We start from the raw sequence: 144,179 nt of genomic DNA, 5'->3' as shown, positions 1-144,179 counted from the left end.
AAGGCACATATTACTGCTGATGTGTATTCAATAAAATGAAATAATAATATGAAAATAAAATAAAAAAATAAAAAAAAAGCACTGTTTTTTTGAGTGGGTTTTCAGGGTACCATATCATTTCAGCCCTGGTTTAACATGGGCTGTTAGATCTAAAATCCATTCTGATTCTATAGCCTCTATTTTCAGCCTGATATCACCACCTCTCTGAGAAAAACATTTGGCAAATCACCTAAATTTAAAATTATGTGTTGGGTGATCCTTAACATGATTATATAGTGCATTGTGCTCATCACAATCCTAATGGAGCCTAAATGTTGCAGGATCCTGGTCTTTAACATATTGTTGGTCTTGCTAACATAATATCCCTTGACATGATGTACATCCTGCCATATATACCACATTAGTGGTCTTAAATGTAAAACTCTTCCTGTTAACGGATGTACAGGCCTTACAACTACCACATGGCACAGTGCCCTGGGACCTAGGTAAGCATGTGACATACTATGTCACCAGGTTCCTATCACTTTGTAATGATATTCTATTTCTCTTAATGATTCAAAGTAGTCTCTAGGTTGTCCTGTCCTGTCCCATTATTATTATATATATTTTGACTACTCTGTCATTACTTTCTGACCTTGTATCTATACTAAGCCATGGCTTATATTTCCGTCTATCCCCTATGAAAAAAACACTTCTTCAATTTCACTACCTCTTCTCAAATTGGTCATCCATCAAACTAAGTCTAGATATCCAATGTTATTTAATACATGTTGTTTATCCCAATAAGAAGAGAACTAAATTAGCATAGGAGTTAACACAGGGCCAATATTCCATACTCATTACCCTATCCTGTGAATAAACTATGTACATCTAAACTTACTAACATAATCCCTTCCTGTCTGCCTTCCTATTCATCTCACAGGACAAACCCCTGTGCTAACTCCTATGCTAATTTAGTTCTCTCTTATTGGGAAAAACAACATGTATTAAATAACATTGACTGGAATCAACACATAGGGGTTTACCTACGATTTGTGGATGACATCTTTATTGCTTGGAAGGGAGGTGAACAAAGGCTGACCTCCTTTGTGGAATTTTTGCATTCCACTACCTCCTTCCTGAGGTTTGATATAAAGAGCTAGTTTGTGGCCCTGGACTTTCTAGATGTTACTATTGAACTTACATCTGAAGGTTTTAGTTCAAAACTGTTTAGAAAAGAGAGTTGGAAGAATTCCTTACTCTCTTTTGATAGTATGCATCCTAGGTTCACCTTTTCCAACATAGTGGAAGGGCAGGTGGGCAGGATATCTAGACTTAGTTTGATGGATGACCAATTTGAGAAGGAGGTAGTGAATTTGAAGAAGTGTTTTCAGGATAGGGGATATAGACATGACTTAGTGGAAGCAGCAGCTATAAGAGGCAGTGATAATAGGAAAGGGAAATATAAGCCATGGCTTAGTATAGATACAAGGTCAGAAAGTAATGACAGCAGTCAAAATGGCTATAATAATAATGATAGGAACAAGGACATGAAACCTAGAGTGACTTTGACCTATGGGAGTAACATTCAAGGGGTATGTGACATCATTAAGAGAAATTGGAATATCATTACAAGTGATAGGAACCTGAGTGACATAGTAGGGGAAGTCCCGCAGTTTAGTTATAAGAGGAACAAGAATCTGAAGGATATACTCTGTCAAGATAGGGGCAATAATGATGTCACATGCTTACCTAGGTCCCAGGGCACTGTGCCATGTGGTAGTTGTAAGGCCTGTGAATATATTAATAGGGAGACAGTTTTTATACATCCGTTAACAGAGAAGAGTTTTACATTTAAGGGGAAAGCTACCTGTAGGACCACTAATGTGATATATATGGCAGGATGTACATCATGTCAAGGATATTATGTTGGCAAGACCAACAATATGTTAAAGACCAGGATCCTGCAACATTTAGGCTCCATTAGGAATTGTGATGAGCACAATGCACTATATAATCATGTTAAGGATCACCCAACACATAATTTTAAATTTAGGGTGATTGCTAATGTTTTTCTCAATAAGAGAGGTGGTGATATCAGGCTGAAAACAGAGGCTATAGAATCACAATGGATTTTAGATCTAACAGCCCATGTTAAACCAGGGCTGAATGATATGGTACCCCTGAAACCCACTCTCAAAAACAGGCGTGCTTTTTATTGAATTTTTATCTTTATTTTCATATTATTACTTCATTTTATTGAATACACATCAGCAGTAATATGTGCCTTTAATTATTAATTGAATAGTTTGTATTAGGACAACCCACAGAAAAAGGCGGGTTTTTTCTGAGTACTGATTGGTGCAAGTATTTTTTAAAAATGAGATGTTTGTAAGAGCACTTTTGTCTGATGAAGGGTTTAGCCCGAAAGCGCTCACTTTGTTGTTTTTTACTCTCAGTGTTTTAATAAATATTTATTGTGTTCGTACAGCAGCAGTTCCCAGTGATTTTCTTACTTTGTATTTGTTGATATTTGGAAGCACTGGGATTAGGCTAAGCACTAGCTTTCTTCTTGGATATATATATATGCATATGTAAAAATAGAACAAGAACCCCTATTTTAACAACTAAAGGAATGTATAACTGCAATATGTATGAAATGTAATGCAATAAATCATGCCATAAAAATATATAATATATAAATATAAATATATAAACATAATTTAAATATCATAAAATCGTCCAAGACGAGCTTTGAAAGAAAACTTGCCAAGGACTCCAAAGATAACCACAAGGCATTCTTTAGCTATGTCAAGAATCTAAGTGGCAATGTTCAGATCTGCTTGGAGTTAGTGCCGAATGGCACAAAATACACTGAACCAACCGATATTGCCAACATCCTGGCAGACAGGTTCAGTGCAAATGTCACCCCATCACACCACCAAAAGGGCCCATAACCATACCAGAAGAATGTAGAGCCCCTGAAATCACAGACACTTAGGTTAAAATAGCCCTCTCCAAAGCCAAAAACACAGCATCAATGGGACCAGACAGTGTCCCAGGCTGAGTCCTACATGAGTTCAAAGATGAACTAACCCCTCACCTAAACACACTGTTTAAACTCAGCTTCTCCACAGGCTACATACCAGTGGTGCACAACAACGGTTATTCCACTCCATAAAGGTGGAGCCACAACAGACCCTGGGAACTATCGCCCTATAAGCCTGACTAGCTTGATCTGCAAGGCTATGGAGCGCATCATCATGGAACTCATTAACAGAGACATTGGGAACCTCCAAACACTGGACCCTACCCAGTTCGGTTTTGTTAAGGACAGATCATGCCTCCTAAATCTGGTGGACTTCTTTGAGACCGTTACCAAGGCTATAGATGAGGGAAAGGTGGTACACGCAACCTACCTAGACCTCGCAAAGGCCTTCAACACCATTCCCCATTCTGGTATTATAGACAAGCTCACCAGCCTGAACATAAACCCCTATGTCACAAGATGGGTTGCCAGTTGGCTCATGGACAGAATCCACATGGTGAGAGTTGCAAGAGCTATGTCTGACTCTAAACCGGTTACAAGTGGCTTTCCCCAGGGTTCAGTCCTAGGACCCCTCCTGTTCGGCATATACTTCTCAGAGGTACAGGTAAGCACAGGAGGACTATGGCTGACCAAGTTCACAGATGACTGCAAACTAGGGGCTATAATTGACTCTCCAGCTGACACAGACATCCTCCAAAGGGTCTCACTGAGACAGATACCTGGTGTCAAAATCATGGCCTCAAGCTAAATGCCAAAAAGTGCATAGTTATTCCCTTTGGAAATAATAAACTACCCACAAACTACCACATAGGTGGTAGTCCCCTAAATATGGAAATCCCTAATAAGGGATCTGGGGACCCAAGTAGATAGTAATCTCTCCTTTGATAATCACATTGCCAAAGTGGTTAGAAAATCCTTCTATGTGGCTCACCTAATCACAAAAGGGTTTGTATCCAGATCAAAAGAGGTCACTGTGCCCCTCTAGTCATCACTCATCAGACCCATCATAGAGTACAACACCACATTTGGGATGTACCTTACAAGACACCTGCAACAGCTGGAAAGACCACAGAAGTACCTCACCACTGGCCTCAAACAGATGCCCTATGCAGTGCGACTGAAGAAACTCCAGCTTTACTCAGTTGCATACTGCCTGCTCAAATGTGATCTCTGCCTGACATACAAGGCCATGTCCAACCCAGAATTGATGGACATGCTCCATCTAAAGAAAACCTTATCCCCTCGAGCCACACACTCTAGGGATCTAAACCTCACAACAACAATAAATAGGATGTGCTGGAGGGCTATATTCCTGTCCCAGAGACTTCCCATGCTTTGGAACAAGATTCCAGTCTACATTAGGTAGAGCTCCTCGCTAGCACTCTTCAAGAGAAACCTTGACGAGTGGATAGGAAACAGAAAGTTTACCCCAGGGATCACTTCAGTGGTTCTGCTGGACAGAGGCACAGGGAACTAATCTAAGGGGGCAGCAAAAGCCAACACATCATGGCTAGGCTTATAAATGCCTTCGGGCAGTATATATATATATATATATATATATATATATATATATATATATATATATATATATATATATATTAACTAAAAGTGCATAAATACATTAAAAATGTTCTTTATTTTGTTCTGTAAAAATTAGTCACTAAGGAAGGGCTTTTTAGAGGTAATAAAATGCCCTTCCCTGGTGACTAATTTTTACAGAACAAAATAAAGAACATTTTTAATTAATATATTTTGATAGTTGGTAGTTTTGTCATTTTGACATTGCCATAATGTCTTTTTTCATATAGTTCAGTGATGGATGTCTCATGGACCTCATACCCACTTGGACTATGATAGAATCATACTGATACCTGTGGTGCAGTGACTTGAGAGTGTGTGAGTGTGTGTGTGTGTGTGTGTGTGTGTGTGTGTGTGTGTGTGTGTGTGTGTGTGTGTGTGTGTGTGTGTGTGTGTGTGTGTGTGTGTGTGTGTGTGTGTGTGTGTGTGTGTGTGTGTGTGTGTGTGTGTGATATTGCAGATCCCAGTACCAGAAAACTAACCATCAACTTCTACTTGTCCATCCTGGTGAGAGAAATCTCTGTGTGTTGTACAATAGAATAGAATAAGAGTACTAGGTAAAGTGTTTGCTTGTCTTATGGGCTTTGTTCTTGGGCGATCATTGGGTGCAGGCTTATGTGTGGTGTTAGACATTGCTTTTGGTGTGCACTTTAGTGATTGCTAAGGGTAGGCGTTGCAGTTTGATGTTTAGGATGTCTTTGAGGTTTGGAGAGGTTTCTTTTAAATGCCTCAGCATAAGAAGGTCTACGTGTGTGGTGAACAGTATGTGAAAAAGTTTGTAGTGTATGTGTTCTTTATAACCTTGTTTGTAAGCAAGATTTTTGCCTCCAAGGAATATATGTATGTACATCTGTTGCATACTATGTTAGTTTCCTTAAGGAATAAAAGGTTGTCTGAGTACATATCTACCAAGCTGGTCACAGAGACATTAGGAAATCTCAAATCCATGCTATCAGGAACCATATTAGGGTTGGGCTATTATGGTTTAGGGTCTTAGGGTTGAGTGATGTCTAGGGTGAAGGCTAGTTGCTAGATAATGCTGTTTAACATTATAACTTGTTGCCCTAAGCTTAGCTCCCTACAAAGCCTTTCTCTGTTACTGTTTAAAGTCTTAAGTGCTAGCTTTAGAGATTTGCTACTTTACAAGGTACTTCTAAATGTCACTGAGCTGTAAACAGCTCCATGAACATAAACTAATTTAAAGCAGACAGAAAGAAGCTGACACCTAACTCCCATGCATACTGGCCAATAAACAACTATATGTTCAGCTCTCTGGAGTGCCTCACAACTCAGAAGTCTAGGTAAATGCATTCTACCACAAAATGGATGATCCTGTAACTTCTTAATGTAAAAGAACAGCAAACGTAGCTCTCAAGAGGAAATTAATATCTAACTAATTCCACAAAATGCCCTCTTGCTGATGAAACAATTTCACTTTATGCCTTCCTGTATGTTTCCCAACTTAGACTGACCAGGATATTTTACTAGAATAGCAGTCCCATTCTTAAGTCATTCACTCCAATGGAGTTCAGGATGCTTGCACTCTAAATGTCAATGGGCCTTTTGACAAAATCAAATGATGTCCTCACATTTCAAACAAATGCTCATATTTCTTGGAACCATATGGGCTATGAAAGAAGTGTAAATGGCAAACTCTTCAGCACAAACTATTTTTATAGTGGTAGTACTCTTTTGGTTCTAGGTCTTAAACCTAATTTTATAATTCACAGTAAAGACAGTAACTATTACATTTGTAATATTTTGTAAACAACTTATCTCAGCAACCACTCAAGTTACACACATACTGTCAGCAGCATTTTATTCATCTAGCTGAGAGCTTTTATATGAGGCTAAGGAGTTCTGTCTGTGTTACTCGGTTGTTGAGATATTTAGAAAAATGTGAAAATTATATCTATATAATTTAATATCATAAAACAACAGGTAATATCTATTTACCTGCACAGTACAGATGTCAGTTATTAATGCAGTTGATTTTGCTATTGTGTAAGCTTAAATATGACACTTTTTTAAACCTTGTACATAGTATGGTTTCAGAATTATTGATGCAATTTGAAAAAGCAATATTTGATGCCTAGAGGCATCAGTAGGGCTTAACTGCAGATGCAGATATAGGCATCACTTGGATGTAGGTATAAAAACACACTTTGGTTAGCCAAAAGTGAAAAGTTATCAACTAGCTGCAACAAGTAGTTACCACTTTAATCCCCCTTGTGTGTTTCTCAACACAGGCAGACCAGGGTACCTTTCTACTCCCACGAGAATTGCAGTACCAGCCTTCTTGATGTAAAAAGGTACTGGAAACAAATCAAATAACTAGCTACAACAGGTCATTTTCATATTAAGCCTCCCTATGTATTTTCCAACTCAGACTGACCAGGCTGCTTCTATACTGTGAACAGGAACTGAGAACACAAACACTGTACTCAGTGATGATCTTGATCTCCTGATGTGGAAGAAAACCACAACAAATAGTGTTGACCACTTTTAATCAGTACACACAAGCCCACTACCGCTAGAATATCACTGGCCTCTTCTCAGGGGGGATACAACAGGGGCATTTATACTAACTAGAGAAAATCTGGCCATGGCAGGAGGTAATTTTTCTGATAAGTGATACAGGATCTTTTACATCAGCCTGAGCTACCACAAACTCAGGCAAACAGGGCCTAAATTTACCATGTTATCCTAAGGACAACAAAAAAGTATAACCCAGGTGTAAGATTTGTTGCTGAAAAAATATAACAAAAGTCTTATGCATAAGCCATTTAAACAGACATGCTACATAGAGTGCATTACCTGCTCTTGTTGAGGGCATATGATTGATTGATCCGAGTCTCATTTCTACATTATCTCCAGATTCATATTTTTTTATGCTGTGTGGATTTGTTAGATAGAACTGTCAAAGTTTCTTGCTGAAGGGTGGATTGATTAGTTAGTCAGAGGAAGGGATAAACAGACAGAGGGATGGATAGCTGGGCAGATTATGTAGGTAGACAGAAAAAATAGACAATAGATTGATAGATATATAGACAAATAGAGAGATAGATAGAGTCCAATCTGGATAATATTAAGATAGCACTGCTGAATGTTAGAAGTATAAACAGCAACATTTCTGAACGTGAGGCCATCCTTAACTTTGAAAGTATTAGCATTTGTGGAATCACATTAAGATGGCTCCATTGCAGTGACTAGCATTTCTTCCAGTTGTAACAGCCTACTTGGTAGCCCCTCAAATTTGCCCATTATGCTGTGATCATCTAAATGAAAGCTTGTTTTGTGGCACATGATCCTGTATATACATGGATTACTCCAAGACCAATTATTTGCTGTTTACTGACCATATTGGCAATCACAAATGGTATATTTCCACAAAAAACCTTGTAACTGAGTCTGATGCTTGTGGCTCTAAGTGGTACTCCTTCTTGAATAGATGCATTGAGCCATCTGTACCAGCCCAAATTAAGCAGAGTGGCAGGTTTATAACGGAACCCATATGGTGGAATAACTGAATCAACAAGCTATAACAAATGGAAACAAACTTGTGGCCATCATTAAAAGATGTCCATTTCACCATTACAAAAGGGATTTAAAACTGGTGTTTCAAACTTACCTTTAGGAAATGTAACGCAAACTATGAATTTAGAATTGCAGCTAATTTGAAAGATAACAATAAAACTTTCTTCAGCTATATTAAGAAAATTAGGAGTAGTCTACAAATCTGTACTGAATTTATCTCAAATGGTACTTTCTTGTCTCAACCAGTGACGTTGCTAATGTTCTTGTGGACAAATTCTATTCCAGCTTCACTGCACCCACCCTTTCCTCTTTACCCTCCATTCCCCATCACACTCCACTTTCGTGGATCCATTTGGAACATGTCTTTTGGGACTTTCCAAAATTAAAAACATTACTTTGTGACAAAATCCATGGATGCCTGCTGAGAAATGTACAGTCCTTCTTATCAAAATCCCTCCATGAACTCTTTATCCTGAGTCTCTCCCCTAGTTATGTCTCCGAGAGATGGAGAAATGCAGTTGTGGTATTCTTGCATAAATGTGGTCCATCTACTAACCCTGGAAATTACAGGGTTATCATTATTACTAGTATTATTTGGAAGACTTTGTAATATATTATAGCTGAACAAATAAACATTGATGTAGGCGACCTTATATCCCTCACTACATGTTAGTCTGGCTTTCTAAAAAGGCAGATAATTCTTTTTCAGCCTGATTGAGCTTTTTGAAAGGGTAAACAATGGCATGGATAGGGGTCATAAAGCAGTCCAAACTGGACTTCACAGAGGCCTTTGCCACTATGCCAAATGTTATGAATATTGATAAACTCTCCAAGCTCAGCATTAACACATACATAGTTCTCTGGATTGGGAATTGACTATCTGGCAGAATTCATACTGTTAAGGTCAAGGGATATTTCTTCTAGACAGAAAAATGTCACTAATAGTTTCCTACAAAGCTCTGTCCTGGGTACCCTCCTATTTGGTATATATTTCTGTGATATAAAAAATGATCTCTGGGGAAACTGGCTAATGAAGTTCGCTGATGATTGCATACTGAGGTGGCTATCAAATCCCATGTTGATACTTAAATTCTCTAGCAAGGGCTTTACCAAACAAATGATTGGTGCATTATCCATGGGCTTACATTTAACACAAAGGAATGCGACATAATTTCATTTTTTATATCAAGCATCAGTACTGCTTATTAAAGAGATAACATTTCACTTAAATTTGCCACATTTTTCAGGAACTTGGGTGCACATGTTGATAATAAAGTCTTCCTTGACCATCCTGTCTTTGTTATGGTGACAAAATCCTTCTACCTTGCACTGCTTCGTGGCACCTCGTCAAGGTCCAAAGAAGTTATAGTCCCACATTATGTGTCCCTTATTAGGCTCATCATTAAACACATGATGCACCCTTCAGCATTTGCCTCAACACCCACCTATACCAGTTTGAATGACCGAGTCGTTTCTAACCAAAAAGATCTCAGTTCTCAGTACCCTTACATGCTCTGAAAGGATTAAAGTTCTGTCACTCTATGCAGTTTCATACAGACTCCTGAGGGGTGATCTCTGCTTAGATTTCCATCTTATGAAAGACAGCACTCGTTGAACTCTTTCATCTAAACAGAACAAATGGTAAAGCAAACATCTGTTCTAAAAATATACACTATCACATCAAGAAGACCATATAGTGGCACAGATACATAACCCAATGTGCACTCTCTTTCTGGAATAAGGTGCCCTCAGCACTTATCAAGCAGAGTACTTCCCTAGCAGACTTTAAAACCAGTCTGGATGTTCCAATTGCTGGCTGCAATTTTTCACGAGGAATATGTAGAGAAAGTCTCCTTACTAGGGGGCACTGCTAGTTTCCCAGTAGTACTGGGTGATGTAGCTATGCTTCTTGATTGCCCTTTTTGTCATAAGCTTAGTAAGAATTTATGAATCTGTAAGATAGATATCGTTTTTTCTTTCTCTAATAATAAGATGACTGCCTAATTAATCCCTAATCTAATTGCAGGTTATGTAACCAGGAATAATCACACTGGAGAACATAAGGCCAAAGGCTTATATGAAGGAACCTATGGTGGTTAGACAGGCCTGTCTATGAAAAAGCCTGGTCACCTGGATATATACATTCTTTGGAACATTAATCAAACCTCTATAACAACATACACCTCCTGCCAAAGAAATATCAGATTTCTCTGACTGTAACAGAATGAATTGTATATGTGCAGTTCATACTATTTATATGGTTTACCTATGTGCAGACGAAGGACATGTGTTTAATGTTCTTGCTGGAAATTCAAAACTGAAAACAGTGATTCAAAAAACAAAACAAAAAAAAAAATTTGGGTCCTGTGTTCCCCGTGTCCTTAAATTCTATATACCAGTACCATTATCTCACCATAGTGGATGAAAAAAGGAACCCCCACCATAGTCAGGAAAAGAAGACCCCCCCAGAAAAGCAAAATACCTGTCCACACAATACTATACAATGTGGTGAAATGCACTGCAACATTAAGCCCTCAAACTAAAGCTACTTGATCACCAATGTATGTCTATATATATATATATATATATATATATATATATATATATATATATATATATATATATATATATATATATATATATATATATATATATAACACACACACACACACACACACACACACACACACACACACACACACACACACACACACATCATCATCATCAACCCCCTATTTCCCATTGTCTACATGAGGTTGGGGTGTCATTTCAACTGTTACCAGTTCTCTTGATTCAATGTCACTATGCTATTTTCTTAGACAGTCATGCCTAACTGTTGCAGGTCTTCTCTTACACAATCCAGACATCCCTTTGCTGGGTGCCCTCATTTTCTCTTGCTTTCTTCCTGTCTCCTCCAAACGTTTTCACCAGATTGTCTTCTGCTTTTCTGCGCATGTGCCTGAACCACTGTAATCTGTTCCCTTTGACATTCCCTGCAATTGAAGCTACTTTGGCTTCTGCTCTGATGTCCTCTTTTTTTTGTAAGTTCCAGAGTGCGCATCCTACCACCCATTTCAGGCACTTCATTTCCATCACCTTTACCTTCCTCAGCTGATGCTCCTTTAATGACCAGGTTTGTTTTATAAAGCTTATATTTCAGCTTCTTTGGCATTCTTCTGTCATATGAAACCCCTGATACTTTGTGACAGTTGGCTGCAGCCCCTCTGATTCTAGCATTGACCTCTTCATTGCCTCCCAGATATCTTAAGTTGTTAACCTGTTCCACTATCTCAATTGTCAGCTTTTTCTGATTTCCCCCATTTCTGCCATTAGACCTGCCTAATCAGTACTCAGTGCCTTCAGTTTTCATTGCATTCCCCTATCATATGCTAAAATTCCTAGTCAGTGTAATGCCACATTGTTTGCATACAACAACGTTGTTGTTCTGTCCCCTCTGGCTGTTTACAAATGTAGCCCATCACCAGTATGAACAGCAAAGGGTTCAGAGCTGACCTCACTTCTACTGGGAACCCTTGTGGGCAGTACATGAATATCATCTTAGGTGAATTCTTACTGGAAATATAGCATACCAAGAAATTACGTTTTCATTAATGTAGCACTAAGCAGGCACAGGTGAGTTATACTATTAATAATTGCATTTGTATCTTTGATTAAGCTAGGAAATATATTTGCATTCACTGAAAATGCTTAAACTACATTATTATAAAAATGTTCCCATTTTTGCTGTTTATCAGAACATGCATAGTACACTTTAATGTACAAGATGTGTTTGTATTAGTGAGTGTTCACAACAACATGATCTAAAAGACTATCTATAGCGATTTCTCTGGTACTCCATGCATGCATCCATCGAATGACAGGCACTACTGACAGAACAACATATGCCTTGATGTTCAAACATTACAATATGCTGACTGAGCAAATACTTCTCAAAGCTCTAAAAATCCTGCAACATGTGCAGATATATGACTGTAGTCTCCAAAACAGAACACCACTGCTTCTTCCCCAATAACACAAAATGGTTACCTTTGGAAGTCAGAACCACTCTACTTGTAGCAGGCCTAGCCTTCAAACTCCCCTTCTTATTCCCTTATGGATCCAAATAATTCCAAAATGTTAAAATAAAGATATTTATATATATGATACAAAATGATGGTTCAAAGTATGAAAGCAGGCATGGCTATCATGTATGTGCTTACAGATGTTCAATTCCATGTCCTGCAGTCTTTGTTTCTTCTCTGGGTCCTCCCAAGAAAAGTTTAATCATTCACTGCATGATGGATTTTAACACTGTTTAAGAATCAATACATTCACTGAATAACGACTGACTCAGCATATGATGAGTTTATAGCATCTAGTGGAAAGAAGAAAGATTATGAAATTTTGTTTATCAGTGCATATCTTTGTTCATTTGTAGAATAATAGATGAATATCCCATACAATGAATGTTTATGTGATATCTCACTGGTTTTATTAAGGCAGTAGTTTATTTAGATTCTAAGTGATTTTAGTGCATATATAGCCAACTGGGATGGTGTTCAAAAAACTCCTTTTTTCTGACATATATATATATATATATATATATATATATATATATATGGGTCCCCTTTACATTACCGAACCGACACTTCACCGACACGCAGAAGCAAGTTGATCGAAAAGGTGATTTGCCGACAGCGGAAAGAACAACAAGGGTAACGTGTGAGCGCGACTCGGTAAGTGTGCGATAGTGACGGAGTTAGGAGCGGTCAGGTAAGTGTGCGATATTGTGGGATTTTGGGTTAGGGTGTGGGAAAGGTGAGTGTGTGGTAGTGTCGGAGTTAGGGTTCGGGTAAGATAAGTGTGTGATAGTGACGGACTGTAGTTTAGGGACGGGTTAAGTGAGTTAGGTTTAGAGTGCGGGTATGGTGAGTGTGCGATAGTGACGGGCTTTATGTTTTAGGGTGGGTTAAGTGAGTTGGGTTAGGGTGCAGGTAGGTTAAGTGTGCGATAGTGACAGTCTTTAGGTGTAGGGGTGGGTTAAGTGAGTTAGGGTTAGGGTGCGGGTAGGGTAACTGTGCGGTAGTGTCGGACCTTAGGGTTAGGGTTTGGGTTAGGGTTAGTGGATATGTCATTGTGTGTCATGTGTAGTTTACGTTGTTTGTGTCGGTGTAATTGTGTTCGGTTTTGTGAGTTGTCAGTGTTGTGTGTTTTCGGTTATTTGGGGTCGGTGTTTTGTGTGTCGGTGAAGTGTCGGTTCGGTAATGTAAAGTAGACCCATATATATATATATATATATATATATATATATATATATATATATATATATATATATGTATGTATATATATATAGATATATATATATATATATATATATATATATATATATATATATATATATATATATATATATATATATATATATATATATATATATATATATATATATATATATATATATATATATATATATATATATATATATATATATATATATATATATATATATATATATATATATATATATATATATATATATATATATATATATATATATATATATATATATATATATATATATATATATATATATATATATATATATATATATATATATATATATATATATATATATACATATATATATATATATATATATATATATATATATACATATATATATATATATATAAGCACACACACACACACACACACACACACACACACACACACACACACAAAACTATCTCTCTCCACACACACACACACATATATATATATATATATATATATATATATATATATATAGATTAAATTTCAGTCCTGGTGTCTAATGGTGCACACAAGACTAATAACCTGGGTGAGAAACTACAAAAAGCATTTTCAGTGCCTTTTAAGGCATTCAATTTATAGTGTCCATAATGTCTACTGGTTCTCTGTTTCATTTTTTTAAGTGTCTTTAACTTAAGGTTGAGTATTCTGGTGGCATCTTATCCCCTAACTCACGTTATGTGTAAGTACTGATATATATCATTCCCTTGGTATCTAGTGGTTCACCCAATTACTGTTATGTGTAAGTGCTGTTAAGGCACCAGATAAGCTATTCCCTGGTGTCTGGTTGACACCCCCCCTGATAACTGCTAAGTGTAAGTGCCGTTAAGGCTCATTAATCAAAAGTTATCCATCATGGCCAGTAGTCCCCCTGATCGACATCTTTATTGTTCTCCCTGCAGACAAGTGTTCTCTCAGTCCTATTGTTGCATTCTTTTTTCCTTAGTCTAAGGTTTAAAATAATGACTGAGAAGGTCACACAGAAAAACAATCTGTAAAAACTAAATAAAAACTCCTGCCAAGCTGGAACTTCCAATGAGTGACCTCTCAAACCTCTTGAATCAGATGCCCATGAGATATATGCAAATGACCCTTATGTGCACCAGGTGTTTCAGCTAATTGGCAATTCTGTATTCTCATGAGTTGTTTCATCAATTTAATGGACAATTACAGGCTAATAAAGCCAAACCCCACTAGCTGTGGATTTACATACTGCCGCCTTGTTATGACCTCATCAGCAAAGCACAAGCAGAGTGTTTAACTAAGCATAACACAGGGCTGTTATACCCAGCTGATGTCCATTATCATTAGGGCGACTGCAAAATATCCCAAATAACAAACTAAAACAATGAGTGAGAAGGTCACACAGAAAAAACAATCTGTAAAAACTAAATGAAAACTCCAGTCAAGCTGGATCTTCCAATGAGTGACCTCTCAAACCTCTTGAATTAGACGCCCATGACAAGATCATAACAAGTCTGAAATATGTATATTCACAGCTAGTGGGGTTTGGCTTTATTGGCCTGTAATTGCCCATTATAACAATGAAACAAGTCATGGGCATACAGAATCGAAAATTAGCTGAAACGCCTGGTGTTCGTAAGGGTCATTTGCATATATGCCATGGACCTCTGATTCAGTGATGTTTTTGATAATTTTATTTTTTACTTTATAAGTGTTTTCCTTGCAGATATAAATGTTATTCAATAGGGCTAGTTAGCAAAGATTTGTTTTCCATTCTCTGACTACAAAAGGTTTAAATCTAGCTGATCTGTGGGAGGAGATGAAAAGTAAATTTTTTATGGTAAGTATAATAGGAAAAGTTTTATTTTGGGGGGCTGTCTCAGGTATGATATTGCTACTGCTGTTGTGTGACTATTTTGGATTGCTTCCTAACAACCACCCACCCAATCAGTCCCTGTTATTATTTCAAACCTAGTGGATCTGGAGTTACCCACCCTTACTATAAATCTCATCTCATCTCCCATGAACACAAACCAGTCTAATTAGGAAGGCCCTTCATTAAGCTGTTAATGTCTGAGTTATCCTCTCATATCTTACCACCTGCTCAGTGCACACTGCAGGGTGTAGGAAATTAATTCATTTTTCCATCTTACTTTTAAAATCTTTAGCATTTGGGACAAAACTACAAATCACTGAAAAGTCTATGAGCTTTGCACAAACTTTTCACGTCTAACTTTTTCTGTCATATACTTGAATCAATACTCATCTAACAACATTAAGTCCTGCAGATAAATCAGCGCAGCCCTCTTCCTCAAACACTGTTTGTTATCTTTGTTCTCTAACTGCTCCCATCCGCTGCCCTTCCCTTCTCATGCATTCCTTATATACCCAAGTTATAAACCTTCCAACTACACCAGTTTGGAACAGGCAGACTGGATAGAGCTAATGTTATATCCTGCTCTCTTACTCATATGCTGCTATCAATATCCTCCTATACAATACTAATACCTCACTCCTACATAATTTTATAACTTACTTCTCAACTGTACTCTGCAGGATCTCTCTCTTGAGCTCTTTTCAAACCTTTCTGTACTGATGCGTAAGAAAATTAACTTATTTGCAGCAGTGCTTTCCCTTCGGCAGCAGAATTCTGTTTTTTTCCTGCAAGAATGCAAAGTTACCAGAACTGTATATCGATATAAATAGTTTAATTTCTATATTTGACTTGTAACTATGTTTGTTTATTTGAGAAATGTTACTGTTGCTTTTCTGAGAACTGTCTGAAATTCACTTAACATAAATGCACTGTGGTGATGTTTTTCTCCCACTGACTCTGATGAAAATGGGCTCTGCCCAGATGGAAGTTCCTGGTCAGCAAATACAAACAAAGCAAACAATCAAACAAACAAACAAGCAAACAAACAAACAAACAAAGCAAACAATCAAACAAACAAACAAACAAACAAAGCAAACAAACAACCAAACAAACAAACAAACAAATAAATAAAACAACTGTTTTTTCATGCATTGAATTAGGCATTGCTGTTTTGGTGGAACCTTCTTTAGGTTTAATTGTGGACCATTGTCCATATTGGCTCTCAGTTGTACTGAGCTTCTGTATATGCTATCCAGGGCATATACTTACAGAAGACTGCAATTAGCATCCTGACCCCAGCAAAGACTTTGAATTAGTGCTGCCATTTTAGTTCTGGTGAGAGAAGAAGCAAGGAGGATCAACGGGACATTGATTCATAGCTGTATGTATCAGCTGTGAGACCATCAGAAGTAGTAGTCAGGTAGTAGCCAATAGGTGAATCACCCCAATTCATCATCTTGGAAAACCTAATACTATCTTTTCCCTACATACTGCTAGATTAGCTACCATCTAACCTAACTTTGGATTAGCAGCCTAAATATGTCATTCATAAGTCTTCAGAACTTCAGGGTCTACTACAGTAGTTTTCCCACCAGCACCTTAGTACTATGAGCCGCCCTATTCTTCCATCATTTTGCAATATGCCTCAGTAATTTGATATTATCCCACCTGTCACTAGTCCAATCACATTTGGTGTTCTAAGGCAGTGTAGCAACTACCTTGTGCTTACTAACCATTCACAACTTCTATTAACCAATAGTCCCATCTGCAAGAGAGGTAAGCATTTAAGAAACATGGAGGAAAACATCTCATATCAGCTAACTCTTGGTAAGCATCATACCTTTACAACACCACATTAATCACAGCATTTTATATGGCCCAAAACCTAAGGTGACACTGTGAAGAAAGGATTTGGCAAAGCCTCCCAGAACATACTGTAAAATATCACAGCCCTCAAGGTAACAACTTCTACTTCTCCACTCACACATACTTCAAATCTGCACTGCTTACCCATGATTCACTGGGTAAGCAAGCCAGCCCTCTAAGTCCCACTAAATCTGACTGTATAGATAGGCATACAGACACCACACTCAGCAAACTGGACAAGAGCAATGTTACTGTAAGCAACTTGTCCAGCACTAGGATCCATGATCTCACAAGTGCCTTAAGGTCACAAAAACAAGGCAAACATGACTATGACCTTATCTCGGAGTGACTGACTTGAGGAGCTCATCCCAGAAGGACTTACAAGGCGACATGAGATAATTTACTTTGCATAAGCTACTCTAAATGTTATCCAGGGAATCTATCAAGAGAAACTTAAAACATGCATACTGACCCCAGCAACATTTGTGCCAATACTAATGTGTTCTAGAATCTGTGACCTAATTCTCAAGAAGAATTTTGAAATGAATGTTACTGTTCTGCTTTTGCTGAGATAAGGAGGAAGACAGTTAAAATGGACACTGATTCTTAGCAGCATGTATCAACTGAGTGACCAGAAGAAGTAGTAGGCAGGTAGTGGCCAATAGATGAATCACCACTGTTCATCATCTTGACCAACCAAATTTGGTATTTTCAGTTAAGTACTGATAGAAAAGCAACCACCTAACCTAAAACCAAAGTATCACCCAGAATACATTACCTATAAAGAGACTGGTCCTGAGCAGTACCTCGTCTTCAGCAAGAAAGATGCTAGATGCTAAACAAGATAACTGACTTTAACAACTGGCTTGATAATTGTTTTTCAAAGAGGATCCAGTAAGTGTCAGCCTAGGATGTAATGGTAGACAAGACTTCATCTTTCACCAGGAATGGAGTATACCTCTTATACCTGGGCTTCTGTATACTGTTTAAACCTATCAATGCCCTTACTGCTTTTCTATATAATGCCCCTTAGTGGATGTTCCTACATAGCAAACTCAGGCTCAAACTTGGATAACTTCACAATGGCACTACTCAATCTCAGGAGTCTAAATAGAAAGATATCTGAACTTAGGGCTCTTCTACAACTTGCACGCATTTATATCCGTTTAGTTACCGAAACATTGTTTAATGCAATGACAGCACTCCCTCTGTACCATGCTTTAATCATACGGAACTTGTGTAACTAAAGTTATCTGTGTATGCCAGAAACAGCATTACTTCAAATCAAGAAACATTTGATCTTAAATCAGGACTCAAAGAGATTCAAGTTACCCTTAACAAATCTGACTAAACTTCATTGTTAGCTATAGATCCCCCATCAGTGTCCCTCAAAGATAAAGGGTATTTATTACCTTATCACAATGAAGTGTTCAATATCAGACAAAATACTTTTTGCTTGGGGAGGGTGTCCAATGTCCGAAACATTAATTTTCACCCTTATGTCTCTTAAAATTTATATGGCTAACTTTTCATAGGATTTGCTAATACAATGAACTGCATCAAATTGTAAAACTACCCACTAGACACCAATACCCTTTTCCTGGTTCTTGCCAACCTAGTCTGTACCTGCATCCTAACTTCATATTCTCATCCCTGGTTAACACTGACCACAAATGAGTCATCTTCTCTGCCAGGCCTAGTGATAATGTACCACTGCCAAATGAGACCATTTTTTGGGACTTCAGAACAAAACTACTTCAACTTGCCAAAGACCTATGCAAATTACAAACCAGTCCCATACAAATGGACTCGACCAAGGTGGATGCTGCATCTGCTTTTATCTCTGATTAGTAACACCTAAACAACTGCACAGACAAGAAATACTGGCCTTAATAATGTGGCAAATGTGGGGATTATCCTCCCTAGTGGAATGCCTATGCTAGTAAACTGTATAACAGCAAAGGAAAACAATGAAAAGTGATATGAAGTCCTCATTACTGTATCTCAGGATCATACTGAATTAAGCCAGCAAGAAATTCAAGAGCACTGTTACCAGCATAAAATGGAGGAGAAGCCTAAGGAAACTACAGCTTTTCTTAGCACAGGCATAACTAGAGAGAGACAGTGGAGCAGCAGTCCTGGGTGCGAGATGTTAGGGGGTGCTAGTGCTATGTGCTTATGCTTTGTAAGCAGACTTTATTTAGGATACTGAGGCTTCATAACTAAGTGCTGATGATGCTTCTGCATTTGCCATTGAAAATCAATGTGTAGTGTTAGTAACTATCACAAGGCTTGCTGCAATTATGGAGCAGAAGCTAGAGTCCTACTTAGTGGATCTTTGACTTAGATTCCTTGTCAGAATCCTTGTCAGAGGCTAAAACTATTAATTCCATGGGAAGATAACCCAGAGACTGCCCATGCCCATGCTATGGAATATACTTCCCATACATGTCAAGCAGAGCACCTCTCTGACCCTCTTAAAGAGAAATCTTGATGAGTAGATGGGAAATAGAAAATTTACCCCCCGGATCACTCCAGTGCCTTTTTTTGACAGAGGCACTGGGAACTATGTTTAGGTGGCATGATGTCAGGGTAATCCTATGGCTAGGCTTGTAAAGGCCCCAAGGCCATTAGCCTAGTACACACCTGTGAACCTATGAATCTATGAGCTTGCAGCATTTTAGGCTTAATTATCATCAAAGGTAAGTGCACATTATCGGACCTCTACTTAAACTGTTCAACCTCTGCCTATTCACAGGTTATGTGCCTGATGCCTGAAGAACAGACATTTTGCTACCCTAGACAAATGATGCCCTTATACAGACCTGGAAAGTTACTGGTCCATCAGCTCCATGATATTTAAATGCAAACCCAAGGAATGTATGATAGTAAACATTACCTGACTTGTTTTTAAATAATTTAAGATAGCATCTTTATATTTAAGGGTGATAAAGAATTAATTTTAACAGCACTAATTTCTTTATGAACTTCATTATACTTTTATGAATGAAGAGTTTGCTATAGTTAATGGTAGTGAGTAAAACATTTTTGTTCCTAAACAGAATCTGAGCATGTGTTTAAATTATGGGAAATTATGTTGAGTTACTACAACGAATGGAAAGAAAAAAGTGGTTATAAAAAATTTGTTTTAACATGTTGGCTTTTATTCTGATGAAGTCCTTGTAGGATGAAATGACTTAATAAATAACAAATTGCTTGCATTTTTTGGTTTTCTTCTCCTGGTATGTGGTTATCCCTGAGGTTATTTTAGTTTGCTGTGTGTATGTATGATAGTAGTACTCATTTATGCAGACTCAGGCAACTTACATGATCTAAAGGTCAATCAGTTTGGTTTCATGAAGAGCAGGTCCTGTTTCCTGAACCTAGTAAGTTTCCTTGAAAAGGTTACAGTGGCTGTGGGCAGGAGTCACCACATGCACATTAGTTATCTTGACTTGCCCAGAGTTTCTGACTTCAGCCATCATGTGATATTATTAAAAAAGGTAAACAATGTAAATCCTTCCATGGAATTATTAAAAGTTGCTGCTACACTCTCTGAATATAAAATTGTAAGTAATCTGTCCTTTCCTGCCTGACTTTTATTTTGCAGATATTCAAACCAATATCAGAGAAGTGTGGTTGGCCATGTTTGCAAGTAACAAGTTGGGCAAACAGTATTACCAGCATGCGGTTAAATTTATTTACATCACAAGCAGATTACTTCACTTTTTAAGAGGTAGCAACAATTAAAAAACAAAGAAAACTTCATTAACAACCTACCTTAGTATTACCATTGACATCCCCTGAATTTTTGGCATTATATAGAAAACTAAATCAAATGGATACACAAAAGCTTGGCGCCATCTACTACCATCAACCATAAAACATAGCTGAAACTATTACTACCAAAAGTATTGTACAGAGCCATCACCATGAGGAACAAAAAACAATATCCTATAATTGTACTGACATGCACCTTCAATAAATTAGCATATGAACCTTTACTTGTGCACAGCACACAACTGTAAATCACCTACACTGGTTGACCAACCAGGTTAAATATGTACAACATACACTGAAACCTCTAAATGTCCAGGCAGTTCTGACTGCTAAACTGATGCAGACCACAATAGGGCTTCAAATCCTCAAACCAAGTTCTTAGGTTCATAGTTTGATACTAGGCTATCGGCCCTAGGGCCTATGCAAGCCTAGCCATAACAATTCCCTGGATATTTCTTCCCACGGTGTTTACTTCTCTAGACCCCTGTCTAGCAGGGTGACTGACATGATCCCCGGGGTGAATTTCCTATCTCCCATCCAATTATCAAGGTTCCTTTTGAAGAGGTCAAATGAGGCGCTCTGCTTGACATGTATGGGCAGTCTATTCCAGAGTATGGGGAATCTCTGGGTCAGGAACCTATCCCTCCAGCATGTTTTGTTCATTGTGATGACAAGGTTTAGATCCCTGGAGCATGTGGCTCTGAGGGATTGGGATTTCTTTAAGTGTAGCATGTCTAACAGCTCTGGGTTTGGCATGGCCTTGTATGTTAAGCAGAGATCAAGATAAGAAAGATAAAGACAAACAACTCTTGGGCAAAAAAAGACCTAAGCCTCTGCCAATTAAACTACTGAAACCATCTTCTGATGTATTAAAAAGCAACCCAAGTACCAATTCATTAAAACAGCAATGTAAATATTCATCCAAAATCCAACCTCTTGCACATTATGAAACATCGTCATCGTGTTCTATAAGGTCTGTCACTGCTGCAAGGCATATTGAGTTCATTTGTGAATGCAAAGTTTACCATAATACATAATTCAGTATCCCTATCTTATTGCTATTTATCAAATGTATCACTACGCATTATATGTTTCACTCTTTGTGTGTGTATCATCATTTCGTAAGTAATGTATGACTCTTAAATCACACACATACAGAATGCTAAATGTTTCTTTATAGGAAAATGTGTCATAGGCTTCAACTGCTAATATTTTTTTTATTTTATTTACCCTTTGTTGACTAACTTAGTTCTACTAAGATAGTGATCTCTTCCTAGGGGAGACCAGAGGTAGTATTTACAGTAATAGGGGAAATATGGCCATGGTAGGGAACTTCCCCTAATCTTTTCGATAGATGCGACAGGATCATTTATAAACACCTCAGCTACCACCAACTCAGGCAGGTAGTACCATGGGTTAATATTTTATCCAAAGGTCAGAATTCTCTGGAGTGCAGTATTATCCTTAAACTGCACTGCAGTGTCAGAAATACATCTACCTAATAGAGGATTAGAACCCACAGCCTTTTGTGCAAAAGGCAAGTATATTACCTGTCCTACCACTAACACCATTCACATAATGCTTTATATAATAAACTTGCCACATAACATTTGATATTCACAATAAGGTCTGGCCTGTGCATTTGGAATGAAGACAGTTTGCAATCAAGTATGCCTGCAGTCTTCCTCTTAAGGATGACAGTGCAAGTGAAATGAAATCACATCATTCTCAGTTTGCTTCATATTTAATTATATGATCGTCTTTTTCCTCTTTAGTTAGTCAAATTAGAAATTAGGGGTGCAGAAAGGAGAATATACAACACTGTCAAAAGGGGCAGTTAATTGAAAATCTGACTAACCAAGTAATGTAAACATTGCCTAAATATCTATATATATATATATATATATATATATATATATATATATATATATATATATATATATATATATATATATTTAGTTTTGGCCAACTTAGTATGCATTAGACAGAAAAAAATAGAAAAAAAACAGAAATAATGCAGCCTGCTACTGATTTACAATCTTATTGCAGGTTAGAGTATTGTTTCAGAGTATAACTTAAGAAATTGTTATTGTATAGAAGAGACATTTCCCTCTACTGCTTGCCACATTTCTGGTTATTATTTGGTATGTGTTATTTGTGCTACTATGCATTAAATAAGGAGATGGAAGTCATTATTACAATGGAATGAGTATGTATAAACTGGTAAAAAGTTTGAAGGGCTTGAACTAGCACTTGCTATTTTGGAACTGTTGAAGAATGCATAGTTATAAATAAAGAGACTTGATGTACCACATATTAGATGTATTGAAAATAATCAGATAAAGCTGTAGCTAACATTTTAAATGTGTGTGTGTGTGTGTGTGTGTGTGTGTGTGTGTGTGTGTGTGTGTGTGTGTGTGTGTGTGTGCTTCTTCCTAGGAGAAAAGCCTTTTATTGAATGCTCCGTATTCCATCATATAATTCATGCATATTATTACCAAGTTTTCAGTTGGCCCAAAAAATGTAGATTTTCATTATAGGCAATGAAAACGATGACCATGCAATCTGCCAGGTTCTACAAAATATAGCATGAACTACAGGTAATAGAGTAATAATTTAGGTTTTCTCCTCTCCTGAAAAGAACCACCTTGCATCTGTGTGTATGTATGTATATATATATATATATATATATATATATATATATATATATATATATATATATATATACACACACATGCATCATCTTTAAATTCCATAACTGTTTTTACCCCTATTTCCCCTTCATGAATGTTGTTTTATTTTTTTCATGCTCAAAATAATGCTTCTTTATATGTCTCAAGAACCATCAAACTATGTTCACTTGGACACTATTGATTTTCTCAAGGTTTTTTTAGGGTTGCTATTAGGTTTCCACTATTCCTCTTTCTTTTACAACTATTGTATTCAACTGTTGTATCTCTTTTTATATGGCATAGTGAATAGACAGCATGCTATTTTTGTTGGTTCTAACATACCGCCATTCTATTTGTATTAAATGAACACAGTTTTATTGAGCAAAATTTTGCTGTATAGATTCTTGATTTCTTTTGTCAATGCTGATCCACAGCAATGTCTTTCACCTTTTCCTGGTTAGGTGTCGCCAAAGCAGATCACCAGTCTGCAGATTGATTGGCAGTGGTATTTTTACAGTGTCGAGTTGCTAGCCGGGCTCCCAACCTTCACAGAAGGCACACACGTCACGTGCACCTATCTTCATGTCTTTTAAACTCACTTAACCACAGGGAGGACATGCAGACTCAGCACAGAAGGCGCTCCAGCCGAAAATTGAAATGGCGAACATCTTGCTGTGAGGTGACAACACTAACCGCTGCACCACTGTGGTCAACTGTCAATGCTGTTCCATATATATCACAATACTTCTCAGCTTTACTGATCATTTTCTGAGGTAGCATGCTTAATGTGAAGATTTCTGCTATTACTTGCCCGCTTTAACTCATTTGCGCTTACATCTGCTTCTCCTTCAGTTCTGTTACCCTTTACATGGTCTTTAATATGTGCATGTATATTTTTACATTAAGATACATTAAAAGTAAGCTTTCCTGTGTTAAACCGTTATTCTAATCTCAACATATCTCATTTTAATATGTTTTTGGACCTCTTTATTTCTGACCATCATGCTGCCCATCATATATCCATATATAGTTTTGTCCCTACATCTTTCCTACCCCTTAGCACCCCAGATCACTTCATGTGGCCTTACCTTTTCTAAGAGAATTTGTCTTTCACAGCCTTAGATATATAATTCATTATCTGTAGGCCATCACCTAAGTTTTTTTTTTACTCTTTCTTGCTTGATAAATTCCCTTCCCTCTAATAGCTTGACAGCACACTGCTGAAGCAGGGATTATAATTTTGGGATATAAGTGCATGTTTCCAAACACCCATCCCAGCTTCAATATTCAATAATTCTTAGGCTTTATTGCTTTCTTGAGCATTGCACTGCAGATAAGCTAGTGAATTCCCTCAGCAGGTGGTACTTATGCCTTGCCACAAACTCCTCCACCCAGGTTGTGGGTGGCTATCACTCACTCACTCACTCACTCACTCACTCACTCACTCACTCACTCACTCACTCACTCACTCACTCACTCATGACAGAGATAGGCATATCAGGCCTATTAGCAGCCATAATTTGTTTCTCTTTCTGTCATTTTTGAAAAATAATTTAGCACCCAAACAGAAATGAAAACATCTCATTCCAGATAATCTGCAATGTTACCTTAGGTCTGTGTCCTACTCCAAGGGCCACAGTTCTGTAACTGAACGACAATACTTGTTACTCATTGTCCGGCTATCTGTCCACTATTTTTCATATGCTACCATTCTTGTACCCAGTTGTTCAAGAACCTTTTGTGTGCTATCAGAATGACTAACTGATTAAAATCTAAGCTGGACACGACCCAAACTCACTTTTTTAATTCATTTTACAAATAAATAACCTTGACCAATAAGGCATTTTTGTATTAACAGCTTAGTCACATATTAGTAAAAATAATATAAAACAAAACAAAACATAATGGTGTTAGGCAATGATTTTCACATAAAAAACTGAATAGTCATCAAAGAAGCAATGAATAAGAAAGTAGTGAACATCTTTTCATCTTAAGCAGTTTTAAACCAGACCTTCTTGCCATGTCAGACAATAATTAGTATGTCAAAGGTTATTATGTGACATTCCAAACCTTTTATTGGACACTTCTTCAATGAATCAGGATCTGTACTGTGCCAAAAATGCTGAAAGATTTTCTGACTTGTTTACTACTGGTTGGATGGGGCAATACAGCTAAAGCACCATAATGCAGACAGCTTTACAGAAGCTGGCTAAAACATTTTTGGAGTGATCAGCATAGCTTTCAACCGTACAGATTTTCACAGAATGTCCAGATTTTTGGCTCAATTTTTTGGTCTGTTTCTCATGAAATTTGTGTTTTTTTGCCAAATCACTGAGGGTTGAAGTCACTAAATAATAGCATATATTTGAGTTTCAGACTTCATATCCTTCAGAAAATGTATGTTAGCTTTTTAAGTTTGTAAGAACAATATTTAAAGTCTCTCCCTATTTTTGGGCCTTTGTACCCCAATTATTTTAGACTCTGTCCAGATTTCTTGATCTAAGAGTTTGAGAGATATGGTGATCAGGAAGGAACAACATTTATGTTCTTTGTTTAGTTACATTTTTGATTGGGTCAGACCAACCAGGAATAGTCAATTTTCAGGGGGGTCCAGGAAGAATAGAAAACAAAAATATTGCCCAACGTTAAATATGAGGTTACAGTTATCTGTACATAAAAATAAAGCTATTCAAATACAATGTGGCTATATGGTAGCCGCATAAGTAGTAATAGATATGCAACTGGATAGGCCTGACAAGATTGATAGTACAGTGATTATCGGGCAGGACCTAGTCAGGAAAAAATAGTTATTCCATTAAATACAGTAAGTAGAGTAGGATAAAGTTGGGCAGCTGCGGTGTTGCAGCGGTTAGCGTTGCTGCCTCACAGAAAGAGTTTTTCTGGTTTGATCCTTGGTTGGGGTGCCTTCTGTGTGGAGTCTGTATGTCCTCACTGTGGTCATGGGGGTTTCCACCAGGTGATCTGGTTTCATCCCAAAGACATGCTGTAGGTGGACTGGACACTCTAAACTGGCCCTAGGCATGAGTGTGTGTGTGTGCCTTCTGTGGAAGGTTGGGTGCTGGGCTGGCAACTCGACACCATAAAACTCCATTGCCAATCATGAGTGGACAGGTGATCTGCTGTGGCTACCCCTAACCAGGAAAAGCTAAAAGAAGAAGAGTAGGAGAAAGTCAAATGAGAAAAGTTGCATAGCTACTAGGCAAAGCAATATATGGGGCAGGATAATTTTATATTGAAATGGGACTGATAGAAAGTAGCTTTGTACTCAGTCACCTATTTTTGATATCTATTTTTTAATTAGCAAAATATTTTTGTCAGATGACCATTACAGATACTCTGTTATACCCCTGCAGAAGAGAGACTAGAGCAAGGGCATATACAGTCCTGTAAAATCTTATGGGCAAATGAGAAATGGGTGGAGTTTAATTTATCTGTCCCAGCATTTTCAATATATTGTACATGTTTATGGTATGTGTGGATCTACTTCAGTAGATCGAACTTTTACTAGTTCAAATCACATATGGTCGCGACCATATGTTCGAACTCGTACAAGTTCGAACACTGACGTAAAACCACATAAAACCAAAAAACACAAAACTAAATGTCTATAGCAGGGGGGGGCTACACCCCCCCCTGCACTACCCACACACCCTTACTTAAATATACCAACTCCGAGATTGCACTGCATTGCGGAAATGGGAACTCTTCCCTTTCCACTCTGTACGGAGATCTCCATTCAGTCAGATCTGACTTTTACAAGTTCAAACATATGGTCCCTCTACTGAAGGGGACCTGTATGTTTCTATATAACATGCATGTATAACAGTAATATTTAACCTGAGATTCCTTGCAAAAGGCTTTATTGCAAGAAGCCCATTCATGGAACTAAAGATGCCAGATGAATAAATACAATAAGCTGTATGTTAGGTTGCATATAATAAAATTAGTCCATGTTCATTACTGTCTTATATTGGTCAGAGACAGATAATGATGCTGGCTGTTTGGGACCCAGTCATAAATCTGCATATTTTTCAAATATTTGACCAAGCCACCTACTTTTAGTTGAATCTGCAATCACTATAAGGGTGCGGACTCATCTATGCGTCCACTATCCACTGGAATACATTAGATTGCATTAACATTATTAAATCTGGTGTGACTGTGAAACAACATGTTCTTTGATTATGAAGGTCACTCTGAGCATATCTCTCCCTTCACCAAAGTGCAGTGATCTTTGTGTTAGTATGTGTAAATGGTGGTGTGGGTGGTGGATCGCTCCATGTCAGGGGAAATAGGGGGGCTTTTCTAAAAATGTTTTAGTAGTATAACACAGAGTTTCAGAGATCACGGTTATTTTCTGGAGTCACAGTTGAATTATTTGTGTCATTGGATCTAGCTTTCAAGAGGATGCTGAGTTCACCAGCATTCTTTCATGTGTAAGTACTGTTTCTTAGTAAAAGTAAAGCTCTGTGCTTTAGAAAACCCAAAGTATTGGCCTATCAGCAGACTGTATATGTCTGTAAATGTGCTTTAAAATGCACACCTACCACTTTTCAGTATCTTGGACAATGCAGAAAGCAACAAGATATGTCTATAGGACTCTCTGTGCCTCCTTGGCCATTGCTAAAGTTTTATCAGAGCCATTTATTTATTTTATTAATTTATTGACATTTGTTTATCAAGAAAGTACAGTGGGATCATTTTATCAATTTTTCAGAGAAGTTCCTGGGAGAAAAGCTTCCCAAATAAAAGAACAGAAAATATATATATACATAGGTAAAAATGTACATCATATTACAATATATTGTCAAAACATATATGAATACAAATATTAATATACATGTGATATGTAGAATGATGTACATATGCCATTATTAATACAAGATAAATGCAATATCATAGATCATCCAAACATGTTGACATGTTATAAGGGCGGGACTTTATTACTCACTCGTAAAGCAAATGTCAGAGTGAAAACTAAAACAGTGGACAAGAAGTAAATGAGGAAGATGGGAGAGAGTGAAAACAGTATTTATTAGAGGTACGTGGATTAGATGTGGGAGAAATATTGAGTAAATGGGTTGGGAGGGTGGCCTGATGGTTAAGGTGTTTGCCTGCCAAATGCAAGGTGCAGGGTTTGAGTCTCACAAGGGATTAGTGGCTAGGCTTAAAATGGCTCACAAGGGCAGTTAGCTTAGTACTAATCTATGAACCTATGAAAACAAGTTGATTTGATAACTTTAGAAAATGGGCCTTCATTAACAAGAAATTCTGTCTAAAAGCAATGGATTTCTCTGGTACTTTGTGGAGATTATGTGGTAGAAGTTATTCTACAAAACATCACCCTTTGAATTCACTGAATGAATTCATTACCTGTTTATAATCGAGAATGTAATGTGATGGTGACTAGTGCTTTCAATAGTGTTAGGTTTTATCCACAAGCCCTAGCATTCCTAGATAAACAGTTCTGTCTTTGTTCATGAAATGCACATTGGCTTAGTTTCAGAAACCTTTCTGTTGATTCCCAGTGCTTCAGTAATGCTGAAAATTAGTGACCATTACACCACTGGTATGTTTTCCCAGGCTTATGTCTCCTAATTACAAGACAGAGTTCACTAATTAGCCATGGTGCAGGCTACCTTAACACTCCTTACCCACAAATAAGAAACATTGTCCTGGAGAAGAAAAAGTAGTTTCACATTCTGGCTGAATGATAAAAGTGAATCTATTAATGCCCACAACTGCAACAGGTAAGCTTGAATGCAGGCTCTGTGTTAAAGGATTCAGTCAGAGTTGTGCAGAATTTTGGTTTAAATCTAATGAAAAAAGACAGATGTCACTAAAAGTTGGTGGTTCAGCGGTAATAGTTTAAAGTCTTTTGGAACAAATAGTAAACATCCAACTTAACATTATATCTGCTAGACAGGGGTCCAGGGAAGTAAACAGTGTTGGAAGAAATAGCCAGGGAATTGTTATGGCTAAGCTTGTATAGGTCCTAGGGCCGATAGCCTAGTTCCAACCTATGAACCTAATCCTTATTGGAAACATGGTTAGAACTGGTGTGTGATGTAACCAACCATGTAATTGAATAATCATATAGTGTTCATTGTGGAGGGTCAGAAGAATTAGGTTTCTAAATATGGTTAAAATCTCTAAACAAAATTGCATTCTGACTATTGGGATCTGGGAGAATATTAGCTATACCATGATGAACAGTCATTGGTATATAGTAAGTTAATGTGTACAGTAGATTCATTAGAGTTTTAGTGAAGTTGATGTGCACTGACATAGATTGATCTTGGTAAATAATGTTGAAAGGAATCCTGATAAGATAGTGCTTCACAGCTGTGCACTAATGTGTCTACACCCCTCCATGCACCTCACATGGTTTGTTTTAGAGTAAGATCTGCACGTAATATCATTAGCAATGATACCCTGAAATAGGCTCACATATCAAAAAAGATCATAATAAGATGTGAAACTTTGTACATTTAAAAAGAAAAATACACTTTTGATTAAATTCTATAAATTGAATACAGTCTTTAACAAACATGGTGTTATTACTAAAGAAATTTCTGGGTTTTTTTTTAGCTTAGAGCAACTTGTGATATATATAAACTTTAGACTTCTCCCTTTTTTAATTTCTCCAATACTTTTGGGTTTCTAACACCATGACAGGAATGGACCCATTCCTAAGTCAAAGCATGATAAGGTTGTGAAATTAGTGTTGTTTTAATCTTTGATGTTAGCCAAAAGTGCTCTTTGCAGTGCCCACATTACATCCAGAATTGACTCCTTCTGCAACTCGTATGGTTACATATATCAGTAACATATCTAAATATGATTGTAAATTCTTATTTATGAGACTCATTGCTTCTACTACTACTACTATTGTAACTGTCTGGGTATCCTTCTTCCACATTGCCCTGGTTTCTGCTGGTAAATCCTGGTAATTTATGACTTTGTGTCTCTGTATGTAAGACACTGTAATCAGTGGATGTAGCAGTTTCAGTGATTGATGCTACTTTTGTCTTCCTTTTCTGGACTACTGTGTCTGACCTTCTCACATATATTTTTGAACTGTTGGTAATGGGTGAGCCTATGTGATATAGACTTCATCATTTTCTGTAATGCTTTGTGGGTCATGTTTCCAATGCTTCAAAATAAACATCAAGATTATAATGTTTTCACAATCCTCAATGCAACAGTCTGGTCACGCTATTATGTCTTTCAGTATATAGACCTTCAACCATTAGTATAACATACTTAGCAACAAGATGTGACTGTTTCTAATTCTGTTTTACAAAACCTGCATTTGTTTGTTTCTCCAGCATGTTGACGGACTTTGTAAACCAACATGTATGTAGTCCACAGTCCTGGGCTACCAATATTAAATTTTCATCTTTTGATTTCAATTTACCTCTCCTTAACCATTCCTGTATTAAATTCTGATCGACATGAGGTTGTTCCAGGAGTTTTCTGTACCTGCAAATATATGTATGGATTTTCCAAATTTTGTACCTTCTCATCTGATCCTTCACCATATATATATATATATATATATATATATATATATATATATATATATATATATATATATATATATATATATATATATATATACACACACACACACACACACACACACACACACACACACACACACACACACACACACACACATATACATTTTTTTGGCACATTCAGTTGCTGCTTGATTTTTATCTACTCTAGTTTGATTTCCATTCCCGCTTGACACTGATATACTTCTGCCAAACTAAGTAAGGAAGTCATCTTAGACTTGCTCTCCTCATGTTTTAAAACTTTCTCTGTATTTGAATCTTGTCTTCTTATTCTTCTTTTTCTTTTGGCTACTCCCATTAGGGGTCGCCACAGTGGATAATCTATTTCCATTTCTTCCTGTCCTCTGCATCTTTCTCTGTCATACTAACCACCTGAATGTCCTCTCTCACCACATCCATAAACATTACCTTAGGTCTTCCTCTTTTCCACTTATCTGGCAGCTCCACCCTTAGCATCCTCCTCCTCCCAATATACACAGCATCCCTCGTCAGCACATGTCCAAACCAACACAATCTTGCCTCACTGGCTTTGTCTCCAAACTGTCCAAGTTGAGCTGACCCTCTAATATACTCATTTCTAATCCTGTCCACCCTCTTCACTCCCAATGCAAATATTAACATCTTTAACTCTGCCACCTCCAGCTTGACTCCTGTCTTTTCATCAGTGCCACTGTCTCCAACTCTTCTAACATAGCTGGTCTCACTACCATCTTGTAGACCTTCCCTTTCACTCTTACTGGTACCCGTCTGCCACAAATCACTCCTGACACTCCTCTCCACCCACTCCACCCTGCCTGTACTCTCTTCTTCACCTCTCTTCCACACACACCATTACTCTGGACTGTTGATTCCAAGTATTTAAACTCATCCACATTCACCAGCTCTACACCTTGCATCTTCGCCATTCATCTGTCCTCCCTCTCATTCACACACATATATTCTGTTTTAGTCCTGCCGACCTTCATTCCTCTCCTCTCTAGAGCATATCTCCAGAGTCTCCTCAACCTGTACCCCATTCTCACTACAACTCACAATGTCATCTGCAAACATCAGAGTCCACATGGACTCCTGTCTGATCTTGTCTGTCAATCTGTCCATCACCATTGCAAATAAGAAAAGGCTCAGAGTTGATCCTTGACATAATCCCAACTCCATCTTGAACGCATCTATAACTCATACTGCAGACCTCCCCACTGCCACACTGCCCCTCGTACATATCCTGTATCACTCTTACATAGTTCTCTGCCACTCCCAGCCTCCTCATACAATACCATAACTCCTCTCTAGGCACTCTGTCATATGTTTTCTTTAAGTCCACAAAGAGACAATGCAAATTTTTTTGACCTTCTCTATACTTCTCCATCAACACTCTCAGAGCAAACATCGCATCTGTAGTGCTCTTTACTGGTATGAAACCATACTGCTGCTCACTAATCATCGCCTCCCTTCTTAACCTAGCTTCTACTACTCTTTTCCATAACTTCATGCTGTGGCTGATCAATTTTATCCCTCTGTAGTTACTATGCTTGGATTTTGTGAGGTCAGCAAATTTGTATGCAGTCCGATGATTGCAGATCTATACATGTAATCAATTTCAAGGAGGCCAAAACTTCCTTTGTTATGTTTCACAGGATCTTCATAGATACTTCTCCAAAATGTGCCTATTTCTTCTTTTTTTTAGTGGTAATTCTATTCATTTTGCCTTGTTTCCTAATTCTCTATAAAATATTTTGGGTCATCAATAAATTGCTTATTTTTTACTTTTACTTTTATATTTATCTGCATAACTTCTAAGTTTTTCTGACTGCGTTTATATCTTTAATTTATTGCTTGCAACAGTGTATGATAAATCCTGGTCTGTTCTGATAGTCTGCATTGCTTTCATCACATCTGTTTTAATGTGTATTTTTGTTGTTCCTCTTCTGTACTCTTCTAACAGTAACTTTTTGTTTTAATTGCTTTATAGTTTTCTCTGTTCGATGCTTCCATGATAGCATCTGATATCTCCCCTTGGTTTCTCTTACTGCCTTCTGTTTTCAGTGGTAAGACTTTATCTGTTATTATTTAGCTGCACAGTAATATATCATATTTTCTTCTGTTATATCACATGAATTTCTATAAACAATCTTGATTACTGCCATCATTTGATTTATCAGACTTCTAACATGTTGGATCTTATTGACTTTCTGTAGTCTAGTTCTTTTACTGATCTTAATATGTCTAAACATCTCTATTAAATCAAACAATTCTTCCCTTAGATCATTTTCTTCTAAACTAAGGCACATTCTTTGCTCTCTGTTTCCTATGGGCATTCTACAAAAAGTTCCAGAAAATTGGCTTGTGCCATATTCTCTTCACCATCACCCTGTGTCATAAGTTGCTGTTTCATATGAGAAATCACTGTCCTATCAAACCACAACATTGACTGTATCAAAATTGCCACAGTTTCCTGTTCCTTCCCTTGCTGTGCAAATCCAGCTGAATGTTTATATTGGTTTCTTACTGAAGGCTCCAAAGTATCTTCATATGGCAACTGATCAGATGCTTACTGCTCCACTGGTTTCTCCTTATTCTGGGGATTTATTATTCTATCATGCTGCAGTGTTATTATAGTTAGACGTTCTACATTAAATCCTTCACTTCACAGGTAATCCATAACTTCAGTTTCTAAACTTCCTATCCTGTACCCTGCAATAAGGGACCTGCCTGAATTCTAAGGATTCCCTCATCTACCTCCAGTCTGCCAACTTGGACCTTCCTTTCTGTTGTCCCAGTACTTTTCCCCTCTACAACAGTATTTGGCAAAGTATGTAAGATCATTGTTCCTTGCTTAAAACAAATCTGTGCTTGTTTTGTATAACCCTATTACCTGACTGCTTGATCCAGAGTCAGGAAAGCCAGCAGCCAGACTTTCTCCCTAGGACCATTATTGTCTTTATACTGTTTTCCTATGGTTTAATTCAACCACCCCTACCAGCTACACTTCTGCACTTTGTCACCTGTTGTTTTACTAACTCTGACCACTAGGTGGCAGCCTAACCCAGCCCAGACCCTTTTTTTCTCCTTTCATTTTTTTTTCTAGTTTTGGCTCTCCACTTTCTTTCCTTTTCTCTTTCCTTTCCCTACTGCCTAGTGGCTCCCCTAATCGCTCTCTTGCTGCTCCTCTCTGCACTCTTCTCATCCCCTACCCTCTTCTGACTATTAATTTCCTTACTCTGCCCTCCTCTCTACCCTTAGTCTTCCATCTTACCTGCTCCACTGCAACCTACTTACCTGCTCCACCTGCTCTCTCTGGGTTGGTACTATTTACTGATTGTCTCCTGCTTTACTTGCTCTAACCTGCTCCGTTCGCCCTGCGGGCTCACTCCACTCCCCTACCCTACCCCCAATTCCCAACTACCCCCAGTGGCCCTAACCTTATACTTGCTCAGCCACACCCCCAACCTATTCACATCCTATCATATTTGCTGCCTTGTTCACACTTTCCAACACTCCACTCCTATCTAACTGCCACACCCCACTCCCTACCAACATAGTACTACTAATTATCTATCTTGCTAAGCTTAACAAACTCAATATGACCTTGACTTTTAAGCTACTTTACTTACCACTACTCCTGAATATCCTTCTTATATACTATAACCTTACTTCCTATGAATACCATACCCTTAGCAGATCTCCTAGTTTAGCTAAACACACAAACTCTGTCCTTCCCCTAGCTGAGCAAACCTATATTAACCTCCTGTCATCCTGCCCTTACCTTCCCCCTCACTTTCACACAACTAGAAAGCTCTACCTAATACCCTATAAAAACTCAAAAATATTTCCACTTCCACAAACACTCTTACTGTTACATGGGGACATTCACCCCAACCCTGGCCCTGAAAATTCCCTTTCCCACACCCTCTCAGACCAAATTACTAACAATCTAAGGTCACCTTTCTCTTCTAACTCCCTTTCAATAGCACACTTAAATATTCGTAGCATTAACAATAAAATCACGCAGCTCCATGCCTTAATTGACCTCTACTCATTTGTTATCCTCTGTCTTACTGAAACCTGGCTTAAATCAGGTAACAAGGACAATGAGATTATTCCTCCTGGATACAGCATTTTAAGGCAGGATTGTCTAAACAAAAAGGGTGGGGGAGTTGCTTTACTTTATAAATCTGAACTGCAGGTGGCCTCAATTGACTCCCTGCCTCCTTCCCCTGCCAATGCTGAAATACTCTGTAGCAAATTCCAAGTAAATAAAAACAAAGCCATATATATAATATGTTCCAATATCCCTCCTGGCAATAACTTAAATACACTTGAAAACATCCTTAGCTGGCTCTCCTCTACCTTTCCTCAGGAAACCATAATCCTAGGGGACTTCAGTATTGATTGGAACTCCTGCATATCCCCCAAACCCAACTATCACCTAAACCTCTTTACTTTTCAACAAACCATAAACTCCCCAACCAGGATTCACAAATCCACCAATAAACAGGCCATCTTGGACTGGATATTGGTCAACAATAATCCCCTCTCATATAAAACTGGAGTACTCCCTGACAATATCAGTGACCATGTTCTCACCTATATCACTAAACAAAAAAATAATAATCACAAACAGGCTAGCTATCGTACTATATGTAACAAAACAAATGTAATCCTTCAAAACTTCCTTGATGAACTCAAAGGATGTAACTGGTCAGCTCTAAAACACCTCCCACTTCATAAGGCAGTTACCCTTTTCAACAACACGTTCCTCCAAATTCTTGAGTGTCATGTCCCCTCTCGCTTAATTAGAATAGGATCCAAAACTGCTCCTTGGCTTTCTAAAGAAACCAAGCAAACAATGCTATTAAGTAACAAACTATGGACAAAATGGAGAACTACTAAAAACCCAACTGACCATCAAAACTTCAAACACCTTAGAAATACTACAAAAAAACTCACCCTTCTTGATAAAAAAAAAATTACATCCAATATCAAGAAAATCAAAATCATAACCCCAAAAAATTCTGGTCAGGAATCAATAAACTGCTTCATCCAGGGAATTCCAAAACACCTACTCCAGCTAACATAGCTCAGACTCTACCCAACATAATAGCCAATACATTCAACAACTTCTTTTCTGAAACAGTCACCTCTCTAGCAAGTACCATGGATCCCCCCACATCCCTTCAAAATACCTCTCCTCATAACAACACCCCCACTCTAAAATTTAGTACAGTCTCCACAACCTATATTCGTAAGCTACTTTCAAAACTTAAACCATGTACTCCTTCAGCCGACCAACTACCAGCTGAATATCTTCAGCTAGCAGCAGACGTACTAGCATACCCCGTCTCAATCTTAATTAACAGAACAATAACCAAATCTACTATTCCTTCCCCCTGGAAAGTCTCCCATATCATTCCACTGCATAAAGGAGGAAACACTAATGAACTTTCTAATTTCCATCCTATAGCCTTACTATCACCACTATCTAAAATTATGGAACGTTGTATACACCATCAACTATTAAATCATCTTCTACATAATAACCTACTGGCAGACTCCCAACATGGTTTTAGACCTTTCCATAGCACTTCCACTGCTCTTCTCTCCTTTACAGACTCTATCAACAAAAATCGCAATAATAACCTATTCTCCTCTGCTTTATTTCTCAACCTCTCTAAAGCCTTTGATATGGTGAACCATCACCTTCTGCTAGACACTTTGAAATCTCTTTCCCTTGAATCTTTGGCATTGCACTGGTTTAACTCATATTTGAAAGACAGGAAACAAGCAGTCCTTTGGGACAGCTATTTATCCTCTCAACTCCCAGTCACTATCAGGGTCCCCCAAGGATCCATCTTAGGTCTCCTTCTCTTCTCCATATTTATAAATAACCTGTCTACTTCACTCCCAACATCCTCATGCATTCAGTATGCAGATGATTCAACACTCATCTGTTCTGCTGTATCTCCAGCTGAACTTCATTCTTCCACCCAAAAAGTCTTTACAGCAGCAGAAAACTGGTTCCAACATATCTGTCTCCTCCTTAATCCCAAAAAAAAACCAAATTATTGCTTTTTTCTCCAACCTTCAAATCTGCCCCCTTCTTTTCTATTCTCTCTGACAATGGCACTATCATTACACCTGATTGTTCCACTAAACTTCTAGGTTTTACAATAGATAATCAACTAAACTTTGATTCCCACATTGACCTAACCATCAAAGCTGTCAATAAAAAGATAGGTGCCCTCTATAGACTTAAGCCCTTTTTTACAGCAACTACCAGGGTGTCTCTAGCACAAACTCATCTCATCTCTACATTATTATATGCCTCTCCATCCTTTATCAGCCTATCAAAATCTAACCTTCAGAAACTTGCCACATCCTACCACAGCATTGCCAGGTTTGCCACAGGTTCCAAATTTCGTACCCATCATTGTGTTAACCTCAAAAAACTTGGCTGGTTTGAACTTCAAAATCTTATTCTTCTACATCAATTAGTTACCACCCATAAAATTCTCCATTACCCTACTAATACACCCATACTTAACAACCTTGTTACCCCTTACAGGAATCTTACTTCCCTCTGCTCAGCTAACAAACTGTTAGTAGCTACTCTCAAATCTTACAATAAATCTGGTGACTCCTTGTTCACAAATGTTCTTGGTTCATACTGGAATAAACTTCCTACAGAACTGACTACTTTAGGCTCATCACAACTTTTCAAGAAACAATTAAAGAACTATTTCAAATCACACTGGCTTTGCCCTTGCTCAAATCCTGACTGACCACAGCATCCAACTTTCATTATATTTTCTTTCCATTACCTGTTGTTATACATCCATCTCTTCTACTTGTCTCTCTCACTAGTACTACTCCTCCTCTGTAGCTTGCCTAGCATCCACTTGGATACTACTATTCCTATAATATCACTTTCTCTTTACACTAGATATATTACTGCAACCTGTCATCTCATCTATTATTTAAACCTGTATGATGCTTCCTGCTGTGCAAATCTGGTTCTTAAAACTATTGCCTGGCACAAATGTTTATCATAATTATTAATTTTGCAAATATTGTATAAACTCTATTGTTTGTTATTATTTTTTGTCATTTACAATTCCTGTTTCTGCAAAGAATATGGGATTAACGATTCTAGCATTATTTTTTTATCTGTTAAATTGCTGCTGTACTGCCACTATGCTACGTTGGAATAGTTTTTTTTTTTTAGATTTTTATATTTGTCTCTTACTGTGCTGTTTTTTTATGTTTATTTACTAGTATATATTGTGGAGTTTTTCTCCTCGGGTCTCTGCTGAAAATGGACATATATCCAGCCAGACTAGCCCGGTCAACAAATGTAAATAAAATAAAATAAATAAAAAATAAAACTATTTCTTTAACTTCTCCATTACTAATCCTCTTTTCTACTTTCCCCCTTTTTTCTTATTTTTATATTGTAAAATTTTCCATATCTGGATGCCTTTTCCTGAATTTCTCTTCAAAGATCTTTGGTGCTGCTTTTATTGCATTGATTAGTTTTGCTTTCTCCTATGCATCTTCATGTCTAGATGTTAATACTTTTAGCCAGAAGTTAGGTCTGCATCATATTAAATCTCTTTTTCATTTCTATGTTCATATTTCTTCTTCAGATGTTTCCTGCTCCTCATGTTCCTCCTTACTTGGGGGACTCATTCTTCCATCATGCTGTGGCATACCCTGTGTCAGACTTTCTACATTAAATCCTTCACTTCACAGGTATTGCATAACTTCAGCTTCTGTTGTTTTAATTTCTACATCTAATGTTATTTATGTCACTATTCCTCACTCTTGGGTCGTAGGATCCAACATTGGATCCAAGACAACAACTTTATAGACAGCTTCTAGGCTTGAGCTCCTCCCACTCCCATGATCCCTTACTGCCCTCTACCCCCTCAGATCTCATTTGTAGTGCTAGCATCAGATGCAGATTTTCTGGCTCGAGTCTCCAGTGGGGATAAGTAGCTTTATTTTCAAACTTTTTCAGAATTTTTCTCTGTAGCTAGTATTTTTTTTGTTAGTTTAGTCTTTGTAATATAGTAGTTATAGTTTTAGTCCCTCCCCTCTAGTTTTGTTTCTCGGTCTGTTAGCCTGTGTGTTTTGACACCCTTTTTGTAGTGGCCAATATTTCTTTGATTTTTGGTGTAGTTGGTAGTCTGTAGTTCTTTGTAGTGTTTTATTATATTGTTGTAGTGTGATCAGCTGTTTTTACCATGTCTGACCTTTGCTTGTTTTTCTGGTTTTGAGTCCTGTGTGTTCCTTAGATTACAAGTTTTTTTTCCCACCATGGCTGACAAGTCAGTGGGCTCCAAAAGGTGCTCCTCATGTGGTCAGAAGATGCCCATGTCCAATTTGCATGAATGTGCCTTTATTGTTTGGGTGCTGACCACCTGGAGGTTGTATGCAAAATTTGCACCGCATTCAACCCCAGGGCTTTGGTTGAGTGCTGAAACAAGCTTCTTTTAAAAGGGTTGGCTCAAGGGAGTCCCTTGGCCCAGTCTCCTGCCAAACCAGGAGCCTTCAAGCATAAAGAGAAGGCCCCCTCACTCCCTGGGTCTCCCTTCTCAAAAAAGATGAGGCAGTCAGTTCCTAGTTCCTTGGATCTGGCTCCCACCTTAACCCAGTTTATCCAATATTCTTATGGTCCTAGGCCTTACAACTCTCCCCATGGATCTGGGGCTTCCTCTCTCAGGCCCTCGGATCTGTAGTCACATGAGTCTACTCCCGTATCCAAGGTCTCTGGATCAAGGCCTTTGGATTCATCCAGATCCAGACCAGCCATGGATCTGGCTTCCTCAGATCTGAGTTATGTGGGATCCAAGCATTTGGATTTTTGCTTGCCATTGGATCTGAGGTAGTCAGATCTGGGATTGGTGTTGGATCCCACTGTTATTATAGAGGATTCCCTCTCAGGTTCTGGCTTCAGGCAGCCCGCATCTATATCCAAACACAGGAGTTGTTCTTTAGAGTGGAGGTCCTTTGAATCTAGACATCTAACCCCAGCTAGGTCCTACACCTCCTCTAGGACCTCCAGGAGTTTGCCCTTCTGATAGGGACAGGATGATGAGGTCCTTTCCAAAGGCTCAGATTGAATTGGTGCTTCTTGTGGCCAGGGGGCCATCCCCTACCCCTTTGTTGGCTTCTCCTCATCTGACTCGGTTCATTTCAGACTTTCAGGCCTTGAATCACAAAGGGGAGGGGATGGGGGGTACCCTGGGGATCCTCCCATCCCTAATCCATTGGAGTCCCTGACTACCTCTGCCTGGTCTCACCCTGGGCAGGCTGAGTCCTGGACCCAACCTGTCACCCCGGAGTCTTTGGGCTGGGGATCTGGACCTGTTTTCTCAGAACCATTCCTTTCCCTTGCCACTTCAGCCCTCAACAGCTCATGGCTGGTACTATCCAGAGACCAGGAGGTGCAGGCTTGCTCTGGTCCTTCTCCTCAGGCATGCTTTCATGTCAGGAGTGTGGACAGAGCATTGTCTAGTCCTTCGGCTATCCAGGTCATAGAAATAACTTTTACTCTCAGAGAGTTTCCTCACTGCCCTTCCAGGGACCATCTCAGCCCTTCAGAGCATAGTCTTCTCATCCCGTTCCAGGTCAACCCTCTTGAACTAACCTTTAGGCAGGAGTTACCCGACTTGGGGTCCCCCTCTCTTCTGAATCCTCCCCCCAGTCAACCCTGGAGGAGGTCCATCAGAAGAGGTCATGTAAGATGAGGCAGTTAGACTCCCCTGCTCAGTCTCTCACAGAGGATACAGACCTCAATGAAGGGGATGGGTCCCTCAGATCTCCGTCCAAGGATGTCTTCTTTGGGGACATCTTAAAAACCTCAACTTAAAGGTGGATGGCATTCCTTTCTCCCATCCTCCAAGGAGTCTGTGTTCCTGAAGACTTTCACGATGGGACCATCAACCTCCTGGGTTCCACTCCCCCATGGATGAACTTGTATAATTTTCCTGTTTAAGGAGATGAAAGCACTAAATCTGTTTACTTGGTTTGGAATAAAGTTTCATATTTTGCACCTTTTTTCAGAGGGACAGCCTTTATTGGAGTACTGAACTGAACAAATTTGGTTTCTTGATTTTTTTTGGTTTCCTTCTTTGTCCCGTGTGTTTTTTACTTGAACTTGCATAATTTATTACCAGCAGGCCATGGAATGAGCTGGATACTGCGGCACCTGTTCCTAAATGTGCGGACAAATTCCTCAGCACCCCTTTCCCACAAACAGTTCTGGTCCAAATGTGTGCCAGTCGAAGCAATCATGGTAGCTGCCACCACTACGAAAGAGCTGCCAGAATAGAGCATGTCTGTTTATCCCCCTAACCATGAACCCAGGTGATAGGCATGGAAAGTGGGTTTTTGCCTCAGTTACATTCAGTCTGTGAGTGCTTAAGTACTTGGCACATTTCAGCTGACTACAGAGGGACTTGGTCAAGGAGATTACCACTTCCCTTTCTGAGGTACTGCCTGCCAGGGAACTAAGTAAGGTGTTCCCTAAGCTATCTACACTTTCTTCCCTGGCAAATTTATCGATCAGGCTGATTGCCAATGCTACTAAAGGTGTCTCTTGAGTGGCCAGCACAGGCATTGGTATTCAGAATCACACCTGGCTGCGCCTTTGCAGATTTGTGGAGTCTTTTAAGACATCTTTCACCAAAGCCCCCTTTGACAGATCAACCCTGTTTGTCCCTTTGGTCAAAGAGACTCTTACCCGGAGTGATCAGGAATACAAGACCATGTCGGCTGTAGGAATCAGATTTTCCACTCCTCAATGCTCCTTCTCAAACATGTAGTGAGGGAACAGGAAAATGTGGTTTCATAAGTCACAGTCTGCCTTTCCAGAAGCTCAGGATGTGGCCTCCTCCAGAGGTCGGGGAAGAGGGTTCAATGGCAGACACCACTCCAGAGGCAGAGGGGGTCTGCAAAATCAGGACTCCAGGGAACCTTTCTCTGAGAGCCTCAGCAGCACTCCTGAAGCATGGCCCAACTGTCTTGGGAAGTTGGGGTCATTTATCACTGCACCCTTTAGCTTGGGCTAATATTACAAAAGATCATTGGGTGATAAACATTATTTCCAGGGGCTATTCTACTCCCTTTTCTCAGTCTCTGCCTCCAATCAGGAGATACCTCCCTAATACACCACTCCATCAGAGGAAGCTAGCTCAGAATGAGGTGCTCAAGCTACTTCAGAAGAGAGCCATCCAAGAGGTCTCCCCAGGACAATGAGAATATAGAACTTACTCTCTCTTCTTTTTGCTACCAAAGAAGACAAGGGACCTGCATCCAGTTCTGGATCTCAGCAAGCTCAATCTCTCTGTCAAGAAGTTCAAGTTGCAGATGGTCACTGTCCAGTCCTTTGTGCCTCTTCTGCACAAGGATGATTGGATGTGCTTCATAGATCTCCAGGACATGTACTATCATATAAAAATATACAGGTGCTCCAGGAGACATCTCCATTTTCGAGCAGGAGCCAGCCACTACCAGTTCAGGACCCTGCACTTTGGTCTCACCACAGCCCCCCAGGTGTTTACCAAGTGCACAGCTGTAGTCACAGCTCACCTGAGACTGTGGAGATTCCAGGTGTTTCCATACCTTGAGGATTGGCTTCTCATGGCTCCCATGAAGTATCGGCTGGGCACTGCCCCTCAGTACCTACTTCAACTGTTTGACCAGTTAGGGATAACAGTGAATCTCCCCAAATCCAACCTCATTCCATCCCAAAGGAATTCATCAGGATCTAGTTAGACACTGTGTCAGAGATTGCAGTGCTCCCACTCCACTGGGTACACCTCTTCAGATATTATGTCCAATGGCTACTCAATCTGTTTCATCTCCAGGCCCATCTTATTCTCAAGGCCTTAGGGTCCATGGTGGTGACGATCTATCTGGTGCCATTAGCCAGGTTCTACATGAGAGTTCTGCAGTGGACTCTAGCATTCCAGTGGTCTTCCCTGTCTCATCCACTGACAATCCCAGTCCATCTCACTCCAGTGTGCAGGCATCATATCCTTTGGTGGATCCAGTCTCCTAACTTCCTAGCAGACAGACCATTCTCTCTTCTTCCTCCCATGCCACAGTGAAATCAGATGATTCCCTGTTGGGGTGGGGGGGGGGGCATTTTCAGGGAAAGATGGTCCAAGGCATGTGGTCTGCTGCAGAGAGCAAACTGCACATCAGTGTCCTGGAGATGAGGGCAGTCCTCCTCCCATTGCAAGCCTTTCAGAACCTCCTCCCTCTGAGTACCATTGCAGTTCACATGGATAACATGGCAGTTGTGTGGCACATTAACAGACAAGGGGGCACATGTTCGTATCTGCTTTGTCACGAGGCCATGAGGGTGTGGGAATGGGTGATGTCCTTGGGGTGCTTTCTCATTGCAATGCACATTCCTGGAGAGTCCAACATGCTGGCAAACAGACTCAGCAGGGTAATCCTGAGTCCTCATGACTTGTCCTTGAATTCTTCTGTGGCAAAAAAGATCTTCCTTCTCTGGAGTTAGGTGAGCTGCAATCTATTCACTTCACCTCTCAACAACAAATGCAGCTGGTATTTTGCCCTGAATCTCACAGTCAGGAAGTCTCCAGGGATGCTCTGGTTCATGATTGGCCCCTGGGGCTCCTTTTTGCCTATCCTGCTTTGCCTCTCATTCCCAGAGTACTCCAAAGAGCTCATCACCTCAAGGCCACCTTGATCCTCATTGCCCCCTTTTGGCCTCAGCAGATGTAGTTCCCCCCTCTGGATCTAATTTCCCATCCTTCTCAGCTTCCAATTTCCAACCTCCAGACTCTTCACCTGATGGCATGGTTTGCCCACTTCCAGTAAGCTTGAATCAGTCCAGACTTGCTTCTCCGATCATGAACATTATCCTGGCCTCTAAGAAGGCTTCCACTAGAAAAGTTTATGTGAGTAAGTAGAAAAGGTTCGCTATTTGGGACAGGCACCGTAATCTGGACGTGGCTTCATCTTCCATCTCAGATATCCTACTCTTCTTGTCTTCACTCTTTCAGGAAGGGGCTAGCTTCTCTACTATCAAAGTGCAGTTGGCAGCTATTTTCAACTTTCATGTTTGCAAGGAACCTACTTTTTCCTTATGCTTGTGTAAGGCCTTTTTGAAGGGTGTTTTTCTGCTCCGGTCTCCTGTCAAGGATCCCCCCACCTTGGGACCTTTCCTTCCTGCTACAATCTCTTACATAGAGCCTCTTTGAGCCTGCTGCCACATATGATATCAAATTCTTGTCATGGAAGATGGCTTTTCTAGTAGCCATAACTTCAGCTAGAAAAGTTTCAGAGTTGCAGACTCTTTCTATCAAACTGCCTTTCATGGTGTTTCATAAAGACACAGTGGCCCTTTGAACTAACCCTTCATTCATGCTCAAGCCTAATGTTCCCACAGAAGCAAATCTGATCCAGTCAATTCAATTGCCAGTTTTCTTCCCAAATTTTTCTAGTAAAGGGGAATATCTTTTGCATACGCTAAATGCACATAGACAGTTATGCTTCTACTTAGATAGATAAAAGGATTTCCACAGGTCTGACAAGCTGTTTGTGGTATTCTCTCTTAACTGGAAGGGTCAGGTGGTCTCCAAAGTTACTATGTCTTGTTGGATTTCAATGTGCATTTTCTTCACCTATTCATCCAAAGGTCTATCTTTCCAGGTCCAATCACAGCTCATTCCACTAAGTCAATGGCTACATCAGCTGCCTATCTCACTCGTCATTCCACAGATAACATTTGTGCAGCAGCCACCCGATCTACTCCTCACACCTTTGTCAGTCATTACAAGATTGACATTGTCTCCAAGAATAGGGCTTCCTTTGGCTCCACAGTTCTTTGGCATGTCCTTACATGAGGCAGGCCAGGATTTAGGATAGTTGGGGAGTCTGACCCAAGAGTGAGGAATAGTGACATGGATAACATCAGATAAAGAGTTATGTACTTACCATAACTTAACAGCTGTGTTATCCTATGTCACTATTCATCTCTATCTCTCCCTCCTTTGCCCATCTTCTGGGATCTAGAGGAAGTGGAGATGTCCTATCTGGTGGTCAAGGACTGCTTTAGCTGCTTTCCAGTTTTATGGCAAAGTCAATCTGAGGGGTTAGACAGCAACAAGGGGCTTGGATCCAATGTTGGATCCTACGAGTCAAGAATGATGAATAGTGACATAGGATAACACAGATGCCAAGTTATGGTAAGTACATAACTCTTTTTAGTAATCTTCTGTTCTACATTTCCCTTTTGTGATCTTATTTTTGTATTGTGTAATTTTCCATATCTGGGTGCCTTTGCCAGTATTTCTCTTTGAATATCTTTGGAGATGCTTTTTTGTATTAATTAATTTGGCTTTCTCCTTTGCATAAATATTGCAGCATATTTGATCTCTCTTTCTTTTCCATGCCTATATTTCTTTTTTTACATTTCAAAAGTCTCTAGATTTTGTCCTTTATATTTTTGCACTTTAGTCATTTCTTTTTCCAAATGGCCCAAGGTTTCTTGATCTATATAATGTTTTTCTTGAATCTGTTGTATTAATTTCCTTTAATTTCTTTCTTAATCTTTTTGTATAATGTCTGTATGTAAATTCTGGGCTTCTTGCATAATAGTAACAATACATAATTTCTTTTCTTATCCTTAATAGTCCACTCTCTCATCTTTATGGATCTTTTTCAGCCTGTTTTTGTGATTTTTGTGGACTACTACTTCCTTCTACAACAAAGCAGTTATCCTTTCCCTGAGCCTGGCCTAGCCCCATTGTAGGAATATTTCTGAGTCTTGAGAATTCTACACTGCCATTTCATCCCAGTTCTGTGACCAGTACACCTACCAGGATTGAGCACTTTTTTTTATCTTGTGACTTCTGCATCTAGCTGTCTTTTTTTTTTTTTTTTTTATAACCTATGTCTGTCCTTGATAAATGCTATATATCAGTGTCATCTTGGTGAGATTTTTTGAAATCAGGGTCCACCTCATGTAGGTACTCATCAAGACTTAAGGATAGATTCATTTCTACAATAGTACCCTCCTTTGCTTTCTTCTTCTTCTTCTTTTGGCTTTTCCCAGTTGGGGGTCGCCACAGTGGATCACCTGTCTGCTCATGATTGGCACTGGAGTTTTACGGTGTCGAGTTGCCAGCCCGGCACCCAACCTTCCACAGAAGGCACACACACGTACACACTCACACCTAGGGCCAATATAGAGTGTCCAATACACCTACAGCATGTCTTTAGGATGTGGGAGGAAACCAGAGCACCCAGAGGCAACCCACGCGACCACAGGGAGGACATGCAGACTCCACACAGAAAGCACCCCAGCCGAGGATCGAACCAGAGAACCTCTTGCTGTGAGGTGGTAACACTAACCACTGCACCACCGTGGCTGCCCTTAAATGTACAGATTTCTTGCATTGGCTGGGAATCGAAACCAGGTCAACTGCTTGGAAGGCAGCTATGCTCACTACTATACCACCAATGCTACACCCTCCTTTCTCCATTCGGACCCTCTGTGTATGCTTGCCAATTATTTTAGTAATGCTGAAGTACCGCCTGGTAATGTTTTTACATCCTTGATTTATATGAACTGTTGCTTCAATTTCCAGTGTTGACAATGTTTGCTAGCTTCCATTTGTATTAGTTCAAATATATTTTGGCTAAACAATATATCAGACCTGGTCATAATGCCTACCTGAATAAGCTGCACATTTTTTTGTGCATGTGTGTGAGGGGTTGGGAGGGTGGCCTAATTGTTAAGGTGTTTGCCTTACAAACTCAAGGTGCAGGGTTTGAGTCTCACAAGGGATAATTGGCTGGGCTTCAAATGGCTTGCAAGGGCAGTTTGCCTAGTACTAACCTATGAACCTATATATGACTGTGTTTCTGTGTGTGAACATATGAAACATTTTGAACCAATGCCCTTTATTTTTAACATTTCTCCAGATCTCCATCCTTATCATCACTAAGTTAGTAATTTCCTTTTAACTCTACCACCATGGAGTGGCATCCCTCTCAAAGGATAAGTACAGATAAATATCTTCTCATCATGCAGTGCTGTACAATATCTAAGTACAGTCATACTTCTCTGTCTCCTGCACATGTACAAACAAGCATTTCATTACTTTATCCTTACTATCTGAACACATTTCCTTATTCACTATTACTTAAATCTATCTTATCAGCTCCATTATTCACCCGCCACACTTTCTGCTATATTTTGATTACACCACCCTTGAGCTCCTAGGTCTGTTTTTTGTGAAGGCTAGATACCAGTAGAGTTTTATTTTTGCCTCAACTATATCTCAGTTAGGTTTCTGACATATTCCTATTTCACAAAAACACAATCCAAGCTAAAGAAGCTGTAGAACGATAGTAAGACACACCAAATAACCACGGAACGCAGCACAGACTGCATTGATTAATCCTTTAATAATTCTGGTACCTCGGCCTTTGCCTTCTCACGGAATGCTTTACACAAGAACAGCAGTCATATTTAAGCAACCACTCATTGCTGCTTAATTAATCAATTAACTTTTAAATATTCAAATATTTCAAAATACATATCAAACTTCATTGGTTCCTACCCAGCTTAACATTCTTTTAAAACACATTTACAAAAAATACATTTAATTATCTATATTAACCTGCAATTATCAAAAAATATCAAAAAATATATGATTTGATGATGTCATTACTTGAAATTACCTATACTTCCAAATTCATACCATTGGGATAAATAGTGTTATAATTAATAATAAACCTTGATTCCATTCTTAATAACCTTTGTTGGAAATTACTATTGCTTAGCCCCACCCCAAAAGGTCTAGCAATAACACTAAAAATAAAACCTTCAGTCAGTCCTCCATGTTTCTCATGAAAATGATGGGCCACGGGGCTATCCAACCTAACATTATCTAAAAGGTGTTCCATAATTCTCAGTTTGACCTTGCGTATAGCCTGTCCAAAATACCATTTTGGTGACGGACAGTTACAACCAATCACATAAATAACACCAAAGGAATTACAGTCAAAATGGTCAATGGCATTATATATAATGCCATTGATCATCTTGCCATCAATATTCCTAATCTTTTCACAAACTTTGCATCTTCCGCAGGCATACGCACCTGCTTTTATTATCTCCCTTCTTTTATTCTTACTTCTTAACATCTCTTTTAAATTCTGAAATCTTCCATAAGAGAACATAACCTTTTTTGGTAATACATCCCTTAAATTATCATCTCTGCTGACAATAGGCCACAAGGAATCCATCAAATTCTTTAATATTGGTGAAAAACCTGAAAACCTATTGACAAAAAATATAATGTCCTCTTGTTCCTCTACTTGATCATCTGAGAAAATGGCTCTCTTCCTCTTCTGCCTTTTCAAACTCCCAATGGAACCCTCACTGTAATTTTCGTTTAAACTCTTTTCCCACTTTATTTCTAGCTTCCCTAATTGACTCATGAGAATATCCTCTAGCACGTAACTTATCATAGACACAATTGAATTCAAATTTTATCCTACTTTTTTCCAAAGTGTTGTTAGCAATATGCTTGAACTCTCCTGTTGGAAGAGAATTAATAAGATGGGAACTATGCATGCTTGATGCATGTAAAAAATTATTAACAGCCGTGGTTTTATGAAAAGGCTTATATTATACCCTTCCATCCAAACCCACATAAAATTCCACATCTAAAAATTGCAATTTTCTTCCACCCAAAGTAAAGGTGAAATCCAACCCACATGGGTTAACACTCAACATTGTGATAAACTCCTCAAACTCTTTAGGGTCAGTCTTACATAAAAATAAAAGATCATCAATGTGCCTTTTGTATTTCACCACCTTACTGTGGAAGAATTCCTTTGGATACAAAAACAAATTCTCAAAATGAGCCATAAACAAAATAGCATATGATGGGGCAAACGAAGCATCCATCGCTGTGCCCTCTTTTTGAAGAATTTTTTTTTTTATCAAACTCAAAATAATTATGTGTAAGACAAAATTCCAATAAACTAATTATATAAGATGTGTGTGGCCCTTCACCTAACATCCTACAAACTGCCTCAAGACCCCAATTGATTTTAATACAGGTATAAAGTGATTTGATGTCTACACTAACCCAATAATAATCCTCCTGCCAGAGAATCCCCCCTACAAACTCACATAGTTCTTTAGTATTCTTAACGAGAGAGGGTACCCTGGAAAGATGACATTTCAATAATGAATCCAAAAAGATGCCCACATTCTGCAAGTAAGCACCTTTTCCCGACACTATCGGTCGTCCAGGTGGATTCCTTAAATCCTTATGTACTTTAGGAATAATAAAAAATTTTGCATCTTTGGGATATTTAATATAAAGTTTTCTAACATCTGCTGACACAAAAAATCCCAAACGTTCAACCCTTTCTAACAAGTCAAATAAAGCACTATTGAATTTTGGCAAAGGGTTGGTGGGCAATCTCACATAGGTGTTCCTATCTGACAATAAACCATAAACAATGGAATTATATTTTTCTCTTGATAAAATTACCCAATTTCCCCCTTTGTCAGATTGTGTAAATTCATAATTTTCATTTAACCCTCTTAATTTACAAAGGGCTAACCATTCATTTTTAGACAAGTTAAACCATTTTTTACCCTTTTTAAACACACTGAATTCACTTTCTATTTGTTTACATAACGTTTTTTCAAACACATTGATGCTAATATTCATTTTAGGGGGAACAAAATTACTTGTATATGGTACTTTGGGTATTTCAAGTTTCCAATAACCTGTATTAAATTCAAATCCTGAAGCAGAAACAGCATATTCATTTCCGACTGAAAAAATATCTACTAATTCATTCTCATATACAGACATAGCCAGCAAAGAACTCTCCAACAGAGAAACATCCTCAGAGTTTGTTAAGTTATGAAAACTTTCCATCCCCTTATTACTGGCGAAAAACACTTTTAAATGTAACTTTCTACAAAAATCTTTTACTTCCAAAATAATATCCGCCAAAGTGGGGATGTGGGTTGGTATGAATTTTGTACCTCTGTGCAAAACACTTTTTATATCTTTACATAAATGTAAATCAGATAAGTTTACAATGCTCAAGTCCTCACCTATATTAGTGTCCTTGTGGAAAAAAGAGGCATTCCGTGAGAAGGCAGAGGCCGAGGTACCAGAATTATTAAAGGATTAATCAGTGCAGTCTGTGCTGCGTTCCGTGGTTATTTGGTGTGTCTTACTAATATTCCTGTTTCACTTATGTAAGTTTCTTTTCTAAGAGACACACACACACACACACACACACACACACACACACACACACACACACACACACGTGTGTGTGCATGTAGATAATCACACAGAACTTGCATCATACCATATCCTAAAACAATTTTTTTAAGAAAAGTGTCAACCATTTCTTGTTAGTCCTCTCTGCTTGTCTTAGTATGCAGGTTATCCTATTCTGATGTGATGACTTTGAAACTAACCAGATGTGTAACATCAAGTTTGTCATTTTGATGGCAGCACTTCTCACATCCAGCAGAATAATAACATTTAAAGATATTATCTTAATCTAGGGATCCTAACACACATCTCTGATCCAGTTGCCTTAAATGAAAGATGGCCTAAACCATATAGTGCTCTGTCAGTTAACTTGTTTTTTTTTTCATGGGTTACTCTGACCATTACCCTATCACTCTCAGATTTTCAGGTTACTTATTCAATCCCCTTGTGTGAGATCTGTATAGCCCATTTACTCTGTTTTAACAAGAGTCAAACATGTTAAAAGTGGTACCCTCATCTATGACAGAATCAGGGATTTCCCCCAATACCTAATTGCCTGAACATACTAAACTGAACCACAAATTTTATGAGAAGAGAGCTAATGGGGTACAATGAGGAAATTAACCTGCCTATGCAGTGATGTATCCCCACCTTGGGCCCAATGGGGTACGATGAGGGAATTAACCCCTATACAGTGATGTATCCCCATCTGGGGCCAAATGAAGCATGATGAAGCAGTTAACCTGCCTCTGCAGTGATGTATCTCTAACTGGGGCCCAACGAGCACACCAACCCAGTATACCTGATTTCTGTAATTAGTTTCTTCTGATACCACAGAAATAGTTTGTCTGCGCAGTGCATTCACTCATATTATCCCTTGTACAAAGGGGAGCAAGCCAATTCTCATTACCCCCAATCAGCTCAAACAGGGGCCAAGCTGCTAATCAAACTTGTGTGTCCTGTCTACCAACAGAACTGGTGAATTATTTCTAGTAATTCACCAGTCCTATATCTCCCTATCTGATGACCAGCATTTAAAGTGTGCTGGAGGAGGCCACATGATCTTTGAACAACAAATAAATAAATAAAGTTTTCCATTTAGCCAGCAGTAAATCTGGGTCTAAACCAAGCTGTTGTAAAAGTTACATTATGTGGAAATTCTAACATATATATCTCTGTTGATCACATCCTCTTCTTGCTTCCCTTGAATCCTTTAACTTTATCTTTAACTATATTTGGTAGCTGAAACTTTAAAGATAATTTTATGATACCAGTTGACCTGTATGCAAATTGTTTGGATCATCCTTCGCAGTAATCTTCTAGAATCAGTTTCTCTACTGATGGTACCCAACTAACTTAATCGTCCATGTATTCCACAATAAACTCTAATATAGCCTTACTGCCTGCTATCCTACTTATGGACACTTAAATAAATAAATAAACCACAAATATCCTTAGTGCCCATTGTCCTGTTTCCATTAAATGATCCATCAGACATACCAATCCATTTTCAGTCTTTGTGTGTGTGTGTGTGTGTGTGTGTGTGTGTGTGTGTGTGTGTGTGTGTGTGTGTGTGTGTATGTGTGTGTGTGTGTGTGTGTGTGTGTGTGTGTGTGTGTGTGTGTGTGTGTGTGTGTGTGTGTGTGTGAGACAGCGAGATAGAAAGCTTGGAAACAACAGAAAAAAAACTTAACTTATGTGACGTTATTATAAATCTGAGATGTTTTAACTAGAAACAAAGAAATTAAATCTTTCTATCCCAAAATATTAAACAAATAGGCAGGATTAATAAATCCTAGATCCTATGCTTGACTAGCAAAGTCCCTAATTTGAAAAAAAGGAAGAAAAGCCAATGTTTAAACCCCTCTTTTCAGTTTATCTCATATAGTGCCTCATAAAATCACTCAGTTTACTGAAACATGATTTCATTGCAAACTTCTTTTCACCTCAGCCATCAAACTTTCATCCAGTATAACCTACTGACTTTAACCCACTTTATAATTTTTCATATCTACTATCACCTCAAGAGCATTTAAAAACATTAAAAGAGAAAAAAAATACAAGAAACTGTTTTACACAATGATCTTGCATTCTTGATTCTTTAACATATGCCTCATCTTATGTCGTTCAGTCTCACGGTGTACTCAGCTGCAATCCGTGCTGAGTAAGGGACTGACAAAATTATTCCTTTCCATTATTTCTGTGCGTTTCTCTCCACTGGTTATTCCCACTCAATTACTCATCTCCAATCACTTTGATAAAAGGTTTCAAAAATTAGTTTACAGATAGGTATTCTCTTTACTAGCTGAGTGCTACATCCTAAATATCTCGCAATATGGCTTCAGACCTGCATTCAGTATAACTACAAATGTGTTCCAAGCCTTAGAGCACTTTTTTAAAAATACAGATATGACAGGTAATTCACAGACTCTCCATGCATCTTAAAAGGGTCTTCAGTCACATATATCCCTGGCTCCATATCATCATTAGATGATGTCATTTGGTGGTTTACCAGTAACTTATCCAGTTGTTCAAAACATGTCCCATGTGACTTCTGTGTCTTCCCACTGCTCATGTCATGTGACCCAGAGATCAATTTTAGGTCCAGTACTTCTTGCATTTTATGTAAATATCCTCCCAGATGCTCTCTGTTAAAGCCCATTTTGTATCCTGGAAATAATCATGAATTAAGAGGGACCATAACTTAACTAATGTGCAGAGTACCCAAAGAATGACCTTAATAAGCTATTTGTGTAGTTCACTTGTAAAAATAAATATCTTTAAAACCAATTCCCTCATTTTCAGGACTCCATCTAAATTAACTGCCTCCTCTCTCCATCATGCACAGCACAATGCTATCTCTCAGATTGGTACTCACAATTATATTGGCTGTGACCCTTCTTTCAGCATTCATTTTTGCATTTTTTTCTATCTTTAATAGGGATTCATCTAGATAAAGCTAGTACATAGAATAAACAGACTCCTCACTGCAGATACTCATATTGCAATAGCAGCAAATGTACTTAATCCAGAACAATATTTCCTTAAATAATTCCCAGAACATCCTATTTAATGAAAAGGTTTCTAATAAATCCTATTAAAAAAGGTTTGATTTCTTGGTTTCTAATTTCATAATACTAACTGACCCTTTCACATGTCAATATCTGCCATTAAATGTTACTAATGTTCGCCTTACTGTGAAAGGTACAATGTTCCGATGCTCTACTGACTACAGAACTACTTGTTCTTAATTTTTACCTACAATGGGTCTGAGACTGTAGCTTTTAACCATATCATATTCTCTTAATTCCTAAAGTAATGGGGATCATGTCCTTTATCATCTATGCTATTGCCTCTCTAAGTCTAAAATTTGACCTGCAGAACTTCAGTGCGTCAGCCATTAGATCCATTTCCCCTTTATTAGCCTTTAAATAACCTTTACATCAAAGGTGTTGCTAATTCAAGCTTATCCATTCAAGGCTATTTCCTTTTCTTGAATCCAACTTCATAATCAGAAATCATAACAGACCCATCAAAACTATACAATGCAACCCAGTGAGAAATGTAATGGTACTCAACAAAGAAATATTTATTGATACTTTGAAAAAGAACACCTTTCAAATTCTTACCTCCTGATGCAGGAGTGGATTTTTTTAATGGCGTAAGTACTTAACTACCGCAGCCTTCTGCACAGAAAGAACTAAACCAACCCCACGACTAACATACAAAGTCAAGAAAAATAATGAGAAAAGGGGACAATGCCAGGAGTAAATTGCACAACAGGGAAGGGAGTGAGAAATAAGGAGAGATTACAATTATAGGTGTAGGTCCTTAAGGAGAATAAGAACAACCATACAGAACATTATATTCATAAAATAGCAGAACGTATTATTAAAACTAGGCCAATAAAGGAATGGAGAAAGGGTATTTTACTACTAGGAATGACTATAAGTAAGGGTTCAGAACACAGGCAAGATGAAGTTGGAATTTACTGGAGAAATTGGCAAAGGAACCAACTTATTGGAGCAAATAACTAGGGAGGGAAGGTTTGTAGAGTGATATGAGGCAAAGCAAAAGTTCTGACGGCTGGTTAAGGACTGCCTTCTGTACCAGGGATTGATAAAATACATGAAAAGAGTAAAGGATGTGGGAGTGCTAAGGGAAATACCAGCTAAGGTAAAGTTTTTAGGTGAGTCCAGAACAGAAGCTGCTATTAAAAAAGGGATAATTAGAAGGGCATATAAAATATTGCAGGATAACTGTAAGAGTAAATGAGAGAAGTTTAAAAGTTATTAGAAAGAGAGACTGAACAATCAGTTTACTAAGAGAGAGGTGAAAGAGATATGTATGGCCCCCAAGCAAACAACAAGGTCTAGACATTTTAGAGTTTTCGCTTGGAAATGTTTGGATAGATATTTTGACATCTCGAGTATAATTCAGCAAATCTTTCTTCGGGTAGATAGCAAATGCTGGAAGTGAAGCTGGAAAGAGAGATTCAGCTGGGAGCATGTTTTCTAGGAATGTAATGAGTAGACAAATTTAAAAAAAAATCTCTACACAGTGTTTTGTCAGATATGTTGGAGTAAATTATAATGACCAAGGAAATTATTGTTTTTAAATGAGCCATTTGCACTGAATTGCCCAGAGATATTAATTCCTCACTAAGTTAAGTGCTAACAGTTGCCAAAATAGCATTTAGTAGAAAATGAAAATCACAATCTAAACCGAATGTAATCAAAGTACTGATAAAAGAACTGGAAGTGGGATCCTTAGAAAAACGCAAAGAACAACTTACATAGAAATAAATGGAAGCCATGCGAATAATATGTCCATAATAATGTTAGTTAATGATACCACATATACTGAGCCTGTGGACATAGCTACCCTGATGGCTGACAGGTTCTGTGAAAACTTCATTCCCTTGTCCCTGCCACACGTACCCCATGACATCCCTACCGCCAGTCTCCTACCTTGTCATAAATGTCCTATCTAAGGCCAAAAACACAGCATCTATGGCACCTGATAACATCCCAGACTACATCCTACATGGGCTCCAACATGAATTAGCAACATCACTGGGTACTCTCTTCAATCATAGTCTAAGCACCGGCTTCGTACCAGCTGATTGGAAAACAGCCACCCTTATTCCCTTGCACAAAGTTGGTGCTTCCACTAACGCTGGGATCTATAGACCTATTAGCCTGACTGACTAGCCTTATCTGCAAGGCCATGGAGTGAATCACCATAGGTTCATAGGTTCATAGGTAGGCACTAGGTTATCTGCCCAAGGGCATTTATAAGCCTAGACAGAATGTGTTGGCTTTCACCTCCCTTTTAGATTAGTTTCCTGGGCCTCAGTCCAGCAGGGACATTGAAGTGATCCCAGTGGTAAATTTATGATTTCCCATCCACTCGTCAAGATTTCTCTTGAAGAGAGTCAGTGAAGGGCTTTGCCTAACATAAATTGGGATTCTATTCCAGAGTGAGGGAGGTCTCTGGGACAAGAATCTATCCCTCCAGCATGTCCTGTTTATTGTTGTGCTGAGGTTTAAATCCCTGGAGCATGTGACTCTAAGAGATTTGGTTTTCTTGAGGTGGAGCATGTCCATTAATTCCGGGTTGGACATGGCCTTATACATCAGGCAGAGATCACCTCTGAGTAGGCAGTAAGCAACTGAGTGGAGCTGGAGTTTCTTTAGTCGAACTGCATAGGGCATCTGTTTGATGCCCACGATCCTCTTAGTGAGGTACTTCTGTGGTCTTTCCAGCTGTTGCAGGTGTCGAGTAAGGTACATTCCAAATGGGGCATTGTACTCTATTATGGGCCTGATGAGTGATGAGTAGAGGGGCACAATGACCTCTCTTGATCTAGATGTGAACCCTTTCGTGATTAGGTGGGCTACATAGAAGGATTTTCTGACCACTTTGGCAATATGATTATCAAAGGAGAGGTTGCTATCTAACTGGGTCCCCAGATCCCTAATTACATCTTCCGTACTTAGTGGATTACCACCTATGTGATAGTTCATGGGCACTTTGTTTTTCCCAAAGGGGATGACTATGCACTTTTTGGCATTTAGCTTGAAGCCATGGTTCTGACACCAGGTATTCGTCTCTGTGAGACCCTTCTGAAGGATGTCTGTGTAAGCCGGAGAGTTGATTATGGCCCCCAGTTTGCAGTCATCTGCGAGCTTGGTCAGCCATAATCCTCCTGTGCTTGCCTGTACCTCAGAGAAGTATATACCGAACAGGAGGGGTCCCAGGACTGAGCTCTGTGGGATGCCACTTGTAACCGGTTTAGAGTCAGACATGGCACCCGCAACTCTGACCATGTGAGTTCTATCAATGAGCCAGTTAGCAACCCATCTCGTGACATAGGGGTTAATGTCCAAGCTGGTAAGCTTATCTATAATGCCAGAGTGGGGAATGGTGTCAAAGGCCTTAGCGAGGTCCAGGTAGGCTGTCTGGACTACCTTTCCCTCATCTATGGCCTTGGTAACTGTTTCAAAGAAGTCAACTAGGTTTAGGAGGCAGGATCTGCCTTTAACAAAGCTGAATTGGGTAGGGTCCTGTGCCTGGAGGTTCCCAATGTCTCTGTTAATGAGTTCCATGATGATGCGCTCCATTGCTTTGCAGACCAGGCTAGTCAGGCTTACAGGGCGATAGTTCCCAGGATCTGTTGTGGCACCACCTTTGTGGAGTGGGATAACTGTTGCTGTACACCATTCTTTGGGTACATAGCCTGTGGTAAGGCTGAGTTTGAACAGTGAATTTAGGTGAGGGTTTAGTTAATTTTAGGGCTCGTGTAAGACGCAGCCTGGGATACCATCCAGTACCATTGATGTGTGTTTTTGGCTTTGGAAAGGGCTGTTTTCACCTGTGTGTCTGTGATGTCTGGGGCTCTACATTCTTCTGGGATGGACACAGGCCCTTTTGGGGGTGGGGGGGTAAAGTTTGCACTGAACCTGTCAGCGAGGATGTTGGCAATGTCAGTTGGTTCAGTGTATTTTTTGCCATTTTGCACCAGCTCAGAGCAGATCTGAGAGTTGCCACCTAGATTCTTGACATAGCTAAAGAAGGCTTTGTGATTATCTTTAGAGTCTTTGGCAATTTTTCTTTCGAAACTGGCCTTGGATGATTTTATGAGGGATCTTTTATGAGGGATCGTAGTTTCTTGCTAATACTGATCAGGGATGCCTTTTCTTTTTGGGATTTTGCTCTATCATATAATAGTTTCCTCCTTCTGTTGTATAGCTTATTTATGGTTGAGGACCACCAGACTGGTTTCCTCTTTTTGGAGGAGTGAGTCTTGGTTTTACTTTGGATGGCTCGATCCATGCATTCCTGAAGGTGCTCATAGAATGCATTTGTAAAGGATTCTGCAGTTTGGGCAGCATTATCCTTTAGCAAGGGGGCTTTGAAACTTTCCACCTCGGTCTTGAGAAGTGTGAAGTTTGCTTTTGAAAAGTTTTTCACATTGGTTTCCTTGACTGGGGGTGGAGTTGGGATGTGGATGTCCAGTGTGATTAGTTTATCGTCTGATCTTACCAGCGAGGGGATTACCTCTGATGTGAAACACTGATCCCCCATGTTGGTGATGATCAGGTCCAATATGTTGTCACCTCTTGTGGGAGTGGTGACCAGTTGTTCCAGGGTGTTTGAGTTTATAAACTCTAGGAAGCATTGGGCAAAGGAGTTTGTACTTGAGTAGTTTTCCCAGTCAATGTTCGGGTAGTTGAAATCACCCAATATTATGGTGTTTGGTAGGACCTTCATATTTTTCAATGTTCTCAGGAATGCTGAGTGGGGGTCCTGAAACAAGGTGGTTGATCTCTAGCAAGCTACAATCTGAAAAGCAGCTTTGCCCACTGTTAGCTGCACATGGATGTTCTCGGAGGCCTCATGCTGTGCCACTAACCTGGAGGTGTGAGTATCCTTTATGAAAATGGATACACCCCCTCCTTTTGTATTTTGGTCTGGGTTCTTGGGCCGAAAGGTTTGGTATGAGTTGTAGACTGGTAGTGCTGGGGTGATCTCTGGAGCCTTGAACCAGGTTTCTGTTACTGCACAGATATCAATTTTCTCCATGCTGAGGAGTGCCTCGAGTGCGCGCATTTTGAGGTTTAGACTTCTGGCATTTAGTAGCATTACCCTCAGTTTTTGGTTACTTGTGTTGTTTATGGAGGTGGGTTTGTCTTTTGAGCCTTGCCTAAAAAAGGCACTATGGGAGTGGCAAGAGCCTTTGCCAGTATTTGAAAGCCTAAGGACGATAGGTGCAAACCATCTCTGGCGAAGCAGCGTGGCTTGTCGAGCATGTCATCCCAGGCTAACAGACACTGGATCCCCTTTGAATGACACCAATAGCTTAGCCAATTGTTAAAACTGATCATTTTATCTTTATACTGTGGCATCATTCTTGGTGAAGGCAAGATGCTACTTAAGGTGAGGGTCATACCAGCCTGGGCTATGTGATCAGAGAGCTCCTCTATGTCTCTTTTCATGTAGTCCAGGGAGGTACGGCTCAGGTCTTTCACACCAGCATGGACAATGACAGAGTCATGGACCTTATCGAGAAAGATATAAGTAATCTCCAAATACTTTACCTTACTCAGTTTGGATTTGTCAAAGGGAGACCATGCTTGTTAAACCTAGTGGACTTTGAGACAGTCACCAAGGCCCTGGATGAGAGGAAATCTGTGCATACAGCCTACCTGGATGTAGCCAAGGCAATTGACACTATCACCCACTCAGGCATCACTGACAAACTCATCCAATTAGACATCAACCCTTATATTGTTAGGGGGTCACTAACTGGCTCACTGATAAAACCCATATAGTCAAAACAGGGGAATCCACCTCCAGCAGCAGACCTGTGACCAGTGGTGTTCCACAAGAATAAGTCCTGGGACCTCTACTGTTTGGATTTCATTTCTCCAAAATATAAGCAAAAACTAAAGATCTATGGCCGACAAAATTTGCTGATGATTGCAAACTGGGAGCAGTCATAGAATCTCCAAATGATGTCAACATCCTACAAGAGGGTCTTACACAAGCAAATGAATGGTGCCAAAGTCATGGCCTTAAATTCAATGCAAAAATATTTATTATCATTTGTTTCAGAAAAAGTGATGTTCCTGCTAACTACCACATCAATAGCAAAACCTTAAGAACTCATTCAGTGGTGAGAGACCTGGGCACACAAGTTGACAGCAACCTTACCTTTGACCACTATGTCTCCACAGTGGTAAGAAGGGAATTCTATATTGCTCATCTAATAAGTAAGGGCATTGCCTCCAAAAAAAAATAAGTTATAACCTCTCTGTACTCTTCCCTCATCAGGCCAATAATTGAGTACAATGCCCCTTTTGGTATGTGCCATAAAATGAATGTACATAGTTTTCTATTCACTGCAGATATTTTGCAGTCTATCTCTTTTTCTGAAATGCTTTCTGAACATCTAGAAAGAAAGGGTTAAAGTTAATAGCACATGATGTTAGCAGACTGCCTGCTTGATTTCACACCTGCAGAGGGAGTCTTAAGAATGAATTCCATATTAGTATAACAGACGCAGTAGAAAAAAAAAATATCAATTATATTAAAATTGACTAAAGGTAAATCCATGGGAAAAGCAGCAAAACAACAATTAAACTTTAATACAATGCATCACTTGTGACTTAATATAAATCCAATAGTGCAGGAATCTAGTAACTGTTTCACTTAATCTCTGTCTCTTTTTCATCCACACCTCCCTCTTTCTCTGAGTCTCTGTAAAAGCTTTCTTTCTAATAATGCAAAGGGCTCCCTGCTAGCCTGTCTGCAATGTCGTCAGATTACCCACTCATTCTCATACCTTAAAAGGCTGGCCAAATGCCAAGAACTCTCCCATATAGATGATACGGAAGACAAAGTAAAGGAGTGAAGAAAGTGGCACAGAATAAAGTTAAATATTTTACAATTAATACCATGCTGCAGTTAATTCAAATGTAATACATTCCCAGTAAACTTAAAATGTAAAGCTTCTTTAGTCAGCATGGGAACTGGTGTTCTCTTTCTGAAAAAATGTATGTATACATAGTCTTATAAACTCATGTAACTTATTTCCTTTTATTCTATTATTTCATATTCAGAATCCTTTTTCCTGCATACATCACTTTCCTTGTCACTGTAAGCCATTTTAAAATATATACACATATGATCTTTTGCAGCTATGTTATGAGTTTTATTTATAGTTTCATAAGTTCAGAGGTGTTTACTAGCCTAACTACCACAAGGCCTTTTTAGCCTAGCCATGCATCCCAAATCTTTAACAATTCTTGATACCTTTGATAAGTGTAAGCAGAGGTCTGAGAGATGAACCAGTTACAGATAGCCTGTGTCCATTAGAGATAGGTGCCAAATTTCCAGCTCCCCATCCAATTGTCCAAGTTGCACTTGAATCTGGTTGGGGAAGAACTCTGCTTCACATGGAAGGGGAGACTGTTCCATAGATCTGGTAGTCTCTGGAATACATACCTGTCTCTCCAGCAGGTCCTATTTATATCACAGGCAAGGTTTAAGTCTTTAAAATGGGTAATCATGGAGCTGTTTGTTTTGTGGATATGCAGGAGGTCCATAAGACTGAGGTGTGACAACGTCCTGTATGCCCAACATCAGTGCCTGGATCTCCCCTCACAAGCCTGTAGGAGACAGAATACAGGGATTCAAGGTTCATAGGTGTGTACTAGGCTAATAGCCTTGGCACCTTTACAAGCCTAGCCCATAGGATTACCCTGGCATTGTGCCAACTGACCTTAGTTCCCAGTGCCTCTGGGATAGGGTCTTGAGGTGTTCTGCATACGACATTTTACTTACACCCTATATTCTTTTAGTGAGGAAGCTCTGTGGACATTCTAGTTGTTGGATATGCCTGGTTAGGTACATACCAAAAGGGGCATTGTACTCAATGATAGGTCTGATTAATGCTGGATACAGTGGAACAATGACTTCCTTGGACTTAGATGCCATACCTTTGTGTATAAGTTGCAAGTTGTTTATAAGTTGCAAAACATATAATTATTTCCTCACTGATGTAGACACATGATGGTCAAATCCTAGATTACGATCTTGTGTGTGTCCCTAAATCCCTGACTACTGGGTCAACTCTAAGGGGGCGTGTTGTCAATATGATAGTTACCAGGGATGGTTGACTTCCCAAAGGATACTATTATGCATTTCTTAGAATTTAGTTTTAGTCCATGGCTCTGACACCAGTTGTTTTCCTGTGTCAGCCCCTCCTGCATAACATTTGTGTCAGTGCAAGATTGAATGACAGCTCCTAATTTGCAGTCATTTGCAAATTTAGTCAACCTGAGACCACTGACATTGGTCTTGACTTCTGAGAAGTAAATGCCAAAAAGGAGCAGTCCAAGGACTGATCCCTGCGGGACTCCACTTGTGACTGGCCTGTTTGTAGAGGTGGACTCCCCAATTCTAACTTCCTGGGTCCTGTGTGTGAGCCAGTTGGTTATCCACTGGCTGACATTTGAGTTTGCACCTAACCTTTTGAATATGTCAACAATGCCCGAGTGGGGTATTCTGCCAAATGCCTTGGCCAGTCAAGGTAGGTAGTGTGAACCATTTTTCCCTCATTCATTGCAATGGTTACCTTCTCAAAGAAGTCCACCAGGTTGAGTAGGCATGACCTGCTCTTTGGGAAACCAAACTGGGTTGGGTCCAGTGTCTGGAGGTTTACTATATCTCTATTGATCATCTCCATGATAATTCCTTCCATGGCTTTACATATAAGACCAGTGAGACATATGGGTCTGTAGTTTCCAGGGACTGTAGATGGCTTACCTTTGTACAGAGGGATGACTGTTGCCCTTTTATAGACCAGGTTAGGAGGCCAGCAGACACAAAAACAGCAGGAGACAGACTGCATAGAAAAAAGTCTTCCTAGTTTATTACAGTCGTGCAACCTTTGTCTGATGAGGAAGTGTTCACGTCAAGAGACAAGATAACAATGTGTAGGACTTGATGAGTAAACGAAAAAAAAATAAAAAACAGAAAAACTAGTAGTCTTAAAACTTTGTTGATGAGCTCAGTCACAATAATTTCCAAAAGTCGTGAAATCCAGGTAGTGTTACAAACCAACAAGCCATTATTCATCATAGACAAGCGATCATCAGTAACAAAACATCAGAAATACTTTACAATGTTAAACATATCAGCTTTTTATACACTTAGAAGTAGGTGTGAAAAATATATGTATTGTTTAATTTTAAACAAGCCTACTTCAGGCAAACAATATAAAAAGGCTTGTAAAAGTGCATTTAAGAACAGCGAGTATCCACCCCCAAACACTACTACTGATTAGATCAAACTAAATCATAGTTAAGGAAAACACTACCTAACTATATATTTGCAACCCACTTTCCAAAATCAGGCATTAAGAAAAGTATTACATACATATAAATAGACTGACTTTTAACTAAAATCTTTTTTGGCTAACTAATACAATAAAGCCATAATCAGGTCTGTGATAAAAAATAAAATCATTTACATGGGTAGATAAGTAAAAAGAGCTAACTAAATATATACAAGAAAAAACATACAAAGCTATCTAACCATAAACATTCTGCCGGATTCACGATGGCTTGCACGGAGTGCACGAGTAGAGTAAGACTCCATGCAGCCATCATGTCTGATGAGCGATCCAGGAACAGCTTGTAGGGGCATGTAAGAGAGCTCATAAAATGTCTCCTACACTGACAGGGCTGGGATATGCAAATTACCTCACTTGCAGCCGAAAAGCATGCAAATGAGGTAAATTTGCAATCCAGGAAGCACAAACCTGTCCGAGTAGGAGCCGTGTTAGCTGCAGAAATGTACTCAGTTGAGTACCTTTCTGCAAATAGCACAATGGAGCCTTGTCAGCTCCAAATAAAGTTTGCATATGGTTGAGGAAGCATGCCAATGGCCAAATATACGGCCACTGGAAATGTTCCCAGATGCAAAATGAAAATAAAAATACTTTTTTTTTTCCGGCAATTTCCGATGTTTAAGCGTAGCACAGCTCCGCGCAAATGGGGTATGCTAAAAAAAATCATAAAATAAGAAAATAAAAGCCACAAACATGGAATCTATGAAAAATGTTAAATTACAATGTAAGGGAATAGCAGGCTGAAGACAACATGGCCACCGAGTAGGGGTTGCTAAGGGGAGAAGCCCAGTCTAAGACATGTAACCAAGCATTAGTAGGCAATCCTGTGTAAATGAGTGTTAGGATAGTGAATCACACTTTTACATAGCAAATGAGCACAGTCAGTGGAGTGTAGGAGTAGGATATGGGGAGTAACAGAGTAGGAGATAGGTGACATCACAAGGGGGTATGTATGAAAGTAAGGAAGCTCATAGGAGCAGAGTGGCATGTGTCAGCTGTCAGTTAGAAATCATGGAAAGAGGTGTGTCAACAGGTAGGCCAGGGAAAGCCAAGAAATGGAAGATGTATACTGTGGCTAATACCAAAGTATCTTGCTGAGCAGGTATGCGCGTGTGTGCGCGCCTGTAAACCCGAGTAAGACAGAGTGCATGCGTGAAAGCATGAGTGCGCGTTTAAGCTGGAGTAAGCATGTATAAGGCTGTTTAAAGACCTGTAAGCCCGTTTGCGCTGGTGTGCACACGTTTTAACCCAAATAAGCAAGTTTTAGTCCGTCTAAGCATGTGTGCGTGCGTGTGAGCTGCTGTGAGCGTGTTTGCGCTTGTATGTGCGTCACTCCCCCCTGAGGAAACAGAAAGGAAAAAGGAAGCACAACAAATAGTAGGAAGCTACCAGGGAATACTAGTAGAGCTAGCAGGTGAAAACAATCAGAATCAGGCAATTACACAGGCAGAACACTAGTCCAGCCCAGCACTTAAAACTCTGCAAACTACAGTGCAGTTTGTTTCTCTCAAGAGACACTGCAACATTGGAGTAAGCTACTAGAAGTGAAAACTAAAAAAGCTTCACTCAGACAAAAAATGCTAGGGGCTGCCATTGCTGTTATAAGGCGACATATGCAACATGCTGAGGGTGGTGACAATGCAAATGCTGCTGGACAACCCACAGTGAGGAAACGGAGAAGAGTGTACAGGCCCAGGTTCACCTACCAGGGGTTATATGAGCTGGAGATAGTGGAGCACTATAGAGTGGACAGAGACCTCCTGCAGCAAATTGTTGAGCTGTGCAGGCCACGCCTCACACACAGAAGCAACAGAGGGGAACCCATCCCAGTGGAAACCAAGGTATGTGTTGGCCTAAGAATACTAGCAACAAGTACCTTCCAGAGACCAACTGGTGATATGATGGGGATATCACAGGCATCAGCATCCAGGGTACTGCACTAGTTCCTGGATGCAATGTCAGCACATGTCAGTGATCATGTATATTTCCCCAATTCCCGTGAGGTATTGGCCAGCAATATGCGTCTCCCCAGCAAATAGCAGAATACCCTGAGGTAGTGGGTGCAATAGACTGCACGCATATACGCATCAAAGCACCAGCCGGTGAGCGGGGTAGGGCCTACATTAACCACAAAGGCTTCCCCTCCATCAACTGCCAGGTCATGTGTGATGCTCAGGGCATAATAATGAATGTGTGTGCTGGCTGCCCTGGAAGCTACCATGATTCCCATATCTAGCATCTGACGCAGCTGTACCAGACATTTGCCAATGGGGACATTCCACATGGTCAATTAGTGGGGGATGCTGGCTATGCACTGGAGCTGTGGCTGATGACACCCATCAGAAATGCACACACACCTGAACGGGAACGCCATAATGAGGCACATGCACAAACATGAAATGTAATTGAACATGTGTTTGGGTTGCTCAAGTCATGGTTCTGGTGCCTGGACACATCTGGTGGAGCCTTGCAATACTCATCAACTACATGTACCCAAATTGTCATGGTATGTGCTATGCTACATAATATGATTCTGCGAAAACAGCTGCAGCAGGACCAGCATAGGCCTGGGCCAAACAGCCTCCCACCATTGCCAAGGCCATCACAGGCAGAGCGTGACTCAGAGGAGGAACAACCTGAGCCTGCCCCAGTAGGCAGAAGGAGGTGTGCCCAGTATGCCTTGGTCTTGGCAAAGAGGCAACACATAGCACATACACTGGCTCAGTAGGAACCCTGGAAATGATACCTCTCTCTGACTCCCCCATATAGTGAAAGGGATGCCTAAGTTGACACAACCTGCTTTCAAATATGTGCAGGGAGTGTAGTATGTGCATCCAACATAGGCAGCCCTGCAGCACCACCTGAGGCATGATTGTCATGTGTTAAGCAATGTAAGGTAGTGCTAAACAGCATTTACTACCATGTAGTATATGCAAACTTGATGACCTTGAGTATCATCCTACCCTCACCAAACATGATGCCGCAATATGAAGACAAGATGATCAATTACAACAATTGGCTTAAGTATTGGTGTCAGTGAAAGGGGATCCAATGCCTGTCAGCCTGGGATGACATGCTCGGCAAGACATGATGCTTCACTAGGGATGGTTTTCACCTGTCACCTGTGGCCTTATGGATATTGCCAAATGCTCTTGTCACCCCCATAGTGCCTTTTTTAGTTAAGGCTCAAAATCCAAACCCACCTCCATAGGTTTCACAAGGGATAAGAAACTAGAAGTAATGCTACTCAATGCCAGAAGTCTAAACTGCAAGATGCACACACTCCAAACTCTCCTCAGCATGGAGAATGTTGATATATTTGCAGTAACAGAAATCTGGTTCAAGGCTCCCAAAAGCACCCTAGCACTAACAGGTTACACCTCATACCATGCTTTACAGTTGCAAAACATGGAACAAACTACAAAAGGAGGGTGACTATCAATATTTGTCAAAGATACCCACACTCCCAGGTTGGTGGCACAGCATGAAGCATCAGAGACTATCCATGTGCAACTAACAGTGGGTAAAACTGCCTTCCAGTTCATAGCCTGCTACAGACCACCCTCCTAAACCCAGGAACCACACTTGGCTGTCTGGAGAACACATGAACATATAAAGGTCTCCCCAAACACCATTATAGTGGGCGACTTCAACTTCCCAAACATAGACTGGGAGCATTACTCTAGCTGCAACACCCTAGCCCAAAGGTTCCTAGAATTTATAAACTCAAATGCTATGGAACAACTTGCTACTACTCTCACAAGAGGGGAAAACATACTGGACCTGATCATCACCAACATGGGGACTCTATGCCCAAGAACAGAAGTGTATTCCTCACTGGTAAGATCAGACCATAGAGTAATCTCACTGGATATTCACATCCCGACCCCAGCCCATGGCCAGAAAACCACAGTGAAAAATGTTCACTAAAGCAAATGTCACACTCCTCAAAACCAAGGTGGAATCCTTCACAGCCCCTGTGCCTGTGGAAAATACAGCCCAGACCTCAGAACCATTTATAAACGCATTCTATGAACACCTTCAGGAATGCATGGATCATGCAATCCCAAATAAAACCAAGATCCAATCCTCTAAAGGCAGGCATCCTGTCTGGTGGACCCCAGCCATAAAAAAGCATACAATACAAGGAGGAAGCTAGTATATGATAGAGCAAAATCCCAAAAAGGGAAGGCATCTCTGATCAGTATTATTGAAAAACTACGGCCACACATAAAATCATTTAAGGCCATCTTTGAGATAAAAATTGTACAGGACACTAAGGATAATCACAAGGCTTTCTTTAGTTATGGTAGGAACCTGGGTGGGAATTCCCAGATATGCTCAGAATTAGTCCAAAATAACAAACAATACACCAAACCCACAGACATTGCCAACATCCGAGCTGACAGGTTCAGTGCAAACTTCTCCCTCCCTCCCTACCAAAAGGGCAAATATCTATCCCAGCAGAGTGCTGGCCCCCTGACATCTCAGATGTCCAGGTAACAGCCAGCCTCTCCAAAGGAAAACACACAGCATCAATGGGACCAGACAGTGTCCTGGGCTGTGTCCAACATGATCCCCAAGAAGAATTGAACACAAACATAAAACCACTGTTCAGTCCCAGCCTTACCGCAGGATATCTACCCAAAGAGCAGTGTACAGCAACAGTGGTCCCTCTCCACAAAGGTGGTGCCTCAATGGATACTGCAAACTATTGCCCCAGAAGCCTGACTAGCTTGGTCTGCAAAGCTATGGAAAGGATAATCATGGACCTCAGAAATAAAGATATTGGGGACCTACATACACTGGATCCTACCCAGTTTGGCTTTGTTAAGGGCATATCCTGCCTCTTAAACCTGGTTGAGTCATTTGAAACAGTCACCAAGGCCATTGACGAGGGGAAGGTGGTCCACACAGCCTACCTGGACCTTGCAAAAGCCTTCCATACAATACCCCACTTGGTCATTATAGATAAGTTCACCAGCTTCAATATAAACCCCTATGCCACTAGATGGGTTGCAAACTGGCTCAAGGACAGAACCCACATGTTCAGAAATGCTGGAGCCATGTCAGACCCCAAACCAGCTACAAGTGGCATCCCACAAGGCTCAGTCCTGGGACCTCCCTTGTTTGGTATATATTTCTCGGAGGTACAGGCCAACACAGAAGGACTGTGGCTGAACAAGTTTGCAGATGACTGCAAACTGGGTGCCATAATCGACCCTCCAGCTGACACAAGCATCCTACAAAAGGGTCTCATAGAAACAGACAACTGGTGCAAGAACCATGTCCTCAAGCTAAATGCCAAAAAGTGTATAGTCATCCCCTTTGGCAAAAACTAAGTGCCCACAAATTACCACATAGGTGGTAACCCATGAAGTATGAAAGAAGTGATAAGGGACCTGGGGACCCAAGTTGATAGCAATCTCTCATTTGACAACCATGTGGCCAAAGTGTTTAGAAAAACATTTCATATAGCCCACCTAATCATGAAGGTATTCACATCTACATCAGGGGAGGTCATCGTGCCTCTTTACTCATCCCTCATCAGGCCCATAATTGAGTACAATGCCCCTTGTGGGATGTACCTTATCAGACACCTGCAGCAGCTGGAAAGACCACAAAAGTACCTCACCAGGAAGATCAAAGGGCTCAAACACATGTCATTTGCTGCCCAGTTAAAGAAACTGCAGCTCCACTCTGGCATATCGCCTGTCCAGAGGTGATCTGTGCCTGTTGTATAAAGCCATGTCCAACCTGGAATCAATGGACTTGCTGCACCTTGGAAAATCAGAATCCCATCAAGCTATGCGCTCAAGAGACCTGAACCTCAGGACTGAAATAAATAGGACATGCTGGAGTGACAGATTTATAACCCAGAGGCTCCCTCCACTCTTGAGTAAACTCCCACTCCAGGTTAGCCAGAGTCCCTCATTGACTCTCTTCAAGAGGAATCTTGATGAGTGGATGGAAGATTGTAGGTTTACCCTGGGTATCACTTCTATGTCACTTTCAGACAGAGGCACAGTATACTAACTTTGAAAAATGTCATGGCAAACTCCACTTAAAATGTATGTTGAAAGCCAGACACACTCTGGCTAGGATTATAAATGCCCAAGGGCAGATAGCCTAGTATGAACCTATGAACAGAATCACACACACCAACTAGTACAACTGTGGTCAATGTGGAGTAATGTTTGGCAATGTCCACCCAAGTTGGTGAATACACAGCAATGTTGGACAAGCCTGGTTTAAGTAGGCCATAGCTGAACAAAATGCAACATGCTCATAGTTGCCCAACTGGCCCTTAACCAGTCTGGTCTGCTCAGTATGAACATTTAAAGCAGTGATGGGACTCAAACCCATGATACTGTGCACCGCAGTGAAAGTACTGAACCAGTACACCATAACAGTATTGCAGTATTCAGCCAGTATGAAAGAATGTTGACAAGTCTTTGCAAACTATCCCATGGAAACCCTGCAGGCACAGCACAATCCCTGTTGAGTTATGACACAAAGGAGTCTGGCAGTAAGAACACAACATGACTTCCAACACACACAGTATAAATGTCAATATTGGTCATGTTCACACACAGCCACAAATGTAGTGGACTTCAGATCACAACATATGGAAAGGTCACACTGGGCATGCTCACACACTTGGATAAATGAGACATATGTCAGGCAACAAACCATGGAAAGCCTGAACTGGGCATGCTCACACACTTAGGCCATGTCTGAGTAAAGCAGTCGGGCACACATATCTGGCAGTTGTATGTGTTAAGCCAGGAACCTCCCACGATCCAGCAATCTGCCCTGTGCACACAGTTAAATGACAACAGACACATATATTAATATACTGGAACCCTGTCATGATCAAACATGTTACGCAGATACACAAGTTGTTCATAGAAACTGGGAAAGCTAGGCAATAAAGACCTGCAAACAGTATCAGCAACAAATATTGTGCGTCCCCAACATAAACGTAGGTGCAGAGGTCGATACCAGGCCGTCTGCCCTAGGGAATTCATAAGCCTAGGCTTAGTGTATTTGGCGTCCGCCTCCCCAGTAGAGTAGCCTACTGTGCCTCTGTAAAGTAGGTCACAGAAGGCACCCTTTAAGGCTAGTTTGCTGTGCCTCTATCAAGCAGGGACACAGTGGAGATCCCAGGGGTGAATTTGCAATTTCCCATCCATGTGGCTGGATTTTGCTGGAAGAGGGTTGGCGAGGGGCTATGTCTAACTTTAGCTGGGATTCAATTCCAGAGTGAGGGGAGCCTCTGGGTAATGAATCTGTCCCTGTAGCATGTCCTATTTAGTTTTGTGCTGAGGTTTAAGTCCCTGGAGTGTGTAGCTCTAAGGGTTTTGGATGTTATGTTGTGGAGCATGTCCATTACTTCTGGGTTTGAGATGGCTGTGTACGTCAGGCATAAATTACCTCTGAGTAGGCGTTAAGCAACTGAGTAGAGCTGGAGATCCTTTAGTTGAGCTGCATAGGACATCTGTGTGTAGCCCATGATCCTCTTGGGGAGGTACTGTTGTGGACACTGTAGTTGCTGCAGGTGTTGGGTAAGGTACACCCCAAAAGGGGCATTGTAGTCAAACATGGGCCTATTGAGTGACTAGTAGAGGGCGACAATGACCTCTCATGATCTACATGCAAACCCCCATGTGATAAGGAGGGCTATATAAAGGTCTTTGCAATGACTCTGTCAATGTGATTAGCAAAGGAGAGGTTACAATCTCTATGTTTGTCCCCAAATCTGTAAATACATCTTCTGTACTTAATGGATTACCACTTATGTGGTGATTTGTGTGCACCTTGTTTTCCCAAAAGGGGATGACTATGCATGTCTTAGCATTTAGCACTATTTCATGGCTCTGCAACAAGCATCCATCTCTGTGAGACCCTTATGGAGGAAGCATGTGTCAGCTGCAGTGTGGCTTATGGCCCCCGATTAGCAGTCATCTGTAACGTTTGTTAGATATAATCCCCCCATGTTAGTCTGAACCTTAGAGAAGTACATATCGAACAGGACAGGTCCCACAACTGAGCCCAGTGAGACACCAGTTGTAACTGGTCTGGAATTGGACATGGTACCTGCAATTCTGCCAAGTGGGTTCCATCCCTGAGGCAGATAGCAACACATCTAGTGATATAGAGGTTGATATTTAAGCTGGTAAGCATATGTATGATGCCTGAGTGGGGTATTGTGTTGCAGGCTTCTGCAAGGTACAGGTAGACTGTGTGAACTACCTTGCCCTCATCCATGGCTTCAGTAACCGTGAACTATGTGTAAGTGGCAAGATCTGCCCTTAACAAAGACAAATTGTGTATGATCCACTGTCCATAGCTTTTTCTACCACACTAGTCAGGCTTATGGGGTGATAGTTCCTGTGGTCCGTTGTGGCACCACCTTTGTGGAGTGGGAGCACTATATCTGTACGCCATTCTCAGGATACATATCCTGTAGTAAGGCTAAGTTGGAACAGTGACTTAATGTGAGTGTTCAGTTCTACTCAGAGTTCATGAAAGACACAGCCTGGGACACCGTCCGGTCCCATACATATGCTGTGTTATTTGCTGTGGAGAGGGCACCTTTCACCTGTGCATCTTTGATGTCAGGGAGGTTACATTCATTTGGGATGGGCATCTGTACCCTTGGGGGGTAAGGGGGGGTGTTTGTGCAGACTCTGTCTGGGGGGGGTGTTTGTGCAGACTCTGTCTGCCAGGGTGTAGGCTATGTCCGTAGGTTTGGCATATTTTGTGCTGTTATGCAACAATTCAGAGCATATCTGGGTTGTTTCCACACATATTCCTGACATAAATAAAGAAGGCCTTGTGATTATCTGTAGTGTCTGGTCAATTTCACTGTCAAAACATGCAAGTGATGATTATATGAGGAATTGAAGTGTCTTGCCAATACTGTTCAGAGATGTCCTCCCTCTGTGGGATATTGCTCTGTTATGTAGTAGCTTCCTACTTCTGTTGTACAGCTTATATATGGCCGGGGTCAACCAGAAAGGTCTCCTGTTTTGGAGGAGTCATGCTTTTATTTGGGATAGCATGATCAATGCATACCTGCAGGGGCTCATACAATGCATTTGTAAAGGATTCTGCAGATTGGGCTGTATTATCCTCCAGCAAGGGGCCTTTGAAGTATTCCACCCCAGTCTTCACAAGTGCAAAGTCTGCTTTTGAGAAATTCTTTACAGTGATTTCCTTGGCTGGGGGTGAGGACGGGATATGGATGTCCAGGGAAAGTTGTTTATGGTCTGATATTAACAATGAGGGTTCTACCTCTGCTGTGGAACATAGAGTCCCCATGTTGGTGATGATCAGGTCCAATATGTATTCCCCCTTGTGGGTGTGGTGACCGGTTGTGCCATAGCACATGGATCCACAAATTGTAGTGGCTGTAGGGTGGTGATGTTGAGGGCCTGAGTAGTATCCCCAGTCAATATTTATGTACCTGAAGGCAACCACTATAATGGTGTGTGTGAAGACCTTCATATCCTACACTGTTCCCAGGAAAGCAGAGTGCGGTTCCTGGGTATGTGGGAGGTGTTCTGAACTACACACCAAACCAAAAGGCAGTTTTGCACAATGGTAATTGTATATGTATGGCTTGTCATGCTTAGTGCAGTGGTACCAACCCAGAGGTGTGTGTATCTGTGATGTATATGGATACACCCCCTACTTGTGTTGTGTGTTACAAGTCCTGTGGTCATGAAGCATGGTATAGAACATAACCTGGCAGTGCCAGTGTGCATATGTGACCCTGAACTAGGCGTCTGTTAATGCACAGATATTGTTATCCCCCATACTGATGGATAGTAAAAGATGTACATTCCCCTTTGGAAAGACTGATGATGTCAGCACCCTATAAATACAGCAGGAGAAGGGAAATCATCCAGTAATGCAAATAGCGTGCTGTGCTAATGCGTCTCTCTCAAGTATCATAACATAGTTAGGTAGGGGGTTGAATCCTACAAATGACATGTGTGTGTTTGTCACACAGTTTGTCAATGTGTTGTGTGTTTTGCTTTTATTATTGTATGACATATTATTATAACAGTAATTTCAATGCACACATCAGGTATGTGTGTGCCACATACAGATATGTACCTGTGACCTTTAATAGTTCCTATGTGTGAAGCCTGCCTCATATGATTACAGTTGTTACCTTTGCCAGCATGTGCCGCAGCTTACCAGACCTTAGGCCATACATGTATGTTGGTGACAATGCATGCTACTGCAGTGGTCTGTGTCCTGGGCCAACTATGTGAGACACACTCATGAAAGCTTCGACAGATTAATGTGGGTGAGGGTTCATGTCTGGAGTATATGTCAGACATGTTAAAACACAGCAAAGTCTGTGAGTGATGGACATCCAGTGTAGGTGTATGGCAACTGTTGCTGATATGCATACAGACACCTTCTTGCTTAGGTGATACACAGAGGGACTACAGAATACCTTTGGAAATGTGAATATCACAGGATAGACAAGATAACACTTGTCCACATGTACACACCATTACCCGTTCTACATGATGGGTGCTACCACCTACATGGTACTGTTGGAATTCTGTGTTAACTACATGCCGATGACAATGCTACAGTTGCGTTACAGCAATACAGCATGGCTTGGACAACAGGTATCTGTCTGTAAGATGCCCTTGTGATGGTTAGGTGTGTCATGTGTAGAATGCATTATAGGCCACTGTATGCATTTGCAGTCGTGGATGGACATATCCGTAGTATGTTGACATGTACGTGAGACTGCTATATGCCAAAGAGTATCCCAGGGATGTGTGGGGCTCAGTAAGAATGGCTACTGGTATAGTGTAGTACTGCAGGGATATCACTGACACCAGGTTCCTACATCTGTGTATCAGTTGAGGAGACACCATGTAATGACCACGGAATGTCAGGCTATGTAGGCTGTGTATAGTACCAGAATGCAGACCATTGACATTTGGAAACCGTATCACCCACAGCATACTGTCAAACCATGTCATGTTCCATGCTAACCATGTTCACAAATGTACACCTGCAACTCTGTGCTGTAAACATCACACATGTACTGTCCACACCCCAACACATGCAGGCACAGGTACACACAACAGCCATGTGGCACATGTGTAGACAGTACACTTTGGGAATTAACACTGATGTATACAAAACTACAATGGCAATCATAGTTAATGCATCATGCATGCTCGAATATACCCACAACGATATCATTACACTGTACTGTTAACAACATGATATTATTACTACAGTGCTATGTAGTCACCCTGTGCATCAGCACCATGCTATCCTGTTCCGGCATCAATGTTACAGATGGCAGGAGGTGGCACAGTTTCATCATATGGAAAGGGTGTGTACTTTGCCAGAGTATGCCATTGACACATCCAATCGACATGTATGTGTGTGTGTGTGTTAGTGAGGGACAACAGTACAACATGGGGCAATGTTGATGCGATGTGTGTGTGTATGTGTTAGCCCTAGGTGTTAGCATTATGTGTGTGTGTGCATGCACACAGTTCCACCACATGGCTGCCATATACGGGTGTTTGTGGACAGCCACAGACTGTACCTGCCAGGTCATACAGATCACTGTCTCTGGCCATGGACACAGTACCTGTGCCTGGCAGGGGTGCTACAGATAGTATCAGGTATTAAGCCAGACTGGGTACTGTCATCAGAAGCAGTGGGTTGTTGACTGGACACATGTCCCTGCTGGGACTGTCCAGAGCCATGTGCACGTGGTCTTCTAGGACGGTCTAATGACAGCACAAACCCAGCATTGCTGGGGCTGGTACTGGCACTATGGGAGTGGCTGCGGGTTTATTGTCATCTGCGATGACTGCCAGCTGATGATGTTGCTGGCATACGTCCACGTCGATGCCTCAATTGTCCTGCACTGTCCTGGCTCCTGGACATGTAGTTGTGGAAGAAATCTAATGTGTCCCCCCAATGTCTATCAATAACCTCGCTGATATTACGGATGGCAGCTGCAATGTCACGTATAGTGTCATTCATAGCTGTGCGATGTTCTCTAAGCTCCCTCAGACCCTGTCTGGTGTACCATTCCATACGTGCCTGTGCCTGCATTACAGCCTGGAACATAGCTGAGGTTGAAAGACCTCTGTGGGCACGTCTGACAGGGGCAGTATGACCACGGATGCTCCCATGAGAACTCCTGGACATCTGTCTGTGTGGTACCATGTCAGAAATCTGGCCATGGCTGCTGTGAGGGGATGCATGTGCCAATGATACCACACTACCCTGGTCAATGCCCACTGTATGCTGTCCCTCAGCTAAGGACATTGGTGACAATGGATGTATCGGCAGGATGACTGTGCGCATTGATGGGGTTAACTGCTGTGTAGTGTTGATTGGCTGACCAATGACAGACCCTATCACACCTCCCTGTGCCATTACACATGTATCATCATTATCACTATCCCCAGCAGTGGCTTCAGGTTCCCTGCTGCCCTCCACCAGAGCAACATCAGAACCTGTGAGAGGAAGATAGGAAACACAGTTTACAAATGTGTACACAATGTTAGCACACATGCACACATGCAAACATGCACACAGGTGCACATGCAGACATGCACACATGTGCACATGCACACATGCACACAGGCGCACATGCACACAGGCACACAGGTGCACATGCACACAGGCACACATGCACACAGGTGCACATGCACACATGCACACAGGCACACATGCGCACAGGCACACATGCACAAAGGCACACAGGCACACTCCTCAATACACAGCACACAGACACACCTGCAATCCAACACATACACAATACTGTTTGAGGGTGGGTGACAGTATCACAAGGAAAAAACATCACTGCACACGTGTCAGCATGCAGACTATGTGTTGCACAGGAACATGCAGTGCAAGTGTAGACAGCCCTTGTTAATAACAGTATATGTGTACTTGATGCTTGTGTGTAGTTGTTCAGTGATTGTCTCCACCCTGGGACACAATGTGTACAAGGACATAACAATGTTGTACAAGTGTTACAAGCTGTGGGTGCATATATTTGCACACACACAACACATGACGGTGCTATGCAATAACTGCTATGTGTACTTTTGTGGTCAGTGGAACTGGATGTGGTGTAGTAATGTGAGCCATGATCAACATGCTTCTTGTGGTCAGTCAACAATAATAATGTGTGCCAGACAGGCAGCTAGCATGCTGTACCTGAAGTGCAGTAACATGACTACATCCACAATTACACAGTCACTTGTTACATGGGTGTGTAAGGTGGCCAATAGTGAGCATTGCCTAACATGAATGTATTATTTGTTCAAGACTGTTGCACAAAGACATGGTAGGCCTCTACCCCTCAGGTATATTATGTGTGCTGCATAGAGGATAAGTGGGATACTGAAGGGTGGCCATACAGCAGGTGTCATAATTGGACATGTGTAGCAGGCTAAGGTGTAGTGTCTATGCCAAACATGTGTGTGTTGTGTACATGTGTATCAGGTATGCCTAAACAATGTCCAGTACTGTGTTGCCACATATGTGTGTCATGCTCTGTGTATTGCGTGTGAGTGAGGCAGCTACTGAGAATAATGGGATATGCATAGTCTCACAGCAAACATGCACAGCATGCATTATGTGTAGGTGTTACATGTGCACACACTACACCTCCATATGACATGCACATGTCATTAGCAATAGTATTATTACACACTCACCAGCATGGATTGGCTGCCTTGCTGTCACTCCAGAGGGACCTGCAAAAATATGACAGTGATTGCCAGTGGCCACAACTGTGCCATTGATACTGTGAGTATGATAAAGTACAGTAGTACAACAGGTGGCTTTCACAGGTGTACAGATTATGCTCAGAATATCAATCTTGCAGAAGTATAGGCAGGTTAACAGCTACACACACAGTACATATCTCACACACGCATAAACTACCAGTACAGAGAACAGTCAACTACAGATATGGCATGTTACCTGCACACTCCATTTCAACATGCTGGGTGGCCTCCATGATGACACATGCGTGTGGATGTTGTTGTTGGCCTGGAGCCACAACACTTAGGAGGTGCTCCTCCACACTGGTGAGGGGGGTGGATAGGTACCCCACAACCTGTGGCAAGCTGTTGTCTGTGGATATCAGATGCATGCTGCCAGACATGCTAATTAAATCACTGCAGTGATGGTGTACCTGCTCATATGTCCAGTTATGCATGCCTATGTCATTTACCCAATGGACAAGATCTTGTCACAGTGCAGCCCTCTCATGCTGGTTCTGGATGGCCCTGGAAAACAGCACAGAGAAATTCTGCACCAGGCTCTGGTGGATCTCCTGATCCTCTGCTGCTGTATAAGGTGGGTTAAGCTGATGCACCATCACCCTGGAAGGAAAAGAAAAATATGTGAGCAAGTCATGTGGCACACTTAATATTCTAATGTACTGATATCACTTAACTGCCATATATAGCATATGTCTGCCTATCAGGGGATACACATGTTCGATACCATATATCAGTGCTCAGACCACAACTATCTGACAGTGCCTGCCACACTCCATACAACAAACTAGTATACACCAGCACTCGGCACACTGTTTGGGATACAATGCACAACCTCTCACTGGGGGTATGTATCAAGCTAATGGAGGAAGAATATTGTCATCCCATGCAATGAACGCAATGCACATTTACAGTTTCAACGGTAATCCACCCTAGTCTTTGATACCATACCCCTACCTGACATATGTGCACAGTTGTTAATTTAGCCAGCATATTGCTGTCACAGAGTATACATGCTGCCAGGTAAACACACATACCCTTTAACACACATGTGATTGCGGCCATGGTACAGGCATCATTACACACACATTACACATACATACAACACACAAATGTATGATGACACAGATGAGCATTAACTGTATACCTTATAGTACTGTGTGCCCCTACTTACAGATACCTATGCATGAGGTATGTAATCTGTGCAGACTACAGGAAACACACCAGACAATGTTACCAGGGAATGTGAACATACACCATACTGTAGTGTTTAGGCCTACAACTTCAGGTAGTACAACAGTTCATATGTGAGCTGGATTCAACAGCAGTACCACTTACTGAGCATACATGTATTGCTTCTGCCTATGATGGGACACCGCAGTTGTACACAGGGAAACACAGCACAACATATGCCAATCTACTATGTTTGCATCCCGATAACTGACACATCTTTCTCTAGCCTCACACCTACGCCACAAACTACCATGACAGACACAAACTCACGCTAAGCTATCACACCTTTACAGACCTTGCACACAGTCAATGTCACACTCATTCAACCTCACATAGCTGGTATTGCACTGAGTACATGTGTGTGGGCATTGTGTCATAGGTAGGTACTATGCTATTGGCCCTGGGCCTAGGGCAGCCTAGCCATATGCTACCCTGCCCTTTGGGACACATGTAATGTGATTTTACTTGTTCCTATGAAATGGTTACACAGAGGTGACTCACAGGACATATTACCTATCTCCATAACATTCATCAGGGGTATATATGACATCTACTAATAAGGAGCCTTGTTTGTCAATGCTGGGTGGTTTAGTCCAGGGTATGGCATATTTGTGTATAGAAACCTGTACCTCCAGCATGTGCTGTTTAGTGCGGTGACAAGGATTAGGGCCCTAGGTCATGTAGGCTGGACGGATTGTGAGGTGTTGCCATGGTGGTTGGCCGACTGGTATGGGTGTGACATAACTCTGTATGTCCAGCAGTGGTAACCTCTGTGTAGGAAGTATGCAAGGCACTCTAGCTGTAGTTTTGTGAGTCAGTCTGCATAGGGAATGTGTTTGAGGGCATTATCAGTCTTTGTTAGGTATGTCTGTGGCCTTTCCACTTGCTGTAGTTCTCTTGGGAGGTACATACTGCATAGGACATTGTGAGGTGTAGAGGGGCACACTGACTTACATTTCCCTAGCTGACACACCTTTTGTGATGACGCTGCACCATGTACAGGGATTACAAGACTAGTGCGCCACTGTGGATATCAAAGGGGAGGATATTTTACACCTGTGTCCCATGTTCCCTTCTGACACCTCCAGTGGTAGGCAGGCAACCACCTATGTGGTAGTTAGTGGGTAACATGTTTTGGAATGGGGTATGGTACTGCAGTATCAACACTGGTGTTCAGTCCATGCCTTGGTCACCAGGCACCTGTTGCAGTACATCTGCCCCCATGTCCCCCTCTCTCACTCTCTCTTTATATATATATATATATATATATATATATATATATATATATATATATATATATAGATATATATATATATATATATATATATATATATATATATATATATATACATATATATATATATATATATATATATATATATATATATATATATATATATATATATATATATATATATATATATATATATATATATATATATATATATATATATATATATATATATATATATATATATATATATATATATATATATATATATATATATATATATATATATATATATATATATATATATATATATATATATATACATATCTATATACATATCTGTCTGTATATGTGTATGTATCTACATATATATCTATATATATATATATATATGTATCTATTATATCTATATGTATATACATATTCTATCTGTCTATATATCTCTATCTATCTATCTATCTATACATACCTCTCTATGTACATATATATATATATATATATATATATAGAGAGAGAGAGAGATAGATATATATAGATAGATATATGTATGTATATATATATATATATATATATATACACACACACACACACACACAAACACTTCTAATCATCCATTGCTGTACATATACATCCACATGTAGGCACATAGACTGCTCACCTTTCATGGTGGGAATATCACTTCTGAAACAGTTGTGAGACATACCATTCTGTAATGATATTGCACAGTGTTGTGCAGAATGCATTATGCTGTTCTCAGGCTGTATAGCTGTAGCAGGCCTCACTGGCTCAGTCCCACAGAAGTTCACCACCACATGACATATACCTGCACTGCATGCTGTTTTCAGTGCCACACACTACAACCTACATTGATATGTGCACATAGCAACCTTCAACTACATATGTATGTCCAGCCTTCACTAACAGTTGCAGTATGTCCCTTGCCCTATGCACATCTGCATTTACATATATATACAGACTGCTAACACATATGGAGGGTTCACAGTATGTAGATTATTAGATTATGTAGTTTACATTACCTTTGTCTCTGACAGCTTTTTACTTTTGGCTTGCTCGTTTGCTTGCTGGCTTGCTTGCTGGCTTGCCTGCTGGCTTTTTTTTTTGGTCTCTCTCTCTCTCTTCTCTCTCTCTCTCCCTCCAGTTGCTGCAATGATATTATTGCATGTGATGGCCTCTGCACCAATTTGTGGCCAGCATTTAGTAATTGCATGCAGCCTGCTGTGGGGTAATTGCAGTTCTCACTGTGATTTCAGGACACTGCTATAAAATGATAGGTTATGTAGGCATAGGCCTTTCAGTTTTGCAAGGTGGGGACCATGCTGGTTTGCTGTGGACACTGTTGTATCAGTCAGAAGGTTGGTATATCTCTCAAATCTGAGGCTGTGTTGTAGCCACTGAAATACATGTTGTACTGAAACCTGACTGTTGCTTCTTCTTCCAGTGCACTCTTCTCAGTGTGTATGTTAACTCACACCTGCTAATGCTAACACTGTTTACATGGGAGTATGTACTTTCTTGTGGGATTTGTGGATTAACTGGCATACAACAGTAGTTCTTGCAATGTGTTGCTATGGCTTTTCTATTTTCCCTTTACATTTACTCCACGGATGCCTGATATTTGTCTTTACTGGAATGTGTTTCTATGGCTTTCCTATTTTCCATTTACATTCACTCCTTGTAATGCATGATATATTTCTTTCAGCACTAAGTTTTTATATGTTTGCTGTGGCTTGGTGGTACTTCATGCAGTCTGGTGAGCCCAAGGTCTGGGGTTTGACACTTACAAAGGTATTTTATTTTGCTGCTGAGCAGTACTGGGGCCTTGTCATACATAATGTATAAGGCACTTTTAAACAGTTGTAAGTGGGAAGCAGGAAGTCATTGGGTCACCAGCTAGGGGTGTGCAGGCTGGGTGTAGGGAAGGTTCATAGCTGCACATTTCTTTAACTGCAATAGCTGTATATATGTTTGACATTTGCTGTGACATTTGAAACCTTCCACCCCTGAGAGAGGGGTGAGGACAACTAAGTATATTGTAATAACAATTATGAATATCAGGCACATGCAGTGCTTGTGAACTGCTATACTGTCATTAGTATGTTAGATGGCTACATCCTTTGATATTTCTTTGTTGTACTCCTACATGAGGGCATGCTTGTGGAAGTAATTCTACAGCTATTCGCAGAGTGTTTAACAGCAGACAGGCTGATATGCCTGTGTGTTTCTGACACTTCCAGACCTTAGATACTCTCAGGTATATATTTGACCAGCCTCAGGGAAAGGTACATATCAGTGGGATACACCCATGATATATTTCAGATATTCTGCAGTTGTGACTGTGCGGTATTTTGAGCATATGTATTACTACACCATTTCTGACATGCAAGTAGTATCTACTGTAACTTATTGACAGTTACCATTATGTGGGATTCCCCACCTTTCTGCCTACTGTGAGTACATTTCACAGGGAGTCAGTGGGGCACAGGTAACATTTGTTTGCAAATCAGGGACATCCCTGTAAATCAGTCACAGTTGGGAGGTCTGGCCTCTTACCTATTCAAATATGGCGGTGTTTATCCTGCTCTGATACTGTGTGGGGTTTGTAAGGTGCTACTGTAACATTATTACCTACTAGCATGGCTGTTTCTCTTATCACACTAATGTAATGCAATTCCACAAGAATTGCCAGTAAAGATACACAGAACAAGCTTTGTGTAATGACCTTCCTATTTTCCCTTTACATTCACTTATTGTATTTCATGATATATTTCTTTCAGCACCAAGTTCTTGTATATCTGCTGTGGCTCAGTGGTAATTCATGCAGTCTAGTGTCTCCAAGGTCCTGGGTTCGAGACTGACAGGGGTATTTTATTTTGCTGATGAGCAGACTACAGGCCTTGTCATACAGAGTGACTAAGGCACTTTTAAGCAGTTGTAAGCGGGTTTGCGTGAGTTTGCGCAATGCTTAGCTATGCTTATCTACGCTTAGCTAAGCACAAACAAGCACACACTCGCTGACTACTGCTTAAAACTGCTTACTCCCAGTAACACCCGCACTATTTTCTTTTAAAGAAAAGAAAATGGGGAAATAGGAAAGTGGTGAAAAAGGGGGCACAAAGAGGGTAGGACAGTAGGAAAACAAGCTCGGGATGTGCAGGAAGGATGTAGGGAAGGCCCATAGCTGCCCAATTCTTTACCAGCAACAGCTGTGCATATGTTAGAAATTTAGAGTGAGATTTGACACCTTCCACCCCTAAGAGAGGGGTGAGGGTAACAAAATATGTTGTACAGCCAATTGTAATTATCAGTTTACATGTCCAGCAGACATGTATGCGAAATAGGCAGCTATGTATGGGGCGTAATTTTTTTGTGGGAACAGAGTGCCCTTTTTTTATTTTTTTTTCAGGTGAGAATGGAATGTGAGGTACAGGAAGTAGGTATATTTGGGGAGGTAGGTTGGGGAGGTTAACATGCAAGACAAACAAGACGCATACAGGGGCAGAGTATGACACACGTGGGGGCTAAACACAATTGATGGGGATGGATGTTTGGATATCGCAAGCCCATGAGCCCACAGATGGCAACAGTGGAACTGAGATCCCCACCCATGGACAGTTACCACTGCGCCTTCACAGCCCAGGCAGGGACTGTGCTGGGGGCTGGATAGGATGGGCAGGCACACCCATGAGTTGCGCCACTCTCGCCTCAAGCTGCTGTAGGGGATCAGTCACAGAATGCCTGATCTAACTAAGCACCACAGACCGGACCCTATGGAAGGTGAGTGGAGGCTCTCCTCTGGCCACGCTTGCAGAGGAGAGATGAGCCCCATCCCCTGCAGTGCTTCCACCCGAAGGTGGCACAGGGCCACCGGAGGAGGAGGTCCCGGCCTGGGCACTGGTGCCAGGTGCACTCACCAGCTGAGGTGGGAGAGGTGGGTCCGCTGGAACCCGCCTTCCCTGTTGTCCTATGTTTAGCAGTATTTTATGGTATTTTGGGTTAGTAACAAACAACACCATTCAAAATTAGTTGTAACAGCATGCATCAGTATTCCTATTAACCAAACACACATGATTTCCGAATATTGAGCAGCAAGCATAACACATGCATATTTAGAACAACAGTGGACGTTCCAACAGCATGCAGGGTTGATTGGTGGCAACAGGCCATCAGGTTTGGATATGTGAACAGGGCACATGCATCAACGTGCATGCAGATATGTATAAACCAACAGGACAAATGTCCATGGGAATTAATTGTGAATACAATTAATGGGCAGCACAGTGGTGCAGCGGTTAACATTGTCACCTCACAGCAAGAGGTTCTTCGGTTCGATTCTCGGCTGGGGTGCCTTCTGTGTGGAGTTTACATGTTCTCCCTGTGTTCGCGTGGGTTTCCTCCGGGTACTCCGGTTTCCTCCCACATTCCAAAGACATGCATCTGGAGCATTTCTCCCCGGGCCTCCACTGAAAACAGGCTCTGTGGAACCTAGTCGGACATTCCCGGTCAACAAAATGTTAAATAAAAAATAAATAAATACACATACCCAGTTTGGTGTGGAATGGCATAATTTGTGAAAATAGGGTAGGGTGGAGAAATATTACATTAACAACTTAAACTACCTATACATATACTGTACATTCCTAGTAGATGCAGATATATATCCCCTACATGTATTAGTACAGTTTCCTGTATGTAACCTTAGGAATGTTGGTGATGGGGATGTTACTGCTACATTAATATACATTCCATTTTTATTCATATATGTTCATATCTGGCTGTGTTCAGGTAAAGCATCCTGCTACTTTTGATTTATATGGGTCTAGACAACTGTGGATGTTCAGCATTTCATACAACCATACTATCTCCATAATGCAAGGGTACAGCAACATATCCAAATTGTGGGATGGACACAGTCCAGGTTCTGTACTGTATTAAAGACATTTCACTCTATGGTTGTGGCTGTCTCATTCATTTCATTATGTAGTGAATGCAGTATACCTTTATTCCAGACTTATTACAGATTTCTTGGTAGCTTCAAACTCTCTTTCTCACACTCTCATTTATTTTATATTTACATTTCAGGACGATACTTAATTCTAGGCTTTATTAACATTTATTACTGGGTTACAACAATCCTTTCCAGTTGACTCACTTATTTCATATGGCAGAATTTACAAGGATGTATTCGACACTTGTCTATCCTTTGTTGATTGATTACAACACTCATTTTCAGGCTGAAGCAGTTATCTGATATTACAATACAGGTGGACACTCTATTTGAGACTTGTTTAATCTTTATTACTGAATTGCAATACTCTGTTCCAGGCTGCATAACTTATCTAATCTTACAATACTAGCAGAATCTTTCTTCTAGGCTTATTTGACCTTTATTACTGGGTTACAACACTGAACTCTTTTACAAGCTGTCCCACTTATATTCTATAACAATACCAGCAGAATAATTACTAACCTGCCTGGTGGCACAACCTCGCCAGCCTATCAGCATAGGCTTGCCGATTTGCGGAACGAACACCTGCAGCTGTAATATAAATGAAGGAATATTGTAACATACCTATCCATACTATAGGCTAGGATAGCATTTCTTACATACTTAATTACATGGATACTTAGTAGTGGGACATTGGGCATTTGGCGGGCCTCCTGGATCCATCGGTTCAGTTGGTCCTCCTTTCATTGCTTCAGGTCTGCATGGTGGTGACGGACCTGTTCACCAGTCCTCGGAATGCCTGTGGCACTGGTAAGATCATGTGCCAACCGGTTCCACGCCTCTGCCTTGTACACTCCCCATTGAACCTGGCCCTGCACGAGTTGTGCTTCATGATCATAGACTAGGAGCCAAACCATATATTTTGACTCCTCAACACCCCACCTTTGTGCTCTAAAACAATTTCCCTCTCCTGTGCCTGCCATCCTGACTGCAAATGGGTACCACAATCAGTTATGGTGTATATTCCTGCCTATATATGCCGGTTTTCCCGCACTTATCTGTGATTGGCCATTTTGGATATTTATCAGCTTACAGCAAACCTGCTTTGTCATGGTTCTATTTTCATTCATTCCTATATATATGCTAATACTGTATTTCTAAGTACAGTTGTCATGGCTTAGTGGTGCAGTACTTTGACCATAGTGCACAGTATCCCGGGTTCGACCCTTGTCATTGCTTTTTTATTTTACTACTGTCTAGTCAGACTAGGAGGTGTGTCTGTGTAAAGGCGACTTTGCTACAGCTTGCCCAATGTTGCCCGATGGTGAGCTGGTTGGCGCGCTGCACAGCTCCGCGCAAATGGCTTACACTGGGTAATGTGCTATTTACCTATAAGCACTCATATTGAGCTGGGTGAAGCACTGCTGAACTATGGGCACTCATATTAAGCATGTTAAAGTACTGCTCACCTACGGGCACTCATATTAAACTTGATAAAGCGCTGCTAAGCTATGGGCAATTATGATCCTTTTTTTATATATTATGTCGGTTTTGTTCACAAATACATGGGCCATTTCATTACATTTTACTTAAATTATAGTTTTATATATATATATATATATATATATATATATATATATATATATATTTATATATATATATATATATATATATATATATATATATATATGTCAGGGGATTGTTTCATACTTATTTAAATAAAAATGGAGAATGATGTTGTGGGGGCTCGAACCGTGATTACTTTCTCTTTGGCCGACGTCTCTACCGCTACGCTATTGCTACTTGGCTTAATTTGCATATGTAGATCTTATATACTTTTCAATGTCTGCTAACTGTGGCTGAGCAAAGGGCATAACTGCGCAAATGCGGGCAAACATTTTGGAAATTATAAAAAAAAAAAATGAAACTGCTATTTTTACATTTTACACATTTTCAGTAAAGTTTAGTCTGTGGAGATGTGTGGTGTTGTGTTCCTTGACATTTCAGCGGACTCGCTCGTGGGTGTTTACTTTCAGGACTCTGACTCTTCTGGGGGCGTGTCCCTTTGCAGTACTCGGCAATCGGACATGCCCCCTACTTTCCTACATGGACCGTGTTAGACTAGGGTATGATTCAGCATGCCCTCATGAATATGCATGGTATGCTGACATCATACCATTCAACTGCAGCCTCCGAGTAAGACATATTAAGTCTTACACGGAGGTTTCGTCAATCTGGCCTATTATCTAATTAGAACACTACAAATTTAAATATATATCTGTATAATAATATCTAATAAACATCCATCCATATGTATTAGTGTGAATAAAAACTAAGTTATTTACAGGAAAAAAACACCTGTCCTGACAGTTTTCATGTTTACAGCCCCCCCAAAATGTTTATACAATGAAAACCAGTAGAAAAAAACACACTAATACAGAAAACAGTCGATGAAGTAAACTAGTAATGAATAAACATGTGTAGGTGTGTGCATGAGCATGCTCCAGTATGCCAAATGGGGGAATTATACCAAAACTTTATAGTAATAGTGGCAGGAAAAAGATGTGTTTTGAATCTACTGTTTAATTCTCTGGTGTGATGCAAGAGTGTACTAAATCTAATCAAATCAGAATTGAGGTTAAAGTAACTAAACATATATATATATATATATATATATATATATATATATATATATATATATATATATATATATATACATTTATATACACATTCTGCAGATATTTTTTTATTATTTTTAGTATGTTTGGTACCTTTAGTTGTTGTTGTATCTTTCGGCTTTTCCCGGTTAGGGGTCGCCACAGCGGAACTCCGGTCCGCTAATGATTGGCAGTAGATTTTTACATGCCGGGTTGCCAGCTCTGATGCACAACCTTCAACAAAGGTACGTTCATTCATGCATGTCTCCACACAGAAGACGCTTTAGTTGAGAATCGAACAGGACGTCTTACTGTGAGGCGACAATGCTACCGCAGCACCACCACTGCATATTTCCTCACAAATTCCCTAAAAGAACCTTTACAAATTGTTTGTCCGCTTGTTTAAATTTAACACACTCTTAACAGAGCAATGGTAATTAAGACCTGGTTTTCTGAATATATTTAATTTCAGCTGCCAGCATAATTCCTTTTTCTCCAAAACTCCATTGACATCCCCTTCATGCTCATCCCTCTCTACAGAGTCCATACTGATAAAGTTAAAACCAGAATATCTGGGGTATTCCAGTAATTGCTTGGGTAAGGCATTCCTCTGGCTTTTACATCTGATGTCAGAAAGATGACCTGAAATCCTTCTTTTCAGTTTATTCATAGTCTTACCCACATAAAATGCATGACAGTCATTACACATGGCCCTATATACAACTTTTTCAGTATTACACTTACCACCTGCTGAAGATATCACCATCTTTTTAAGATAGGTGCATTCAACTGAGTTGTACTCCATCAAGTACTCACAGAAAGTGCAGTTACAGTGTGATATAAAAAAATGAGACCACAATAAATCATTTCAAAATGTTTCCCACCTTTAATGTGACCTATAACCTGTACAATTTAACTGAAAAATAAATCTGTTAGGGGAAAAAATATAAAAAATAAAAAAACATAAAATAAGCTGGTTGCATAAGTGTGCACACCCTTAAACTAATACTTTATTGAAGCACCTTTTGATTTAATTGCCGCATTCAGTCTTCTTTGGTACACACCTGCCATCAATTAAAGAGTCTCTGATTAACCCCAGAATAAGCTCAGCTGTCCTAGAAGGATTTTCCTGACATTTACTCAGTTGACTGCTACAGCAAAAGCCATGGTTCACAGAGAGCTTACAAAACATCAAAGGGATCTCATTGTTGAAAGTTATCAGTCAGGAGAAGGGTACAAAAAATTTCCAAAGCATTGGATATACCATGGAACACAGTGAAGATAGTCATCAAAGAGTGGAGAAAATATGGGACAACAGTGACGTTGCAAAGAACTGGATGTTCCTCCAAAATTGATGAAAAGACAAGACGAAAATTGGTCAGGGAGGCTGCCAAGATACCTACAGCAACGCTGAAGGAGCTGCAGGAATTTCTGGCAAGTACTGATTGTGTACTAGATTTGACAACAATCTCCTGTATTCTCCATATGTCTGGACTATGGGGTAGGGTTGCAAGACAGAAGACATTTCTTACAAAGAAAAACATCCAGGCCTGGCTAAAATTTGCAAAACAATGCATCAAGTCTCCCAAAAGCATGTGGGAAAATGTGTTATGGTCTGATGAGACCGAGGATGAACATTTTGGCCACAATTCCAAAAGGTACGTTTGGTGCAAAAACAACACTTTGCATCACGAAAAGAACACCATCCCCACATTGAAGTATGGTGGCAGCAGTATCATGCTTTGGGATTGCTTTTCTTCAGCTGGAACTGGGGCTTTAATCAAGGTGTTGGGAATTATGAACAGTTCCAAATACCAGTCACTTTTGGCCCAAAACCTTCAAGCGTCTGCTAGAAAGCTAAAGATTAAGAGGAATTTCACCTTTCAACAGAACAATGACCCTAAGCATACATCCAAATAAACAAAAGAATGGCTTTACCAGAAGAAAATTAAAGTTTTGGAATGGCCCAGCCAGAGCCCAGACCTAAATGCAATAAAAAACCTGTGGGGTGACCTTAAGAGGGCTGTGCACAAGGGATGCCCTCACAATCTGACAGAATTGGTTCACTTTTACAAGGAAGAGTAGGCAAATATTGCCAAGTCAAGATGTGCCATGCTGATAGACTCCTACCCAAGAAGACTGAATGTTGTAATTAAATGAAAAAGTGCGTCAACAAAGTATTAGTTTAAGGGTGGGCACACTTATGCAACCAGCTTATTGTACATTTTTTATATTTTTTCCCCTAACGGATTTGTTTGATTTTCAATTGAATTATACAGGTTAAAGGTCTCATTAAAGGTGGGAAAAGTTTTCAAATGATTTATTGTGGTCTCATTTTTTTATATCACAAAAAATTGGCATTTGAACAGGGGTGTGTAAACTTTTTATATCCACTGTAGGTGGCCCACAGATTTTAGTGCTCATGTCATCCTGGTGTTCTTTAATTTTTGTCTCCACAGAGCTATGTATGCTTCTGCTCTTTTTATATACAAAAGTAGGGTGATCGCCTAAAACCCCTACAAGTTGCTGAATGTCAGTGAGGATGACCCAGTTCTCCTTAATAATGGCTTCAACTGTATTGAAATCACAGGTGTAAGTTAGAATGCAACTGTCCTTACTTTTCTGTACTTTTGGGTTAGGATGGCTTTGTTGCATAATTCTACCAAAAGGCCAATTCCACATAGGGTCATTGTTAGTTTTAGAATCTCTAATGGGATCCAGGATCATATGTAACATGTTTGATTCATATCCTCTGGTTAAGAAATCATTTTCAAGATCATTCATATTTTTGAGTAAAGGGGCCAAATCTGTGGTAATGAGTGCTAATCTGTAGCCTTGTGATTTTATTACATTGTGCTTAGATTTACTGGGTGCATACAGTCTCCGTGAAGTAACTAGTTCACTCTTGTTGGTTTCCTGCATAAGTTACTAATTAATATTATCTTGTCTTTATTAATACTGACAGTCATATCAAGGAACAAGAAGTTATGTACTCACCATAATGTTCGATGTATGTAGTCCATCTCGCCTCACATTCTTACCCATGGGTTTGGAGCCGAATATCGGCTCCGACTCAGCCAACTTTTCTAGCTTGAAATCTTCTACTGGCTGGGCTAAGAAGGTATCCCATGCTGCACTGCTCCATATCCCCATATCTAGTTTGCTGCGAACACTCATTCATACCCCATGCATACACAACCTCCAGGTAAAAAAGAATAAGCTAAAGGTGAAGGGAACGCTGCAAATAGAAACCTAACCTCCAGATCCTCCAGGAAGGGGGAAGGTAGGAGGGTAAGTAAGAATGTGAGGTGAGATGGAGTACATACATCGAACGTTATGGTGAGTACATAACTTCTTCATGTTATGTAGTCCAATCTTGCCTACATTCTTACCCGTGGGACAGCGTCCCTAGCACCTACATCCTGGTTGGCTCATAGGAAAATACTCCTGAGTACTGTGGAACCAAAGGACAACCTGCCCCGAGATACCATGTCCAATTTGTAATGAGTAACAAATGTGTGAGGAAAAGCCCAAGTAGCTGCAGCACATATATCATCCATTGACAATCTGGCTTGATAGACTGTAGATGTAGAAACAACCCGAGTAGAGTGAGCCTTGACCAGAAACAGCTGGTCTTTTCCTCCTGCGGAGTAGGTGAAAGAGATGCAACTAGATATCCATCCAGATAGGGTGATTTTGGAGACAGGGAACCCAATTTTGTTTTCTGAAAAGGAGACAAATAGTTCATCAGACTTTCAGATATCTTTGGTTCAGTGCAGATAGAAACATAACTGTCTGTGTACATCCAATTGATGAAATTTAAATTCTGGCTTGTTTGAAAAATGAGGAAAGAATACAGGCAACTCAATAGATTGATTAAGATTAGATACGGAAGCCACTTTAGGAAGGAAAGAAGGGTTTGGTCTAAGAGAAACCCTGTCCTTATGGAAGATCAATTATGGAGGTTTGATAGAAAGGGCTTGAATTTGTGGTGAAGTAAGGGCTTGTAGAACAAAATTGATATCCCAGGGCATGATAGGTTCAGAGATCGGAGGGCGGAGTAATATAGTACCCTTCAGGAAAGCTTTACTGAGTCTGTGAGCCATGAGACTAGACTCATTAGCAACATGAAAATTAGAGATTGCTGCCAATTGAACTTTTATGGTTGCTGACGCGGAACACTGATGGAAAAGCATAGACAAAAACTCCAAGATGGAAGCAATTGGGGCTGTGTAAGGATCAATTCCTTGGGTATGCGCCCAAATAGAAAACCTCTTCCATTTGCTAGAATAAATCTTCCTAGTAGAGGGCTTATGAGAGGAAGATAAAATGTGAACTACCTCCGGTGAAAAATGATGAAGCCTAGCTAACGATGGATGTGGAGTAGCCAGGTTGTCAACTGCAGGGTCATCAGAGAGGGGTGGAACTGTCCCGACATGTATGTCAGTAAATCTGGTTGTGGGTCCAGAATCCAAGGAGTGTCCACAATGTAGGGTTGAAGAAAGGGGAACCAGACTTGACAAGGCCAGTGTGGAGCAATCAAAATCATTCTGCTTCCCAAGGATTGCGCTTTCTGAATCACTTTTGACAGCAAGGGAAACGGAGGGAAAGCATAAAGCAGACCAGAGGGCCAATCATGAACTAGAGCATCCCTGGGTGACTCCCCCTGTGAGGGGGATCAGCGTGAAGTAGCTGCTGCATTTGGCATTGAGGGGGCTGGCAAAAAGGTCGCAGCAAGGCTGACCCCATCTGCTGAAGATTCATTCTGCAACTAGATGATTCAGGGACCACTTGTAAGGCACCAGAATAGCTCTGCTTAACCTGTCCGCTATCACATTGGACTTCCCCGGAATGTGCATTGCCACCAGAAACCATTGGAAAGATACTGCCCACTGCCACACTCTCATGGTCTCTCTGCACATGGGGTAAGATCTGTTTCCCCCTTGCTTGTTTAGATACCACACTACTAACATGTTGTCCGAGTGTATTGCAATCGTCCCTAGAGGCAAAAAGCTCTGAAGTGCCTGCAACGCAAGTAGCACCGCTCTCATCTCTAGGACGTTGATATGCAGATGTATCTCATGATCTTGCCATGTGCCTTGGACTGTCCTGCCAAGATAATGCCCCCCCACACCCCATCTGGGAGGCGTCCATGGTCACTGTGGCAACTGGGATGGGTGGAACAAAGGGTTTTCCCCTGTCTAAATTGTTGGTGCAAAGCCACCAACTGAGATCCTGTTTGCATCTGTCCGTGAGCAAAATGGGGTGAGAAAGTGGAAATTTTTGGAGAGACCATTGAACAAAGAGGAGCCATTGAAGAATTCTCATGTGCAATCTCGCTAGAGGGACCAACATAATTGTTGCTGCCATGGTCCCCAGGAGTTGAAGAACTCATCTTGCCTACGCTTTCCTCAGGGGCATCAGGGTGTATATCTGTTGCTGTAAGACTCTGATCCTTTCCTGCAGTAAAAATGCTTACATTCAAACGGTGCCTAATTCTGCACCTATAAAGGTGACATGCTGTGAGGGCAACAAGGCAGATTTTTCCCAATTTAGTGTTATGCCCAATTGTTGACATAGAGTGATGGTAGTACCCCTGGTTTGGATTAGTAGATGCCTGGTGGGGGCGGTAAGGAGCCAGTCATCCAGATACAGAAACACTTGGAATCCTTGACGTCTCAAGTGAGCAGTCACCACCACCATACACTTGGTGAACACCCTGGGGGCTGTGGTGAGACCAAAGGGCAGGGCTCAAGACTGGAAATGACTGGCTCCCAGCCAGAAGCATAGGTGACTCCTGGATGCCCTGTCCATTTTGACATGGTAGTAAGCATCCTTGAGGTCGATGGAGCACATCCATACCTCCTCTCTCAACAATGGGAGAATCGATTGTAGTGTGACCATACAGAACTTGGACTTCTGTACATAGTTGTTCAGTTGACTGAGATCTAATATGGGTCTCAGGTCCCCTGTTCTTTTTGGCACCAAAAAGAATCTTGCGTAAGTCCCTAATCCGACTTGGTCTGAGGGGACATGCTGGATGGCTGCTTTTCTTAGCAGCTTTGAAACCTCTGAGGCTGCTTGATCTCTTTGACTGGGTGGAACTTCTGGGATTTTTCTGACTGAAGGGGAGTCTGACGTAAACGGAATGACATAACCTCCGGAAATTATTCGTAATACCCATCGGTCCTGGGTGATGTTTTTCCAGGCTTCCGGATATAATGAAATTCGACCCCCAACTGGCTCCGGATAAGCACAGCCGAGCACTCCCTCAGAAACGAGAGTAGGGAGAGCCGCGAAAGGAATCGCGGTCTCCAGAATTGTGGGGGCCCCCTCTGCCTCTAGGGTGGGGTCTCCCTGAATAACCTCCCCCTCCTCTGCCTCTGGAGGGGGACTCACCTTGTGCAACAGGGAAAAAACCTCTGTGATTTTTTGAACCACATCCCCCCCCCCACTGGGCCTTGGGCTAAGGCTTAGAGGGAAGGGAAAAATGGACCCCTATGACAGACAGGGTCTTGCCCTCTTGCTCGCACCTGGTGAGGGTGTCTTTCACTTTGTTCCCAAACAAAGAAGAACCATCAAAGGGGGCATCAGTGAAGGAAGACTTGAAGGCCTCCGCAAAGTGATACAGGCACAGTCAGGCTTGCTTTCTAAGGGCAACTCCTGAGCTAGCTGCCCTACTCGCTCCCTCGGCTGCATACAAAATGAGCCGCATGGAGGAGTTGATAATGGAATTGAGGGTAGACACCTGGGCGTTAACTGTCTGGGCCACCTCCTCAGGGATGTTACCTGCAAGAGTATCTCCTAACTCTTTGAGGAGATCTCTCTGGAGCCGAGTGAAATGAGAGAGACAATTCAGCAACTGTAAGGTAAAGGATGCTGATGAGAGGGTACGCTTCCCGTACTGGTCCATGGTCCTAGACTCCTTGTTAGGGGGATAGACGGAGGAAAAGTTCTCCGCTACTTCCTTCTGAGTGGCTGCCGCCACCACCATGGCATCGACAGGGACTCCTTTGGACAAGAACTCCTTACCCTGGGGAGCAGAAAGAAACTTGTTGGGACACCTGGGTATGGGCTCTACAGAATCAGGGTTTTCCCACAACCTTTGACAGATTAAATCAAGGAGCTCGTCAAAGGGTGGGGACAACCAGGAGGCAGAAGGCTGAGCATCAAAGGCCTTAAGGAAGACAGACTCCTCCTCGGAAGGGGCTTTGGATGGTCAGTCACTTCTTTGCTTCAGTATCTGCAGGATGTTGGAGAAGGAAACATCATCAGAGGATGACTTGGGGGACCCCTCCGATTCCTCGAGGTCAGTATCAGAAGTGAGGGACTCATCCTGGGAGTCTATGTGCTTCCTCTTGCACGTTTTCTTTCTAGGGGGCTCTTCAGGTATGAACTCTGAAGGGCCCTCAGAAAGTTGGGGACCACTCGTGGGGGTATCCCTAGGCCTTGGTGCTCTGCTGTCCATGGATAGATGGTGGTCAGAGGCTCTCACCGGAGTGGTGGGGGACAGACTGACCGATCCCGCCTGATGTAGCTGATGATGTGGCCAGTGCAGTCCGCATGGCCTCGAAGGCTGGTCCCCCTGAGTCCGAGGACCGGCCAGTCTCCAAGACCATGACGGGAGTTGGAATTCCTCAAGCCGAGGCACTGAGAGGGAGACTTGGAACTGAAATATGTCCCAAGATGTCCCCCTCAGGCCCGACTGAAGAATCCCGAGTCCCAAACCCCGAGGACGGAGCCGATGGGGTCGGAGCCGATGTCAGTACAGATGGAACTGAAGAGGCCATCGGAACCAGACTAGAAACATCACACAGCACGGAACACTCTGGCTCCAAAGCCAGAGATGTGCTCGGAGGAGGAATGATTGAAGCAGGGGCCGGGACGGGCTCCAGAGCCGACTGAGCCGGAGCCGAAAACAATTTTGCCAAAACCGGTGACTGGAGGAGCCTCTGGACCACCTTATCAACATCCACATCCAAAAGCATCTTGGAAGATTTGGAGGACAGGAAGGAAGATTGAGACCTCCTCTCAGGAGAGACTGGTCTGACACTGGGCGATCGGCTCCGAAGAGGTTCCAATATAATAGGAGCTGACACCGGTTCCATCAACACAGACACCTCCTGCGGCCCCAAGGACAGTGGAGCCGAGGAGGTTGATGCAATTTTTGTAACTTTCTCCGGAGGCTCAGCTGGAGATCTCTTTGTAGGCTTGGATGATTTAGACTTAGCACTGGGAGAAGAATCTAAGACCTCTTCGAAAGAGGGTTTCAAGAGTCCCTTTAGGATCAGCTTATTCTTTCTCTCTTGGAGCACTCTGGGACTGAATGCATGGCAAACACTGCAGGACTCCTGCAGATGAATGTCTCCCAGGCAATAGACACAAATAGAATCGCCATCGGTGATGGACATTTTGTACCCACATTTGGAGCACTTTTTCGAACTGGAAGGTTTATGCTCTTTGGAATCTTTAGACATATTCACAAGAAACACCAACAATCGTAACCTAAGAGAAAGTCTGACAGGAAAACTCACAGACACTCAACACCACCAAAAATGCAGGAATCAGTTAAAAGTTGAAACAGTGCACACACTCTGGAGAAACACACTGAGACCAACTATGTCAAAAAACCTCTAACTAAAATGGTTAATGACTACAAGGGTTGGAGAACAGAAAATCAAATCTCTAATTTAAATGGCTTGACAAACAGACAGGACAAAAGGACTAGGTCCTCTAACTGAAACGGGCCTAGCCCGAGGGAACAGTTATCGGGATACCACTAAACAAGCACACTACCAAAAGGTTAAACAACATTAAAGACAATAGCTATGAAAATAGCTTTTTGTTTCAGAACAATAATATTTCTTAAGACAAGAAAAAGGTACTTAGCCACAGCCAAGAGCAAGACCACATCCAAGCCACATGAGAGGCAAACAAGATCTGGGGATATGGAGCAGTGCAGCATGGGATACCTGCTTAGCCCAGCCATTAGAAACTTAGAGCTAAAAAAAGTTGGCCAAGTCGGAGCCGATATTCTGCTCTGAACCCACGGGTAAGAATGTAGGCGAGATTGGACTACATAACATCTGCACTGACGCCAAGCTGATGGAAGTGGTAAATTTCAGGAAGAGGTGGAGTTATTAATGTAATTGGATAAACTCTGTAAGTTTAGATTTCTCACCTTGCCAGACAACAATCGCATCATCAATAAAGGGAAGGTAGCTGGTAATAAATCTCTTGTATTCACTTTGCAGCATAAATTCCTCCTCTCACTTGCCTAAGGCTGCATTGGCCAGGCTAGAGGCCATAGCTGCACCCATGGCTATCACCCTTATTTGTTTGTAAGCCTGGCCATTGAAACTGAAAAAATTGTAACTCAACACCAAGTTTATTAACTTTCCCTAGCATTCAGTTTGTTCTTGTGTAGCATTATTATTTCTACTATAAGCCTCTGTAGCTGCTTCAGTACAGTACATGTGTGGCAACACAGTGTATAGGGCTTCAGTGTCAATAGTTACCAATATGCTTTGTTCAGTCACATATACTTTTTTATTTTTCTTAAAAAAAATCAAGTGAATCTAAAATAAAAGATAAGTTCTTTTCAGCAAGAGGTTGTAAAATAAAATCTAAGTATATGGCAGTGGCCTCTGATATGGAACCTCCACTTACAATAACAGGTCTGTAAGGTGGCTCTTCCCTATTCTTATGGGGTATAGGAATCCTGAAAAAACACCGTGACTTGAAGTGAAGAGTAGTTAAATACTCAAAAAAGTTTTCACTAATAAGTTCTTCATTAAATATTGTGGTTAGCTTATATTTCCCTTGTTGTTCACCCTGTTAACACATGAGTGTACAGCCAGGTAGAATACAAATCACATCATCAAGTTTACTGAGAACACAACGGTAGTGGGCCTCATCAGTAATGATGATAAAACAGCATATAGAGATGAGGTGGAACAACTGATTGCCTGGTGTGGAAATAACAACTTAGCACTTAATGTGAAAAAAGCAAAATAGATAATTGTAGGCTACAGGAAAAATTGCAAGGAACATTCTCCCCTCACCATCAATGGGGAAACAGTGGAGAGAGTGAGAAGCACAAAGTTTCTGGGAGTGCACATCGATGAGGACTTGTCTTGGAACATGAATACAAATGGCATAGTCAAGAAAGCTTACCAGAGACTGCACTTTTTAAGAAGGCTGAGGAGAGTGAATCTCCCGTCGACAGTTATCACTACCTTCTACAGAGGTACTATAGAAAGCATCCTGATGAAGAACCTCATAGTATGGTATGGATGCTGCTCTACCTCTGAGTGCAAATCCCTCCAGAAAGTGGTGAAGACAGCTGAGAGGATCATTAAGACCACCTTACCACCTATCCATGACTTGTTCTTATCCAGATGTCTCAGCAGGGCCAGAGGAATAATTAAAGACTGCGCTCACCCTGCTTACAGACTGTTCCTGCATCTATCATCTGGAAAGTGCTTCTGAAGAATACATTGCAGAACTATGAATTTCAGAAACAGCTTCTTCCCTAATGTCATCAAACTGCTGAACTCTAGTAACCATTACACTCCATGATGTCCACCTATGTCAGTAGAAACTGTCTCAATTCGTGCATTAACCTGGTTACCAGTCTCATCTAATACTTACTGCAATATTCACCATGACTGTAACTTATAGGCCACCTAGCACAGTAGCAATGCAGTAAAATATCTCTTCTTTCAGTGTAATACATGTTACAAATTTGTAAATTAATTGTAGTGCAAACCTTTAATGTTCACAGTGCAATACTCAAGTCTCTTTCTGTGCAAGGATCAATGCATTGTCTTAACCAAGTACCTGTGCAATACTGAAGTGTCTTGCAAGTAAGTTTCATTTCAAAAAGTGTTAAAATGTGTTTCTAATTATGTGCAATATTAGTCTGTCTGCCTGCATGTCCATGATGCAATAGCTAGGTATTTTATGTTTTAATATTTGTGAAAATAGTCTATATGTTGTCTGCACATTGAGTCCGGAGACATAGAATTTTGTTCAGTTTTTGTACTTGTGTGATTTCTGAATGACAATAATGTTTACTTTGACTTTGACTTTTCCATTCTGCATATTTAGTTTTAATCTGCTCAAACGAATGTTTAGAATAAAACTTAGGTGTGTTCAGCATGTTCTCTATTATATAACTGTTAGTATCTGTAACTAGTATGCCCCCACCCTTGTCAGCCTTCATGATACATCTAGTTTTATCATTGCTCAAATTCTTAAGTGCTAATATCTTATCAATTGAAATATTATAAAACTTACTTTTCTATGTTTTTTAAGATCCTTTCTTATGTCAAGCTCGCATTTTGTCTTGAAGGCTGCATGTGTGGGATGCAGTAGGAGGCAAAAACTACTGGGTCTTTTAAATTTTTTCTTTGATGGGTTTATCTTCATCCATGTTGTGTTTCTCAGAAAAAAATGTTTCAAATTCAACTTCCTGACATACATTTTTAAATCAGTGATGGCCTGTGTCTCATTGCTCATTCAGTGAGGTATGAATGTAAGTCCTCTGTTAAGTACTTTATATCCAAGTACTGTCAGTGCTTTCTTCGAATGACTCCAGGTCCTGGCTAGTAAGTCAGTCTATTTATATAGATTGTAATGCTTTTCTTAACACCTGATTTTGGAATGTGGGTTGCAAATAGATAGGTAGTGCTTTCCTTAACTAGGATTTAGTTTGTTCTAATCAGTAGTAGTGTGTGGGGGTGGATACTCACTGTTCTTAAATGCACTTTTACAAGCCTTTTTATATTGTTTGCCTGGAATAGGCTTGTTTAAAATTAAACAATACATATATTTTCCACACCTACTTCTAACATTGTAAAGTATTTCTGATTTTTTGTTACTGAGGATCACATGTCTGTGACGAAAAAGTCTTGCTGCTTTGGAATATTACCTGGGTTTCATGATTTTTCAAAATTATTGTGACTGAGCTCATCAACGAAGTTTTAAGACTACTGTTCTTTCTGTTTTTTAATTTTTCCTCAACACTCATGTTGGTGAGGTTGGAACTAGACAGATTATTGTGCTTTTTCATTTTTTAAGTTGATGAGTAAATGGAAAAATAGAGCAGAGGTCAGAAGGGGAAAACGGAATAGGCTAGGGAGGAAAAACGTGTTCTAGCAAGCCAGAGCAAAAAGGCCCTGAGGTTTGTAAGGTCAGACGTTTTGCTGTAAGAATGTTCAGTAATCCTTTACATCAGATGGTTGACTAACACATCAAAGGAGGGTTCTTAAAGCACTAGCTAGATGCACAATCACCTATCATGGCAGAGTTGATGTATGTACTATCATAAGTTAGGAAGTTTTAACAAGGAAAAGAGTGTACTGTTCTAGTCTTTGTAGGTTTGTTTAACTGGTGGGTGCAAATATATATTGCAGTATGTTACACATGCATTGGAGACAGAACCGTTTTTCTTGGTGCTCTTTATTTATAGTGCAAATACGTCTTTTACATACACTTCAGTGTTTTGGAAAACCATTCTACTGATTCATCAGTTTGAATGTGGCAGAATGAAGTTTATAACTGTTTTACTTAAAAAAGGTCATCTGGTGTGTTGCCCTGGACATAAATGAGGATCCCTGTTCTGCAAGTAATTCATTAGGTATCTCTACCCTGCAGAAAAGTAGAACCTTCTTAAGAACTTTAAATATAGGATTAGTTTTTCACTGTGACACTGCTTCAGGAAGATTTGTAACATTGTCAGAAATGACCAGAGAGTTTTTGGTAGCCATTGCTGGACTTTACAGACGGGCTACAAGCTCCATGGTTATCCACTCAAATAGGACCTTAATAACAGAAATAGGTACTCTGACATGAAGTAGAAGATACAGTTTCCTCAACAAAAAATAGATATTACTTCCTCTTCTTCCTTTATTTCCTCATCTATGAGAGGCAACTCTTAAGTGATTTCTGACTGTCTGATTTTGTCAACTCAGTTTTAGTTTTTACCACAGTAAATTTTGTATCTCTAAGTACCTAGCCCTCTGTTTTGACCTTGTATAAGAAACCTAATGTTCTGCTCATGTTTCCTTTCTTCTTTTAGTGAATTCATCACTATGGGTCTCTTTATCTGACTTTGTCTTACTGTCACTATGCAATCATCCTTCATTACTTTAGTTGCTGGAATCTTTTGACAAGCTTCCATGGCATGCAGTAAGGATTTTCCCATTCAGTTTCTGCAGTGAGATGTTTAAGTTTATTGGCATTTTCTGGTAAGACTTACTAATAAGTTTCTAATAACACAAATGCTCTTCTATCCCTTCTAAACAAATCTAGCTTTTAGTTCCTCAAGCAGTTTCTACAACTATCCTGTTTTCTTTGAAAGATGTGCATATTTTTTATTACAACCATTTTTCTTTCACACTATTTTCTTTTTTTTTCTTTTTTGCTCCTCGTTTATACTGGCTCATCCCTCAGTTCCCTGTGTCCATGCTGGGCCTACCAGCATCCTTGTGGTCTTGCTGGGGCAAGTCATGGAGCTTAATGGCATCCTTGGGGCTCTCAACCATCTGTGCCTCTTTCCAATGTTTTTTTTCTATGTCCTATTGACTTTTTCCTTTCTGTCCCCATACTCCCCTCTTTGGACCATGCATTCCCTTATGGAGCATCATTAGTGAGCATCCTCCTCCAAGGACGAGCATGTCCATCCCATTCTGACACTCTATAATCAAAGCTGTATCAACCATGCTGCAGTTAGGGATTTATCCCTCTATAACAATGGAGAAGTTTCTCCCTTTACTGTTATTAGTACATGAAGGACGAAGTGTTCTTAATGAGTCAGGCTACTCCTGCTGCCTTCTACACTTGTTATTAGGAGTATATACATGCAAAAGAGTATCTGAATGTGGTTCTTAACCCCAATATTTCCACAGTGCCTTCAAATGGGAGAAGTATTGTCCTGTTATAATGTATTAAATTAAAGCCAGATGGTAAAATACTTTACCCAGTGCTGTCTGACTTCTACATGAGTTAATGGATACTCCTTTTTTGGTTCCATGATTACATGTTACTTCTATTTATTAATTGTCATAGGTTTTATGGTTGTAGAGCTAATGCTCTCCCTTTTTTAATTTCTCCAAGTCTTCTGGGTTTCTAATACCATGTTAGGAATGGACCCCATTCCTAAGTCAAAGTATGATTAAAGTTCATGAAATTAGTATTGTTTCAATCTTTGATGTAAGCCAGAAGTGCTCTTCACAGCACCCACAATGTGCCCAGTAATGACTCCTTATGCAGTTTGTAGACAGTTACATGTATTTTTAACATATCTAACTACAACTGAACTTATTTTTTTTATAAGACCCGTTGGTTCTCCTGCTACTGGAACTGACTGGGTATCCTTCTTCCACATTGCCCTCATTTAAACTTCATCATTTTCTGTGATGCTTTGTGGCTCATGTTTGCAGTGTTTTTCAACTACCTCAGTATCATAATGTTTGTACAATCTCCACTGCAACAGTCTTGACACATTATTATGCCTCTCACTATACAGTCATTCTGCCATTAGTATATCACATCCCGCAACAAGATGTGTAACTGCTTCCAATTCTGTTTTACAAAACCTAAATTTGTCTGTTTCTCTCTCATGTTCAGTAGACTTTTTAAACCATCGTGTACGTAGTCCACTATCTTGGGCTGCCAATATTAACCTTTCATCTTTTAGTTTAAATTAACCTCCCCTTAACCATTCTTGCATTCAATCCTGATCAACATGAGGTTGCTACAAGAGTTTTCTATACTTGCAACTATATTTATGCATTTTCCACATTTCTTGCCTTCTCATCTGACCCTTCAACTTATATTATTTCTTTTGTTTTTGACACATTCAGTTGCTGCCTGATTTTATCTTCTGGTTTGATTTCCATTCCTATTTGAAGCGGATATTATTCTGCTAAACTAAGCAGGGAGGTCATCTTAGCCTTATTCTCCTTATGTTTCAAAACTTTCACTAAGTTTGAGTTGTGTAAGGTCTGCAGTTGTGTATGCAGTTCATGATTGCAGATCTATAAATGTAATCACTTTCGAGGAGGCCCATGCCACCTTTAGAACATGGAATATATAGTCCTGGTATGCACTGATTTTTATAAATCATTTGATGAGCATGCAGCATCCTTCTTGTTTTCCTGTCCAATCTATCCAACACCTTTTGGGGCCAGACAATCACTCCAAAACTGTAAGTTAGGACAGGAAGAGCAAACTGGTTTACAGCTTGGACTTTCTTCCTAGATGTCAGGGTTGTTTTCAGTATTAATTTTAGTCTTCTAAAATAGTCCTTACTAAGGTTTATTCACATTTGTTCAAATTTTATTGTTGATCCTTCATCAATTCCCAAATATTTATATACTCCCCCTTGCTCAAGTTCTTTTATATCAAATTCCTGTCCCAAACTGATGTTGTCTTGGTGCTGTAGCTTTCCTGCTTTAAAGGGTGCCTTTGCATATTTATTAAAATCAAGTGACATTCTTATATCATCTGAAAATGTTTTGGCCACTTGCAGTTGTGCTTTCAGTCCCCCATCTGATGGACTATACAGTTTTAAATGATATACAAAAAGAAGTTAAGTCTTTAAACTTCGTTATTTTCTGAGAGCCAAATTGTAGCCATGACCTAATCTATTAAGTAAACAACTTAATGGGTTAATGGCAAGACAAAAGAGCAGCAGTGGCAGAGAGCCACCCTGAAATATCCCCCTTTGAATTTTTATCCCTGGAATAATACTTTGTCCTTTATCATGGCTTAACTGCAAAATGGTTTGCCACTGTTTCATGGTCACTGTAATGTAATTGATCAGTGTAAGATGTATCATATACATTTTTAAGCACTCTTTTATTCATGAATACTGCATACTGTCAAATGTTTTTTGTAGTCTATCCATGCCATACCTAAAATCCCCTTTTTACAGTTATCCATTCTAACTTTATTTAACAACAAATGATCCTTTGTTCCATATGACTTTTTTATTACCCTTTTGTTCTGTTGCCTTGATTGAGTTTTCTTCTTAATGACTATAAACTTTTGTCGGCATCAATTCCAGTGTATAGTTTATACGTTGTTGGAAGGCAACCTATTGGTGTATAGATTCTAGGATAGTTTGCAGCTTTGCTCTTAAGTAGAAGTATTGCTTTTCCTGTTGTTAACCAGGCTGGTGTTTGTTCTGGATGTGCATATAAATAGTTCTTAATCATGGTTAAATCTTCCTGTAAAGATGTTAATACTTTTACCCGGAAGTTAGCTACTGCATCTGGGCCTGGGGTTTTCCAATTAGGATCTTTTCTTAACTTTATTTCAGTCTCTCTTTTGCCATTACTTCATCCCGTTTCATATCCTGTACATTTGAATTATTTTTCTTTATTTTACATCTATACATTTAGCATCTTTGTTATGTTCCATAGGATCTTCATAGATATTTCTCCAATATGTATCTATTGCTTCTTTTTTTGGTGGTGCTTCAATGCATTTTGCCATGATTCACACTTCCTATAAAACTTTTTGGGTCATCAATAAATTGCTTATTTTGTACTTTTCCTTTGTATTTATCTGCATATCATCTACGTTTTTCTACCTGTGCTGATATTTTTGGTTTATTATTTGTGATAGTGCACGATAGATCCTGATCAATTCTGATACTACACATTGCTTTTATAACATCTATCTTTCTAAGTATTTTTGTCGATCTGTTCCTCTTCTAACAGTGATACTTTTTGTCTTAATTGCTTTATAGTTTTCTCTATTCGATAGTTCTATTATGGCATTCTGTTTCTCCCCTTCCTTTTTCTTACTACTCTGTGCTTTTCTAGTAAGACTTTATTTGTTATTAATTTAGTTGTACAGTAATATATCCTGTTTACTTTTGTTATATCACATGAATCTGTATGGACAGTCCTAATTACTCTGTTCATTTGTTTTATCAGACTTCTAACTTTTTGGGTTTTATTGACTTTCTGTAGTCTGGTAGTCTCTGGTAGTCTCAGGTACTCTGGTACAGACTTTCTGTAGTTCTGTAGTAGTTTTCTGTAAAAAAGTAGAAATGGTGAATAACATCCAACAGGTTAGTAACCATTCCTTAAAATGTGGCTATGATGCACTGGAGGCTTCATTTAGATCAGCCATGACTGGCACAGTGATAAGAAGGCATGCATGGTTGAAAGAACAGGTCTTACCGGATCATGTTAAAGCAAAGCTATTAGATGCTCCTATGGATAAGGCCAGTCTATTTGGTACACCTGCCCAGCAGGTAATGAAGAAAATGGAAGAAAAGGCAAAAACTGTACAAACAGTTAAAGATTTCTTACAGGTTCAGCCCCCAAGGTTTAGCAGGAACTGGCCTGCCAAAAATTGGTCCTTTCCTGACTCCACAAGATCCCAAAGGGGCAGGAATAAACGCTCTAGAGGCAGAAATCAATCCAGAGGAGGTGCCTACAGACAAGGCAATAACCGAGGCACAGACACAACCACTGCCACTGCAACAGGACAATCACAGTGACTTGGCTCTGACTCCACCTACAAGAGAGCAAATAGCAGCACCATTAGGCGGAAAGTTAGCCTTATTTTCGAAAAAGTGGCACTATATCACAAAAGACAAGTGGATTTTGCAAACCATAGACCAGGGCTACCGGTTCCACTTCCACACCTTACCAGTAAAAAGAGGAATGCCAAACCTGCCTCCAAATCAAAAAATAGAAGCTCTGCAGCAGATAGCAGAATTAACAAAGATGAGAGCTGTGGAAAGAGTACCAATAACAGAACAGGGCAAAGGATTCTACTCCAGACTCTTCCTAGTGCCAAGAAAAGAGAAAAGTTGGAGACCTATTCTCGACCTGTCCATCTTAAACACATACATCATTGTCCCAAAATTCAAAATGCTGACCCTACAGCAACTTCTTCCCATGCTGGGCAAGGAGTGTTGGCTGGTAACTCTAGATCTCAAGGAGGCATACCTGCATGTCCCCATTCGACCAAATTGCAGAAGATACCTCAGATTTCTTGCAGGATCAGAGCATTATCAATTCTCAGCATTGCCCTTTGGCTTATCTACTGCACCCAGAGTATTCACAAAATGCCTGGCATCAGTAATCGCTCACTGCAGAGTACAGGGAATCCAAATTTATCCATACCTGGATGACTGCCTGTTACAAGCGGACAACAAAAGCAAGCTGACAACACATTTACAAAGGGTCATTTACTTGCTACAAGCCCTGGGATACACAGTCAATTTACAAAAGTCAAGGCTGATACCATCCCAAACAAGAACATTCTAATTGGACACAGTAAAACAAATGGCTTTCCTAACGGCAGAAAAACAAAAAGAGCTCCCTCTTTACTTCTTGGCATTAACAAAGCAGAACAAACTAACAGCAAGAAAAGTTCTGCAGGCCTTGGGCTTCATGGTATCATGCATAATCTTGGTCCCACATGCCAGACTGCATATGAGAAAGCTACAGTGGTACCTAAAGAATTTATGGTCTCAACACAGGCACAGCTTAGAAACAGAAATACCACTAACCCCATGCCTAAAACAGGAGTTCCTATGGTGGGCTCAAGCATGCCAGTCAAACCCAGGCTTACCCTTCCACAACGCAAGCCAAACCATCACAACGGACGCCTCAGACCTAGGATGGGACATGCTGGACAAATTTGTGGACTCAGGACCAGCTGCACCTGCACATAAACCAAAAGAAATGCTGGCAGTAAAACTGGCAATCCAAAAATTCAGACCATTCCTCAAAGAAGGCCATTTGATGATAAGGACAGACAACACCACAGTCATGTGGTACATCAACAAACAGGGAGGCACTCATTCATACCCCTATGCAGAATGACTTTGGACCTTTGGAATCTGGCTCTCAGCTACAACATCCAGTTACAGGCAATATTTGTACGAAAAGAAAACACCCTAGCAGACTTGTTAAGCAGAACCACCTGGGATGCTCACGAATGGATGCTACACACATCTTCAAGGCCATCACAAAGAAATGGGGAATGCCACAAATAGATCTATTCGCTTCCCCACTCAATCACCAGCTCAAAAATTCTGCACAAGGACATTCCACCCACTTGCATGGAAGGTGGACTCTCTATCCTTCAGCTGGAAAGGCCTGACAGCATATGCATTTCCACCTCTTCCTTGATGCACAAGGTACTACTGAAAATCAAAGAGGAACGTCCAAGGATAATCCTGATAAACTGGCCAAGACAACACTGGTACCCATTGCTGAGGAGCATGTCTCGGGAGAAAATGTGGTCAATACCCTGATGCCTTTGATGTTAACTCAGAACAACTACAACATCATGCATCCAAACCTAAAACCTTGCAAGTGACTGCCTGGAACATCACATAGCAGCAACTAACCCAGACCTTTCCCAAAGGGTTAAAGACATTATCCTGAAGCCCAGACCTTCAACAAGAAGGAACTCTGCAGGAAAATGGATAAGGTTTGTCATTTGGAGTACTGAAAGAGGAAAAGATGTAACATAGATATTGCTAACATTCTGGAGTACTTGGCAGAGCTTCTACATACAGGCCTGTCCTATTCCTCCATCAAGATACATGCATCAGCTATTTCAGCAGAATACAGCTTTGATCCACCTGTCTTTTCACATCCTCTACTCAGGCAGTTCCTCAGAGGGATCAAGAATGTAAAACCTCCTAGGAAACCACCATTACCAGCATGGGACTTGAACTTTGTGCTAGAAAAGTTAACACCTCCGCTCCTCCGTTTGAACCAGCAGCAACAGCAGATCTACAACACCTGTCATGGAAAACTGCTTTCCTACTGGCAATTACCTCAGCAAGGAGGGTTTCGAACTACAGGCCTTAATGGCAGTGCAACCCTTCCTAATCTTCCATCAAGATAGGGTGTCCATGAGAACTAATCCTACATTTATGCCTAAGGTGGTATCCAGAGTGTCTTTAAACCAGGCAATCCACCTACCTACCTTCTTTCCCAATCCACAAAACAGAGGTGAAACAATGCTGCATACCTTGGATGTACATAGACAGTTACGCTACTACCTGGACAGAACCAAAAGTAACAGAAAAACTGACCAGCTATTTGTAGCCTATGCAACAGGAAGGGAAGGAAAAGCAATTTCCAAACAGACAATCTCCAAATGGATAGGAAATTGCATAAGATTCTGTTACTCCTACCATGGAAAACCAATTCCACAGAACATAAGACCTCATTCTACAAGGGCTACAGCCACTACCACAGCTTAGCATTATAATTTACCTCTATACTCTAGATCCCGAGCAGGGTTTGCCACTGCTGTACTGCAAGGGATCCTAACATAATTTTTCTTCCTCCTCCCTAGTTTGGCTATGGTATTTATGACTGCAGATGCATCCATGAAGGACATAGTACAGTTTTGTACCTACCATAAATGTAGATGTCTAGGTATTTACCCTCCTAATAGCTAGCTGGGGGTCTCTTATGGTGTATTTGTTTGTATATATGTACATACATGCTTATTTTTGTGTTTGCCTTCTACTTTTTGGAAACATTGGCATTTATCCAAAATTTAGCCTTCCAAGAGGGCAACTGGCATCTGGGGCAAGAAACACTGACTGATGCCTTTATACCGAACCAGCAGAGATGACAGGACAACCCTTTCATTGATCTTAATTTGTCTGTCCATCTGTATTAAGTCAAGCAGCTCTTTTCTTAGATCATTTTCTTCTAAACTGAAGGCACATTCTTTGTTCTCCATTTTTTTTTGCGGGCATTCTGTAGAAAGTTCCAGAGCATATTCCTGTAACACATTCTATTTGGTTTTATCCCGTGTCATCCATCGCTCCTTCATATGGGAACTCACTAGCCTATCACTCCACAACACTGACTGTGTCAGAGTTGCCACAGTTTCCTTTTCCTCCCTTTGCTGAACATCTCCAATTGAACATTTGTACTGGTTTCCTGTGGTAGGCTCCAATGTTTCTTCATATGGCAAATGATGAGATATTTCTACCTGCCCTTGTTTCTCCATAATTTGTGGATCCATTGCTCTATCCTGCCATGGCGATTTCTGAGTTAGATTTTCTACACTAAATCCTTCACTTTGCAGGTGCTCCATAACTTCAGTTTCTATTTCTTCCACTTCTTCATTATTTAGCCTCTTTTCTACTTTTCCTCTTTGTTTTCTTATTTTTTTGTATTGTAAAATTGTTCATGTCTGGATGCCTTTTCCTGTATTTATCTTCAACTGTCTTTGGTGCTGCTCTTTATATATTGATTAGTTTTGCTTTCTCCTTTGCATAAATATTACACTATATTAAATCTCTTTTTCTTTCCCCATGTTCATATTTCTTCTTCAGATGTCTCCTGATCCTCCTGTTTCTCCTTACTTTGGGGACTCATTGTTCCATCGTGCTGTGATGTAACCTTTGTTAGGCTTTCTACACTATATACTTCACTTCACATGTAGTCCATAACTTCAGCTTCTATTTTTTAACTTCTACTTTTAATAATCTTCTGTTCTACATTCTCTCTGTGAAATTTTCCATAACTAGATGCCTTTGCCTCTATTTCTCTTTGAATATCTTTGGGGCTGCCTTTTTTGTGTTGATTAATTTGACTTTCTCCTTTGCATAAATATTGCAATATATCAGATGTCTCTTTCTTTCCCATGTCCATATTTCTTTTTTATACCTTTCAAAAGTCTCTAGATTTTGTTCTTTTTATTTTCGTACTGCCTCAGATACTTGTTTTTCCAAACGGTTGAAGGTTTTTTGGTCTATATAACACTTTTCATAAATCTGTTGTACTAATGAGGACAACATTTTATTTGAAGCTTCTGACAGTTTTTCTTGTGGAAGTAATCGTCTTTACTTTAATTTCTCTCTTAATCTTTTTGTATATCTTCTATCTTGAAATTATGGGCTTATTCATAATAGTAACAGTACAGCATTTCTTTCTTCTCCTCAGTAGTCCACACTATCATCTTTATGGCTCTTTTTTGGTTTATCAGTTTTTGTGGACTGCTACTCCTTTCTACAACAGGAGGACCATCCTCCCCTTCAGCCTGGCCTGGCCCTATTGTAGGAATGTTTCTGTATTTTGAGGATTCTACACTGTCATTTTCTCCAGTCCTGGCACCAGATCACCTACAAGGACTGGGCATTTTGTTATCCTGGATCTTGTGCGCCTAACTATCTTTTTTATTTTCAAACTACTTAGATTCATAGGTGTTTACTAGGCAAACAAACACAAGGGCCTTTCTTAAGCCTATCCATGTATCCCAAATCTCAAGTTTGCATGCCCTTCATAAGTGTAAGCAGGGGCCTGGAAGATGAGCCATTTCCTTCTGTCCATGATATATGCTAGATAAAATACATTCTCTGTATCAGTATCGTCTTGGTGAGATTTTTGTGAAAAACAGGGTCCACCTTATGAAGGTACTCACCGAGACTTGATGATGAATTCAATTCCTAAATAAGTGTGACCATGATCCCAGTATCTATTAATGCTTTAATTTACACCCTGTCCAAAATTACTATAAATTCAGCTAACTTAGCAGTGAAACATAGACAAAGGCTGACTCTACTATCTTACCAGTTACTTTATCAAATTCCAGTGGTGTAATTGCATTATTAAAATTTTTAAAAGGCACGCCATTTACATTTTTATTGCTGGCAGGTTATTTATTTATTTTTTTGTTAAGTACAGCAGTTATATTTTCATTTTTAACACCTTGGATAAAATTACATTTTTGGTTTTGTTAGGTGCCATAGTACTAGTTGAACAGTTTTAGCAAAATTACACTTCTTTCCCCATTTAAACATTGCTTCTTGGCCTCTTAATTGAGATGAAACGTAATATGTTATTTTACTTAATGATATTTTCTGAGAGTTTCCAGGTACCTGCCTATTTGATCTGTTTTCAGCAAGGCTATATTAGCCAGCAGTCTTTCCAATTGCTGAATTATTAGTCACTCATTTCTGGGCATAAATTAATTGTCCTTATATATTTTGTTTTATATTTTTTAACCAGGTAGCTAGGCTAGTCAGAGGACCTTTTCTGCAACAACCTAGGCCAAATATGGCAACAATAAGGCAACAAAATAATTGATCAACAACTCACATTAAAGAAGAAATTGTATCGCATTCACAGTTGTACAATATTTTTCAAAAATCACGTGTATTTTGTACAAAGAAAGGTGTGATAGGCAAACAAATAAGTCTGAACTTGAACAACATTTTAAATATGTAGTCTATCTGTACTTGAGCAATAATTCACTACTGTGTAAAAAATACAATTAACCTGGGTTTTGTCATCAGGAAGTAGTTTGTAGCAGCTTAGCATATGAAAGTACTGCAGCATTGACAAGAGAGACATATATACAATCCAGGTGTCAATTTAGTCTTTTCAAACGAAAACAAACTGACAAAACAAAAAAAGGAATTATCTGTCAATGAGTATAATCAACACACATACATATACAAACAAACCTTCTGCAACCACACATTAAACAAATCTGGGCACAGTAAATTAAGTTAAACATAGCTATACAATTCTTGCTTTTCAGTAGTTGCAATATTTATTATAGTAAACATCTGAAGACAATGCATGAATATACCATTAAACAGGTATGCATAAATAATACCTTCACTACTCCCAGCACCACTGCATTGGATTTCTTGCCTTGCAGATGTCTGTAGTCAATGAACATGGAAGACTTTGTAAGCTGCTCTTTGACTGGCCTCTGTCTCCAAAGTATTTGCTAACATTTATTTTATTAGGTCAGTCATTTGATTTTATCAGGCATGAGTTAAGGCTTTTATTAAACCTGTTAATATTATCATTTCTTCAAATTGTACCAGGTATATTAGAAGGGATAAGTTGAGAAAATAGTTTTTATTGACATTCAGATTTTACCTTTAGCAGTTGCAAAGGTTTAGCCCTTCTAAAGCTGGATGGCTCATAGGTTCATAGGTAGGTAATAGGCTATCGGCCCAAGGGCCTAAGTAAGCCTAGCCAACAAGGTTCCCTGGCTTATGCCACCCAAGAAAATAATTTTCCTGTGCCCCTGTCGAGCAGAGCCACAGAAGTGATCCCCGGGGTGTATTTCCTATTTCCCATGCACTCATCAAGATTTTTCTTGAAGACTGCTAATGAGGAACTTTGACATAGATGGGTAACTTGTTCCAGAGTATGAGAAGTCTCCAGAACAGGAATCTATCCCTCCAGCATGTTTTGTTTATTGTGGTTACAAAGTTTAGGTCCCTAGAGCATGTAGCTCTGAGGGATTGGGATTTCTTTAGGTGTAGCATGTCCAACAGGTCTGGGTTTGACATAGCTTTATATGTTCGGCAGAGATCACCTTGGAGTAGGCAATATGCCACGAAGCAAAGCTGGAGTTTTTTGATATGGTCAGTGTAGGGCATCTGTTTGAGGCTGGTAATCCTCTTTGTGAGGTACATCTGTGGACATTCCAGCTGCTGCAGATGTCTCGTGAGGTACATTCCAAAAGGGGCGTTTTACTCTATAATGGGTTTAATGAGTGTCGAGTAGAGGGGAACAATGACCTGTTTTTTTCTGGATGAGAACCCTTTTGTGATGAGGTGTGCCACATAGAAGGATTTCCTAACTACTGTGGTGGTGTGATTATCAAAGGAGAGACTAATGTCCACCTGGGTCCCACGGTCTCTTATCACACATTCAGCATTATGTAGACTGCCACCTATGTGGTAGTTCATGGGTACATAGTTTTTACCAAAGGGGATGACAATGCACTTTTTGGCATTGAGCTTGAGGCCATGGCTCTGACACCAGGCATCTGTCTCAGTGAGGCCCTTTTGTAGGATGTCCACATCATTTGGGGACTCACCTATGGCTCCTACTTTGCAGTCATCTGTGAACTTCGTTAGCCAAAGGCCTTCTGCGCTAGCCTTTACTTCAGAGAAGTAGGTACCAAACAGGAGAGGTCCCACAACTGAACCATGTGGTACTCTACTTGTCACTGGTTTAAAGTCAGATTTGGAGTATGCAACTTTTACAGTGTGGGTTCTGCCAGTGAGCCAGTTGGCAACCCATCTTGTGACATAGGGATCTATACCAAGTTTAGTGAGTTTAGCTATAATTTCAGAATAGGGGGTGGTGTCAAAAGCCTTGACGATGTCAAGATAGGCTGTGTGAACCACCTTATCCTCATCTATGGCTTTGGTGACTGCCTCAAAGAAGTCAATGAGGTTCAGGAGACATGGTCTTCATTTCACAAACCCGAACTGGGTGGGGTCAAGAGTTTGGAGGTTACCAATGTCTTTGTTTATTAGTTCCATGATGATATGTTCCATGGCCTTACAGACCAGACTTGTCAGGCTAATAGGGCGATAGCTCCCAGGATCAGTGGTGGCTCCCCCTTTGTGAAGTGGGATAACTGTTGCTGTGTGCCATTCAGTGGACATAAAGCCTGATGTGAGACTATGACTGAACATGGTGCTTAGGTGGGGAACCAGTTTGTTTTGAAGTTCATGTAAAACGCAGCCTGGGATGTTGTCCGGTCCCATGGATTCTGTGTTTTTGGCATTAGAGAGTGCAGCTTTTACTTGCGTGGTTGTGATTACAGGGACTCTGCATTCTTCCTGTATAGATCTGGGCCCTTTAGTGGGTGAGAGGGGGTAAAGTTAGCACTGAACTTATCTGCCAGGATGTTGGCAATATCAGGTGGTTCTGTAATTTTTGTGCCGTTGTGCTGTAACTCAGAGCAGATCTGCATGTTGACACTGAGATTCTTGACATAGCTATAGAATGCTTTGTGGCTGTCCCTAGAATCAGTGGTGATTTTGTTTTCATAGCTAGTTTTGGGGGATCTTACAAGGGATCTCAGCTTCTTACTGAGGCTGACCAGGGAACTCCTCCACTCATGGGATTTTACTTTCTTTTGCAACAGTTTCTTCCCTTTGTTGTAGAGTTTGTTTATGGCAGGGGACCACCAGATTGGCTTGCTTTTTCTGGAGAATAGTGTCTTAGTTCTGTTTGGGATAGCATGATCCATGCACTCGTGAAAGTGCTTATAGAGTGCATCTGTGTGGGATTCAGCAGTCATAACTGTATTGTCCATCTGCATGGGTGTTATGAAGTTTGCCACTTCTGTCTTAAGAAGCATGAAGTTGGCTTTGGAGAAATTTTTTACCATGGTGTCCTTAATCCCCTGGGATTCCGGATACTGGCCAAGGTTCTGGCTGCCCCTACAGTGCCTTTTTTAGGCAAGGTTCAAATGACAAATTCACCACCGTAACAGGAACAGGCATGCAAAAACTGAGGGTGATGCTACTCAATGCTACAAGTCTAAATCTCAAAATGCACTCACTCAGTATCTCTGCAGTGACTGAGACCTGGTTCAAGGCTCCAGAGAGCACCCCTGCACTGCCAGGCTATAACTCATACCACACTTTTTGGCCATGTAACCTGGACCAAAACACCAAAGGCGGAGGTCTGCCCATATTCATTAAGGATATCCACACTTCCAGGCTAGCTGCTCAGCATAATGCAGCCAAGGTTATCCAAGTGCAACTAACTCTGGGCAAAACTGCAATCCAAATTGTAGCTTGCTACAGATCACCCACCATGCCCCAGGATTCCCACTCCTCTTTTCTTGATGTACTGGAAAATATTAAGGTTCAACCAAACACCCTAATAATGGGTGATTTCAACTACCCCACCATTAACTGGGAAAACTACTCATGTACCAACTCCTTCGCTCAATGCTTTCTGGAATTCATAAACTCTAATGCCCTGGTCAACTTATCCACACCCCCACCAGGGGCAACAATATCCTAGATCTAGTCATTACCAACATGAGTGACCGGTGTTCCACATCTGAAGTCAACACCTCATTGGTCCGATCTGACCATAAGCTAATTACCCTAGATATCCACATCCTGCCCCCACCCCCCCATTAAGGAAACCATGCTAAAAAATTTCTCCAAAGCCAACTTCATGCTTCTTTAGACAGAAGTGGCGAACTTCATGACACCCATGCAGATGGACAATACAGTTATGACTACTGAATCCTACACTATTGCACTGTAGAAGCAATTACATGAGTGCATGGTTTGTGCTATCCCAAACAGAACCAAGATGCTATCCTCCAAAAAAAGGAAGGCAATCTGGTGGTCCTCTGCCATAAGCAATCTGTACAGCAGAAGGAAGAAACTGTTGCAAAAGAGAATAAAATCCCATGAGTGGAGGAGCTCCCTGGTCAGCCTCAGTAAAAAGCTGCGATCCCTGATAAAATCCTACAAAGCTAGTTACGAAAACAAAATCGCCACTGATTCTAAAGACAACCACAAAGCATTCTATAGCTATGTCAAGAATCTCAATGTCAACACTCAGATCTGCTCTGAGTTACAGCACAATGGCACAAAATATACAGACCCAACTGATATTGCCGACATCCTGACAGATAGGTTCAGTGCTAACTTTACCCCTTTCGCACCCCCTAAAGAGCCCATCTCTATACCGGAAGAATGCAAAGTTCCTGTAATCATGACTGCACAGGTAAAAAACACACTCTCCAAAGCCAAGAACACAGCATCCATGGGACCAGACTACATGCCAGGCTGCATTCTACACGAACTACAGAACGAACTGGCACCCCACCTAAGTACCATGTTCAATCATAGCCTCACCTCAGGCTTTGTGCCTGCTGAATGGCGCACAGCGACGGTTATCCCACTCCACAAGAGGGGAGCCACCACAGACCCCGGGAACTACCACCCCATTAGCCTGACGAGCCTGGTCTGCAAGGCCATGGAACATATCATCATGGAACTTATAAACAAAGACATTGGTAATCTCCAAACTCTGGACCCCAGCCAGTTCGGGTTTGCAAAAGGCAGATCATGTCTCCTAAACCTGATAGACTTCTTTGAAGCAGTCACCAAAGCCATAGACAAGGGTAAGGTGGTTCACACAGCCTATCTAGATCTTGCCAAGGCTTTCAACACCATCCCCTACTCTGGAATTATAGATAAACTCACTAAACTAGGTATAAATCCCTATGTCACAAGATGGGTTGCCAACTGGCTCACTGACAGAACCCACACTATGAAAGTAGCAGACTCCAAATCCGACTTCAGACCAGTGACAATTGGAGTACCACAGGGTTCAGTCCTGGGTCCTCTCCTGTTTGGTATCTACTTCTCTGAAGTACAGGCTAACACAGAAGGTCTTTGGATAATGAAGTTCGCAGATGACTGCAAACTAGGAGCCATAATCGAAACTCCTAACGATGTGGACATCCTACAAAAGGGCCTCACTGAGACAGATGCCTGGTGTCAAAGCCATGGCATCAAGCTCAATCCCAAAAAGTGCATTGTCATCCCCTTTGGTAAAAACTGTGTACCCATGAACTATAACATAGGCAGTAGTATACTTAACACCGAAAGTGTGATAAGAGACCTTGGGACACAGGTGGACAGTAGTCTCTCCTTTGATAATCACATCACCACAGTAGTCAGGAAATCCTTCTATGTGGCACACCTCATCAAAAAAGGTTTCCCATCCAGAAAAAAAGAGGTCATTGTTCCCCTCTACTCTACACTCATTAGACCCATTATAGAGTACAATGCCCCTTTTGGTATGTACCTCACAAGACATCTACAACAACTGGAAAGGCCGCAGAAATACCTGACAAAGAGGATTACCAGCCTCAAACAGATGCCCTACGCAGACCATCTAAAAAAACTCCAGCTTTACTCCATCGCATATCGCCTACTCAGAGGTGATCTCTGCCTAACATACAAACCTATGTCAAACCCAGAGCTGCTGGACATGCTCCACTTAAATAAATCCCATTCCCACCAAGCTACATGCTCTTGGGACCTAAACCTTGTCACCACAGTAAACAGAACATGCCAGAGGGATAGATTCCTGTCCCAGAGACTTCCCATACTCTGGAATAAACTACCTATCTATATCAAACAAAGCTCATTAGCACTCTTCAAGAAAAATCTTGATGATTGGATGGGAAATAAGAAATTCACCCTGGGGATCACCTCTGTGGCTTTGCTCGACAGTGGCACAGGAAACTAATTTTCTTGGGTGGCAAAAGCCAAGATACCTTTTTGGCTGGGCTTGTATAGGCCCCAGGGCCGATAGCCTAGTACCTACATATGAACCTATGAACCTAATGGGGGGCGGTGGTGGGATGTGGATATCTAGGGTGATTAGCTTATCATTGGATCTGACCAACGAGGAGTTGACTTCAGGTGTGGAACACCGGTCACTCATATTGGTAATGACTAGGTCTATGATATTGTTGCCCCTGGTGTGGGTGTGGATAAGTTTATCCAGGACATTGGAATTTATGAATTCCAGAAAGTGTTGAATGAAGGATTTGGTACAGGAGTAGTTTTCCCAGCTAATGGTGGGGTAGTTGAAATTGCCCATTATTATGGTGTTTGGTTGAACCCTAATTTTTTCCAGTATATCAAGAAAAGAGGAGTGGGAATCCTGGGGCATAGTGGTGGATCTGTAGAAATCTACAATTTGGATTGCAGTTTTACCCAGAGTTAGTTGGACTTGCATAACCTCGGATGCATTATGCTGAGCAAGTAGCCTGGAGGTGTGGATATCCTTAATGAATATGGACACACCTCCAACTTTGGTGTTCTGGTCCAGGTTAGGTGGCCGAAAAGTGTGGAATGAGTTAAAGCCTGGTTAAAGCAGGGGTGCTCTCTGGAGTCTTGAACCAGGTCTCAGTAAATGCACACATATTAATGTTCTCCATTTTAAGGAGTGCTTTAAGGGAGTGCATTTTGAGATTTAGACTTTTAGCATTGAGTAGCATTACCCTCAGTTTTTGCTTGCCTGTTCCTGTTACAGTGGTGAATTTGTCATTTAAAACTTGCCTAAAAAAGGCACTATAGTGGCAGCAAGAGCCTTAGCCAGTATCCAGAATCGCAGGGGTGACAGGTGCAAGCCATCTCTGGCAAAGCATTGTGGTCTGTCGACCATGTCTTCCTAGGCAGACAGATACTGGATCCCCTTAGAATGACACCAGAAGCTTAGCCAATTGTTGAAGCCAATCATTTTGTCCTTGTACTGTGGTATCATTCTGTGCATTGGCAGAAAGCTACTCAGGGCTAGGGTCATACCTCCCTGGGCTACAAGATCAGAGATCTCTTCCATGTCTCTTTTCATGTAGTCCAGGGAGGTATGTCTCAGGTCATTCACACCAACATGGATAATGACAGAGTCATATTTGTACTTGTGTGGAGTGACCTGAGTGCGTGGATTATGTGGTGGATCCTGGCACCCAACAGGCAGCTGACAGTAACCTTCCCCTTGTTTAGCCTGGTGAGTGGGACATCAGTGTGCCTGACTATAGAGTCACCTACGGCTAGTGTGTTGGGTATGTTGTTTTGCCTTATGGGCTGTGGTTGAGTGGCACACTGAGTCTGTGAGCTATGTGTCATTTGGGTTGTGCTGGGGGGTGGAGGTTGCTTAGGTTTCTGCTTTGGAGGTCTCTGTTACTTGAGCAGATTATTATTGAGGGTCTCTCTGAATGTTTTTGTGTTTCTATGTGTGAATTTTGGTGGTGTAGGTTTAGTGGGACTATGTGATGAGTGTGGTGTGGTGCAAGTGTTTCCCTTCTCCTCTTGACTGTCAGGTTCATTCTTGGTTGGAGAGACCTTTACCTTTTACCTCCAGTTTTGCTAGATGTGTATCTCTCACAGGTTGTAGTATTGGGTGGTAGGAGGAGAGGGTTGTCTGTGTACATGAGGCAATTGCTACATTGCTCCAAGATGCACAGGTTCATCAGGTAGACAGGAGAGAACACTGGGAGCTGACCCTTGGACATGCCAGAATAAAAAACTATTTTCCTCTAGATAAGTGAGGAAAGTGACTTCATTGTGTGTGTGTGTGTGTGTGTGTGTGTGTGGTAAATATTACAATTAGTAGTCTAAGACAATGGGAACAGGCAACTGTGAGTATCGATATTTTTTGACAAAGCCACAATAATGGGAGGGAGGGATTGTCCGAAATCAGAGATATATTTTAGATATTGATCTTATAAATTTTAACAGGTTGTTACTTTAATATGCATTTTTGTGAAGGATGTAAAATCTGAAACTCATTACTTACTGACGTCAATCCACAATGATTTGTCAGAAAACCACAAATTTTATGAGGAGCAGACCAAAATTATGGTGCAAAAATCTGGACATTTTGTGACATTATGCATCGATGAGAGTTATGCTGGCAGGGCTTGAATTCCTTTTAGTTTGTGAATGACCTCAGATAACATAATTGTGTTTTTGTTTGGTGCTCACTGTTAACTTGCTTGTATTAAATCTTTTCCAGAGTAACCCAAAGTTACTTTATAGAGTTTGAGATTGGTCGATCAGTTTTCTCTAGACTTGCATTAATATCATCTGCATATAATATGAGCCTGAGTGTGGAGAAATACCAGGGCATATAATTTATAAACAGTGAGAATAGAAGAGACCCAAAAACTCACCCTGAAGGTTGTCACTTGTAAGTATACTTTGTTCTGGAAAATCGTGCATGCCAGTTATCATACATACTTTGTCTGGCAGTTTTCTTTTTAACCAGAAGAAGCTAGTTTTTGTCAACGAAGTATGTTATTAGCAATCTTAAATGATTCTTTAATGTCTAAGGAAATTACATCTCTATGTAGGCCATCATCCATATTACAGTAGATATGACTTGTAATTATGTTTAGGGCTGTTATAGTGCTATATCTGTGAAGGAATTCGTATTGTCAGTCAGTAAAAATAAAATACTTTATAATATATTGTAAGATCTGCTCTTAAATAATCTTATCTAGAATCCTAGCAAGTGGACAGAGAGCAGAAATGGGGTGAAAGTAAGTGGCTTCACTAAAATGTAAGATCTTACCTTACTCCTCTCCTGAAATACCAATATGTTCTGCTTCATCTCCATACTGTTCTGCAGCAGAGCTTCCACAAGCTTCTTCATTTTGATAAAACAAAATGCAAAAAAATATGTGTGCCTCATCCATCTCTCTCTCTCTCTCTCTCTCTCTCTGCTGGCTGGAGAAATTAATAGTAAATGTAGATGCCCATAGAAGCAAAAAGGGCTGGTTACCTGATAATGGTCAAATTTTTTCCACCTAAAAAAAAAAGGACCAGTGTAGTATATACTGGAGATAGAACTCCTTAATTCAATGAACTTTACGTGCACTGCAAAAAGTGAAATGAAAACACTACGTTTTATTTTAACAAAAGAAAATAATGCACATCTAATTTCTCATCCACCAACTATTCAAGGCAGCTTCAGAAAGAGTTCAAGTAATCCTTTAATTAGAACCCTGGGCAACCTTGTGTTGTAGTACAGTGTGGCCCCACAATGATTAACAGTGGTATGATTGTGCATGTAGCACACTCATAATGGTGAACATTCACACACCACTGTGAAAACAGGTGAAAGCCATACTAAGGATAGTCAGAAAGTAGGAAGAACAAGCAGAGGAACATGTGAATAGAGGAGAGGAAGGGAAGCATGGGATTTGGTGAAGAACGAGGTACTTTTTTTCTGTGACAGATGCCCCTACTATTTTCTTCCGAGAGGGTAGAAGAGGAAGGTATGAGTAGGAAAGATGGTAGAGGTATGATGGCAGTAGCAGCAGGCAAACATTGACAAAATACAGACAAAAGAAAAAAAACAGGAGGTGATGGCACCAAAGGGGGAAATCGAAAAAGAGACACATACATACTGAGAGAGGACAAATGATGCTCGGGAGGACCAGAGTGCAAATAGATTGGGAAATGAAACATGAGAAGGGGATCAAGACTATGTGGAATAGCTGATATTTCTGATGCACAGTGCCTCATTCAGTCAGAGGTCAGTCACCTCCTTGACTGTCCTACCCACTGGGCCCATCTACTGGTGGGTAAAGCCAGGCCATGGTGAGACTCTGTCAGTTTCACAAGGACATAATCTAAATAGTCATTTAAGGTGTCAAGCCACTGATCAACTAACAGTGACACCACATCTTCCAACTCTTGTTAGGTTACATACAGTGACATACTGTTGGCATCCCCAGGTGAACTGTCTATACCTCAGCAGGTGACAGACAACTTCAGGGAGCAGTGGAGCCCTCCAAGTAATCTCCTACTTGTTAATTTACACCACCCTGCATAAAGGCTGGCCTTCAGGCAGATGCAGATGCAGCAGGGAATAGTAGGACAGGCTGACCATAAGATGACCACCACTATACTACAGCTGAGGCTGATGATGCATAAAATAGTAACATAAATGGAAAGAAATGTAATAAAAGCAATAAATAAATATAAAAGAAGGATTGCAAGAAAGAAAGAGAAATATCAAGGAAAAACGTTAGCAATACTGTGTAACTCTACTGTGTATTAAAGTATCTAGACTAGTAAAAAATTGTTAGTTATGCAGTGTCAGTGCAGACAATGCAGCTGTCAGACTGATGGGTACTGTTGCAGACAGAGTGCCCTATAGAGCAGGAAGAGATGGCTTAACCACTGTCACTGTGAGGAAAACAGTGCATGTAATGCATTCAATGACTGTGGAGGCCATGGATGGCAGATGGAGACGTCTGTTGTTAACTGTTCTAGGCAATGCGTGATTGCAGTGGCCATAGAAGATGAACAGAGACAGCTTCCGAGCACTGTTGTATAGCTAAAGAACATGCAAGGAGATGGAAGGCATAGTTTAACATGCAGAGGACTGCAGGTCAATATGGAGATCACGCCACTGGGAGACAGTCATAGACGCCTCAAGAAAGGTCACATAAAATGGGTGGAAGTCATTGTAGTATGACATATGCCAGCTACCAGTACATGATGGATTGTGTTACTAAGACTTAGTGTAAGTCACGTAGAATCGACATAGGCAGGGGGCTTGAATGGGGCATTATATCCATTATGTTATCCAGGCAGACTAGTACACCCTGTACCCAGAAATAATGCTATCAACATAGCAATGTAGGGAGCATGCTGGAAAGACTACCAGAGGCAAGCCAAAGGGCAGTAATGTGACAGCACTGGCACTAAACAGAGGCATAGTGGACTACAGACCATCGAACATGACACCCCGAATTTACAGTATTTGTGGATCAGGAGGCATTTGATATCAATAGGAGGAGTTTCAACCAACAACTAGAAACACAGTAACAGTGCATAATTCTACACGTGTTCAAAATATATGCAGCTATAATCTTGCTAGTATATACTATACATGCGCATGCATCTCAACAGTTTTTCCAAGTATGTCATCAGTGGTCAATGTGCCATTACACTTGTGTGCACGTCATTGAAGTGTGTACATTGATAACATACTCTGCTAAAAAAAGTGTTGCTGAAAACTAACCCACTCACAAAGGGAACACATTCATCATCTTTTTAAACATTGTAAACATACTGTATGTTTTACATGGAGGTCTTATTCTTCTTCACAATCCCCAATTTGGGAGCTCTTCCCTCACATCCCCTAAGTTATCTATACTTACTCCACAGATGCACAGCTGAGACCAGAAGAGAAATTGTATCATGGAAGCAATAGATATTGCGCAAAGAGATTGATCCGTGCCTGACTAGGCAAGCAATCAACAGCCTGCTTCAGCTCAAAATGGCTGTCAAGAAGCAGTGTACTTAGCACACTGCTCCATGCCTATCTTTCTTGTGCCTTTGAAATATCACCTGTTATCTTCAGTGTCTCCTGCGGCTGAAAAATATAGCAGAAAAGGAAAATGTTCATGAATCAAATGTGAAGTATTTAGCTGGGAAGGTAAGACTAAATTATTGTAAAATACATTTGTCATCCTACTTACTGTAGAAGTTTGAAGCACTCCCCCTAAACTCCTTTTATCATTGGTGGAAAAACTTCAAGTAAGTGCCTCTTCAGGTCCCTGAAGTAATGTCTGCAATAATAGCACAGGTGATTCCCAGGGCTCCTTGAACTTATAAGAGGCTCTCTGCAGGTGAGCCAGGTTATATCTTTGCATGAAGTAAAGAAAGAGTTTATACCCTTCTGTGCCCCCCCCCGTAGTCCTGCCAGACCACTTCACGGGTCACAGTCTTTAGGAAATTGGTAGCATGTATTCATGTTATGCTGATGGTGTCATTGTTAAGGTTTTTGACCTCAGTAACACGTGGTACAGGTTGTGATTGTGATGGTAGGCTACTGATTAGGCTCGAAATGAACATTCAAGGCAATTAGGTTAGTACTCACTTATATGTGGTTTGTTGCTATAGGGCTAGGATTTTTGCTTTGGGTATGAGAGGTTCAGAGTTCAAATCTTGAACACACCCGGTATTGGGATGAAAGTTTGGTATTTACCTTACAGACACAAATTGCAGGGTTTAATTATCACATGGGGTAATTGGCTAGGCTTAAAATGGCTCTCAAGGGCAGTTAGCCTAGTACTAATCAATGACCCTATGACTCGGACTACAGGCATTGTGTGATATGCATCAGCAGGTGAAAAAACAAACTGATAAGTGTGCAATGCCAACCATACAGTGGCAAGTAAATGAATGATGTGTAAGGAATATACTCTGTACAAGACAAATCTCATACCATGATGACTCTAGAGTATCTCTAGGGGTCGCAACATGGCTTAACACACCTGCATTCCTTTAGGTATGTACAATGTGCTTTGTGGTCTTTCATGCATGTGTACTGAGAGGTATGAGCCTCATTGCACAGCCTTGGCCTGTTAAGCATTGCATGAACTGTGCTTTTCCAAGACATTTACATCTAACTGGCTCATTAGCATAATTGTTGTAGATTTCTGATTTTGGTGTTGGCAGCACAATTTGACTTGCAAATTAAAATAGGATGAAAATAACTAACTCTGTAAGGCCACACTAACTTAATCACATGCCTCTCCTCAGGAACATGTACAAAATGAGGACTCCAGCCTCTTCTGGTAGGTAAGGATTTTGAACTTGAGATTCTTTTTGCTAGGAACCAGTGAGTGTGCGTGTGTGTGTGAGTGTGTGTGTGTGTGAGTGTGTGTGTGTGTGTGTGTGTGTGTGTGTGTGTGTGTGTGTGTGTGTGTGTGTGTGTGTGTGTGTGTGTGTGTGTGTGTCTTTATGTTTGCATTTTATATCTCTAGCCAGATACATGCCAAAGGTTCCTTGTGTTTTATATCCCTAGCCAAATACATGCCAAAGGTTCCATTATATTCAATTATAGGTCTAACTAAGTCTGACTAGGGCAGACTGCAGAGGAGCAATGATTTAGAAAAGATGTCCTTGACCACTGGTTGTGAAATGCATATTTCCTAACTATGATCACCATGTGATGGTCAAAGGAGAGGGGGCTATCAACCATGTGCCCAAATCTCTTCACTTATTCATATTGTAAAGGGGTGTTTTCAATGTAGTACGTGAGGTGTTTCTTCTTCTTCCCGAAGGGGATAATGCTGCATTTCTTGGAATTTAGTTTGAACACTTTTTCTATGTAGCAGGAATTGATGTTAATCATTTTGGAGGATATATATATCCAAAGGGAATTTCACAGCCACACCCTACCTCAACCAACTCCAAATCATCAGCAGACTTTGTTATCCAGAGATCACTGTTATCCGTTTGGAAGTCTGAAGAATTGTTAACAAACAGAAGGGGCCTAGCACCAATCCTTGGGGAACACCACTGGTCACCTTCTCTCTCTCCCTCTATAAGATGATGCACCAACCACTCATACAATATGCGTTCTCTCCTTAAACCAGTTGCTGTTTCTTTTGTATGTAGTGATTTATGTATAAGGCCATCAACATCATTTGGTATGGTAAGAAATGCCTTGGCCAGCATATGGTAGGCAGCATGGATGGTGTTAACTATTATCCACAACCTGAGTGACTTCTCAAAGAAGTTGACAACATTTAGCAGGCAAGGCAACCATTTGCAAAGCTGAATTGTAGTTGATCTACCTTAGTCAGTGTTTTGATATCATAATTTATGATTTCTATAAAGCTTTTCACTTTTTACAATTGTTCTGCATTTTTGCTAAAAAATGCATTTATTTTAATAATTACGTATAAAGATGCCAGATACAGGCTGCACATTGAAACTGTCAGCATGTCATACAGTCAAAGTAGTACTGGGTGGTGTTCAATATGGTCACATGATCACTGTGACTGGCTGCCATTATTTGTAAGGAGATAAAAGTATATCTTCACATTACAAGAAATAAATTGAACACTGCAATATACACCAGACAATGTTTCATTACACATAAGTGGAAAACTTTGTAATAGTAGCGCAACAGATAGCACACTTGATTTTGTTGGTGGAAGACCAGAAGGCTATAGGTTATAGCCCCATGTCAGGTGACTGAATTGTTGACACTGCAGTGCATCATTAGGGGATGCTGCAGAATGTTACACCACAGTTTAATCTGTTTGAGTTTGTGGTTGCTCAGGTAAATCAAAGATCCCATGGCACCTATTGAAAAGAGTAGTGGGAAGGTACAGATGCCCTGGCCAAATTTCCTCTAAATAGTAGAGATACCAATTGGGGTCTCCCCAGGAAAGAGGCCACTAGCCTAATGGGACTAAACCAGTCAACAAAAGATAAATATAAAATAAAATAAAAATGACATCAGAAGGGGCAGAATAGTAAACAATGCAGAGTATGACAGTGTTTACAAACATCAGAGGGATATTCATTAGAATTACAATATACAAGTGTTATAGGAGCTAGCATTTACAGGCATTTAAAAGGCAAGAAGCTTTTACCCATATCCCTGAAGTATTTGTAGTCCAGCAACGTAACTAGCTATATCCATTGTTTATATGCAGAGGGGAAAGTTGCTAGGTAAATTGGTCACTTTAGGGAAAGCACTTCTCTTTAACTGCTAAACCAAAGTTGGGTGTATCCAGGGTAAGCCAGAGTTGTATTATGATGTGAGAGGACAGATGTAGGATCTGACTGATAATGATTTGCTAGATGGAGGCTGTAATGTAAGTGTAAAAATGTGAATGTGAGGCAAGAGGGAAGAAGGATGGTGTGGATGGTACGCAGCAGTGACCAAATTACCTTCTTTAATCAGATGCAATCAGCAAAATAAACAGGTCAGCATATTTTCTTACCTGCTGTCTATAGACTACTTGTGTTCTGGCTGGAAATTTTACCACAATGTGCTTGTTCACCTATAATGTGATACATGGTTCATGTGCAATACTATTACTAGATCTTTGCTGCTAGATGTGTTTGTTTAGTATCTTAAGAAGTGTGTGTTTCTAGGAATATATGTAGCTATATACTTAAGTGTACAGTTGATTTATAAGATGATGGTAGCAGTATTATATGTTGTTTTAAATTGTCCTTCTATGAATGTGATTTATTTTTTGTCTGTCCCATGATGAGCTGCTTGCACAGAATCTCATTTAATCTACACTTGTATAGATCTAAATTACAATAAAGTTACATTTGACTTTTGACTTTTTGACTTTGAATAAATACTCTTTCTTTGGGAATGAAACACCAGTGGAAAGGGCAAGTATGGATTGAAAACTGAACAAGTTTGATATTCTGTAAAACATATTTCACCTGCTTGTTGACAAAGTTGCAGGTTGTATTATATTATACCAGACAGAAACAAATTGCAGAGTTGCAGGTTTTGGTTACCTCTACGTCTCTGGCTTGTATGAAAGAACATGTTAACTTCTAAATTATCTTCCTGAACCCATTTTCAGATTTTGAGCATGTCTTTCTAAAGGTGTTCTTGAATTGAAACCTACCTTTGAAACAGGCATGTCTACTGGATAAAATGTTAGGTATGTTTCTGGAATATGTGTCTTGAGGTAATTAACAAACAGAGGAAAAGAAGACAGCCAAAGAGCAAACCTTGAAAGATGCTGGTTCTGAAGAGACACGTTTTAAGAGAATGATGTCGGATTACATTTACTTAGGTAGTTTCTCAGTCAACTCAGTGAATCCCACCTAAATCCTAGGTTCTGCAACTTTTTAAGAGGCAGAGACAGATGGAAGAGAGTGACTCACGGTTTCATGAACTTTCTTCAACAACAGAGTACATGGAGTTTGTGACAGTATAAATGTCAGTAACTGTGTTGAAACATTTCTATGCTGAAAATAGATGTTTTAGGCCATAATTGCATGCAAGCTGGTTGTATAAAAATTTTATAGACAGTCCCCAGCATTTACTAATCTTCTGTGTAAGACTAGATTAGTCTTACACGGAAGCGCCAGTCTAAGAGTATGACAGCAGAGTGCCATGCATATTAATGAGGGTGCGCTGCCTCAACTCTAAAGCTTACACGGAGCGTGGACGAGTGTAGGGGGCATGTCGGACTGCCGAGCAGTTCAAAAATCCATGCCCCTGCAATGAAGAAACGCCGCAATGTCAAGTTACATGAGCGAGTCTGCTCACATGTGCACAATGTAACACTACACTCCCCCATATGTTATCTGACAAAATTAAAAATAGAAAGATTTTTAAATTTTTTTTTATTTCATCCGATATAGCTGCCTGTATTTGCACGTGTTTGCGTGGGTTTGCCCACAGCTTAGCTAGTTAGCAGTTTAGACACCAGAAGAGGATAATACGAAAAATATATGCAAATTAAGTAAAATTGCAATAGTGTAGTGGTTAGAGCCTTCGCACAAAGAGGAGGCATTCCCAGTTCAAGTCCCACTACTGCACGTTCCATTTTCTGTTGGAAATCTGTATACAAAAATATTTCCTGACTTTTTTATGTATAAGTTTTGTAAAAAGCATTGAAAAGTTAAATGTAGTAGTGAACACATTTTATATATATATATATATATATATATATATATATATATATATATATATGTGTATAAAGGTGAAATGGTTATCCATTCTGAGGCATGAGTACCCTATTTTGAGCAATATAAAGTACTACTAAGCACATTTTACCTGTATTGAGCATATTTAAATCCAATTGCTCATAGCTGCGCACCGCGTTAACCAGTGCAATGTCTGTGCGCATAGCTGCGCACTGTGCTAACAAGCACAATCATAACATATTTCCACGTAGCTGCGCACCGCGCTAACCAGTGCAATGTCGGGCAACGTTGAGCAATGTCAAGCAACGTCAAGCAATGTTGAGCAACACTGAGTAACCTTGGGCAAAGTCGGGCAAAGTTGAGCAAAGTCAGTTAAACACGGCCACACCTCCTTTACTGTACCTTAACCAGTCAGGTCTGCCCTGTAGGAAAATAAAAAGCAGTGACAGGGCTCGAAATCAGGATACTGAGCACTATAGTCACAGTAGTTAACCACTAAACCAGGGCAGCATTTCATAAACAAGCACTTTCAACAGACACATATCTATCAAAGGTATTTTAAACATTGCCAACATCAGCTAAGCAGGTGTGCCTACAGCTGAGTTTTTTCAAAACTGGCCAATCACAAATAAGTGTGGGAAATGAGGCATATTTAAGCTCCACAGGCGGGAATACTTACTATAACTGGTTGTAGCTTCCTTCTGCAGTCAGCATGGCCAGTGTTGGAGAACGCACTCGATTTAGAGCGCAACGCTGGGGCATTGAGGAGTTCAAAGTAATGGTTTGGCCCGTTGTCCACAATCATGAGGAAAGACTCCTGCGGGGCCAGTACCAGGGTACCCAATATAAAATGGAGGCCTGGAACAGTCTTGCTCGTGATCTCACCAGTGCCACTGGTGTTTCTCGGACTGGTGAGCAGGTCAGGCACCATTATTCTGACCTGAAGCGATGTAGGGAGGATCAACTGGACCAGTGGATCCAAGAATCCTGTGTGATGCCTAATGCCCCAGTACTGAGTAAGTAACCATTGTATTAAGTAGTTAAGAATTGCTATGCTTGTCTATACTATGGATAGGTATGTCTCAATATCACTGCATTTACTTCACAGCTGCAGGTGTCTGGGCTATGAATCAGCAAGCCCATGAAGATAGGCTGCAAAGGCTGCGTCATCAGGCAGGTAAGTAATTATTCTGCATGTACTGTTATATAAAATAAATGAGAAATCCTTCAAAAAGTGTTTTAACCCAATAAATAAAGGTGTAATGATCCTTTAATAAATTTATAATTCCTGGAGTGCGTCTGTGTCATTTTCTTTGATATGTTGTTGTACTGTTGCAGTCTACAAATAGTAGAGTTGTATTAAGCAGTGTCAACCTGCACTTGGGTAGGCCATATAACGTGGATGAAGGGAGTGCCAGTAGCTTTTATGCATATTTACAGCCCTCAACTGTTGGTTCATGCCCAGCATGTACAGGTTAATCTGGCAAATGAGTAGCTTGGTATTGTGCTCCCCAGAAATGTCAGTGTGCTGCCAGAAATGTAGCGAGCTGTTAACATATAACTGATACTTTCACCTGAACGTATATAGATAATAATTGTATGAAAGTAAAGCTGTCAGTGTACCATCTTGGCAGTAGTGTGTGTGAGCAACTCTCAAAATATGTAGCAGTAACATCTGCATCTTGGACAGTTTGTATGTAAGATACAGCTCATGTATATAATGATCTAGCAAAATCCAATTGCACAATATAAGGACATTGGGTAGTGTAATAATACATGTAAGGGACATATAACTGCAGTTAATAGGAATGTAGTGAAAACTAGAAGGATATATAAGTTGTTAATTGAGCTATCTTTTTCCACCCTACTGTACGTGCATAAAAAATGCAATTCCACACCTCAATCAGTATGTCTAATCTCAAAACATTTGTTGGTAAATATGTCCTATTGGTTTATAACTATTTGCATTTATTTCTATGCATGTGCCCTGTTAAAATACCACAATATCAGTGACCTGTTGCCATAAATTCAACCTGCATGCTGTTGTAATATCCACTATTGTTCTATATATGCATGTGTTATGCTTGCTTTTCAACTGTTGAAAATCTTGTGTGTTGGGTTAATGGGAATACTTCTGTATGCTGTTATAACTAATTGACAATGCTGTTAACTGTTAGTAACCCATATCTTTATTAAACTCTCCAAAACATAGTTCGTATGGGAAGGCTGGTCCCAACGGACCCACCTGTCCCACCTCAGCTGGCCATGGTACCTGGCACCAGCAGATCCTGTGCCCAGCCTGGGACCTCCTCCTCTGTTGGCCTTGTGCCACCTTTGGGTGGAAGTGCTGCAGGGGATGGAGCTCTGTCCCCCAGTGCAAGTGTGGGCGGAGAAGGGCCACCTATCACCCTTCGAATGGTCCGGGCTGTGGTGCGTAGAGGGATTGAATGTTTTGTTGAAGACATTCTATGCCAGCTTTAGGCTTGAGTGGCCAACTGCTGGATCAGCCTGCCCCTCCTACACAGCCCCCAGCACAGCCACCCTCTGGGTCATGAAGGTACAGTGGTGGCTGCCCGTGGGTGGGGACCTCAGTCCCACTGTTTCCATGTGGGGGCTAATGGGCTTGCGATTTCTAAACATCTCTCCCCGTCAAAGGTGTTCACCCACCACATGTGTCATGTACTGCCCCTGTATGCGTCTTGTTTGTATTGTCTGTTTACCTCCAGAGTCTACCTCCCCAAATATACCTACTTCCCCTACCCCACATTCCACTCTCACCTGAAAAAAAAAAGGGGCAATCTGCTCCCAAAAAAAAAATTACGCCCCATACATAGCTGCCTATTTTGCACACATGTCCACTGGACACATGAAATGTTATTTAATTGGCATTACAACATACTTTTATTGTCCTCACCCCTCTCTCAGGAGTTGAAGGTTTCATATATACCTCCAAATTTATTGCATATGCACAGCTGTTGCTGTTGAAGAAATGGGCAGCTATGGACTTTACCTACACCTGTCCTGCACATCCCAAGCTATTTTCCATATTGTCTTTCCCTCTTTGTGCCTCTTTTTCACCACTTTCCTATCTCCCCATTTTTAGTTTCTTTCAAAGAAATGAGTGTGGGGGTTAGCGGGAGTAAGGACTATTAAGCAGTAGTTAGCAGGTTTGCACGAGTTTGTGCTTGTTTGCGCTTGGCTAAGCAATGTGGAGTAATGCACAAACGAGCACAAACCTACTTACAACTGCTTAAAAGTGCCTTAGTCACTCTGTATGTGAGGGCCCTTGTTCTGCTCAGGAGCAAAATAAAACACCTCTGTCAGTCTCGAACACCGAACCTTACACACACTACACAACATGAAGTACCAATAAGCCACGGTAGATATACATCAAGTTGGTGCTTAAATAAATATATTATGCATCAGAATGAGTGAATGTAAAGGAAAAATAGGAATACCATACCACACAACTTGTTCTGTGGATGCTGACCAATAGTTGTTGTGGGATTACATTACATGACTGTGATAAGAGAAGCAGCCATTCTAGCAGGAAATAATGTTACACCATCACTTTACAACCCCACACAGTATCACAGCAGGACAAACACTGGCATATCTGTTTAGGGCAGAGGCCATACCTCCCAACTGTCCCTAGTTTTCAGGGATGTCCCTGATTTTGAAACAAATTTTAGCTCTGTCCCTCTGAATCCCTTCGAAAACTACTGACTTTGGCCAGAAACGTGGTGAATTACACTTAATGAATAATGACAATAATTAAGAGTTAGACACTTCTTTTACTTCAGAAAAGGTGTATTAATTCATATGCTCTGATTCTCTCAATGTCTCAAATTAATGGCACTAATATTTTAAAGGTGTCCCTGACTGTCCCTGACTTTTTCTTTACTTTTCCCTGAGTCTGTTCAAATATGTACCTGAGTTGTTGAGAGGTCTGGCAGAGGCAGAAACACAGAGGCATATCAGCCTTTCTGCTGTTACACACTGTGCAAATAGCTTTGGAAGGAGTTTTGGAAGCATACCCTTATGTAGGAATACAACACTGAAATACAAATGGATGTAGCCATGTACTGGTAGCAACCAACTGTAAGAATGTCATTGCTCTATTGCTGAAAAGACCTGTGTGGTGCACAACAAAAAATAACAGGCTATTCTCTGGCTATCATGTGGAAAGGTCCACAGTTGGGAGTTACGCAGACAGACTACTTGCCTTAATAAACTAACATGTACACAGCAACCCTGTAAGTTCAGAAAGATAAAATCCACACAGTAGTACTTACGCTCTCTGTACTTCCACAACCCTACCCAAATGTAGAATATACCTGTGTGTGCAGGGTCTACCAGGGATGTAAGTAAGCATGCTCACAGTACTTAAATGTGTCCAGTTTTTCTGAGCAGCTTGTGCTAATGTCAACACTAGAAAAGTACAAACTGTTTAGAACTGAGTAAATGAATATTCACAGTATAGCAGTTCACAAACAATTCTTGTGCCAAAGGAATACATCTCAATAACTAGCTTTGTATGGCAGTTAATTTTAACTAGCTTTGTATGGCAGTTAATTGTAACAGCTGAAAATAAAGTACATCTTTCCATGCATCTTGGGGTAGCATTTTGAGGGGCGAGTACATTTCTACACTGACAAGTGGGTACTGGAGAGAGAGAGAGAGAGAGAGAGAGAGAGAGAGAGACATTAAATGTCAAAGATCTGATCCATGTTATCTGTGTTCTGTACAGTAGTGTGGCCAATGGCTGTTGGGGGGATTAGCGCTGACATTATATAAACATGGGTGTGACAGAACAACACATGCATGATAGTCATATTAAAGTGTAACTTAGCACTGGCAACTGCTGTAGCAGTCTAGTATGCTTATCTAGCATCTGTTGCCATATATACCCCCCCCCCCTGTTAGTGTGTGTTCATATGTGACACCTGTTTGTGTTGCAGCAAGGCCCAACTGTTCAGCTGTGAGGTCCAGGGACTTACAACAGTGTGGACCATGTGTGGGTATGCCACACACATACGGAGAAATATATATGTATCATATATATATTCGCATCTGTATATGTGCATAGAGCAGGGGACATGTTGCAACTGTTTGTCAAGGGGGGAGATATATATGTTGGTGAAGGTTATTATGTGCATATTTGTATGTAGGTTTTAGTGTGTGACAAACAAGACAGCATACAGTGCTGGTATATGACATGTGGTGGTTAAACACTGTGGGTGGTTTGTTCAGTTTGCAATGTTGAAGCCAGTAAGGCCTGCTAAAGCTACCTGGGCTGTGAACACCTTCGATGCATTTATCCCAAGACTGTGATTTTATTACATTACTGTACACCTTACATCCTTTGTATAATTGATATTCTCACTATGAAAGGTGAAATGTATACGTTCCTACATATATATGTAGACCAATGGATGTGTTTATATATATATATATATATATATATATATATATATATATAGTTATATATACTCATACACACCTACATCTACTTGTTGCAATAGATTCTCTGTACTGTTGACTGACAGTGATGGTCAATATGTTTGTGAATACGTCAAAGATATGCATCTGTGGGATAGCTTAGTGGGAAACTGTTTATGTCATGGTATTATGGTTCCTTGCTTTGATCCTAGCGAAAGCTGTGTATTCTGTTGCTAGGCAGAACAAGTGCTATTGCATACAGTGTGATTAAGGACCTTGGTTTAAAGTAGGGTGTGTCATTAGAGGCTAAAGCACTACATCCATGATTATTGATTGGTACCGATGTTGAATGCAAATCCTGTGTGTACTGTAGTACTACTTGAAGCTCTGGGCCTGTACAGCAAAGTATGGTGTATGTCCACATTGCTTGCATCCACTGTTTTGTGTGATCCCTGTATTCATCACAAATTACATTTCTCAAGATTAAGGTTCATAGGTTCATAGGTTCATAGGTTCATACTAGGCTATCTGCCCTAGGACATTTATAAGCCTAGCCAGAGTGTGTGTGGCTTTCACTACCCCTTAGGATGAGAATACTACGCCCTTTTGGGGTTTAGTTTACTGTGCCTCTGTCTAGTAGTGACACAGAGATGACCCCCGGGGTAAACCTACGATCTCCCATCCACTCGTCGAGATTTCCCTTGAATAGAGTCGGTGAGGGGCTCTGCCTAACATGGACTGGGATTCTGTTCCAGAGTGTAGGGAGCCCCTGGGTTATGAATCTGTCCCTCCAGCACGTCCTATTTATTTCTGTGTTGAGATTTAAGTCTCTTGTTCTCGTGGCTCTGATGGATTTGGATTTTCTGAGGTGTAGCATGTCCATTAATTCCAGATTGGACATGACCTTGTACGTCAGGCACAGATCACCTCTGAGTAGGCGGTATGCGACTGAATAGAGCTGGAGTTTTTTCAGTCAGGCAGTATATGACATATGTTTAAGACCCTTTATCCTCTTGGTGAGGAACTTTTGGGGTCTTTCCAACTGCTGCAGGTGTCGGGTGAGACACATCCCAAATGGGGCATTGTACTCAATCATTGGCCTGATAAGAGAAGAGTACAGGGATACAATGACCTCTCTTGATCTAGATGTGAAACCCTTCATGATAAAGTGGGCAATATAGAAGGTCTTCCTAACCACTTTGGCAATGTGAGTGTCAAATGAGAGGTTACTGTCAACCTGGGTCCCTAGGTCCCTGATTACCTCTTCCGTACTTAATGGATTACCACCTATGTGGTAATTTGTGGGCACCTTGTTTTTCCCAAAGGGTATGACTATACATTTTTTGGCGTTCAGCTTAAGGCCATGGCTCTGGCACCAATTATCCATTTCTATGAGGCCTCTCTGAAGGATGTTTGTGTCCGCTGGAGTATCAATTATGGCTCCCAGTTTGCAGTCATCTGAGAACTTTGTCAGCCACAATCCTCCTATGTTTGCCTGTACCTCGGAAAAATAAATGCCGAACAAGAGGGGTCCCAGGACTGAGCCCTGTGGGACACCGCTTGTGATTGGCTTAGAGTCTGACATAGCTCCAGCAACTCTGACCTTGTGGGTTCTGTCCTTGAGCCAGTTTGCAACCCATCTTGTGACATATAGGTTTATATTTAAGCTGGTGAGTTTGTCTATGATGCCCGAGTGGGGTATTGTGTCAAAAACTTTTGCAAGGTCAAGGTAGGCTGTGTGAACTGCCTTACCCTCATCAATGGCCTTAGTGACTGTTTCAAAAAAGTTGACCAAGTTCAAAAGGCAGGATCTGCCCTTGACAAAGCCAAATTGGGTAGGATCCAATGTCTGTAGGTCCCCAATGTCTTTGTTTATGAGTTCCATAATGATCCTCTCCATAGCTTTGCAGACCAGGCTCGTCAAGCTTATGGGGCGGTAATTTCCGGGGTCCGTAGAAGCACCGCCTTTGTGGAGTGGGACCACTGTTGCCGTACACCACTCTTTGGGTATGTATCCTGTAGTAAGGCTAAGATTAAACAGCAGCCTTATGTGTGGGTTTAGTTCCTCTTGGAGTTCATGTAGCACACAGCCCGGGACACCATCCGGTCCCATTGATACTGTGTTTTTAGCTTTAGAGAGGGTGGCTCTCACCTGGGCATCTGAGATGTTAGGGAGGCTGCACTCTGCTGGGATAGTTATTTCTCCTTTTGTGGGGGAGGGGGAGGAGAAATTTGCACTGAACCTATCTGCCAGAATGTTGGCAATGTCAGTGGGTTCAGTGTATTTTGTGCCATTTTGGACTAACTCTGAGCATATCTGGGAGTTTCCACCCAGGTTTCTAACATAGCTAAAGAAGGCCTTGTGATCGTCTTTTGTGTCTTTTGTGATTTTTCTCTCAAAGTTGGCCTTGGATGATTTTATGAGTGATCGTAGCTTTTTGCTAGTACTGATCAGAGATGCCTTCCCTTTAGGGATTTTGCTCTGTCATGTAGTAGCTTCCTCCTCCTGTTGTAAAGTTTGTTTATGGCTGGGGTCCACCAGACCGGGCGCCTGCCTTTGGGGGAATGGATCTTGGTTTTATTTGGGATTGCATGATGCTTGCATTCTTGAAGGTGCCCATAGAAGTCATTTGCAAAGGATTCAGCAGTGTGGGTTGTGGTTTCCACTGGCCCAGAGGCCTTGAAGGATACCACTTCAGTCTTAAGAAGTGTGAAGTTTGCTTTTGAGAAGTTCTTCACTGTGGTCTTTTGTGCAGGGGGTGGGGGCGGGATGTGGATTTCCAGTGAGTTTAATTTATGGTCTGATCTTACCAAAGAGGGATATTCTTCCGGTGTGGAGCATTTTGTCCCCATGTTTGTGATGATCAGGTCTAGTATATTATCTCCTCTTGTGGGAGTGGTGACTAGTTGTTCCATTGCATTTGAGTTTATGAATTCTAGGAACCTTTGGGCTAGGGTGTTGGGGCTTGAGTAATGTTCCCAGTCTATGTTTGGGTAGTTGAAGTCTCCCAAAATGATGGTATTTGGAGAGACATTCATACTCTCCACTGTCTTCAGGAAGGCTGTGTGGGGTTCCTGAGTTTGAGAGGGTGGTCTGTAGCATGCTACAAACTGTAAGGCAGTTTTGCCTATGGTTAGTTGCACCTGGATAGTCTCCGATGCTCCGTGCATTGCCACTAACCTGGAGGTGTGGGTATCTTTGATGAAAATGGATACTCCCCCTCCTTTTGTGGTTCGGTCCAAGTTTTGGGGCCGGAAAGCATGATATGAGGTAAAACCTGATAGTGCTGGGGTGCTCTCAGGAGCCTTGAACCAGGTTTCAGTCACTGCACAGACATCGATGTTCTCCATACTGAGGAGGGCTTCAAGGGTGTGCATCTTGAGGTTTAGACTTCTGGCATTGAGCAGCATTAGTTTTTTTCCACTTGTGTTTTCTAGGGAGGTAGGTTTGTCATTTGAGCCTTGCCTAAAAAAGGCACTATGGGGGTGGCAAGAGCCTTGGCCAATATCTGGAAGCCCAGGGGTGACAGGTGCAAGCCATCCCTTGAGAAGCAGCGTGGCTTGTCAAGCATGTCATCCCAAGCAGACAGACATTGGATCCCCTTAGAATGACACCAGTAATTAAGCCAATTGTTAAAACTGATCATTTTGTCTTTGTACTGTGGCATCATTCTTGGTGAGGGTAAGATGCTGCTCAGGGTCAGGGTCATACCGGCCTGGGCTACATAATCAGAGAACTCCTCTATGCCTCTTTTCATGTAGTCCAGGAAGGTACGTCTCAGGTCGTTCACACCGGCATGTACAATGACTGAGTCATATTTGTACTTGCTGTGGAGTGACCTGAGTGCTTGTGTTATGTGGCGGATTCTAGCTCCCGACAGGCAGCTTACTGTGACCTTTTCCTTGTTCAGTCTGGTGAGTGGGACGTCAGTGTGTCTGACTATGGAGTCACCTATTACAAGTGTGTCTGGCATGTTGTTTGGCCTTAAGGGCTGTGACTGTTTAGCACACTGACTTTGTGAACTATGTGTTGCATGTGCTAAGTCTTGAGGTGGTGGTTGCTTGGGTGTCTGCTTTTGAGGCCTCTGTTGTTTTGGTAGATTTTTAATCAGCGCCTCCGAGTATGTTTTTCTGTGTTTATGTGTTTGGTTTGCAGTTGTGATAGTTCTATGTGAGACTGGGTTTGTGGCGTGGTTACCTTCTCCTCCTGACTGGTCTTGCCAGTACTGAATTGAGAGAGCTCAGCCTCCAGTTTGGCTATATAGTTGCATCTCTCGCATATATTTGTATTTGTTGGGAGGTGGAGAGGGTTGTCTGTGTACATGAGGCAATTGTAACATTGCCTCAAGATTCCCAGATTCACCAGCTGAACAGGAGAGGACGCCAGCAACTGACCCTTCGACATGCTAGAAATAGTGAAAAAGATTGCTGTGTAACTGAGTCAGAAAGGACCTATAGGGAAATGGGTACTCAACATAATTTAGGTGAATGAAGTACTTTCTTTTGTTTAAGAGTGCTTTACCTGTGTAAAAAATGCTTTAGGAGCAAGTGCTGAGCTTTTCCGATAGAGTATAGGCTGTTTAGATTGCAAGTAAAACAGTTCTAAGGGAAAAATTGAAGAGCAGACTTGGCGGAGCCACAAAAAGTTTAACCTTGTTTTACCAAGTTTAACCTTGTTTAACTGGCGCTGCGCTGTGCGCACGACTGCACAAAGCAGTGCACATGCGGATTTTAAGCAGTGAACTACAAAAGAGCTAGGAATGGTCCCAAACAACCAATTACTACAGCTTCTTGTGCTGAGGTCACTTCCCCTAAGGACAGGTAGGCTGCTCAAGGCTCCCCACTCCCACTGGTGAGCAAAGAAACTTCCTTCTATCCAAGTAAGGTAATGGACAACACAGGAACTACACCACAGCCCAGAATACAGCAATGCCTGTATACTGGTCTAAACTAGTCAAGGAAGGCGGGAAAACAAGAATTATTTTTTTGTTTTTTTGTTTTTTTTGTAGAAACACACAGAAAATGCAGAGACAGTGATAAATTAGTTACACAGGCTAGCACACTTTAGTGGGCAGCCTCCACAGTTAAATTAAACAAACAAACAAGCAAACTTTCAATTAAATTTGACTAAATGTAACTTTAAGTGCAGATTTTAAAATAAATGCAGTAATCAGTAAAAAGCAGTTCAGGCTAGTTCAAAGTAAGCAACAGAAGCTATTTCCAGTGAAAAAAAAGCAAAGATACTTAAATCCAGAAGGTAGTTGCTTTTTCGAGTTCCTTGCTGCTAGGACCACTCTGTAAATCCACGTGGAGCTTGTCTGAGCAGTATAGCCAGAAAAAAATGCCCAGAGGCGGATTTTAAGCAGTGAACTACAAAAGAGCTAGGAATGGTCCCAAACAACCAATTACTACAGCTTCTTGTGCTGAGGTCACTTCCCCCAAGGACAGGTAGGCTGCTCAAGGCTCCCCACTCCCACTGGTGAGCAAAGAAACTTCCTTCTATCTAAGTAAGGCAATGGACAACACAGGAACTACACCACAGCCCAGAATACAGCAATGCCTGCATACTGGTCTAAACTAGTCGAGGAAGGCGGGAAAACAAGGATTATTTTTTTGTTTTTTGTTTTTTTGTAGAAACACACAGAAAATGCAGAGACAGTGATAAATTAGTTACACAGGCTAGCACACTTTAGTGGGCAGCCTCCAGAGTTAAATTAAATAAACAAACAAGCAAACTTTCAATTAAATTCGACTAAATGTAACTTTAAGTGCAGATTTTAAAATAAATGCAGTAATCAGTAAAAAAACAGTTCAGGCTAGTCCAAAGTAAGCAACAGAAGCTATTTCCATTGGAAAAAAAGCAAAGATACTTAAATCCAGAAGGTAGTCACTTTTTCAAGTTCCTTGCTGCTAGGACCACTCTGTAAACCCACGTGGAGCTTGTCTGAGCAGTATAGCCAGAAAAAAATGCCCAGAGGTGGATTTTAAGCAGTGAACTACAAAAGAGCTAGGAATGGTCCCAAACAACCAATTACTACAGCTTCTTGTGCTGAGGTCACTTCCCCCAAGGACAGGTAGGCTGCTCAAGGCTCCCCACTCCCACTGGTGAGCAAAGAAACTTCCTTCTATCCAAGTAAGGTAATGGACAACACAGGAACTACACCACAGCCCAGAATACAGCAATGCCTGTATACTGGTCTAAACTAGTCGAGAGGCGGGAAAACAAGGATTTTTTTGTTTTTGTTTTGTAGAAACACACAGAAAATGCAGAGACAGTGATAAATTAGTTACACAGGCTAGCACACTTTAGTGGGCAGCCTCCACAGTTAAATTAAACAAACAAACAAGCAAACTTTCGATTAAATTCGACTAAATGTAACTTTAAGTGCAGATTTTAAAATAAATGCAGTAATCAGTAAAAAAACAGTTCAGGCTAGTTCAAAGTAAGCAACAGAAGCTATTTCCAGTGAAAAAAAAGCAAATATACTTAAATCCAGAAGGTAGTCGCTTTTTCGAGTCTCTTGCTGCTAGGACCACTCTGTAAACCCACGTGGAGCTTGTTTGAGCAGTATGTGTAAGCACTGACACACAGTACTGTATAGTACACACTGAAAGCTTATCTGGGTTGTCATACCTTTATGCTCTGTAATTATGTCTGATGTGTGTGTGGGTATGTCTGTAACATGTCCTTTGACATATGTGTGGTAAAACATATAACTGCGTATCTTGCAACATTCATAGTGTACTACAGCAGTATGCAACCTATATTCCCAATTGTGCACATATCTTGGCCATGGGTTTGCCATTAACAAGTTGTGTGGTATAATAGTAATACATTTACTAGACCTTACACTGATTGTGATGGATGATATATTTCTTTACACATCAGCTTGATGTATATCTGCTGTGGCTAGGTGGTGCATCGTGTTGCATACAGTGTGCCAGGTACTCTTGTATAGTCTTATATAGTGATTTTATTTTGTTGCTGTGCAGAACATGGTTCATTAGATAAAGAGTGAGCAAGGCACTTTCAAGCAGTTGTGGGGTGAGCAGTGATAAGTGGCAGTTACAGTGTTTCACTCTCGGTTAGATTATAGGTTGCTACATATGGCAGTTCAGTGATATCTGTACTGTATAATGTTAAATGTGCCATATGACTTGCTCAGACATATTTTTGTATTTATGTCTTCCAGGGATCATGGCCCATCGCAGGACCCCAGTTACAGTAGTGCTGAAGATGATATCATTGCTAGCAGTATGATTCAGCACTACTGTCTCATGTTCTCACGAGCCAGCCAGGACCAGCAGGAGCATACTGCAATGTGGCAAGATGTTCTCCACAGGGTAAATGAGGTAGGCCTGCATAACCTGACATATGAGCAGGTACGCCACCACTGCAGTGATCTTCTCAGACATGTCTGTCAGCATGCTGCTGATGTGCGTAGACAACAGCTTGCAACAGGAGGTGGTGTTAATATCCATCCCCCCCTCACCAGAGTGGAGGAGCTGCTCCTGAGCCTGGTGGCACCTGCCCAAGAACAACAGCAGCAGACATACACCATGATGGAGGTTGGAGCCACCCAGCAAGCACACATGGAGCATGCAGGTAACATGGCATATCTGTAGACTACTGTTATCTGTATTGGTAGATCATGCATATGTGAGATGTGGACTGTGTTGTTCAAAGATGTGGAGCCTGTTGTTGTGCAATACTGACCATTTGGAACATAATCTGTAGCCCTGTGAATGTAAACTGTTGTTGTAAGATTGCAAACACATGGTAGCAATGCCACAGTTGTGGCCACTGACAAACTTGTCTTATCTCTATTTAGGTCCCTCTGGGGTGACATCAAGGCAGTGGACAGATGCTGGTGAGTGTGTTCTACATTTATTATTGTAAATAAAAAGTGCATGTCATAGTTAAGGTGTAGGCCATGTACACATGTAACACACCTACCCATGATGCATGTTGTGCATGTTTGGTGTAAGAGCACGCATATCTCACTAATGTGATTAGCTGCCTCAAACACATGCAATACCCAGACCATCTCAAACAAATGTGGCTAGACTGTAGTGACCATTGGACAGGCACACTTGATACTCAACATGCACATAACATACACATATATCTCATACACAGAGCATTTTAACATGCTACACATAAAGGATTCCCAAACCCTCTGTAAAGACATACTTCAGTATCCAAAATCTCATCCATACATTACAAATAATATACCTGAGGGGTAGAGGCCTATCATGGGGCATTTAAACACTCTGCAACACACTACACATTCATGTCAGGGAATGCTCCTTATTGGCCTCCTTACAAACTCACGTAACAACTGGTTGTGAAATGGTGAATGTAGCCAACCAAGGTAGTACAGTTCCATTACAGCATGATTAGTGCTGGTTTGGGAAACCTTTGTAGCCTTGATTGACCACACGATGCTTCATGATGATGGCCTATGGTACTATACCCCATCCAGTTATTGTAACCACAGCACTACACATAGCTTTCATTGCTATACACCTTAATGTTGTGTGTGAGCACACATATGCACTTCTAAACAATATGCATACCAATCACCATTTGCACAACTGACACATACACGTCTTGTGATGCTATTGAGTGGCTAGGTCATATGACACACATTGAGTATGTGTAGTGTTTAAATATGCAGTTGTGTTTTAGCATGCCATGTCATGGATGAGACTGGCATGTCCGCAATATGATCTACACTCACCATAAGTACCGTACATTGGGTATGTGGCCAAATGGTATTCCATCAATTATCTATGTACCACTGATGATGTGTGAATACTCATCATGCATGTGCTAAAAATGTGTCCACAATTATTTGCTAAAGACACAGAGGCTGTAATCAGCATTGCATACCTATCTGACACATAGATACACATCCAGCAATGGTATGTACACCTGTGAGTTATGGTGCACAGTACATTACAGGGTTATGAATACCTGAACAGCAATGTTGTGTCCATATATGCATTGTGTTCCGGGGGAGGCCCATCACCTAATAACAAAACACATGCATCAAAGCCATGTATACTGTTAGTAACAAGGACTGTCTACACTTGCACTGCATGCTGTTGAGCAACACATGTCCTGCATGCTGACATGTGTGATATGACTGTTTTGCTTGTGATACTGTACCCCACCACCACCTGCTATTGTGTATGTTCTGAGATTGCTTGTGTTGTGTGTGTCTGCTTTAGGGAGGAGTGTATTTTTGTGTGTGTGCACTTGTGCATGTGCGCATGTGTGCACGTGCACCTGTGTGCATGTGCGCATGTGGTCTGAAGTCATGTTCAGGTCTTAAAGTGTGTTTCCTGTTTTCCACTCACAGGTGCCAGGATGGGACAGGTTAAGTACAGCAGGGAACCTGATGTCACTGAGACAGACAGTGATGATGAGGATAGGTGTGTTGATGCACAGGCAGGTTTGTCAGGGTCTGTTGTTGGGCCACCAATTGACAGTACACAAGTCTCTACCCCATCCATGCACATAGTCATACTGCCTGCACATCCATCATCATCATAGCCCTTAGCTGAGGGACAGTGTACGGTTGGCACTGGCCAGGACAGTGTGGTATCTATGGCACATATATCAGGACACAGCAGCCATAGCAAGATGTCTGGGATGGTACCATATAGGCAGATGCCCAGGGGTTCTTCTTAGAGCACTGCTGGTCATCATGTCCCTGGCAGATGTGCCACACCTCTTTCTACCACATGCATGTTCCAGGCTGTCATGGAGGCACAGACATGAATGGACCGGTACACCAGACAGGAACTAAGGGCACAGAGGGGTCATAACACCTTTGTAAATGACAGTATCCATGACCTAGCAGGTGCCATACGTAACTACACTGAGGTCATTGATAGACGTTGGGGTGAGACATTGGATGTCCTCCACAATGTCATGTCCATGTGTCAGGACAGTGCAGGATGGTTGAGACATTGAAGTGGATGTATGCCAGCAACATCACCAGCTGGAGGTCGCCGTGGACATCCAGCAAGTCACAGCCGCTCCCATAGTGCCAGTACCAGCCCCAGCAATGTTGGGGGGGCTGTCCGTAGACCGTCCCAGCAGACCACGTGAACATGGCTCTGGCCAGTCCCAGCAGGGACCTGGTTCCAGTGGACATATGTCAACCTCTTTGGATAGTACCCAATCTGGATTAGTACCTGATACTGTCTGTAGCACCCCTGCCAGGCACAGGTTCTATATCCATGGCCAGAGACGGTGATCTGTAAAGCCTGCCAGGTACAGTCTGTAGCTGTCTCAAAAATCCCTGTATATGGCAGCCACATGGTGGAATTGTGTGCATGCAGACACACATACACACATAAACCAGAAACCTGGGGCAAACACATACCTGCACACATTACATCAACAATGGCCCATAACAGTACTCATGGCCCTCACACACAGACTCACACACACGTCAATTTTATGGCTCAGTGTAGGCCTCTGGCAAACCAACAACACACCCTGCGCATATGATGAAACCTGTGCCACCTCCTGTCATCTGTAACATTGATGCAGGAACAAGCTAACATGGTGCTGATGCATAGGGTGACTTTAATAAAGTATAGCAAGGGTTGGATGTATAGCATATTGTCAGCAGTAAAGTGTAACGATATCCCTGAAGGTGTAGCTGAGCAGGCATGATGCATTAAAGCTGTAATTAGCAATGTGGTATTGTTTTCACCAGTGTTTATTCCAATTGTGTTTTCTTTGCCCATGTGCCAGTTGGCTGATGTGTGTAGTTGTGTCAGCATGCATTATACAGTGGACAGGTTTACAGGTGTCCATTTGTGAACATGGTGGAGGTGCACTGTCTGCTTGTACATGCATATTGGACACATGGGCAGGGTGACATGCCCTGTATTGGCCAATGTTAATACACCATAGTTTCTATTGGTGGCCAGTATGCATTGTACTACACACATTTTGGAACTTGAGTACGCATGTGTGTGTATGACATTGGTTGACACTGTGCTGTGGGTGATGCTGTTGTTGCTATCTATCATTGGTTTGCATTACTAAGATTAACACTGTCTCAGCTGCATAATCCTTTAGTAATGCACACTGTTCACCTACAGGGTTGCATGGACCGTGCTATCACAAACACAAGAAATTCTCACTTATACAGTGAAAGAGCATTAGTCTCATGGACCCCTGCCATAAACTAAATATATAATAGAAGGTGTGAAGTTGTACCAAAAAAGAGTTACATACCAAGAAGGGATAACCTCTCCGGTCAGTATCACTGGGAAAATACAATCCCTCAATAAACATGCAAGACAAGCTTCAAAATACAAAATGGCAAGGATTCCAAAGACAACACTAAAGCTTTCTTTACTGTTGTTTATAATCTACAGGGGAAATCTCAGATCGGGTCACAGTTAATGTAAATGGTCACCAAGTACACTTATCTGGCTGACATTACCAGTTCCTTGTCAGACAGTTTGAATGCGGATTTCACCACCCTGTCGTTACACAAGGGCCACATTTCCAGACCTGAAGAATGTAAAACCTGATGATTCACAGACACTCTAGTTAAAACATCTCTTTACCAAAGTCCAAACCACAGTGGCAACGGTACTGGACATTGTCCCTGGCTGTGTCATACACAAGCTGACATATGAAGTCACCACTCACCTAAACACTCTGTCCAGATGCAGCCTCTATTCAGGTTACATACTTGTGGAATGACGCACGGTAATGGTGTTCACAGACCACAAGGGTTGAGCTACAATGTCTTCTTCTTCTTCTCCTTTTGGATGCTCCCATTAGGGGTCGCCACAGTAGATCATCTGTTTCCATTTCTTCCTGACCTCTGCATCTTGTGCTGTCACACCATCCACATGCATGTCCTCTCTCACCACAGCCATAAATCTCATCTTAGGCATTTCTCTTTTCCTGTTACCTGGCGGCTTCATCCTTAGCATCTATTTCACAATATACTCTGCATCCTTCCTCAGCACATGTACAAACCAACTTAATCCTGCCTATCTGGCTTGGTCTACTAACCTTCAAACCTGGCCTGACCCTCTAATATACTTATTCTTAAACCTGCCC

General features: G+C 40.8%; 1 non-coding gene across 1 annotated transcript; it reads right to left on the bottom strand.

Annotated features, from left to right (window-relative positions):
• Nucleotides 1-46,666: 46,666 nt before the first annotated feature.
• Nucleotides 46,667-46,738, bottom strand: TRNAG-UCC. The gene has a single exon. It is a non-coding gene; the product is annotated as a tRNA-Gly (tRNA).
• Between the last annotated feature and the right edge of the window lie 97,441 nt (nucleotides 46,739-144,179).

This window comes from Protopterus annectens, chromosome 1.part1, assembly GCF_019279795.1.
Source record: "Protopterus annectens isolate FY-2018-M chromosome 1.part1, PAN1.0, whole genome shotgun sequence".
In the NCBI taxonomy this organism is placed as follows: Eukaryota; Metazoa; Chordata; order Ceratodontiformes; family Protopteridae; genus Protopterus; species Protopterus annectens.
This window is presented reverse-complemented; position numbering and strand designations above follow the sequence as displayed.